At 44.7% G+C, this 110,639-nt stretch overlaps 1 protein-coding gene across 1 annotated transcript; it reads right to left on the minus strand.

The window, feature by feature from the left end:
* Positions 1 to 12,612: 12,612 nt before the first annotated feature.
* On the minus strand, positions 12,613 to 88,744 carry ZFYVE26 (zinc finger FYVE-type containing 26). The gene is made up of 41 exons (XM_066608680.1): positions 88,544 to 88,744; positions 87,247 to 87,325; positions 80,412 to 80,501; positions 76,709 to 77,246; positions 73,700 to 73,833; positions 70,133 to 70,297; positions 68,086 to 68,174; positions 65,821 to 65,969; positions 64,529 to 64,720; positions 63,435 to 64,070; positions 62,777 to 62,857; positions 60,926 to 60,976; positions 60,691 to 60,842; positions 58,099 to 58,291; positions 56,928 to 57,191; positions 56,479 to 56,598; positions 56,118 to 56,273; positions 54,731 to 54,958; positions 53,995 to 54,100; positions 52,895 to 53,631; positions 50,348 to 50,544; positions 49,888 to 49,992; positions 48,461 to 48,583; positions 46,406 to 46,582; positions 43,973 to 44,219; positions 41,293 to 41,391; positions 39,259 to 39,410; positions 36,769 to 36,905; positions 35,624 to 35,655; positions 33,409 to 33,536; positions 33,012 to 33,232; positions 32,772 to 32,919; positions 30,643 to 30,852; positions 29,135 to 29,353; positions 27,165 to 27,362; positions 24,900 to 25,099; positions 23,816 to 23,957; positions 22,892 to 22,951; positions 21,083 to 21,265; positions 20,270 to 20,314; positions 12,613 to 19,031 (listed from the first exon to the last, which is right to left on the minus strand). The coding sequence occupies exons 1-41, from the start codon at positions 88,741 to 88,743 to the stop codon at positions 18,822 to 18,824; spliced, it is 7,593 nt and encodes a 2,530-aa protein (XP_066464777.1). The 5' UTR covers position 88,744; the 3' UTR covers positions 12,613 to 18,821.
* Positions 88,745 to 110,639: the final 21,895 nt, after the last annotated feature.

Below are 110,639 nucleotides of genomic sequence, written 5' to 3' on the forward strand. Positions count from 1 at the left end.
ATGTCATAAATAGGAAAAGTAAATGGGTTTGAACTCAATTATTTAATTCTAAGCCGAAAAGAATTAGCATCCAAATTTTACGTAGTAAAAGGGTTAGGGTTAGGGTTATGGGTTAGGAGTTAGGGTTTGGGCTAAGGTTAGGGTTAGGAGTTAGTATTAGGGTTAGGCATTAGGGTTAGGGCTGGGGGTTAGGTGTTAGGGTTAGGGTTAGTCTCACTTCCCGATGTCATAGAAACTTGAAATTTCGCACGAGCATTGATTGTCATATATAGGAAAAGCTAATGGGTCCTAACTCGATTATTCAATTCTAGCGCAAAAAAATTAGCGTCCATATTTTCTGTACGTAATCTAATTCTCTCACATCCCGGTGTCATAGAAACTTGAAATTTGGCACGGGTATTGATTATGTCATACATAGGAAAAGCTAATAGGTCTAAACTCGATTATTCAATTCTAAGCGTAAATGAATTAGCATCCAAATTTTACGTACATAATCTAATTCTCCCACTTCCTGATGTCATAGATGCATGAAATTTGGCAAGAGTATTAATTGTGTCATAAATAGGAAAAGCTAATGGGTCCCAATTTGATTATCCAATTCTAAGCGCAAAAGAATTAGCGTCCAAATTTTACGTACGTAATCTAATTCTCTCCCTTCTCGATGTCATAGAAACATTAAATTTGGTACGGGCAATGATTATGTCATAAATAGGAAAAGTTAATGGGTCCGAACTCAATTATTAAATTCTAAGCACAAAAGAATTAGCGTCCAAATTTTATGTAAGTAAAAGGGTTAGGGTTATGGGTTAGGGTTAGCAGTTAGGGTTAGGGTAAAGGCTAGGGTTAGGGTTAAGAGTCAGGGTTGGGGTTATGGGTTAGTTTCACTTCCCTGAGACATAGAAACTTGATATTTGGCACGAACATTGATTATGTCATATGTAGGAAAAGCTAATGGGTCCTAACTCGATTATTCAATTCTAAGCGCAAAAGAATCAGCGTCCAAATTTTATGTACGGAATCTAATTCTCTCACTTCCCGGTGTCATAGAAACTTGACTTTTGGCCTGGGCATTGATTATGTCCAAAATAGGAAAAGTTTATGGGTCCCAACTCGATTTATTTCTAGCGCAAAAGAATTAGCGTCCAAATTTTACGTACGGAATCTAATTCTCTCACTTCCCAATATCATAGAAACTTGAAATTTGGCACGAGCATTGATTATGTCATAAATAGGAAAAGTTAATGGGTCCCAACTCGATTATTCAATTCTAAGTGCAAAAGAATTAGTGTCTAAATTTTATGTACGGAATCTACTTTTCTCACTTCCCTTTTCTGCCATAGGAGATGGAGAAAGAGGATCTCTTCAGGAACATTCAAGCCCTGTACATTGAGGGTGACAAATTTAGCATTATGCTTCTTCGGATGAGAGAGGATATGGAGACGATGCGATCTATCAAACAATGGGTTGAATAATTATACTAAGGAACGCATTTCAGTACAAGGAGGGGTCCACAAAGGTTTGACACCCTTACGTGGACGCCCAATCGTATCTGGCATTGAGAACCTTAGTCAGAATACTAGTATCTACATAGATCAGATATTGCGACCATTTGTCTCTGTATTACCTTCTCATGTAGAGGATAACCTTGATATGCTTCGCCAGATTGAGGGCATTCATGTCACTAACGATACCATTCTTGCCACAATGGACGTTGAGAGTTTGTATAGTTCCATCCGCACAATTCTGCAGTGGAGGCTGTTGACCATTTTTTTTAAAACAAAGAGGGTCACAATATAATGATCATAACAGCTTTAGGAAGGAACTATTGATGTCCAGTTGTTATTCAGACGCCTCTGCATTATGCCAGTCGCTGCATTGGCTGCCCATCCACTGCAGAACTAAATTTAAACTCCTCTACCTCACTCACAAAGCTCTGCATGGCGCTGCGCCACCATACATCGCCTCCTTACTGTCAGTACACCACCCAGCGCGCTCACTCCGATCGGCTAACACCCTCAGACTTCACGCCCCTGTAATACGAACCTCTCATGCTCGCCTACAGGACTTCACTAGAGCAGCACCCATCCTCTGGAATGCTCTACCCCAAGGCATCCGGACAATTCCCGATGCACGATATTTCAGACATGCCTTAAAAACGCACCTCTTCAGGGAAGCATACCAAATCTCCTGACCTAGTCCCTCGCCCCTCCCTATGGTGCTCCACCCTGTTTGCCTTCTGATAAATGATCTGTACATAAAATTTCCTATTGCCTGTGTTCCCCACCCCCTGCACCTCCTGTACCACCCTCAACCCATTTGTGTCTAACCCAATGTACCTTATATTGTAATTGTTGTATTGTTTTGCATTTATCCATGCCTGAAAGCGCTGCGGAATAAGTTGGCGCTATACAAATAAAGATTATTATATTATTATATGTTCATCCTGACCCATAATTATTTCTTATATCAAGTCCCACACTTCCACCAGCTCATGGGCACCGCGATGGTGCCTTTGTACACGTACTGAATAAAAATAATTTAAATTTGAGAGTGACCTTTGAGTGCGCTCAATCTTCTATCACATTCCTTGATTTGAAAATATCAAAAGGATGTGATGGGACACTCTCCACGACAATCTTCCGGAAGACTACTGGTACCAACTCCTTTCTGTCCTGGAATAGTCATCATCCTTATCCTTTACAGAAAGGAATTTCCAAAGGTCAATTTTTGAGAGTTTGTAGAAATTGTTCCTGCGAAGGAGAATTTATCTCTGAAGGTGCAAAATTATCAACAAAATTTCTTTAGAGGGGTTATTCCAAGGAACTGATTCTTGACGCCTACAATTTTGCGACTCAGAAAGACAGATCAGAACTTCTACAAGTCCAGAAGAAAAAACAGTCTGAGATAGTCCCAGTCATTGGCACATTTGATACTGGGGCCTTTGAAGTATGCCAGATTCTGAGTCAATTCTGGAATATCCTCAGAGACGATGAGGATATCAGAGATTTGTTACCAACATCCCCAGCTATTACTTATAGAAGGGGCAGAAGCCTACATGACAGACTGATTAAAAGTCATCTGAAACCGCTAGTCCCAGACCCCACTTGGCTTAGGAGACATAAATTCACTGGCACATTCCCCTGTTCTAATTGTGCAGCATGTCCATTCATCAAGAAAAGTCCAACATTTTGTAGTGTGTCTACTTCTACAGAATATTCAAACCATGAATATATCAACTCTAGGTCATCAAATGTAGTCTATTTAGCAACCTGCACATGCCCCCTCAATTACGTGGGCAAAACGACCCAGCAACTACGTAGGCGAGTTTTAGCCCATGTAGGTCACATATGATGCAAGGATCCTACCCCAATTTCCACTCATATGTGGAAGGTACATGGGGGCGATGAAAAACAGCTGCATTTTCAGGGGATCGAAACCATCCGGTCTGATGGTCGGCGGGGTAATGTAATTAAATTGCTACTCCAGAAAGAAATGAACTGGATTTATAGGATAAACTCAGTCCAATAGGCTTAAATGAACAACTTTCATTTAACTGCTTTATTTGATCACCACAGTAATGAATGAGATATTGCAGTCACTTTGTTCGCGGTGTCCGTGATTATTATTCATTACTTACCTCTATGAATACACGGACAATTAAATAAATAAATACTCTGTGCCGATACATCGCACAAAGTATGTAGAATGCGCCTGCGTGAATACTACCATCAGCTGACAAATGATGTTGCGTTCCAACGCTGCGCTTCACCTACAGCGCATGCGCTATCATCACACATTGACGTGACCAAGTCAGGGTCAATGTCATTACGCCTCTGCCGCAAGGACGAAGCGTCAGCGTCATCACGCCTACCAACGTCATCACGCTTACGCGCCGGCAGGTGGAATCTGATACGATGTCAGCACCAGCCACACCCCGAGTGGGCACAACTATACCCCTAAGGCATTAAAATCTATTTTTTCACATCTATAACCCCATAGGAAGTATCAGATATCAGTAAATATGGTAAGAAAGTATCCATGCCATAGGACGATGGCACCCTTAATATTAGATGAGCACAATCGGCCATATGAACCTGGGTATAGTATGGTTGCTATAGCAACCTACTAGCTGTCATTTACATAGAGGCCATCTTTGAGGAGGTGTCTGACGAAATCTTCCATGTTATTGGTACAGAATATTACACACCCAATATGGGCGGACAAGTTAGTCTTCCATATAAGCGTGGTTAATTCAGTCAATCAAGTTGCACCGTCAGTCCACCATCCGGACTGACGCTCTATCTGTTTGTTATTTTGTCATTTTGGTATCGAGATTTAGCTCTAGGATACTTCTTGCACTATAGTTAAAAATCTCTTTGAGGCAGTGTAGCATCCGATTTGTCTAAATAAGATCAGTATATCTATTACTAGAGCTAGCTATTGAAAAAAGGCTAGACGCAGTCTAGAGAAAATAAAAATCAATCAGACTAGGGTCTAACCTTTATGAGCGATAATGCAAGGAAAGAGATATATAAAGAAAGGTCAAGAAACTATCAACTGTCCCTCTATACGATATTAGCTGACAACTGATATCATATCAAGGGACATTACATTGATGTCATATGTCATCTCCGACACTTATTACCAACATTCATTTTGGCTGAATGTCAAGATCTCAGCTATCGTCTGTGACCCTAATCGATCCCCAATATTATAAACAATCGGTCTAGCATCGATATTATATGTTGTCTCAGATCCATATTACTAATAAAATATAATACAGTGGAGACCATTGGTCAGCCTCTGATGAACCTACTCCACGGCAAAAAGCGTTGGGCTACTAAATAAGCCAAAAATCATTAGTGGAATAGAAAGTGTCTCCTGTTAGAGTTGACACATTGTGTATGGATCACGAAAACAACTGATAATACAGTTATGTAGATACCATTTCTAGAGAAGGTGAGGTGACAGATTTTATTTAAAATATTGGTGGCATCATTCTCACCATCATCAAGATTAAGGTCTCCTAAATATCAAGTCAGAATACAGAACCAGTATTGACCTAACATCTCATGGTATATACATTGTCTATCCCTGATTTTGGGATCAATACTCACGAGTTTACCATATGCAGATACCATATGGATATATGTTTGTCTGTTGATAGTTTGAATTTTCTAATAAAAGTTATATTTTATTTGTAAATATTACTAGTCTGCTGCTCCAACCTGTGAAGCCTTTCATTTTGGGGTCCGGATAAGTACTGTGATAGCCATCTGGGAAACGAGCATTCCTCAGTCTAAGAATGGAGTCCTGTTGAAAATTAGTTTCTTGTATAAAGGCAACATGTGCCCTTTTCTGCCGTAGGAGACAGAGAAAAGAGGACCTCTTTTCAGGAACGTTCAAGCCCTGTATATTGAGGGAGCCAAATTCAACATTATGCTTCTACGGATGAGAGGATATTGAGACGATGCGATCTATCAAACAATGGGTTGAATAATTATATTAAGGAACGCATTCCAGTACAAGGAGGGGTAGGGAGGAGGGGTGGGAGAGAAGGGTGATGGTAGAAGAGGAAAAAAGAGAAAGATAATTAAATAAAAAAATTAAATTAAAAAAGGGGGGGGGGGGGTGAGTTAGGAATATAAAAAGGAGGGTCCTCCCTATAACCTTAAAGGGGTTGTCTCGCGCCGAAACGTTTTTTTTTTTTTCCATAGGCCCCCCGTTCGGCACAGGACAACCACAAGGGATGTGTTAAAAAAAAAACAAACGTATTACTTACCCGAATCCCCGCTCTGCGACGTCTTCCTTCTTCTTCCTTCACCAAGATGGCCGCCGGGATCTTCACCCACGATGCACCGCGGGTCCTTTCCCATGGTGCACCGTGGGCTCTGTGCGGTCCATTGCCAATTCCAGCCTCCTGATTGGCTGGAATCGGCACACGTGACGGGGTGGAGCAACGCGATGATGCGTAGAAGGGGGCGGAGCCAGAACGCCGCTCGTGCCTGGACCGAGCAGAAGGGGAGAAGACCGCACAGCGCAAGCGCGTCTAAAAAAGCAAGAAGACATCAGAATTAGACGGATCCATGGAGACGGGGACGCCAGAAACGGAGCAGGTAAGTGAATAACTTCTGTATGGCTCATATTTAATGCACGATGTATATTACAAAGTGCATTAATATGGCCATACGGAAGTGCTGAACCCCACTTGCTGCCGCGAGACAACCCCTTTAACTTATCCTGTTTGTTTCCCAAACTGGCACAAGAACTAAAAAAAAAAATTAGAACAAAACCAGAAATCTTTTTTCTAAAGTGTCTTGAACCCTATCCCTGGGAAGACCCTAAGATAGGGAATATAGCTCCCCTGGCCAGCTAAGGAGGAGTAGGTAGAAAGATAACCATATGAGCCCAATAGTGCTATACAGGAACTGGGTTGACCTATAAGCCCCCATAAGGTCAAAATGCAGAGTGCTCTTGTGCACTATATGCCATATAAGTATAATTGCAGTCTGTCTTATTCGGCATTTATCTTCTTCGTTTCTTCTTCTTTTGAGCAAGTTAATTCTGGGGAGGTGCCCGCGTGAGGGGGGAAGACAAGGTGTAGGCCAGGATGTGTCTTTCTGGAGTTCTGTTGACAGGATCTCTGCCCAGGTGGAGAGAGCGGGCCCCCTTATTAGTGTTAATGAGAGGAAGAATTTGAGGGGTGGTCCAGTCTGATACTGGGACCTCTGCTACTCCCAAAAAAATGAATGTTCCTTCCAGGTCCACCGATGAGCAGACTACGTATGTGCATCCACGATTCCTCGAGATGATATGGAATGGATGCCCAAATCTGTAAGTGGCGCCTGCGGCTTTCGTTGCTTCCAGCAGCGGTCGTACAAGCCTGTGTATCAGAAGTGTCAATCTGGAAATATCTGGTAGGATCGTGATTTGGGTGCCTCTGAATGATATTGCCCCCTATTCTCGAGTTCCCCGTAAAATATATAAAACTCTATATATTACATCCCCTGGGTAATTAGAATTTCTGTTTCTTGGGCTCAATGTTCGATACACTCTGTCTAGTTTGATATCTCTATGCTCTGGTCTATTTAATGGAAGAGTATTTATCCTCATCTTAGAAATGTGTTGTCTTATTTAATGCGCTGGAATCCATTTGCGAGGTGTTACACACAGTCAGTTTCCATCTTCGGCTTGCACTCAGTTTGGTTTTCCACTGATGAGTCAGAGTAAATCCATAGACACATGGTATTCTATAGGTGGGCTATGTTAAAGGAGTTGTCCCATGAAAGCAAGTGGGGTTAAGCACTTCTGTATGGCCATATTAATGCACTTTGTAATATACATCGTGCATTAAATATGAGCCATACAGAAGTTATACACTTACCCACTCCGTTGCTGGCACCCCGTCCATGGCTCCGACTAATTTCTGCAGCTTCTGGCTTCTTTAGACATGCTTGCGCTGTCCGGTCTTCTGCTCCGTGCTCGCGCCGGAGAACTGGTCTTCTCTGCGTCATCGTAGCTCCGCCTCCGTCACGTGGTGCCGATCAGCCAATTAGGTGGCTGTAATCGGCAGTGGAACGCAAGACATCCACGGTGCACCATGGGAGAAGCCCCGCGGTGCACCATGGGAGAAAACCGTGGTGCATCATTGGGAAAGGACCGGCGGCCATCTTTAAAAGAAGAAAAGAAGAAACTGCCCGAACTGGGATGCAGGTAAGCGATTTTTTTTTTAAAATAACAAACGGATTGTTTTTAACGGGGCACAATGTGGGGGTAGGTAGAAAAAAATTTTTTGATTTTGCCGTGGGACAACCCCTTTAAGTCAGTACTAAATCTGGCTAGTAATCAGATCACCCACCAAAGGTAGAGTCTTTGACATATTGAAACCAGTTTGTGAGCTTCATGCCTAGTTAGTATTCATTGGGCTGGCACTCACTTTGGGTCTCCACAGAGAATAAGAGGGTGCATAGATTTATGGTAGTACTTTGCGAGGTGGGTTATACTCAGTCTGACTAGACACTGGATTACCCACCATAGATCTCCACCAAGAATCTATAAGAATCTAGTAACATGGCCTTTGGGAGACACAATACCTGATGCCTTTATAGTCATAATAGTTTCTCTTCTACCTTCTCACCTTAATGTATTTTCACTTGGGACGGTACCCCTGAGTTGCCAAAATTTCTGGTGATTGTTTTTGCTGAAGGGGCCTCTGCCAAGTGTAGCATCATTTTTGGTGGTAAGAATCCCTATTATAAGAAGACATTGGAGAGACGAGTCCGTACCAGTGCTCCCCTCTCGTCAAGGTTGTATCTTTTTCTGGTGTGCCAATTTGCTCTGGTTTTAATCTAAGTCAATCAAGGTTATTTTTAATCTTATTCTGTGAAGAAATGTTTGAGGTAATTGTCTGCCTTCTGCGATTCCTTGGGTTGTGCCACAGAACCAACAAGGCGAGCAGAAGGCCGCTTGGTTCTGGCATTTGTGCCAGAGAGAATAGCAGTGTCAAATTCCGGAAACAAATGCAACAGTGTTCCTTATTGATCTCTGTTTGAGCAACAGAATCATATGGTTTTGTCCAGCCTTTTATTTGGATGCCATTTTCAGTGACCCAGAGGGAAACCTGTGACAGAACCTTGGCATATAGTAAAACACAAGGTGCGAACATACCCTTAGCTTAGTTTTGTTGCTCTGCAAAAGGGCATGAGGAAACAGAATAGACCCAATTGTAGTCAGTGGGATCTGTCGTGTCCCATTGAATTCCATGATGGAACTGGATCCATTCCCATCAGGGATTCCGTTGTTCTGCTCCTATAAAGGAAAAGGAAAATGCAAAAACCCTAAATGCAGATGCGAACATCGCCTTAGGCCCCCTTCACACGAGCATACACGTATTTGCAGAATGAACAACGCTTTTGCTGCACGCACATCATTGAAATGGCTAATTAGTCTAAGGAGTTCAAGATGTATTCTTTTTAGAGTTTTGCAAGGAGTGCTGGTTAATGAGCCTACTTATGAAGTACCTGAGAGGTCCCAATAAAAGAGGAAGTGTGACTCTCGGGAATGGCATCTGAGCTCCTAGGTTTCTGTCTCCAGTCTGTACCTGCTTGACAAAGACTGCAGATTGCAGTTGAAATGTTGCAGACGATGCAGTGGGTCTGTGTCTTAGAATAAAGTATATCTTTTCATGAAGATGTGTTTCATCCTTTTTCTCTTATTTCTTTTCACTTCGCCTATACTGAGACTGTACATTTTTGTGGATTCTGTGTCTGGATCAGCATTGGAGCGTGCACTTTTACTCTTTTTTTGGCTCTCCAAGGTGGGATTTTCTGTGGTGCTGCTATTATACAATTGTGGATTTGCCTGAGCGCTGCCTATTTGCGAAATGAACAATGCTTTTGTTGCATCATTGAAATGGCTAATTAGGCTAATGAGTTCAAAATATATTCTTTTTAGAGTTTTGCAAGGCGTTGTCGTGGTTAATGAGCCTAATTATGAGGCACCTGAGAGGCACAATAAAAGAGTGTGACTCTCAGGAATCTGAGCTCCTAGGTTCCTGCCTCCAGTCTGTACCTGAAGACATCAGTTCATATGGTGTAGGCTGGGTCTGTTGGCAGTCACCCCTCCCCCACCCTCGGTTGAGTTGAGTGACTGCGCAATCAGCGGGCACCTGAACATTTTTGCTCCTCTATAGCAATCTGGCTTACTGCATGCCTTCAGGTCAAATGGCGATTGAGCATTTCCTGTAGTACATATCTTGTATCTGGCCTATTTCTGTGAGTTATAATTCTCATTTACGATGTTTATACTCCAGCCAAGTTACGATTAAAAAAAAATAAAAATCTGCGACATCGCCCCGCATCCAGGGGTTTTCAGAAGGATTGCAAGGGCGATATCGGGCCATGAATCACGGCCCGATAACGTATTTGACAGTCTAAAAGAGCCTTTAGTTGCGGACCGACATCTTGAGAGTGTGCTACCCATCTTGAGAGAAAAGATAACAGTCTCAAGAGAGTGACTAACACCTGATGTCACACCTTTTATTTTACTAGTTTGCAGCATAAATTGTTTAATGTGAAAAATAAGTTTTTAACTTGCAGAAGTCATTTTTTCATACAATGTGAAATAATATATTGCTGCAGGACAGTAGAGTCTTAAGTTAAGCTCCATTTACACTGAAAGATGATCGCTCAAACGACAGTTTGAGTGACAGTTTTGAGCGCTCATCTTTGCATACTCTTAAGTAGCTATTTAGCTACTTAAGAGTTAAATGAAGGCGGAGTGGGACATACTGCTGATAGTTCCGAGAACAAAGTAGCTGTTTGCATATACAAAGCAGCTGCAGTTCTCTGAGTTTTCAGCTGGTATCCCGCTGAGAAGTCCGATAAGAGTCATCACTGACTTTCAGCTTGCTAAAAATCAGCAATGATCGAATAGTGCACGATGGCCGCGCGTTTAGACGGAATGGTTGTGACTCAAAAGATGGCTTTCGAGCAATAATTGTTGTGTCTAAATAGGCCTTTACTTTAAGTGGATGCTGAACACGATCTCATAGCAGTTTACTGATTAAAAACACAATATGGACAGCTCACCAGCTAAACTCTGCACTAATTAGCTATCATAGTAACATAGTATATAAAGCTGGAAAAGATATATGTCCATCCAGTCAGCCTATTACCCCCTAAATGTTGTTCCAAAGGAAGGCAAAAAAATCCCAATGAGGTAGAAGACAATTTTCCACATTTAATGGGAAAAAATTCCTTCAACTCGAATCTGGCAAATCAGAATAATCCCCGGATCCCCGATCCTTCTGAGGTTATTAATGAATATAATATTATATTGCTCAAGAGAAACATCCAAGCCCCTATTGAACGCTTATTGAATTTGCCATCATCACATCCTTAGAAAGAGAGTTTCATAGTCTCACTGCTCTTACAGTGAAGAATCCCCCTCTATGTCGGTGTAGACATTGTGTCTCTTGTGTTCATTTCTTTGTGTAGTTTTGGATAATCTGCAAATATTGATATTTTACTGAACAATCCTTTTACAAGGTCATTAATAAATATATTAAAGAGAATAGGGCCCAAAACCGACCCCTGTGGTACCTCACTAGTAACAGTAACCCGATCAGAGTTTGTACCATTTAAAACCACCTTCTGCTTTCTATCCCTGACCAGATACTTACCCACTTACACACATTCTCGTCTAGACCAAGCATTCTCATTTTATATACCAACCTTTTATGCAGCACAGTATCAAATTCTTTGGAAAAACCCAGTTGTACAAGATCCAATGACTCTCCCCAGTCCAGTCTAGAACTTACCTCCTTGTAGAAGCTGATAAGGTTGCTTTGACAGGAGCGGTCTCTCATAAACAAATGCTGATCGAGTTATACAGCTATTTTCCTTGAAGTACTCCAGGTTAGCATCGTTTAGAAACCCTTCAAACATTTTACCCACAGTAGACTTAAGACTTACCAGCCTGTATTTTCCAGGTTCACTTTTTGACCCCTTTTTGAATATCGGCACCACATAGGCTATGTGCCAAATCCCGTGAAATAGGCTTTGTCATTAACGAGTCCTTAAATATAAGAAACAATGGTCTGTCACATTACTGAATTCCTTTAGAACATGGTGTATGCCATCGGGACCCAGTGATTTGTCTATTTTAATTTTTTTAAGATGGCTTTGGATGAAAGTGCGCATATGGAGATGCTTTTGTGGGCGGCGGTGGTCAGTCTTTTTTTTATGTATATATTTTTATTTTATTCTGTAATTTTTTTAACTTATAACTTTTTTTTTTACCTCTGTGGGTCATTCACAATGTTTTTTTTTCTTTTTATTTAGTACATTTCACTGTAGTTAGGGATTTATAGGAGCCCAAGTTACTACAGGGGGGATGTTTTTCCCTGTAACAATAGTCATTAACAGAGCTCATCAGGGTCTGCTAGGAGCCTGCAGCTCTGCTGTGACAGAGGGCACCCGGTGGTCGCATGATCGCTGGGTTGCATAGTGAAAGTAATACTCATTGAGCTCCATGTAGCCTGAGAAGGAGAATGCATAAGCGGTTAAAAAATGCTTCTCCCTTCTCTTCCGGGTCCTCAGTTGTGTCAGACAGCCAAAGACTACACCTGCTCCTGCTTGATTGTAGGAGCAGAGGCTTTATTTTTGCTATCGAATGGGAATAACGCCCACGACCAAGCACCTTATATTTACTGTGCTTGGTCCTTACGGGGTTAAAGGGCCAATACTTTCAGTATTAATCTTTCCACTTATGAAATTGAAGTATAGTTTAGGATTAGTTTTACTCTCATTAGCAATAAGTCTCTCTGTCTTCATCTTTGCGGCTTTCATGAGGCCTATAGACCAAGAAAGGCAGAGAATAAGCCTACAAGGTATATTCAGAGCAGCCAATCACAGCTCAACTTTCATTCCACATACTGCTCTAGTAGATTTTCTTTTAGACAGTTTTGATAGAGGTGCCCTATTATTGTGTCTCCTCTGATAAGGATACAATGAATCCCCAAAACTTTGCTGTAATGAATCTCGTGGTCATTTAAAAAGGGCATTTCAATGGAAGTTAATAAAAACAAAAACTATAAGACAATCATTCTGAGAAAAATGGAATTTTATTTGATTAGTTATATTTTCGTATTAGACACAAACCTACTAACGACAAAGATTCTTCCATCATCTGTGACAAGAAAACCAACAATTGTACAAAACACACTTATAAAGTGCAAGGATCACAGTGCAAATCAGATTTTCTACATTTCTCTCACTGCAAACAGAAAGACGAGGCAGCAATTACAAATATTGCATAGATGAAGTATTTCTCAGAATGAAGTGGTTAGAGGGCTGCGGGGTTGGACATATACTGAGCCACAAGATTGTTCTACGAATTACAACGTTTTCCCGCAGATCTACAGACGGGCTGAGCAAACAGGCTGGCACCCTTCATGTATGAGTGGGTGACCCTAATGAATGGGGTGGGTCGCCGGCAATATTTCCTGTCAACTGTAGGACAGAAAAATGTTTCCCTGTATACCAGGAGACCAACGGATCCCATTATAATTAATGGGGTTTGTTCTGCATCGCCCAGGTTCTCCATATGCTGACTGAAGTACTTCCAGTCTTTCTGAAGAATGGAGTCAAACAGAAACCAACCAAAACCCAACCTAAAGGCCACTTTACACTGAATGACTGTTAAGCGGTTAAGCACCTCACAGCCGATCCAGCCGCCATCACTCCTTTAAACAACTCCTTATTACAAACCCCACAGGGATTATCTACTTGTTTAATGCCCCTAAACTAATTAGTGTTTAGTTGTCCAAACCTGCTGATAACAGCGGGGGTCACACAACTCTCTAAGGGACCATGCAACTTTCCCCTCACAGATGACAGGTGAAAGAAGGAGTGGGAATATCAAATTTCAACACCCACTTGTTTTGCATCCCTAAACACATGAACCTTCGGCGGAGCACAGAGGATCTACGCTTTATATTCCTGTGTATGGCTGTAAGGCAAATGGCTGCAGCAGGAGCTCCCCCCCACTGCTCAGTCTGAAATAGGTGACCAGAAATGTTAGGTCCTGTTGTCTTATCTATGCCACACCTCTTTGGTCATCTCTTAGTCAAATAGGAAAGAGATCAAAAGGTGCAGTAGTTAAAGGGATTGTCCAGAAGTAGGAAAAACACGTCTCTTTTCTTTCAAAGATGTGTCACCCCTGTGTATGGTACTGAAGATCAGCATCATTCATGCTGCAGGCTAATACCAGACACAACCTGTGGATAAGTGTGGCGCTGTTTTTAGAAGAAAGGAGCTGTAGCTTTCCAATGCTAGATAAGCCCTTCAACTTCCACGTTCGAAAAATAAATGACCAACGGGATGAGGCTTGGACAAGAAGAAAGGAGTAGTTAAGCTCGATTTAGACGCAATGATTATTGCTCAAAAGAAGTGTTTTGAGCGATAATCGTTGTGAGCATTTAGAGGCAGTTTGATTGACAGTTCTGAGCCATACGAATGGGTTAAGCAGAAGACATGCGGGGCCGCTTGTCTTCTGCATCCAGCTGTTCTCTTCTTGGAGCGCTCCGAGTGGGGTATGCAGAACACAGCTGGAGCACGGTGTTCTTCATACCCCGGCTGTGTTCACGGAGCGCTCAGCTAGTATACAGCTGTGCGGAGTATGCAGAACACAGCTGGACTACTGTGTTCTTCATACCCCTGTATCCCACTGTGAACTCCTGATAAGGCTGATCGTTTTCTTTCAGCACGCTGAAAGAGAATGATCAGCGATTTGTTAACGAAAACTGCATGATGTCAGTTAGACACGATTATCTCTCAAAAGACAGCTTTTGAGTGAATTTTCAGCAATAATCGTTGTGTCTAAGTGGGCCTTTAGTGTTTGTTGCCTCTTAATGCAACCAGTAGCCTTACAGCTATATACATACATCTATCTATATATACTGAGGGAGGACTGGGAGCGTTCTACATTTTTTGGTGTATTTTCTACATAAACTTTGCTTTTGATAATACAAAAGGAATTGTCAAAGCCTTCTAGTTAGTGAGGATTTCTAGATGGACGTGTTCAGTAAAGGTTGAACAACACTTCCTCCCATTTTCATACCATCGTAAAGACACAATTACACAAAAAATACCGAAACCAAGAATGTGCAAAATATAAATGGCATAGATACATTGCATTCGGATTTTCCAGGCTACTGACTATCTAGTGGGAATCTTGGATGATCATACACATCACACAATATGCAGCCACCTTGTCTGGCACAGAATCTCATAGCATAAAAGTTTATGTATTTTCCATTAATTCTTTTAGTAAGATGATGCTCAGCGCCCAATACTCAATCAGGAAGACGTGTGATGTTGTTGGGTCTCATTACAAAGGCCATATGAGAGGTGTCCAGCGTGACTGCAGTGTTGTAGTGTGTCTAGTTATAGGATATACAAATGGGAGATGTTACAATGCCTCTACAGCGCCACCTATTGGGAGGTAGCTTCTCAATGTCCAACCCTTTTACAGGCCTTAAGTTGAACATTGACTTGCAGGGAAGCTTCCTTCCAACAGATGGCGCTGCAGAGGCATTATACCATCGCTCATTTGTATAGCACATTCCCAAAATACCATGCAATGCCTATAATTCTCCTTGCACCTACTTGGCACTCTCCACAAAAAAGACACACAGTACCCCTCCAGACGTAGCTATTACATAAAGACAGTGTCCAACTGTCATCATCGTAACAGTGCCGACAACATACAATCAAGTTAATACTGATCTTTTTAGGCAGCGCTGCACACAATACATATCAGAAACTACAAAGTTCATGCCCAAAATTACCCTTTTTAAAAACAGTTTTCATAATAAATGGGGTTTCCCATGACAACAAAAACCCTGTAAAACGCCTACCACCTCAGTGTTGCCAGTCCCATGACCCCCACAGGTCTCTGCCTACATACCGTCAGTGACCATGTGCCGTACATACCAGTGATCGGCGGTGGTGGTCCCACGTCACTGCAAAACGCCATGAATGTAAACGGAGACTTGGGGAAAACCAGAGGACTAGTGCCACCAGAGCCGCGGGTGATATAAGAGGAGAATATGGATTTGTTATTTTATCACCTAATTTTAAGCAAAATCGTTAATCTCTACTATAGGTGTCCAGTCCATCCCTGAGCAATCTTGGGGACTATAGCGACAAAAGCTACATGTATACATGGAACACATCTATTGACAACATACATAAAACTCTGTCAGTGGATGAGATTCATGTCAACACCGAACCCCACAACCTGTTGAAACTTTATTCTCATAGTCCTAGGGGTTCATTTCACACACAGTAACATGGAGCCATATTGTGACTGTTCCAAGCATAATAGTGCATAGATGCGAGGTGCAGTAGCCCGTGCGGACACTTTATTGCGCCCATTTCTCTTTTTTCGGCCAATAATTATAATTGTAAGGTTAAGATTTGATTTCCATAAATTAGGTATATGTAAGGACACCTGCTATGTGATAGAGTCATGATAATACAAAAACATAAAATATAGAGTCCCTTTAGGAGTGAAGTAAACCAGAATCCTAGATGAAAGATTTTCTTCCAGAATTCCCATGCAGAAAAAAGTTTTCATCCAATGATTAAAATGTATAACATATCAATCCCAGCAGTCAGGTTAGCTGTTGTAAGGTAACGGAGACCGTATCTAGAATGGGGTCCTGGTACCGATGTTGAGGAGCTGAGCGCTAGCAGAAGTTGCTATAACTGACACATACTTGTGGTCTGTTCCCCAACAGCAATCAATACCAGCGCACCATCCTGGCCTCATGAAGATACCTTCGGCTGGACCGCATTGTGGAGACAAATTCACTGAATTCAAAACATACAAATCAAAAAAGCTCTAAAAAGCAGCTTTTTAAGTTTTGTTTCCCCCCCAGAGACAGTGCCACTCTTGCTCATGGACTGTGACTGGTACTGCAGCTAGACATGGTTCATTTCAGTTGGCTGGAGCTGCAATAGGATAGTTAAATAGTCCAACAGCCCATAGTTAAGTGTGCAGCGGTTTCTGGAAAAAATAAAGACCCTTTTTTTCAAATCTCTTACAGACTCTTAAGAGAACCAGTCATGGGAAAAGTCAGAGGGCTGGATTCTTGGCTCGGCAACTGCAGCCCCACTGACCCCATCTCTGATTTTTTGTCCTTACTCTCCTCCTTCCACCCAGACTCTTTATAATTACAGCTTCTGGCACTGGGAATCTGTCAGGTGGGTGGTGCCCACTGCACATAGTCACTGGGTGACTTCAAACTATCAATCAAATCACCCACTGACAGCAATCGGTGGGCATCACCCACTTGACAAATTGGATCAAGAAGTCCATCTGTTCAAGAGAGGAGAGTATGTAAAAAAAACGGGCATAGAGTCAGCAGGGCCGATCCCATCACAAGTCCTCTTTCAAAGGTGCTTTCAAACTTCTCAGTTTCATGCAGTTTTTCAAGCAAAGTCTAGGGGTGGATTAGAAAACAAATGGGAATAAGAATCTTTCCTATTTCATTTCCTTTACTAACAGGAGATACATCAGCTAAAGCAACCCTCTGGTTTTGGGACAATATGCTGTCCTTTGAATGGAGGGTGAAGGGGTATCTTACCTGTATATTATCTCCTCTTCCGGGCCCTTAACTCCACCGGTTGCTTTCTGGCGGCTAAAATTGCTAACGCCATCTTTGACTACCAGAACATCCGTAGTGCATTGGTAGCGTAGGGACTAACAATGCACTGTAGCAGTTCCCAGTGTCTAGTTAAACTGTTAGAAAATGGCAGTGGCCATCTTGGCTGCGCGGAAAACAAAACACTGAACTAGCGGAAAAGAAGAGAAGCTCAATTACAGGTAAGATACCCCTCCAGTCTCTGGTCCTAGGACAGAATTTTGTCCCAAAACTGGAGGTTCACTTTAAGAAAAACATAGTTGCTTTCTTAGAAGAGCAGCGCCACTCCTGTCCATGGACTTAGTCTGGTACTGCAGGTCAGCTCAATTCAAACAAATAGGCCTGAGATGCAGTACCGCACGTAACGCATACACAATAGTGGTGCTGTTTCTAGAACAAAGCAGCTAAGTTTTTCTACTCTGAAACAACCCCTTTAAGGACCCACTCCTGAGAAAACCTTAGAAAATGGCATAAAAAAGCTACACCAAAACAGTGTAAAACACCCTAATAAAATACTGTCATCATTTTGTAACATCCTACCTCAAAGAAAATAAAAGTCTACAATATAATTATTTTTGGCGTTTGATCAGTTATAATTACTTTCTCATGCTGTATTCTTCAAATCATCGTATTCTGAGGCATAAAAGATGTCACTGTGCTACTATAGAAAAAAATATTGCACAAACTGAAATTCCCCAAATACTGACATTATCCGAATCATTCCCTTTATTAGAAGCATCTATTTCATCATTCTAATCCCTGTCAATCTGCCAGCAGAATGCAGACTACCACTTTTATGACGTCCACGCAACCGCAACACAGGCTGTTATAAAACAGCCACCACCTAGAGCTCAACCCTTCAATGGCTATGGGTCACTAAAAGGGTTTTTTTTTTTTTTAAGATTTCCAAAAAACTGTAATATGGCTATGAAATAGTAAACTTGTAAACTTACCGCATCACACCTCGCCAGTCATGTGACATGTCATCAGTATGGACTGGGTCACTGCCCACAAAAATAAAAGGAGCAGAGCAGATTGGGATGAGGGAAGAGGGTTTTACTACTTTATAGCCATAGGAAACTACTTTCTGAACCTAGAAAAGCCCTTTCAGGTCCATTAGTTGCTGTAAACAGTGTCATGGCATTTGTCAGTAAAAGGTCAGTAATTAAGAAAATCTTGTTTAATTTCATCCTTTGCTGATCTACTTCTAAACATGTAGTAAGTGGTGAGCCCGTCATATGGCGGCCACTATGGCTGTATGCACATAACCTATCACACACGTTATAAAAGAGCAGTATAAAAGTCGGGCATCTATGGTTAAGGAGTGAGGTAGACGATTGTTCTATAGTGAATGTTTAACCACCTAGACATGTAGTCTCTTAACCTGTGGCTCTCCAACTGCTGCAGAAGTACAGTTCCTACCAAGTCCTTGCAGTGGGGAGTTCTACGTCTGCAACAGCTGGAGGATCCAGATTGGAGACCAGGGGTATACACCACACTTGACCTAGTTCTTCTATCTGGTAACCAACAAGTGTGTGCGCTCCTGATCCACAGTGAAATATAACGGAAGGCAACTATCTAGGCGCCTCTTCTTCCTCCAGCGCCACATTTACTTGCGAGATGTTTGGCGCTGCACCTGCTTCAAAACCGGAGGGTGCTCGACAAGCCACTTGGAGCAGATGCCTTGGATGACATCGTCATTCACGTTATGTGCTGCTTGCCATACTTCCTCTACTAGTTGGATGGCTCTCTCATGCTCCTGCTTCACGGCGGTCAGGTAGGCAGAGCGCATCATATGGCAGGCCAGAAATGCTTTGATCTATGTGAGAAGAAGTTTCCGTCATATGGGGAAAGCAAATAAAGTGTAGCTGCACAGTGCTAAAAACAACGCCAAGGTACAGCGATAAGGTAAAATTAATCTCAGTGTTAAATGGTGGGGGGATCTCCTGTTCCTATGTGCAGTGCCATACACTGCTGTAAAGAGAAGCAGGATTGCCAAGATGTGAGAATATGGCACTTGGAGTGACCAGCTGATCGTCACGAGTCTCACTCTGCAATAAAGCTGATTTTGCCAGGGAAAGCAGTGACTAGCCTAGAGATGGGACAGCCTGGGGGGGGCAGAAAAATTGGGAAAACAGTTTTTTTTCCTAAACCATTTTTTTCTGGAAAATTGAAAAAAAAACTGTGTAGAATATGTTCTTTCCCAATGATAAATAATATGGTATTCAAACTATATAACATAAAAGATGGCTTTGGAAAGAAGAAGCAAAAAAAAAATCTTTTCCCCAAATCCTTCTCCAGGCCTTCCCGTCTCTAGACCAGCCTGACTGTGGGCATAATAATATGGGATGGCCATTGACATGAATCACCACCTTGCAGTAAAATGTCTGGCAGAGTGAGAGCAGCTCTCAGGTCCTGAGCACAAGACAAAGTGCGGAGCACACTCTGTAAAACATGCATTAACCCTAAACTAACCGCCTCTATTACAATCACCTATTCCATTTAGTTAGTATAAGTTATTGTAAAGCATAGGGTTCATTTTACATAATATTTCTAGAAATACATTTATTAGAGTACGTTCACACACAGCGAATTTTGCTGCGGATTTTACTCTTTTGAATGAAGGGGTGAAGCCTGTGGAGGATCCACATTACACCATTGGAGCAAATTTCCGCACCAATTCTGCTAAGTGTGAACCTACCCTTACATTAATGTATTGCATCAATTACATTTGAATGTAATCATTAATACCATTTATATAAATAAAAAAATATATAAATATAAAATTAAAGACAATATATTTCAAAATGTTACAATTAGTAAGTCTCCTAAATTTCTCAGAATCATGCAAAATTTTTCAAAATGTTGGTATTTTAATAAATACATGCAAATCGCATCAGTCTACTCTTACCACCAATATAAAGTACAATATGTGACAAGAAATGTCAGGAGCACTTGGATGTGTAAAAATTTGACAGCGCTATTCTCGGTCACAGTGACACATGCCAATTTTCCAGAGTGACTTTACCCATCGTTACCAGTTCTATGAACACTTACCTTTGTTTCATCACTTCTCATGCCTTGGATGAGGGTCTCCAGTTCCTGAAATAAAAGAGAAGAACAAATGAAATTTATTATTACACTTCAATGGGACCACCGCAGATTCTGGAGTTGAAGCACTCTGCTAGATCCAGCCATCACACTGAAGTGAATGGAGCAGAGGTACGCTTGCTCACACTTCAGCTGCAATCTCAGGATCGGTGAGGGTCCCAGTGGTCAGACCCCCATTGATTAGCATGTTATCCCTCTATCTCAGAATAGGTTCTGTGAACAGGTGATAACTTGCTGTGATGGAAATACTCCTTTAATTCCTCATAACAAGATTCAGGAAAACTAAAATGCCTTCATGATCTGTATCTTACTCACTTCCAGTACATTAGATTTCCTTAAAGGGGTTTTTCCATCACTTAAAATTGCTTCACAAGACCTCTGTACTTGCAACAGATCAGGACATGTGACTACTACAGCCAATCAATGACCTTCTACAGCCAGTAATTGGCTGCAATAGTCACATATCCTGGTCAGCAGCAACCAGGAAGGACAGTGCGGCTGTGAAGTAGTGAGAAAGCCCCTTTAAGGATGTAACTCACTGTACACAGAAGTTGGCATCTGCACTCCTGTCCATCGGCACTGATGTCCGTGTGCATTAATCAGTACCCCTGCTTCTGTAGCATGTACTTCAGCTGCAGTCTATTCCCCAGCAGAATCAGTCTGCATTTCCCCCCTTTAGAACAGAAGAGCTGCCATCCTTCCACATTATTTGCCTCTTACTCTGATCAGGATTAGAACACCAAGTAATCGGCATCTTACATCTGAAGGAACATCTGCCATTTCTTCAACACATCTTAGCAAGATCAGATCGCAGTCCTTCTCTGCGGCGATGCCGGACTCGCTCACACACTTGACCAGCTGCAGGATTTCGGAGTAGTTCTCCTCTTGCACCAGCTGCTTGCAGACTTTGCTGTATACCTTAAAGGCATCAAGCTGGAAATCCTGACATGCGAGATATAAAATGAGTAAAACACTTTAATGAAACAGAAGAACTACAAAGTCTGGCTGTCAGACATGAAGATGCAGCCACAATCCTTCTCGCATCTCTGCTCAGTGTTCTGCTTCTGCTGTAATTCCAAGCTGTCTTGTAGTCATGTGCTGGAAAGAACAGCTGGATTATCAGTTTCTGGATTACTAGATTCTAGAGGATTTTTACGCACTGACATGTTCAACCTTCTCAGAGACCTTGTGTGAATCAAAGTCACAGTCCACATCAATGTGCACATCCTACCTGGCTTATAGGGAACTTGTCACCTGCTGTTCGGCGAGGTGACAGGGAGCCGGGTGACATATTGTTCATTCTCACCCGTTTCCTGGATCCCGTGAGGCCCGCCTGTTAAGTAAGCTGGACAGAGTCCCTTGAGCACGCTCTCCTATAAAAGTCTATGGTAAAGCGTGCATGGGAGTCAGAAAAGAGTCAGATTTTCATCCATTACACGGACTTCAGCAACGGGCCCTGTAGGAACCAGGCGAGTATGAAAAATAGGGCAGGTGACAGGGAGCTGGATGCCATAACAGCGCCATAAGTTAGTTTACAGTGTTTTAGGCAGCAGACTGGTTCCCTTTAAGTGGGTTTTCTATTATCAGAAAGTAATGGTACATTCCATGGGTATGCTATCACTTTGTGATTGGTGGGGGTCTGACCTCAGGGACCCCCACCAACCCTGAGAATGAAGGGGCTGCAATGTTGATTAAGTGTTGTGGCCACTTCACGGGATAGGGAACAAGTGTCTGATGGGGGTCCTTTGAAGAGGCCACTATTCATTGATGTCCATGCCACTCTGACAATTGTGACCTCCAGAAATGTTTTAAGATCACTGCACTGCAGCAGCCATTGGCTACAGGTGTTACTTCAAGCAATGATAACTGAACTTATGAGCCTGTAATTTTGAGGATTTCACATTTTAATGTACATTACAGGGACTTTTACATATTACTTCTGGTTTGACTTCTAATCAAATACGGTTTGATTCATCCAAAAGGGAGGATCCATAGTTAAATGGGTTGTGCTAACTTGCACAACCCCAGCAAGAATGTTGGACCCAGGGCGGACAGCTTATCGCCCCAGGTCCCACTCTCTGCACCTTCAAAAATCAGTTGATTTTGCTGTGCAGAACCATTAAAAGTGAAATGTACTATTACCAGACAGTCACATACATGAATGGTAATACCAGGATAGAAGGTTGGCCAGAACAGTAGTAGCTCTTACAGAGCAGCTCTGTAGTCTGAGGTCCCAAGTAGGGAACCCTGCTCTACGATGTTCATATACCCTAACAGGACATCTGCACAACTTCTTCAAGGTCGAGAGACATTTACAGGCTATTGGATTCAGAAGCTAAATCTGCCAAAAGCAGCACATTCACTATAAATGGATTCTCCTATCAAGAGGTTTAGCAAATATGGGCACACATGTGGGTGGCAGAATCAGATGATACACAGAGGTTGAGTTATTTAGTGAAGCTCTTGAATTACTCCTATGATGCACTGAATCCTGAAAGAACTACTGAGACAGGACTGCTCAAGCGCAGATATTAATAATATATGTTCAATATGGCAGACACACCTTACCTGGATTACTCGAAAGGCAATTCCAAACCCTTCTTCTACATTCTTCCCACCTAATATGACCTACCAACAAAGAAGGAAAAAAATGAATAGCAGTTGGATAGATTTTCAGGTTGACAGACAAGCTAGAGGGCATGCGATGGGCAACCCCGGTAATTGCTAAGTAGCGGCGGCATAGAGTATCCCATTGAGGTCGAATAAAGCTTTGTTTTATCCTTCTTCCCTTCCTGGAGTCAGTTCGTGTGAGGTCAAAAAGTAGTTGAAATCATGATTGGGAATTGAAAATCAAGCCAGAATCCATACAAAGACAGCTGTTTCGGGGTTTTTTTGCCACATCAGTGTGCAGGATCCTGGCTTGGCTCGTGAGACGCCTATGATGCGAGTCGGGAGCGGTAACATCACTCCTTAAGGAGAGGACCTAGAAGGTGTGTGTGAGGAGAGTTATAAGATTCTGGCTTGGTTTTCAATTCCCAATCATTGTTTCAAAAACCCGTATAAAGGGTCAGACATTGATTTTCAGGAATGCTGCCATCCAATTGGTGATGCTGCAGAGGTATTGTTCCATCTTCCTTATTTGCATACATTTACCAGAGGAGCACGAATGGCCTTATAAGTCTCCTTACCACCTCCCAACTCACATCATAGGCCTCTCTCACTAGCCAGGCCAGAAACCTACTGCACCTAGATGAGGGGCAAAAAGCCCCGAAATAGCTGTCCATGTATGGATTCTGGCTCAGTTTACAATTCCCAATCATTGTTTCAAAGACCTGTATAAAGGGTTGGACATTGATTTGCAGGAATGCTGTCATCCAATAGGTGGCGCTGCAGAGGAATTCTTCCATCATCTTATTTGCACGTGAAAAACTAAAGAACTGGTGTTCTGAGAACTTGGCATTATTATTAGCTAAAACTCAACAGAAGACTCACCCTGCAGGCCGCGTCGATCATCATGGCACCGTTTCCAAACAGTGTAGGTGGTGGCTGGTCGAATAGCTGGCCGGTCTGCAAACTCTCACATCTCTGCAGGAACTTGGTGATTTCCATCTGAAGTTCAACGGTGTTGATGTGCCTGGAAGACAGTGATAAGTTGACTACAGAAGTATGAGTTCGCCCATCCTGCAGTGGAGATTGGGGTTTTCAGCCACTCCTTTTCAGGGACATCAATTATCTACAAGTTTTCTTTTACTAACTTATTGTTATTTCCACCTATATATTGGCAAATTGCAAGTAACACAAAAGGCGGCTTCTGAACTAAAGATAGATATTTGCACTTCTACTATCATAGGCACATTTTCATGTTATCACGGCGGCAATATGATATAGCAGGTACCCAGGACAAACATTTCTGTTACAATTCAGTGACATTGTTCCATCAATACTAGTTAACAAAAAGTGATCTTTTCGGGGATGTGTCCATTTGACAATCTCTTTTGTTAGAAGGTTCCAATGGTGATAGGTTCATCCGAGTGTCCTACTGCAGGGACCCCCCCATCGGGTAGCGGGGGAATCTGTTACTAAGTGATCAGTTCCCTGCACTGCCTCCACAGGATGAATGAGGCATTACATAGTGCCCACTCAAATAGTCTACCTGTGAAATGCCTGGGCATGCTGGGTCCCCACAATGAGACATGCTCTTTGTAATTGTTCTCCAGTTTGGCTAATAGAAGAGGGTCCTAAATGACTCCCAACTTTAAACTTAAAAATTAGAGTCCTGGGAATAGGCTTTCTACACCAAAAACTGCACTGTCCGCTTTCTGCATTTATGCAAACTGTTAATTTTAGTCAATTTGTGCCAGTAATTTACTGTGAATTTTTTCTACGTCTTCATAAATAAATTACTTCCTACAACCTGCTTTTAAAAACTTCCTTCCTCCTTTTATAAGCAGCAGAGAGAGATTCAGTAAAGCTATTCCCAATATAATACATACAACTCATATATAGACATTCCCTATAATATATATTGTTTCATTGACTTCTGGGGTGCTAACATTCTACACACTCCGGCATTTACCTGGATACGTCGCTTGCAGTCATTTTTTTCCTAAACGTATCAAATGACTTTCTTTTGCTGCTTCGGGACACTTCCTGTAAATAGATTTTCAGATGCTCCTTGGATTTTACCAGCCACGTCTGATTGTTACCCAAGTCCCTGTAGTTCTTCGCTTTATGTGAGAAAAATCGTATGCAGGTCATGGCGGCACGTACATGGTCCTGTGATGGAGAAAGCCGCAGATCAGAGAAAACAGCTCATGTACAAAGAGTCCGTAGAAGAATTAGTCCAGATCAGAGGCATTTGCTTTTTAACACTTTGTATATCTTTTATAAAAGGAGGGCTTGCGGCTGATCTGTTGTCATCACCGGGGAAACTGCAGCCAGCTGCACATTTCTTTAGTGGTTGTTGCAGGGAAACCATTGATATTACACAGGTACAAGTTTAATTACTCTCCAACCATGTAATACATGGTCAAGCTGAGCCATATGGCTGACAGGCCGCTCTATGCAGCGCTCCATGCTCTGCTGAGGGCTTATTCACCTGCCAGTTGCCATGCTCAGTTTGATAATTTAGGTACAAAGTCAGACCGCACACGTCTGCGTCCAACTATCTCAGAGGCCCAAACACTTGTCTGTGAAAAACGGATAAGAACAGGACAGTGATTTTTTTTTTCCCACATGGACTATTGGCTTGTGTGTATAAAAAGCATAAAAATACCAGCCAAATGAATAGCCCAATTGGCTATTATGGGTCCATACAATACACCGGGAGGACACAAGACTATGAACGGGCCCTGAGAGAGTAGTATCAATGGCAGAGGACCTCCCTCTGTGACATCCATTTGCATTTATAGGACATACGGACATGGGATGTCCTAAAAGGTAAAAACACTTTAAATACAATAACCACATCTGGAAAGGACAGGAATTCCAGCAGTGAAGCTTCAGCACGACAACATATGTCACTGTGATGTAGTCCAAGGTCAGTAGTCACCAAGGTCAGGAAGGACTAGGCCTTCTGATTAGTGCTGGAATGTAATCTGGCCAGACTGGTAAACTTCGCTTCGGTATACTTCTTTTGAGTACAACCAACGTCTTGTTTTAGGCGACCGCTCGTTTCTACAGTTCACATCAAAAAAGTAATATGAGGCCAAAGAAAAAAAAGTTACAAAACTCTCCAACATCAGAGGCTTTAATTTCAAAATTTGTGCAGGTTGTTTGCATTAGTGGCTTTTTAGTCAGACTACTTTCAAAACGGCATTTTTGTGATAAGTTTGTATGTACTGGGAGGGTCCTGGCATATAACTGGATGCATAGGCCCCATTCAGTATCAGTTAGGACACATTTGCTTTCTGAATGGAACAACACAAACTGCATTATTTCATCCCGACGCACCGGAAATAAACGTATCCATTAAAAAGGATACTATAATAGTGGATGGGTTAGGGATGGCGCAGTATAGCAGCATTACAGGCATCCATTTAACAAGTACATCATGAGCTTTTCATGACGTTTCTGTTACACGGCCCTCACAACAGTAAACGCTATTTCCCCTAGCAGAATCAGTGCAGAAACTCTGCAGCGTTTACAGTTCAAGGCAAGTGTATGAGACTTCACAGATCTCCGACACACTTTGTGGATTTTTCTCTGCTGAAAAGTATAACATTTGAAAAATGCTGCGTGCGTGCGTGTGTATATATATATATATATATATATATATACACATATATATACATACATATACATACATATACATACATATATATACATATATATACATACATACACACACACACACACACACACACATATACATACACACACACACGGGCGGATTTGAACTGCGGAATCCGGAGTAGACGACCACCTCTGGATTCCGCAGCAAATACCTCCCATAGCATGCAATGGTAAATAGATCAACTGTGGTTTCTGCTTGCAAATGAAAAATCGCAGCATGCTCCATTTTTTTTTGTGGATTCCGCAAGGACGGCTTCTATTGAAGTCAATGGAAGCCATCCACCCTGCAGCCTGTCTGCATGTGACGTTGCGGATGGGCCGCATATCCTGCAGGAAAAGCAAGAGCCTCAAAAACAAATCTGTACTGCACATGTCCGACGACAAGCCATGCGGACCAGAAAAGAAGCAGAAAATACAGGTACGTGCGGACGTTGGACGGGCACAGTATCGGATTTCCCTGTGCGCTCTCGCATGTGGAATCCGACCCACCCGTGTGCATGCGGCCTTAAGCAGATTGAAGGGGGGGGGGGGGGGGGGGGGAACTCACCTTCATAAACTGCTGAAGTTCATACAAGATGTTGAAGTAGTTCTTCTGCTGTAGATGTTTGCAGGCCTCGATGAGGTAGATGCTCCAACTCTCTAGAGATGAGTCAATAGCTTCTAACATTGTTTCAAGTGTTTGTAACTTGCCACTTTCGTAGCTGGGCACAAAAATGCCTTCTATGAAAATATCTCCAGGACACTCCTGCAAGAAGAGCAGAGGCAGTCGCCGAAATAAGCAAAACCATCCCAAATAAACCAAACTGACATGTTTATAGGAAGGGTTTATAATAGGGGCTATGCATCATCCATAGAAACAGCATATCTAAAGGAGACCTTGTACATTTTAAGTGTTAAACGCATCACGTATAAGCAGCGAAGCTGAGGAAAGAGCTGCTATGTAGTGCGGAGGACAACTTGCTCTCCACCCAAAATCACAGTAATAGCAGCCCAATTTTTCAAAACACATGCTGCAAAATCCTTCAGACTTCAGGTACCTGTACAGGAGAGGACGATCACTCCTGTACGTTCACACAGCGTGATAGTCGCTCAGTGAATGGAGGCCCAGCACAGTGGCGAGCTCTTCCGGCCATGTGTCTCCTTTCACAGTGAACAGGCAGTCGCTCAGAGACTGAATGACTCCTGCTTACACAGAGCAAGAAGTCGTCGTTAGTCGCATTGTATCAGTGAGCCAAAATGAAGAGACCAGTGAGTCCTGAGGGGTTTCTCGCTGTGTCCCGTCGGTGTCTGTGTGAACACGGGCCGACCATCACTGAAAATCACTGTTTTACGGGATAATCGCCCCATATAAAAAGGTCTGTCGGACAGCTGTGCATTACAAGTTGAAAGACAAAATGCATCTGACTGACTGATGGGTTCTGCTCCTGGGGAAGGGGATGGGGGGGGGTTCTAGATCCACATACAGCAGGGAATGTTACATATATAAGTATACAGCTGGGAGGGGGAGCCTAAAGTTGCCCAGGAAGGCTTTTAATATAACTAATGATTTATATGTTGTATTCCAGCTCAGAGTCCTGGTGGCCGGCGCTGCTGGGTTCCCATCTGTGACGCGAGCAGGTCCAGTCACTGTCTGAGGACATTACTCTCTTTTTTCGTTACAACCCTCTGCTGTCGCTGCTGCCCAGGGATCAGGAGGTGGCTTTATTCACACAAGCATATACACGACCTTCTGAGGCATTGGTTTCCTATGCATTTGTTCAGACGGGCGAATTAACGGTGCATAAAAACATCGCACCGTAAAAAAAAGGAACATAAGAGACCAAAACATGTACTGGCTATTATATGGTGGGTAAAAAGGTAGTTCTGGTTCTATTTCTTGACCGATATACGAAGGCGGCTCCAATAGACTCCTATGGGAGCTGAAAAAAAAAGGGAGGGGGAAACAGTTTAGCAGCATCCAATGCTGTGAAAAGCTTACAGGTGCCTTTATTTGGGCTTTTGAAGTCATGCTGAGGATTTAAGCCGAGCGAGGTATTTCCGGGCAGCGACATATTTTTTCACTTTAATGTCGTGCTGGTCATGTGAATGGACGAGAAACCGCCAATTATCTCTGTCCGTCATCACATGAAAACCTCCTTTCATGCGGCTTAACGGCATGCCCGAGCGAACGCATACGTTCGTGTGAAGGAGCCTTGCCATATCCTGTACACAGGCTGCTGCAGTCTGCAAACAGCACAGAACCGGAGCTGTTGAAAGGGGACAAGCGAGGAACCAGGAGAGGCGAGCATGAACTTGTTATTTTTTGACATGGAGGACGTGTTTTTAGCAAAACATTTTTATCTCAGACAACCTCTTTGGGCCTCTGGATTAAAACAAGAATGTTCTCATTCATTGACAGAAGGTAAAGACACTGAAAGTGATGCCAACATTAAATACATTAGAAAGTTCCAGAACTTTTCACTATACAATGACTAAGTTCTGGCGGTATAAAATCAGACAACCCTCAGGATACTATACCTTGTTCAACAAATGCAGTAGAGCATCTCGCATGAGGTCATGTCTCATATAGAACTGTATAATGCCCAGGTGTGTGCCATATGTGTGCAGGTAATACAGACATTCCTGGTAGTAGGTGTTATTCTGGATCCTTCCCTCAGGCATCATCTCATACCAAAGGCAGCGTGCTTTAAGAGAAACTTCCAGTTCTTTCAAGGTGGCAAAATATTCATCATCTCTCTGCAAGAAAACGGCAAGATGATTAAGTCCTCTCTCTCAACCTAAGCACTATCAAAACAAGAAGGGCCTTTTAAGATTTCTATTTCAGATGCAAAGACAGTGAAACCCACCATATTTACAGCAAATATCCGCCCTTTAGTAACATTTTGCTTTTTAATCTAAATAGGTCTTTTCTGTGGTCTACGCTCCAAATCCCCCTTGGAGGCTGGTTATTTGCAGCCACCACAAGAGGGAGCTTACTGTACGACATTAAACATTGTACTCAATAACACAGGATGAAAGCGCCCTCTAGTGGCAGCTGCAGGCGGACGGCATGTCATTTTTTTTTTAGCCAGTATTTGCAGGAAGTGTGGGAATGCGAATCACAGAAATGGCGCTCATACCACAATAAAAATATAAAACAAATTAGCACAGAATTTAGTATCATAAAACATAGTGATAAAAGATGGAGACTTACATTAACTCCTTGAAGACCAGACATTTTACGTTTTCTCGTTTAGATTTTCTTTCATTTCCGCCATTCAAGAGTAATAAATTGTTATTTTTCTGTCGACGTTGCAGTAGGAGGTTTCTTTTTTACTCCATTAACCGCATATCATATGTCTGTGCAATATTATTAGGGCATAGTCACAAGTACCCAATGTGCCGTTTATTTTCCTCAGCTGAACAAATCAGCAGTAAATCTGCACCAGCTGGTTCAGATGTTGTTGCGGACCCGCAGCAGATTTCTCCCCTTGAATTTAATTGAAGGGGTGAGATCTGCTGTCAATCTGGGGACAATTTGCACAGCAGCTGACTTTCAGCTATGTGTAAATGCAACCCAGTTCCCATAGCAATCTTGAACTAGCAAACAACTGATTGCTTGTAAAATATACTGCAGTACTTCAGTGTTTCAGTATACTGTACTTTTACCAGCAGTCCACTAGGCAGGGGTTAACAGACTGAATACATGCCAAACCTGAGAGCTTTCTCAAGACTGCAGATAGCCATGGCAATAAACGATCGTGTTGTCGGGGGTGAGGCAGGCGATGGGGCACGATAGAGGACGTACAGTTAAGTCATGGTTTGTCAAGGGGTTAAGGTGATATTAAAGTACCTGGTCCATACAAAAAATTCCTTTTTCTGTTTGAAGTGTCATTTAAGAGACTGCGGATTATGTTTAGGTTGCTGATGACGTTTTGACAACTTATGTCTCAATGTCTAGTCAGCCTCCTTATAAAACAACCTTTAGTTAGTTTGGTGGAACTACATATAACCACACAGACAGACCACAGGAGATGAAGCCTTACCACCAGCAGGATGGGCTTGGCTGCAGATTCCAAGTGTTGAACAACATCTTCCAACAACTTAGAGCCAATATTCTTTTGGTTCATATCTAAAGGAGCTTTTATACATCTGCTGAACTTCTCCCTTGCTCCAGGTAAATTATCGGACTTGAGGCAAGCCATGCCCCAAGCATGCCAAACACCAGAGGGGTCCAGTCCTGTCTTGGTAGATACCTAATTGGAAATCAATGTAAATATTAGCATTGCCATGCAATGTACTGTGCACCTCAGCACACCAAGTCCCTGAAAAAGTCTTGTGCCAGTTTATTAACCCCTTAATGACACAGGACATACATTTGCATCCTGTGCATTCGGGGTATGTATGGAGGGGGACCAGGAGCTGTTCCATACAATGCGGGTGCTGGCTATTTCTCACAACTGACACCCAGCGGCAACAGCAGTGATCAGCGTTAATGATCGCAGCCGTTAGCTCTGTGAGTCCCTGTCCGTTCTGACAGCGGCATTTAAATCCCCTGATCAGTTGATCACAATGAGATTGTGAAGTGCTGTTCAGTTGCCGTAACAGACTGGGGCCTTTCGAAAGCCCCCAGCACTGCCATGACTGATTGCCTATCAAGCCATGCTTGATAAAACTGCCTGTCAGATCACGGTATATATGCAATACTACATTACAAAAAGAAGAAAAAAAGAAAGGTATCAATTTTTTTTTTAAACCCTTTTTCCATATCTATAATAGAAAAAAAACTCAAGACAAGGGAAAAAAAAGCCACAAACATATTTGATATTGCTGTGTCTGTGAAAGTCTGACCAAAGAAACGCATTATTTATTCTGCAATGTGAATATTGTCAGAAAACAAAATACACAACGCCAGAACTGCACTTTTTTGGTCACCTGACTCCAGAAAAAAAAAATTGAATTAAAAAAAGAAAAAAAAAAAAAGACCAAAAAATTATCTTTACTCTAAAATGGTAGCAATAAAAACTACAGGATGTCCCCCCCCCCCCCCAACCAAAAAAAAAACAGATCCCTCAAACTATCATAATGGCGAAAGAAATTAAGTGTAAGGGTGCATTTAGACGACCGTATATCGGCTGGGTATTCACGCTGGCTGATATACGGCGTCTCTCTCTGGAGGGAGAGGAGGTTGGAAGAGCCGGGAGCAGTGCTCTGAGCTCCCACCCCCTCTCCGCCCCTCTGCACTATTTGCAATGAGAGGAGGCAGGGCAGGGGCGGGGCTAAGTGCCATGCATTAGCTCCGCTCCCGTCCCAGCTCTCCTCATTGAAAATAGTGCAGGGAGGCGGAGAGGAGGCAGAGAGGGATCGCAAGCTCAGAGCACTGCTCCCGACTCTTCCAGCCCCCTCTCCCTACAGAGAGAGACACCGTATATCGGCCGGCGTGAATACCAGGCCGATATACGGTCGTCTGAATACACTCTTATGGCTGTCAGAGGATGGCGGCGTAAATTATTTTTTCTACAGATTTATATAGATTTTTTTTTTTTTTTTTTTAAAGTAGCACAGCAGAAAAAAAAATTCATTTTGTTTTTTTTCCATTTCACTTCACTTAGAATTTTTTTGAAGTTTTTCAGTATATTATATACTACATTAAATAGTACCACTGAAAATTACAACTCACTCCTCCGACAGCTACATGTATGGATAAATAATAGTTATGATTTTTTGAAAATGGGGCGGAAAATAAATAATCAAAGCCGAAAATGAAGAAAAGGGCTTAAGGGCTTAAAACAGTTTCCAGCTGCAATCTACTTATGACCTATCTTCAGGATACGTCACCAATAGTAGATCAGTGAGGGTTCGCCACCCGCCGATCAGCTATATGAACTTGTGCACTGAGCCGATTTCTGCAGGAAGCAGACTGCTCCGACCCTCCTGCAATGGCCAGGCTTGGCAAGCAGAGTTCTTCTGAAGATTATTCAGTAACGATTAGTAGTAATTATGGAATGCAAAATGCACGATGTGCGACCTGGTTCTCGAAAAGGCACAGGCACTCATGATCATATCTCAGACCTAAGACTGATCATGGAGAATGCAAGAGAATACCAAAAAGACCTCTACCTCTGTCTTATTGACTACACCAAGACTTTCCATTGTGTACAATGCAATACTGTACCTCTATTGCTAGATTGTAGTATTCTGCTTCCAAGAGTTGATTTCTTAGTCGTATTACAGCGGCTGGTCTAACAATCTCATCCAGAGAAGGGATATCCTGGTAGGATGCTGCAACTAAAATCTTCAGCAAGTCAACCTTACTGCTGTAACTGATAGAAGGGAGAATTCTATTAAACACACAATGCACAAGATCCTGACGATTCTAGTAATGGCCGTCTGCGCTCAGGGATGAACTCCTTACCTGTCGCACAGTGAAAGGTCGTTACTCCTCGCTGCTTTGACAAAAATCATTTTGGCATTGAACAGCAAAGTTTTAATGATATCGAGCAGAAGTCGACTATCCATCTCCGGGTTGGTCAGACCCTTGGACAAGATGCAGCAGCGCTCAATCAGCTGGAAACCACACTGATCACTTTTTGAGTGCAGATTAAGGATTGCAGAGCACAATGATGCACTTGGAGCCTGCAGAGGATGAAGCAGTAATGGAGATTTAGACCCACTGAAGAGTTTAGAAACAACTTGAAGTGGGGAAAATCAATCTACTTCCTGCAGCACAATAGCTAGAAGTGGAGCAACCTCTTTAATCACAGTGTAATTTTGGCATTATTATTTATGTGTTGAATGAAACGCACACATACCTGCTCATAATAAAATTCTTTCCTCTCCACTTCATTTTCAGCTTCATTGAGTGTTAACCACCACTGCACTTCAGCAGCTTTAGAGAGCTGGAGGACTTCTGACAGATCCAAGTTCCCACCTGTTTTTTCTGTGGTAAACAACAAGATTCAGACTTGGCAAAAAGGTAATTGGAAGAAAATCACCAAGACAGATCAATCATTGCTTATACTATCCTATCAATGCTGAAAGAGTTGCCGCCACTAGGTGCATGCTGCCCAAACCACAGGCAGCATGCATCCGGGACAGGTACGTAAATGGCAGGCATGTAGGTCTTATTCTGGAATGTGGTGGTCTATAATAAATATACTTTGAAGAACCACTCTGAGCAGAGCTTGGAGTCATGGGAGTGGATGGCTGGTATGACCTCACCCCTGTGACCCCTGACTCCATTCAGAGTGGTTCCTCAAAGTGTTTGTTCTGAAACACTGCGTTTCAGAATAATATATACATGGCCGCAATGTACGTACCTGTCCCGGATTCATGCTGCCTGTGGTTTGGGAGAATGAACCTAGCGACGGGTTCCTTTGAAATAATTGGAACAACTAAGCCTGTTAAAAGGGGTTGTCCCGCGATAGCAAGTGGGGTTATACACTTCTGTATGGCCATATTAATGCACTTTGTAATATACATCGTGCATTAAATATGTGCCATACAGAAGTTATTCACTTACCTGCTCCGTTGCTGGCGTCCCCGTCTCCATGGTGCCATCTAATTTCAGCGTCTAATCGCCCGATTAGACGCGCTTGCGCAGAAGGCTCTTTTCCCTTCGGCTCGGTCCGGCATGAGCGGCGTTCTGGCTCCGCCCCCTTCTACGCGTCATCGCGTAGCTCCGCCCCTTCACGTGTGCCGATTCCAGCTTCCTGATTGGCTGGAATCGGCACGCGTGAGGGGGCGGAGCTACGCGATGACGCATAGAAGGGGGCGCAGCCAGAACGCCGCTGCTGCCGGACCGAGCCGAAGGGAAAAGACCCTTCTGCGCAAGCGCGTCTAATCGGGCGATTAGACGCTGAAATTAGACGGCACCATGGCGACGGGGACGCCAGCAACGGAGCAGGTAAGTGAATAACTTCTGTATGGCTCATATTTAAAGGGGTTGTCCCGCGGCAGCAAGTGGGTCTATACACTTCTGTATGGCCATATTAATGCACTTTGTAATGTACATTGTGCATTAATTATGAGCCATACAGAAGTTATGAGAAGTTTTTCACTTACCTGCTCCGTTGCTAGCGTCCTCGTTTCCATGGAGCCCGCCTAATTTTCGGGGTCTAATGGCCAAATTAGACGCGCTTGCGCAGTCCGGGTCTTCTTCTTTTCTCAATGGGGCCGCTCGTGCAGCTCCGCCCCGTCACGTGCCGATTCCAGCCAATCAGGAGGCTGGAATCGGCAATGGACCGCACAGAAGCCCTGCGGTCCACCGAGGGAGAAGATCCCGGCGGCCATCTTCAGCATGTAAGTAAGAAGTCACCGGAGCGCGGGGATTCAGGTAAGCGCTCTGCTGTGTTCTTTTTTAACCCCTGCATCGGGGTTGTCTCGCGCCGAACGGGGGGGGGGGGGGGGGGTTTGAAAAAAAAAAAACCCGTTTCGGCGCGGGACAACCCCTTTAATGCACAATGTATATTACAAAGTGCATTAATATGGCCATACAGAAGTGTATAACCCCACTTGCTATCGCGGGACAACCCCTTTAAATGCCACTTAGCAGACCCCCAATGAGCCCCATACACAACATCTCAAAAATAGTCCATTTGCCTGTTCAGAAAAAATCCAAAAGTAGATATATGTCACATTTCTCTGCAGACCAACTAAAAGGCTGATCAATCATTAGTGTGAAGGAGCCCTCAGACAAACGTCCGCTGATTAGAGCCCACTCCTATAGTCATCATGCTGTTTTAACTGATGAGTACAGGTGGCGGACACAATCAACGTTTCTTAAGCTATGTTTCACTGCAGAGGGGCGCTGTGTGTAATAGCAGCCTACGTATTCCTTCAATTGTTTTGGAGCAGTGCATATACAGACCATACACAAATGGTGCTTCCACCAACAAGGATGTGAACATAAGTGAACAGTAATGTGCTTCAATCACTGGAAAATCTACCCCTTAACTGAACGTCTACATAATATTAGCCCATCCAAGCCCTCGCTATCTGATTGTCCTGTGTAGAAAGAAAAGTTACCTTCCAAATGTTCAAAATCCTCTTCTGCTTTGCTAATGATAGAATGAAAGAAAAATCATCAATAATATTTTCAAGTCCAGTGACAAATTTACTAAAGATGACACTATTACTTAAAAAGGGTTTTCCATGGAAAATACTACTGATGACCTACCCTCAGGATAAGTTATCAATAGTTGATAGCCAGTCGCTTGGGACTCTGACCAATCAGCTGAGTGGGCGCATGGTGTCAGCACCGCAAATACACAGAGATCAGAGCGGAAGCCTCCATGTAGTGGCCAGCGCTTGCAACTGCAGGCATAGATCACGTTGATTTCAATGAGCGCCGTGCCTGCATTTACAAGCACCGGCCATTATAGAGAGGTAGTCGTCCAGACTTCCGCTGCTTCTGCTCCGACCTCTCTGTATTTGCAGTGATGGCAGTATGCGTCCCCAAGCGATGGACCCCATCCGATCTATTGATGACCTATCCTGAGGATAGGTCATCCATAGTATTTTCCACTGAAAACCCCTTTAAAAGATATGAAAACCTTTATGCATGAAAAATCCATACACACATCTTGTAAGTCCCTGCAGAAAAAATGATGCATTTAACTTTTGCACTGAGTTTTAAGTTTTATGCATTTGGAAAGCTTCATACTTGGTTTGTAGGTTCTCCCTCATTCAAGTCTACATTTCCAAAAACACATTGATTAAAAGAAAAAAATAGCGCAGCGATATCACGTGAAAAAAAAAAACACGCAAGAAAAACGCAAGTGTGCAAGAGTCCTTAAAAATAAACTTACAGCTCTCCTGATGTATATGTTTTACTAAATACTTATGCTCCCTATAAAACAATGCATCTTTTCTTATAACTTCTTGTGCCACTCCTGTTATTCCTCCTGGAAACATGTGAATGAACTCATTGCTGATTTTTCCCACTCATTGACAAGGGGGAATGTTGAGTATTATAGTATACAGGATACCTTCACTTACAACACAAATGGTAACACTCATTTGTCAATTTATTCATCCATTTCCAGAATGAACACAGAGTAGCGCATGCCTGCTTAGCTGTACTTTGCTTTTTCCAGAGACCATATGATCGGTTTATCGTCTGGATGAAAAAATGTAATTATCTGCTCGGCTTTATTGAACCAAATACTTACTCTGCAAAAAAATAGTTATGACACTGATCACACACACGAGCTGGGTTTTCCCGGCAGCCTTCAACCACCATACTCTTCATGGAGCAGGAGCTGCAGACCAATCTTCCACATCGCCTACAGTGATGTCTCCGGTTGAACTATAAGGGAGACAATACATGATGAGATCCTCTCTCTGCAATACGGTCATAGACTTGCCCAAGAGCTGACTCTTAGCTTTGAGTGGTCGAGTGGTCAAGTCGTCTACTATAGGAATTCGCAAATCATCCTCCAAAAGGAACCCTAAACTGCTTACAGCTGGACCATTATGATGGATTTTATATACACTGAATGACCACTTTATTAAAGACCCCGGTCCTTTCACGATTTGAAGTTCCCCGTATGAAAATTAGACAAGTGACTCCGGAGTGATAAAAATCAAGTGATAAGTTTTCCTTGGATCAGTTTCAATGCGAATCCACATTAGATAAGTAAATCCAGGGTTTGTGAGCTACTTCCAACGAGGCGCGGTCATCATTGCTAGACTGAGGGTCACCATTTTATAGGCAACCTTGTGTAGTTTTCTCATGCCTTGGTATGAAAAGTATACCAAGAATGTTGTGCTGGAGGAAAAACATCTGAAGAGGGATCCTGTGGATATACACAACTCATCCAGGAAAGGAGTCAGAGGAGAAAGTCAAGAATCACCAAAAACCGATTCATGGAAAAACTTGTCACTTGATTTTATGCTAGACTCTGGGGTTAGATGTCTAATTTTTATAAAGGGAAGCTTCAAGCGTTACGGGCCGGTGTTTCCAATAAACTGGCTATTCAGTGCAGATTGCCATAATGGAGAGGATGCACCAAGCAGTTGTACGTTTAGAGCAGTGATGGCGACCTTTTTAGAGTCCTAGTGCCGAAACTGCAACCCAAAACTCACTTCTTTATCTCAAAGTGCCAACACGTCAGGGGGCGGGGCTTATCATGACGTATGATTTTTACCTCAGTCATTATAAAAAGGACAGGCCCTTTCAAAATAGGCAGCGTGCAGATTTTGACTGCTTTTTGGATGCGGAAATGCTGCAGACTTTGCCACAGAAATTTTCGCTAAATACATTCTGCATAATTTCTGCCACGTGTAAACATACCCCAGGGCTAATGACCCCCCCCCCCCCACAGCGGCACCAGCGGTAATCGTGACATCCCACAGGGGCCCCAGCGGTAATCGTGACATCCCACAGGGGCCCCAGCGGTAATCGTGACATCCCACAGGGGCCCCAGCGGTAATCGTGACATCCCACAGGGGCCCCAGCGGTAATCGTGACATCCCACAGGGGCCCCAGCGGTAATCGTGACATCCCACAGGGGCCCCAGCAGTAATCGTGACATCCCACAGGGGCCCCAGCAGTAATCGTGACATCCCACAGGGGCCCCAGCAGTAATCGTGACATCCCACAGGGGCCCCAGCAGTAATCGTGACATCCCACAGGGGCCCCAGCAGTAATCGTGACATCCCACAGGGGCCCCAGCAGTAATCGTGACATCCCACAGGGGCCCCAGCAGTAATCGTGACATCCCACAGGGGCCCCAGCAGTAATCGTGACATCCCACAGTGGCCCCAGCAGTAACCGTGACATCCCACAGTGGCCCCAGTAGTAATAGTGACATACCACAGTGCCCCCCAGTACTAATAGTGGCATCCTCCAGTGGCCCCCGCAAGTCATATTGACATCCCACAGCAGCCTCAGTAGTAATAGTGACATCCCACAGCAGCCCCCAGTAGTAATAGTGACACCCCACAGCGACCCTAGTAGTAATAGTGACATCCTACAGCGGCCCCTCACTAGTAATAGTGCCCAGCTGAGAACCATATACTTACCCCCTCCTCCTCATCAATGTGCCGCTGCTTGGCACTGATCCCAGGTGCACACTGTGACGTCAGTGTGCTGCCGGATGCCTCCTCCCCATGCTCTCATAGAACCTAAGAGGAAACATCGGGGGAGGCGGAGGAGGATCCCGGCTGCACACTAACGTCACAGTGTGCACCGGGATCAGCACCGCTGAATGAATACCGGCAGGGGAGCTGTGGCCCCTGCTAGTATTCACAAATGTTGTGAGCGGCTGACAGCAGCAATGGTGCCAGCAGAATGGGTATGAGTGCCGCCTCTGGCACGCATGCCATAGGTTAGCCACCACTGGTCTAGAGGAACCGGCTCTTCTACTTCTATAACAGTCACATAATACTTCCTTTCCCCTGTAGCATCACAAGCATCTTTCATCTGCTCATCCCAGTAAACAAGATTAACTTCTCAAAATTGAATATTTGGGCTTTGGGTAGTGTTAAAAATAAAAGAAATGGTGAGAGCGAGAAGTGCAGATTTCAGTCATGTGTACAGGTGGCCACATTTTTGTCTACTAACAAAGAAATCATCCAAATGTTAAATGGGTAAAAATATGTGACAATCAACTGCAGCAAACCCGTGAGCATCAGATTAATGGAGTCCCCATGCTTACCATGGTGAACCTTTCGCTCTTACAGACCATGCAGGTGACCTCAGTCTCATCTGGAATCCACTGCGCCTTAGCTGGAGGTTTGTCAGGAGGTACAAACTCTGAAGATGACTTGCTCCTCCTGTGACCCCCTGGAGACAGCAACCGAGAGCGATCTGGACCACGCAGAACAACAGAAGACAGATTAGATACTTGGACTGCGAAATACTTGGCTGTGAATCTTAGGGTACTTTTACATGGAGCGACTATGGCTCTGGTGCTTTCACACAGGGGCGACAATCTACAAGTCGATGGGGGTCTCCAATCACTGTGAACTGGCAGTCACACTTAGATGAATGACTGCCTATTTACATTGAGCAAGAGCCGCTTACTCGGTTCTTTTTCTAGTGCGTCGAAATGAAGCGACTAATAAGCACTTTCTCGCTCAGTGCCCGGTCAGGTCCCGTGTCTACAGATGGCAGCAATTGCTTAAAATTGCTTGTCTGAGCAATTTTTCAGCCAATTGTTGGCCCACGTTAAAGCACCCTTGGGCCTCATGTCCACGGGGAAAATCAGGTCCGCGCGGATTTCTGCTGCGGATGCACTATAATTTGTCTTTTTTTTCTCTTCATGCGGGCGATCAATAGAGATATGATCTCTATGAGCTCCCGCACGCGTGATATGCACCAAAATGGAGCACGTCACGTTTTTTTTCACGTGCGTGAAATCCGCAAATCGCTTAAAACCATCCTCGGCTATTTAATTTTCTGTGTATGGTCAATGCTTTCCTAAGGGGTGCGGATTTACTAAATATAATTTCCCAGTAAACATGAGGCCTTTGGCCTCATTTACACGGGCATAAATACACAGTGAATTACACATGTGTTTTTAACAACCACGATACACGGTGAATAAAATCCAATTATTTCAATGGGTTTGCTCACATCTGCGTATTTTTCACGCAAGTTTTGGTTGTGTTAAGAAAAATACAGCAATTCCTATTTCAGTACATAATACCATTGAAGTGAATGAGCTAGCACACACATGCATGAAACATTTGTGCATATAAAAAAAGAGCCTTTCTGCATATTTTTCTGCGCATGTAAATACGCTGCATAGTTACGTGTGCAAAAAACTGAAATATGCAGGTAATAGGCATTTTTTGGTCTGTGTATGCATCATGTATTCATGGACCAAAAAACACTCATACCCTTGTGAGTGAGCCCTTAGTTTGACTATTGCCTTCAAAGGTGTTGTGCAATTCCGAGTACATGAAGTACCAGTAATTATTAGGAAATTATAGTACCAGTGTTTCTGGCGGAGCAATGCGCCACACAGTTCTGCTACGTGCATGTCACACACACACACCTCTGCTACATGTACATCATATACACCTCTGCTACACACATTTTTCTTCCCATTCAACAGGGATCACAACCAGCCCACAAGAGTTCTGCACACACTAATCACCTCCTGGTCATTTGACCCCGGACTCCTCCCTCACAGGTGATCCATGACGGTGACATCACTGTCTGGCTCTGCAGGTTTTTAATAAAGTGAAGGACCTGTGATGACGTCACCGTCATGTGATCAGGGCCGGAGGACAGAGCCCAGGTGACTGATTACATGACAGTGGCATCTTCACATGTAACGCACACAGTCACTCACTTACAGACAGGTGGTCATTAGTATTCCATAGCAACTGACGCTGCAGGGGTTTGTAGGGTATGTAGTGCACCTGTAATCTGCACAGGAATGAAGGACCTATGATAACGTCACAGTCATGTGATCAGGGGCAGAGCATGTAACTCACTCAGGGACACAGAGCCCAGGTGATTGATCACATCATAGTGACCTCATTACAGGTCCTGTAAGCGCACGTCTGCTGTCAGGCTCTGCATGTTTTAGGACCTTTGATGACATCACCGTCATATGATCAGGAGTGGAACATGTAACTCACTCACTCACTCACTGATGGACAAGTGGTTGTTAGTATTTTGAGAAAAGGAAACAGATAGAGACCTTTCAATTACACCAAAGAAAACCCAAATTCCTTACCTACAAAAGGAGAATTAGTCAGGACTGCGGGGGAGGATGATGCAACTTGTTCTGGGTCTGTTGACTGACTGCTGCTTTCTGGAACTCGACTGCCAGAATCTAGAGAGATGGAATTTTACCCCTTAATGACCAAGGACATACATGTATGTCTTTGGTCGCCGGGGTGGGTATGGAGCCGACTAAGTAGCCAAGCCCGCTCCATACCCGGTGGGTGCCAGCCGTTTGAAACAGCCAACACTGGCCGACAACAGCCCCGATCAGAGTCATTTAACTACTTAGATGCTGCAGTCAATGTTGACCGCAGCATCTGAGCAGTTAGCTCCAAATAGCGTGATTTGCAGGGTGCCGATGGGTTGTCATGGCAGCCTGGAGCCTAATGAAGGCACGTCATGAATACCAGCCTATTATGCTCTACCTATGGCAGAGCTTAATAGGCTCAAAGTACAATATGCTTCAACACAGCAGTATTGTAGTGTATTGCACAAACAATTGCAAATTTAAGTCCTCGACATTTAAAAAATGTATTTAAAAAAAAAATCAATAAAAATCAATAAAAAAATGTAAGCCCTTTTCAATTTTTTGAAAAAAATAAAAAATAAAAAATAGTAGCCACATTTGTAAAAGTTCAAAGTATTAAAATATTGCACTACTTTCCCACAGTGAACAATACTGTCTTCCAGAAAAAAAATTGAATAAAAACGCAATCAAAATGTAGTATATACCCCAAACAAACACCAAGAGAAGCTGCAGGTTTTTTTCTTTAAAAACAAGCTTTCAAGAATGAAAAATAAAGTTAAAGGGGTCAGAATAGAGTGACTGTTTATTTTTTAAAAGTAGCAAATTATTAAAAACAAAAAAAACAAACTTGCGCCACATTTTTACTGACCTGCAGAATAAAGCTAAATGGTCATTTTTGGTGCAAAAAAAACCCCCTCAAACAACTATGGTGATATTGCAGGGTTTTTCTTCCGCATTTCACCACATTAAAAACATTTCTAAAAACATTTTTCCAAAAAAAAAAGTTAAAGCTCTTGGAAGGCAAAGACGAAAAAAAAACACAAAAAAAGAAAAAATGACTGCAAAGAGAAGGGGTTAATGCATCAGATGCACACCATTACGTGGTGAAGAATATAGAAAACTAGCAAAGCAAAAGATTCTTCCTGCAATCTATATTTTACACCAGTCTCTAGAATTCAGAGTCGTCATACAAACAAACCCCGTCGTTCTTCCTTCTGCAATCGAACAGAAGAAAAATAAAAACACGCACAAAAACAGCATGTCGGATCCTTAAAGTGATGGAAACCAGTGGCGCTTGACTGAGCCCACTGACTGTAATGGGTAATGGATTCTGTCCAATTTCTGTTATTTTATCTGAAAAAAAAGTGCAGCATCTTGCACTATTTTTTTACAGCATTTATGATAGAAACCCCCGAATGGAAATCTGAACAGAGCCCAACAAGTGCAGCACCAAATAAGAAGCTATATTCTTCTATACCTTGCCCCTTCTTAACGACTTATCAGTGACCATAGTGTCCGTAAAACATCAAATTTGTGGTCACGGGTAATTGGAGTATTCCCTATCCAAACTTCTAAGTGGTTCATGACAGCGCTGCTTCCTTATCCTGTTGGCACTGATGGCTGTAGTTTGTCAATCCCAAAATGGGTCATGATGGTGCCACTCTAAGGTCATGGATAGTCAAATCGCCAGATGAGGACTAGTGGGGTCTGCAGAATGGTCTTGCTGAGCCTTGGGCAAGTATAGCAATGCTCCTTTGCTCACCTTTGCGCCACTGTTTCCATTATAGATGAAAACAAAGACACAGCGCTGGGTCCATCACACGACGAACACCAACAGCACCTAGTGAAGCCCGCTGAATTATAACATGCTCCATCAAGGTTTTGCCGTGGTGTCCGCCATTGTGACAGAAAGCATAACATTGCATGCAGTGCTATCTTTCCCATCAAACCTGATGGAATCTGTGAACTTATCACAAACACTCATCCCAAGTGTGAACTTTCTTCCTGCGTTGAAGGGATGTGCAGCTTGATTCCTCTGAGACAGTCTTTGGGACAGATTAACAAAAAATAAACGATAGATAAAAATACAGAATGTGATTTTTGAATGATGCCATTGAGTAGTTGTAGTAGCATCTGTCACATCACCTAATAAGTAGGGATGTGCTATCTGGTGACTGGTTCAGTATAAAGGAGGTTGTGCACCTTTGACAGTTGCTCTTTGGAGGATCCCCCAGCCATCAGCTGTATTCTGTGGGGGAATCTGGCAGCAAGTCTTTAATTCCCTGCAGCATCACCACAAGGTAAGAGAAGTGTTACACAGAGCCCAGTTGGATTTTAACATGTCCGATACTTTTGTTCCTTGGAGATAAGCCACCGCCAGAGGAGTCTGGGAGCAGCTTATTCCCCTCTCCCCATTCAGAACCTAATATATGTATGTAAAGCATAGAGTTAGTTAAAGAGTAAAAGGCGCTCTCTGCAAGCACTCCAGCTAATAGATGAAAGTTCTAAAGAAGGGAATTCCTTAAAAGGATGTTAGAAAATGGGCGAGAAACTTTATTCATCTCCTGCAGGCCCAGCTATATTATCGGAATGCTTAAGCGCCCGTTTAAGGAGTTTCCCATTCCCTCCCATCCCTGCTTGTGTTATGGAAGCAAGAACGCACCTTGTTTTTCCTCTCTGAAGGAGAATGGGATGTCCAAGGCTTTGCCAGCGTAGGTGCACAGCAACGAGTCCACGTCTTCTATAGAAAAGGTGAAATCTGATTGATTGAGAAGCTGCTGCAATGTCTGGACTGCGACAGAGACCCACTCCATCTTCATGTTCATCAGCAGCTGCTCCAGCATCAGCAGTGGGCTTGAGATAAGATGCTCGTAGTCACAGTGAGCACATTCTGGAAGGGCCAGTAAGACCTGATGAAAGAGTCAATGAAACAAGTTATAGACTTTAGAGCGACCCTCCCATTCTGGGACAACATTCTGTCCTGGGGCAGGAGCAGCAGGGGGTATATTACCTGCTGCTGTTCTTCAATCCACAGGCTTCAAACTCAGCTTTAAGCCAACTAGGATGGTTACTGCAATTTTCTAACTAATGCACACTGTGCACTGCTCTCTGATTGGTCAGTGCTGAACACATGAGCAGCTCTGGCCAATCAAAGTATAGTACATTGGTAGTCCAAACACCATCAATGCAGTGAAGGGATTAAGTAGTCTGAAAATTGTGTCGGCCATCTTGGATGACTGAAAATTTGCAGAAGAAATGCAGGCGAAATAGCCCCTTCCCCATATGGTTCCAGGATAGAATTTTGCCTTGAAACTGGAGGATTGCTTTAAGAAATCGTTTCATGTGAAATCAAGTCCCAACTCCTATAGGTCCCCATTCTAGATCCTATTCAACTCCTGTACTTTATATGGCATCAACATACTGTTTAGAATAGCAGCATTTTGCAATGAGCACTTAAGGATTAATTGAGCCCTGTTTGGTGATCTCTGGGACCTTCATATTGACAGAATTGGGGTCTCAACGCCAGTGTGGCACTGTAGAAAGGATAGAGACTTGAATGCTTGAACGCAGCTACTTTTACTGTGATGTATGGCCGATTTTCCTCGCCTTTGACATCCTGGTATAGCGTATGTGACTGCAGCACACTGATACTCTACCCTTTAGTACCAAAAAGGGAGCACTTACAGGCAGTAATGCACGCTGTGGGGATGAGGACCCATCATCCAATGTCCAACAGTAAGAATCAATTATAGCAGCATCAAGGGTACAGAACTTCCCAGGCAACGTAATATTCTCCCACAGTTACTATTTATTGCCACAACATTGCATATAAAAGCGACGTTTCAACTGAACGCAGTCAGTCTTTATCAAGCTTGATAAAGACTGACTGCGTTCAGTTGAAACGTCGCTTTTATATGCAATGTTGTGGCAATAAATAGTAACCGTGGGAGAATATTACGTTGCCTGGGAAGTTCTGTACCCTTTATGCTGCTATATCATTGATTCTTTGTTGACATCCTGAGCGTCAAGATGCCATATAGTCAAAAGGTTTCAAATCATTTAGCTCTATTTTTTTGAAAAATGAATATATAATAACTGGACAACTCCTTAACGACACAAGACGTACAAGTGCATCCCCGTCCTGTGCATCCCCGCCCCATACAATGCAGATGCCAGCTGGTTCTCACATTAATGCCGATTGTGGCTGTTCGCCCAATAAATCCACCTGTCAGTTCTGAGAGAGGCATATAAATCCCAGACTGGTGTTGCGGGGTCCCCAATGCCCCCCCCCCCCCCTCTTCGATTAGATTGCGAGGTGCTGTTCAGTTGCCAGTCTTTTGAACGCCCCCAGCGCTACCATAGCACATTGCCTATCAGAACGTGGTACAATGTAATATGTACAATAATCAAATGATCGCATGTTCAAGGACTCAAAAAAAAAAAAGTTTACATTTTAAAAAAGTGGATTAGAGAAAAAAAAAATTTTTTAAAAACGGTAGTAAGAAGTTATTCTTAAAAAAAAAAAAGCCAAAACTAATATTTGGCATCACTGCGTGCGTAAAACTCAGACAGCCGTTTTGGGGATTTTGCCCCTCATCAGTGTGCAGTAGAATCTTGGCCTGGCTATGTTCCATCTTCCTTATTTGCATATTACCCAGGGGAGCATGGATGGCCTTATAAGTCTCCTCACTCACTCTCTCGGTGCTTTCCCTAAGACGACATAATACCCCTCCCAACAGACATTTATCAATAAATGCCTGATTACTGAGGGTCCAACTGCTGGGACTCCAGACTATCCCAAGACCTACTCACTTAAACACCCCATGTGAAAGGAGTGGCAGTTGAGCATGGGTGCAAGGAAAAAAAATGGAGATCTATGCAATCAGCCTTCCCCCTCCCCCATCAAACAGACATTTGTTCTTCCTTCTGCACACAGGGGATAGAGCTTCTAACAGAAAGACGCCTTTTAAGAAATTTTGAGCTCTGTATCAGAAAAGCACAGACCCGGCCGCTATCAAGATATTGCAAGAAACTAATCGGCACAGAAAGTTAGACCTTAGTGCTAAGGTAGCTGTAGTGAATCTTCACCACTTACCTGTGATCCCAAGTATATATTCCTTATTTCATTGCAACGTATCTCCTGAAGACTATTTGAAAAATGTGCCAGTAAGTACTCAGACAAGAAATGACTGGAGAATATGCCAGGATTTTGGAGGAGTGCTTGCTCCGTGACTGCGGACCGTACATCCTGATGCTCAATTCTCTTCAGCAGCTATTGAAAAGAAGAAGAAAGCACAAGAAATAAAACCCCTTTTTACCAAATTACATCATGAAAGGATTCCTTGAGCTCTAGAAGTACAAAACATGTAAAGGAATAGTCCAAACCAATGAGGAAATTCAAAAGAAAAAATATATATAATGATTGACAAGAAAGCAGGAAGGGATCCATATGCTCCTGCTACCAATCCAACAGGATTATTAACCCCTTTCGTGTCCACAATCTTGCCCATTTAACTTGGCAGTATGATAGCAAATTACTTTTAATAGAACACTGCAATCCTCTGGACGGGGCTGTCGTTGCGATACGCTTATCTTACTAATGTAACCGAGCAGTGAAATAATTATTTGTGACTAAAATGGCAAAAATTGTGCCAATGTTGAAGGGGTTTTCCGACATACTTTGGTGGCAGTGGAAAAAAATAAAAATGACTCCCTTTCCTGTCACTATGCTGGTTCTCCAGTAACTCTGTTTACTTTGCCTGCAGTAGTCACGTGGTTGTTTTACCAGGTGACTGCTGCAGCCAATACACAGCCCAATAATGGACATAATCAGCCACATCCTGTAAATCTGAGATTAAAAGCCCATGTGGCAGGTTTACGGGACATCACCAGGCCTTCTGGCCCGGTCACATCACCTGTCAGATGCTGTGAAGCACAAGTATTGATTGGGGCTCCAGCACCATGGAAGAGTACATTACCCGAGTGTAGTTTGGGATGGGGGGGCCAACCCCTTTAAATGCAAAAGTTACTAAAAATTGAAAAATAAAAATAACCCAGACAACCCCTTTAAATGCAAAAGTTACTAAAATTAAACGCTAAAGTAATCACTTTTCTAATTCTTATTAAAAAAAATCATAAACTAATCATAAATCATAAAAAACGCCTCCACTTCCAGCGTGGGCAAACCTTTTGCATGCATTCACACACAACCTATCAAAATGCCACTGGCCGCAGGCTAAGGGATGACTTGCTGATCGGTGGGATCCAAATGCTGAGTCCATCACTAATCCTGAGATTTCAGTCCTGGTGCGTCTAGAAGTTCTGACAGCGGAAGCCACGCATGTGCAGCTTCGCTCCATTTGCTAAAATGTAACAACCAGAGAGACAAGTTCAAGAACTGGGACTCTTCAGAGGTCCCAATAAAGTGAATGGAGCAGAAGCACACACGCGTGGCCTCTGCAGCCAGAACTTCCCGACAGCGCGAGGCTGAAATCTCAGGATCAGTTGGGGTCCCAATAGTTGGATCCCACCGATCAGTATGTTATTCCCTATCCACAGCACAGGCAGGGGCTAACTTGGTGTCGTGGTAGTCTAGTTTTTGTTAGAAGGTTATGTGCTGTATGAGCAAATTGGACGGATCACCTCAAAAATTGCATTACCTGCGAGTATAAACAAAGTATGGTAAATTGGGATACAGTAAGGTAGCATTCATATGTTGTGATCATATTGCATTTTTTTTGCCCCGATTTTCTTAAAATTGCAATAAAGGTGCAAAAAAGAAGTGTTTTTGCTGAAGTTTCATAGTAAGACTGCATTAAGACAGCTGCATTTGATCACATACTACGGTTGACAGCTATAGTAGCGATTTATTGGCTGTTGCTTCAATGACAGATCACTTGCATACCTGTAGAGATCTCTCAGTGTCTTTGTCCTCCAGAAGATGTAAGGTAGCATTCATATGTTGTGATCATATTGCATTTTTTTTGCCCCGATTTTCTTAAAATTGCAATAAAGGTGCAAAAAAGAAGTGTTTTTGCTGAAGTTTCATAGTAAGACTGCATTAAGACAGCTGCATTTGATCACATACTACGGTTGACAGCTATAGTAGCGATTTATTGGCTGTTGCTTCAATGACAGATCACTTGCATACCTGTAGAGATCTCTCAGTGTCTTTGTCCTCCAGAAGATGTAGCAGATGCTCACGGTACAGGCTTATTAGAAGATCCATAGGTATTGGGTAAAAGAGTCCCCAGTCCTCACACAGAAAGTAATCCTATGTAAAGACAAGAGATTACATGAGGAACACACAGATTACATTTGGTTGTCCTTTACGCACAATATAAAAAAGGGGCTCAAATGCCAACAGTGATTTCTCCAATACACTTTGTATTCGCAAGGATTGACTAGAAATTATAGGAGTTTCCAACCTTCAGAAATGGGTGCTCCAAGGTAGGTAACCGCATAAAAAATTCCTTACCCCTTTCACCTTGCTTCCTCTCCAGTGCTGCTGACAAGGTCCCCTCCACTCCCCATGGATACAGGAAGCGATGACGTCACATTCAAATCGATCATGCCGCTAAAGCGGTCACATGCTGTTCATGCACACATGGCAGCCGAGTCCCACAATCAGCTGGTGTTATGTGGGCAATGAACATGAGGGCTTCACTTCCTTTATCAATGGGGATCAAAGAGGAGGGGACCAGATCACCAGCAACGGACTAGAAGCACAGCAAAATGGTGAGGAATGATTATTTAAGGACCAGGGTGTTTTGGTCCAAAAAGGATCAGACACTTTTTAGGTATTTTACCCATGTGGTGGTCTTACTGCTCTATTTTCTTTTTATTTAGTTATTTTTAAAATTAGTATATTTACATTAAAATAAAATACATGAATGTAATTTTTCTTTACTTATTTTTGAAACTATTCTCTTTACCATATATGTCCCTCATCAGATCATTCAGGGGTTCATCCACATCCATAGGAGCCCCAGTTACGAGGGAAAACACCCCCTGTAGTAACATCAGTCACTGGCAGAGCGGATCTGGGTCTGCTAGGACCCTGCAGCTCTGCTGTGATAGAGGGCACCCGCATAGCGCATCTAAGACTTCTGCTTTCTCTTTAGTACAGAGCACTAATTGAGTGCTATATAGCCTGTAAAGAAGGCAGAAGCGGTTAAAAAAAAAAAAACTCCTCCTCTGGGTCCTCGGCTGTGTCTGACAGCCAAGGACCTGACCTGCTCCTGCTTGATTGCAAAAGCTTTAACCCTGCACCATACATCTGCTAACGGGATGGATTAAAGCCCAGGTACCAAGCGCTGTATATTTACTGTGCTTGGCAATTAAGGGCTTAATTCTTTTGCGTCATTACCCTGGGGCAAATTATTTTATGCAGAACTGTTAGACTGTTCACATCTAAGTTATAACAGAATCAGACTGGGTGAAATCAGTCGCATGGCAGACCTAATATGTTATCATGTCTAATACTGGGGAGACGCATATAGGTTTAGATGCCTAGATATGCGTCTCACACACTAATACTACAGTATGTGTGAAGAAAACAATATTTTAGCACTTTACCTTTGCTTCTAAGATAATTGTGATTACCGACTGAGGATCTTTGGTACAATCTTCCTTTAAATCTTGCCAACTTGCCCAGGCTACATCTTCACGCAGGCTTAAAATCTAAAAAGAAGCCAGTGGGAAACTTAGTCCTGATTTGCTTCAATGCAAAAACAAAAAACAAAAAATAAATACTACAAAGCACTTCCCACTTTCCACATAAGGATCCTACAGTGCAGGTAAGGCCCATTTACACACGGCGATTATCGCTCAAAATCCGTTCAAACAAGAGAAAGTGAGCGATAACTGTTATATGTAAACGCACGGCCATCACGCACTATTCGTTCACTTGTCGCTCATCATGTAAAAGGGCCTTAAGTCCACAGTTGTAAAGTTGTGTGATAGTATTCAATTAAAAGGAAGAGAAGAAGCTAATGAAGTGCAAGCACTATATAAAACACAATACATTTTTCAGTACCTTCCTATAGACTTCCATTTCTTTCTTCTTGGTCTGTAATTCCAGTTTCAGGCCATCCTCAATATCTGGCTCACATACACAGTAAGACAAGATCTCCCTGCAGGCATCCAAAGGCCATTTGTCCAAAAAACGAAGGGCCAATTTGCTTCTCAAAGTGGCGTCCTGGACAGCGAAAAGGTATCTCCAGCCTTCTGGTTCTAGACATCAATCACAATGAAGGTGTATACATTTAACAATTAACATTTTTTACCAAATGTAGGTTTTACATAATTTTTTTAGAAAATATAGTTTTTTCATTAAAATTGTGTCCTAGGACTAGAGGAGGTGTATATTACTTGCTGTTGGTCTTCCATGCCTACGTCCCATGGATTAGCTCGTTCTGGGACCGGTTTTCGCTCATCTAATATGGCCAATCTTCTAACTACACAATGCACACTGTGCATCAGCAGTCTGAGGAGCTCTGCACGGCTCTCTGATGAGTGCTGGCCAATCAGAGAGTATGCGTAGCGAATCGGTAGTCTTATACACTAGTGAGGCACAGTATGGGTTAGACAGATAGTCAGAAGATTATGGTGGCCATCTTGGACGAATGAAAATGGGGACCAGACTGACAGCTCTAATATAACAACCCTCTCCGGTCCCTGGATAGAATTTGGACCCAGGACCAGAGGGTCGCTTTAGAGAGGTTAAAGGAGATGTCCCGAGGCAGCAAGTGGGTCTATACACTTCTGCATGGCCATAATAATGCACTTTGTAATGTACATTGTGCATTAATTATGAGCCATACAGAAGTTATAAAAAGTTTTATACTTACCTGCTCCGTTGCTAGCGTCCTCGTCTCCATGGAGCCGACTAATTTTTGGCCTCCGATGGCCAAATTAGCCGCGCTTGCGCAGTCCGGGTCTTCAGCAGTCTTCTATGGAGCCGCTCGTGCCAGAGAGCGGCTCCGTGTAGCTCCGCCCCGTCACGTGCCGATTCCAGCCAATCAGGAGGCTGGAATCGGCAGTGGACCGCACAGAAGAGCTGCGGTCCACGAAGGTAGAAGATCCCGGCGGCCATCTTCAGCAGGTGAGTATGAAGACGCCGGACCGCCGGGATTCAGGTAAGCGCTGTGCGGGTGGTTTTTTTAACCCCTGCATCGGGGTTGTCTCGCGCCGAACGGGGGGGGGGGTTAAAAAAAAAAAAACCCGTTTCGGCGCGGGACATCTCCTTTAATGTGTTTTGGAGGGAAAAAAAAAAAGGAAATGTGATAAAAAATAGAAGAACCACTGTCTGTCCTCCATGGTATACTAATGAGTATGGATGCAGCACACAGATATATTCCACCTTCTACTCACAAGGGAGCACTTATGGGCATTGATGCACGCTTTCCGGATGAGGACCCGTCATCCCATATCCAAATAACATCAATCAATATTGAAGCAGAATCCAGGGTACGCGACTTCACAAACATTGTGATATCATAAAAGTTCCTTTTTATTGCCTCAACCTTGCATATAAAACAGCGACGTTTCGACTGAACGCAATCAGTCTTTATCAAGCCAAAGACTTGATAAAGGCTGACTGCGTTCAGTCGAAACGTCGCTGTTTTATATGCAAGGTTGAGGCAATAAAAAAGAACTTTTATGAGAATATCACGCTGTTTGTGAAGTCACGTACCCTGGATGCTGCTTCAATATTGATTGATGTCCTCCACCCCAGTAATTCAGCACTGGAATGAGGTCCCCTGCCAGTGTGTTTACAAGCAGCCAGCACTGACATGTTATACTGCTGGTGACATATGCAGCGAGTCAGTCAGTGGCTACAGGAGTCATGTGCCATATTCCCGACATCATGGCTCCCATTGCTGTGTGATGATGCCAATAGTAGGGAAAGGTAACTTATGGTGGTTACACACTGCCTGGGCTGTAAAGACAAGAAAGGAAAAAAAAAAAAAAAGAACACAGAGGACGAGAGGTATGGCAGCAGCGGGGCAGGAACAGGTGAGTACTGTTTCGCTTAGTTGCTTTATCACATTTTCAGTTTTTTTTCCAAACCTGGATAACCTCTTTAAAAGGTATACAATTTCTATACATTTTTTCTAATCACACAGTCACAGGGTCTTGTGCTGGTAGCTCACAGAAGAGTTAGGCCTTCTCTGCACTTCTCTGAAACCGAAGGTCTGCCTCCTATGGACAATAACCTAAAATGATCTTAGCTTAGTGGCTGCAGGAAGGGTAAAGCTGTTTTTTTTTTGCCTAGTGACCGCCTCCTAGTGGCAGCAGCCATACCGAAGCTCTTCATGGACGAATCACTCGGACAAAAAAATCTGTCCTTGTCAAGTGATGATCATAGAACAATCTAGTAATAAGCAGTGGCCATCACAAGGCCAGGATAGATTTTCACCCCCTTGCAGTACACAATGAAAGTTCCTATTAAATGACAGTAAGCAGAGCGTTGATATCTGAGAGAAATTGATACAGTAAGTATAGCGGAAAATTGTATATGCTTTCAATGCATGAATACCGTTTCTTTGTTGAAACCAGAATACCCCTTTAGCGAGTTTACCTTCAGCAGAAGCACAGCACAAAAGAGCGTCTCTGACTTGTTGAAGATCAAAGTCCCCGACGTAGAGATTCAAAAGCTGCAGGGCGCTTGTCCAGTTCTTCTTTGAGAGTGCATCTTGGAAAGCTTCAGATAATACAGCAGATGCTGATGATGCATGGAGCCCTAGGAGTACTGAGGCAGTGCAAGGCTTTCCACAGAGAGAACTACTCAAACCACAAGGCTCCTGAGAACCGTCTCGGAAAGGTGCAGACATTACAGTAATAAACTGCCTTAATACAGGAAACGCTGACAGCAACACGTCACACTCCTTAGAGATGTTCTCCATGTCCAGCGGACTTTCTTTTCTGCTGCCTCGTAACTCCATCCAGGACAGACCAGACTTGGCCGGCTTTAGGCTCTTAGAGGCACTCAAGCACGCAACAGCTGCGGTTAATGTAGATTTAGACTTTAAAAAGTTTAAGGCCGATTGTGTGAGCGAGTACTGGTTGGAATCAGGAGATGGCGGTTTACTCACGGGACTCTCCTCCGTATCCTGGGGACATATGGGCAGCACTAGGTCTGTGTTAGGAAGAAAAGCATCGACGCATTGCTGTGTCGACTGCATGAGGCTCTGTAGCAGATACTGTGCTTGATTCACCTTCCTCACATTGCAGAAGGACAAACTCTCACAGCAGTAATCTGCAATCACCTGCTCCACATCCAGGCCAAGATTGTTTTTCTTCAACAACGAGGACAACCTTAAGAGATAAAAAGAATAGTAAATTATATAAAATCACCAAAAATCCTCTAAAAACATTCCTCAAAAACGTATATCAGTTATATCTTCTTATGCAATTAAGGATCTGTACGATGTTCTTTCAAGGCAGAAAAGCTGAGAGTAAATATGGCTCCTGAATTCACAATCAGGTAGTAATAAGTAAGGGAGATCCACCCCTTTAAGATGGCCATATACATAAGATAGTCGATGACCATTCAGACATCTGTAAATGATCGGACATGTTGAAATCCATAAGATTCTGTAGTTGGGTGACCACCTATATACATAAAAGCAAAACCTGAATTTTAATCTAATAGGCAGACTGCAGCACAGACAACATTACCTTTCCGGAGCGACTTGTCGTTCAAACAAAAGATGGGATACGACTTGTGATGGCTTCTGATGCAGAAGTACAAAGGGATTTGCCACCTTTACTTCCAAAGAGGTCTCTACAAAATAAAAACATAATTACTTGCAAATTCACAAAAACGTTCCTGGATGGCCTCATGAACAGCTGATTACCAAAATGACGGGAGCAAACCATGCCTCATAAGGATTATGACAACTAGTAAAGTTTTCTTAAAACTTAAAAGGGTCTTTTTTATGAAGATAAACTTTGTCCATATGCCCTATTAGCGCAAATAGATATCAAAGAAAGAGGTCCCTCGTATTATGCTCTCCTACTATAAGTTAAAACAGATAGCCACTCCAAGATCCTGGCCGCTCAGCTGATCGGGGTACCTGCTAACAGTGCCACTACATAAAGGGGTACCAAGCAGAATCTGCTGATCCAACCTGTGTAGTGGCATGTGCTTGTAGCTGCAGGCAAAGTTCTCAAAATCAATTAGAGCTGCAACTGCAGTTACAAGCGCCAGCCAATAGAGGGGTTGGAGCAGCAGCTGCCGTGTGCAGCAGCACTGATCAGATGATCCACCAAGATCCAAAGCGGTGGACCCCAGAGGAATAACTACTGATGACCTATCCCGTGGTACCCACAGTCTAACAAGGGTGGTCCAAACCAGGGGTATAACTTTCACATTCAAGACTGTATAGTGAAGAGTCAGACTGATACTACTTACCTAATTCTGCATTTATGCTTTGGACAATAACTTTGGCCAAGGTGTCTATGTATGTAAAGAAGCTATGAACAGGGCCAAAAGTTAAGCCGTGATTGTCTAACAACTGAGTAAGATCATCCAAGTTGGTCATGAGAAGAGTCATTTGCTTGCGAACTGGATGGATCTGAACATCTTGAGGTTTCATTGACATTTGGTCCAAGAGGGACTGGACTAGACTTCCTTTTGGTTCTGTTTAAAACAAAAATAAGACATGGGGTATGATGGCAACTAGGTAGAACACAGGGATGATTACAAGACATCAAATATGGGTTATAGCTCATCAACATCTGATCATTGGGGGTCAGCCACTTCACTGCATACTAGGTACAGTGCAGAACATTTCATAGATATTGTGCATGTAATAACCGCTCACCTCCACTCACTTAAAGGGGTTGTCTCGTGAAATCAAGTGGGGTTCAGTACTTCTGTATGGCCATATTAATGCACTTTGTAATATACATCGTGCATTAAATATGAGCCATACAGAAGTTATTCACTTACCTGCTCCGTTGCTAGCGTCCCCGTCGCCATGGATCCGTCTAAATTCGCTGTCTTCTGGCGTTTTTAGACGCGCTTGCGCAGTCCGGTCTTCTCCCTGGTGAATGGGGCCGCTCGTGCCGGAGAGCTGGTCCTCGTAGCTCCGCCCCGTCACGTGTGCCGATTCCAGCCAATCAGGAGTCTGGAATCGGCAACGGACCGCACAGAGCCCACGGTGCACCATGGGAGAAGATACGCGGTGCATCGTGGGTGAAGATCCCGGTGGCCATCTTGGTAAAGGAAGAAAGAAGTCGCCGCAGCGCGGGGATTCGGGTAAGTAATAAACTTTTTTTTTTAACCCATCCCTTGGGTTTGTCTCGCGCCGAACGGGGGGCCTATTGAATTAAAAAAAAAAAACCCGTTTCAGCGTGAGACAACCCCTTTAAATGGGACCGAGCTCCCCCTAAGGCCATGTCAAAAGCCTGATGAGGGAAGACCCCTACCCATCTGCTATTGATAACCTATCCTGAAGATAAGTCAATAATATCTTAGTCCTGGAAAACTCTTTAATAGTGACAAGTCTTCACTAGTAATGAATTTTGAAGGCACATTGGGTCTAGTCATACAGCAATTGTATTGTATGTCAAAAATCTGCCTGACAAAGCCTGAATAGAAACTCTTGTAGCCTCCATCGTATGAATGGTGGTCTATGCATAAGTATGCACCAGGAGAATTCCCAAAGCATGCGGCAAATGACATTGCGCATGAAAAGTGAAATCAGTCTTACGAATTATGTCTGGCTTGTAAGGCTAAAATGCTAATATAATGTCAATCTAAGCCTGAAAAATGCATAGACACTGACAGGACTCACCAAGGGAAGTGACTGCAGATTTAAGTTGTGCAATGTTCTTCTCCAGCTCGAGACTCAGGGTGATGTGGCGAACCATGTGTTCATCTCGCAGCACAGAGTAGCAGGTATGCAGAAGCTCCGCTATGCTACATTTCAACTGGCTGCTTATCTTTTCCTCTGTAATGTCATTGGCAGAAAAGGAACAAGACTCAGTTGATCATTTTGGAAGGACTTTTTTTTGGGTGCAGAAGAGGAAAGTGATCTACAGAAACATCCCTGAAGAATTCATTTGAGAAACTGTACTTTTCACAAGAAAAAAAAAACAACTCATAGTATTGAAAAGGCAGGAGTGTAATTCAGGACAAATAATAAGGCATCCTACCTATCTCAGTTTGTCCTTGTGGTGGGCTGGGGTAATTAATTATTTTACTCATCTGCTGAAGTACTGCTTGGACACCTCTGATCCCTTCAGGATGTTCCATAATCACATCAGAGGTCCGGCCTGTAGAAATAAATACATTTTTTTTTATTGTCCAGTCAATAACTTAATCCTTTTTTCTCTAAAGCGGGGCTGGCACCAGAAACACGAATAGCAGATATTACTTGGGGAAAATGCAGGTGTCCACTGCAAGGGTTATGTAGGATTATACAGTACCCATTAAGCTGAACGGGCACCTATGTAATACCCAGTTGTGCCAAGTCCTCCATTCTTACAGTTGGCACACACAGGAATCATGTAAGCGTTTACCAAATATGCACCAACAAGCTACTTATCATTTGCGTTTCCTTAATCTTGGCAAGGATGTAATCTATACCACGCAGAATAAATACCTTTACTTTCCAGACATCTCTGCAGATGTCTCTCTGCCGTCTCTAGCAGCTGTTTGCAGGTTTTCCAGAGATGTGCTTGTGTGCATGCCAAATCAAAAGCTGCCATAGCTGCCGGATTCATCTCTTCCACCACACGTCTCCACCGATCAGTCTTCTCCAGGCGTGCACTTCTCAACCAGAAATCATCTTGTAGAGCCGGTATCAGGCACTCCGCAGGAGCGACCAACTTGTCTGTCACATCGGATATAGAATAGAAGACCATACCTGAGAGGGTTAAAAATGACAGCATAATTAGAACAGAGTAAGAAATGCTTTAGGCTTCATGTCCACGGGCAAAAGAATTAAAATCCGCAGCGGATTTTAACTCTTCTCCTGCCCGCGGATCCGCATCCCATAGGGATGCATTGACCACCCGCGGGTAGATAAATACCCGCGGATGGTCAATAAAAGTGATTTTTTTAAAAATGGAGCATGAAAAAATCTGGACCATGCTCCATTTTCATGCGGGTCTCCCGCAGGCTTCTATTGGAGCCTATGGAAGCCGTCCGGATCCGCGGGAGACAAAATTCGGAATTTACTCACCCGCTCTGGTTCTTCCCTTCGCCGCGGCTCCATCTTCTCTCCGTCGCGGCCAGATCTTTTTTCTTCGGGCCAGCGCATGCGCGGGGCACGTCACTGCGCATTTGCCGAGCCGAAGAAAGAAGATCCGGCCGCGACGCAGAGAAGATGACGCCGCGGCGAAGGGAAGATCTGGAGCGGGCGAGAGGTAAGTTTATTCTTATTTTTATTCCTCATGTCCGCGGGGCAGGAGGGACCCGCTACGGATTCTCCATGGAGAATCCGTAGCGGGCCTGATTTTCCCCGTGGACATGAGGCCTTAAGGTGAGAAAGGGGTTGTCATAACAGAACCTTTTTGGATAACCGTACTCTAGACTATCTTTTAATGTGTATGATGGCGTCCAAACTATACCCAGACAGCAAAATGCTGGGGAAAAGAAGGATAGGGCATGTTGGATTCCTACAGGTCTGATCTTTTGCTCTCATGGGAGATAAGCTGCCGCTAAAAAGGTCTCTGGCAGTGGCTTCTACCCCTGTACTTATTTTTATGTGAAGTTTATGTATATTACATATGTCAATGTGATTAAGTATCTTAGAAAACTGCAAGGTTCACCTGCTGCCGCTGCATTTCCTATTGCTTGTAGGGTAGAGCGGCTACTGCCCGGCTTTTTCGCGCTGACTTCTGAGGTCTGATTCTCAAATTTTTTCTCCACTTTCGAGAGCTCACGTATGACTTCTTGATATCGTTCCATAAAAATTAGCTCACCGTGACTTGGAGATGATTGCAGGTTAAATGTTCTGGAAACCTAAGCAACATATAATGAATGTTCCACAAATATATAGTAGTCATATGTACATCTAAATACGTGTTTATTTCTATATGTTCATATATAGCACAGTCCCTTCCCTCTCCTTGCATAACGCTGACATGACGAGCACTTCCTGCCAAAGAACGTATATTGCAAGCCAGACCACTGGGGAAGTGATAAAACCATCAGAGAATAGTAATCCCTCTTACATCCTAGATCACCAAGTATTACTTCTTTCCACTAATATTAACCTGGACAACTCAGTAATGGGACATTAAATCATTTTATACCCTAGACCACCAGGTATAAAAAACCCCTCTTCTACCCTAGATCACCAGGGAATAAAATACCAATCCATTTTTATTAGACCACAAATTAAGTGAACATAACAGGTACCACATACACAGACTAAAGTTGATCAAAAGGAACAAGTGTAAGCAAAACTATCATTGCCAAGTAAAATCTGACAATGATCAATCATTTTAGCCGGCCAACAAGACAGCCATTGCATGGAAAGTAGTTGATAGTTCCTTAGTTATTTTCGTCTGATCTTTCGTTCATGATGATCGTACTATGAAAGAATGTTCCAAGAAAGAAAATTCATCCATCGCTCAGTGTCACTAAAGCTGTGTGGCCGGTAGCATTGAGCAAACTTTTGAAATGCTAGATTTGACCGATTTTCGAAATTCTGTTTGTTTCAAATGAATTTGAACCAAACGAAACGTCATAAACACCCCTAAAATTGGAGTATAACATGGCTGAGGTCCTGTGGCTCAGACATTGCAATGCTGGAGTCCTTAGGTATGAATCTGACCAAGGACAACGTCAGCATGGAGTTTGTATGTTCTCCCTGTGTTTATGTAGGTTTCATCCCACACTCTAAAAACATACTATATGTATACATACTAACATGTGACTATAGATGAGCCCCAATGGGGACAGAAAATGAATGTTCAACCATTTTCCTACGACTATCTAACGAGTATGGCCACCTCATCCCACAGCACATATTTTGTTTACTTTCTGTCTCTTAAACTGGGTGCAGCCTATAATCCAATGAGTTGCATAACCTTATATCAGCACTAGAGATGAGCGAGCATACTCGTCCGAGCTTGATGCTCGTTCGAGTATTAGGGTGCTCGAGATGCTCGATACTCGAGACGAGCACCACGCGGTACTCGTCTCGATTAAACGAGCACTGACCATTGAATTCAATGGAGCCGGCAAAACAGCCGGCTCCATTGAAAGCAATGGGCTGCTGGCGAGCGCGGGATGAATTTTCGGGAAGGGCTTAAAAATATAAGCCCTTCCCTGAAATTCATCCAGAAATGTGCAAAAAGTAAAAAAAAAAAATATATACTCACCTTGTCCCGCCAGACGGAGTTCAGCCGCGGCCAGCCGGCAGTTCTCCTGAACTGCTCTGAGTAGTATTCAGCAGCCGGGGATTTAAAATCCCCACCTGCTGAATGAGCTGCCTCTGATTGGTCACAGCCTCACCTCATTGGTCCCCTCAGCGCAGGGACCAATCAGGGGCAGCTCTCAGCTGTCATTCAGCTGAGAGCTGCCCCTGATTGGTCCCTGCGCTGAGCCAATCAGAGGCAGCACTCACTCACCCATTCGTGAATTCATGAATGGGTGAGTGAGAGCTGCCTCTGATTGGTGAGGCTGTGACCAATCAGAGGGCAGCTCATTCAGCAGGCGGGGATTTTAAATCCCCGGCTGCTGAATACTACTCACAGCAGTTCAGGAGAACTGCCGGCCGGCCGCGGCTGAACTCCGTCTGCCGGGACAAGGTGAGTATATATATTTTTTTACTTTTTACACATTTCTGGATGAATTTCAGGGAAGGGCTTATATTTAAGCCCTTCCCGAAAATTCATCCCGCGCTCGCCGGCAGCCCATTGCTTTCAATGGAGTCGGCTGTATTGCCGTCTCCATTGAATTCAATGGGCTAACATCGTTCTGCTCTGCCACAGCTGTTACTGTGGCTTAATAGTGAGACCTCAGAGCCTGAAATGCAGTCCTGCATGTTGCTCCTCGCCTGCCCTATCCATTTCTGTGTTTTTTACATGACTTTGGTGATTTGCTAAGATTTTCACAAATGAAAACCTTAGCGGAGCATTAGTCATATACAAAAATGCTCGAGTCGCCCATTGACTTCAATGGGGTTCGTTACTCAAAACGAACTCTCGAGCATTACTGAAAGTTCGACTCGAGTAACGAGCACTCGAGCATTTTGGTGCTCGCTCATCTCTAATCAGCACGTATGCTGTATAGACAAGGATGAAGTTTCAAGCAAATCACATGTGCCAAGTCTAGATTTTAACCTGTCGGAAACAAAAGGTGCACATTGCAGCAGAAATGCGATCTAGCAGTGTGAGCTACGCTTCACCTACATCATGAGCGTCAAGATAGTTTCCTCTCAATATACATGAAATGAGCAGTGATTCTGGTGATGAAAGCATCATGGGGATCAGGTTATTTCTCTGCTGTAGGCAATTCCTGGCATCCGTGTCCATTCTGGCCGACAGATTACTTGCACTGCTCTCTGTAACACAAGAGGATAATAACACTGAGACTAGTCTACACATTAGGATAGATCTATGGACTCTTGCCAAGTGTCTTCATTACCTGATGTGCTCAGTTCACTACTAGTGCTTTCATATTGTTTCCTGGGTCCTGCTGCAGTAAATGAAAAGACAAAAGCTTAATCACATAGACGTATCAAGTCTTTACCCACATACACATCGGAGCTTAGTCGTCCGAACCCGCTGATAATAGTGGAGTCAGGTGGCTTTCTAGTGTGTATGGGGGTGGCTTACATTTCCTGACCTATGATGTTGGGAGAAAGAAGGATCGAGGACACTGAATTATAACACCCAATCCTTTGGTTCCCCCAGACAGTGCACCGCTGGAGGACTCTAGCTGCAGCTTAAGGTACCTTTACACGATCACCCGAATAATCATTTGAAACAGCGATTTTTTTGTGATAGTCGTCCCATGCACTCAGTCAGCGACAGGGCAAGAAATCACTCAGTAGTCGCTTCATTTCAGCTCAATGAAACAAGGCGATTAGTGAGCGACTTCTCGCTCAGTGTAAATGGGAGTCCCTCAATCTTTGACTGAGTGCTGGTTTGCAGTAGATGGAGGCAGGCAGCAGGAAGATATCTTCAGCGCACTCTGACCCCATTATCACTCCTGTGAGTCCGTGTAAAGGCACCTTAAATTCCCTAAAAACACAAACGTTCATCCGAGCCGAACGTTCATGTATATGGGGGAGTCGGGGGGAAACAACTGTCAGACAACAGTTGTTAAAGGTGTACGGGCTTCTATAAATGTAACCAATACACAACTATTAGCAAACACAACGTACTGACATGCAATGGCTGTACTACGCATGTTTACTTCAATAAGGAGAGGAGATAAGTAGCTGCCAGATACTTCTTGTAACGATTATCTCTTGGGAGAATAAATGATTGGACATGCAAAAACCAATACTTCGTTATTATTTCCCCATTCATTAGCGGCCACAACACATTAGAATGCGAACAGATAAGACGATATAGGCAACGGGACTATATTAATCTACACGTCTGGCCAGCATTATGGATAGGGCAACTAAATTAATATACAGAATAGGAGGACTGGAATACCCAGAGAGGCTATGAAAATTGGGATTATTTACCCTGGAAAAAAGAAGTTTAAGGGGCGACCAAATAACCATGTATAAATACATGAGGGGACAATACAAGGATCTCTCCCAGGATCTGTTTATACCCAGGACTGCAACGGTAACAAGAGGGCATCCGCTACGTCTAGAAGAAAGCAGGTTTCATCACCAACATAGAAGGGGGTTCTTTACTGTAAGAGCAGCGAGACTGTGGAACTCTCTGCCTGAGGACGTGGTGATGGCAGAATAGATAGAGGAGCTTAAGAGGGGACTAGATGTCTTTCTGGAGCGGTATGATATTACAGGATATAGACAGTAAATAACCAGCGGGGTAGTTGATCTTAAATGCTGATCCAGTGTGAGGCAGTGTGAGTGGTTGTCTTATCGGTGTCCTGCACAGGTGTCTGAAAACAGCAACCTGAGATGGCGATCTTGGCAGAAGGCGGAAACCTAGCCTCATAAACTTTGCAATTGCTTTTTTGAATTTCTTCCCCATGATTGGCTCCTCTACATACATAAATAAGTCCGCTGTGGGCCGTTCCATAGTCTCTGATTTTATACAGAAAAACCCAAACAGTCTTCTTTCCCCCTTATTAATTGGAAAACAAAGAAAAAAAAAACTATGTTCCAACACGCTGCATATTACATATACCTTCTCGCCTACAAGCTTTACTTTCAAAGGAGATTCCTTAAATTGCCCTCTAGGTAAAGTTGCATTTAAGAAGCGCGTTCTGAATGGTTTTGCTGTAATAAGTGCCGTACATGGCACAAAGGTTCACTAGGAAGTAATTTCAATGCTGCCAACTACTTACATCCTTTGGCTCTCCTGCGCCTTTTAATAGCAGAAGTTTTGTAAGTACTCAATCGTAAACGTGAAGAAGCAAGTTCGTACTCTAGAGAAGACATAAATGGTGGTTTATAACAGGAAGAGATTACTTTTAGTCATTCACCCCTAATCCAACAGCAACAGATATTCTACAGATTATAGGAGTTTAGTATTGATGACTTTGATGGCAGGAAAGCCTTCTACTACACTTCCAGCTCTGACCACCAATGCGGATGTCTGACTTGGCTGCACCAATGGTGGGCCAGAGGAGTGGACCTCCACTGATCAACTATTGATGGTGTATGTGGAGGAAAGAAAATGCCCAGAATACCTCTTTAATACATTCACTTTTTTGCGTTTTTACACAATTTTTGCAGTATGCCACTGTAGGAAATAGAGCAGCAGAGTACACTATTCCATACAGCTGAAGAAAACATATACCAGCCCAAGAGAGCCCAAAAGCACACTCTTGACATCCATTGGATGACTAGGGGCCTACATATGTTAGATCTTTGCCCTGGGAGCTTTACCAGGGCATGCAGCACACACACTGCAGACGCCAGGTAATAATAACAGATGTCCCAATTTAGTGAGATCTTGGACAACAACACAACCTCCTTAAGGGAAAGGCAGGTGTCACATACCGGCATTCCTGTTGCTCATCACCACTTTGTATCTCCACTGGGCTTCAGAAATGTATTCCGACAGTTGCATTACTCTGTTCTTGATGTCCTCCGATGTCAGCAACTTATGTCCATCATCTAGTTCATTATCGCTCATGTGAATGGTGTCTTTAATTAGGTCTACCTGCTCTTTCAACATTTTTAAGAAAGTGTCTAACACAACTTCATCCACTAAAAATCCACTCAACCTACTAGTGAGATGCTTCAGATCTATATAGTTAGATCTCACCAGATCCCCCAAATTGTTCTGAGAGTTGTCTAAAGCACCTGGTGTTGATCCTTGAGCTGTACTATTCAGGTCAGTGATTATTACACTACTTCTATGTTGAGGACTTTCCATCGGAGACATGGTCAGCGTAGACTCTGATCTCTCGATGCGGATGTCCAGGCTACTTGGCCTGCCAACTTTTAATTCCAAGTGTTCTTCGGCTTCTGCAGCATTGCCCTCGGGAAGGGGAGGTTCTGAGTTGAGATCAGCTACTGATGTAAACATTAAGGAAAAGATATTTTCCAGAAGCTCTAACTTTAGTGGTAAAGGCAGTGGATATAAATAATACTGGCACTTGGTTAAATACTGTAGAAAGAGATTTGAATCCTCTGCAATGAAACAAAGAAGAAATATTTTGAGTAATATGAAGACAGGTTCAGGCTGCTTTCACGTTGCGTTTAGTTAAATCAGCACTAGTTCTGTCCTCAATGAAAACTACACGGGGATGGAAAACAGAATGGAAACTTGACGGCATCATTGGAGATTATTTTGAAGACCTCTTCGGGTCTATCCATCTTTACAAGAGACAGAAAAGCAAAAAAAGGATGATACTTGTCTATCCAGAGTAAAAGATTGAAAGGGAAGGAAACTCTGTGAAACGGAGACCAAAGAGGTCTTCAACTTACAAATTCTCCCTTATGGTGCCCTCCAGGTTCCTTTCCCATGCAGTTTTCTATATGAAGGGCAGAAGCCACAACAGAATCAGCTCTGGTTTCACTAAATGCAGTGTGAATCCAGCCTTACTTGTAGTTGTACAAATCACCTTCCCACGAGCATTGTCCCTCACCTAAGCTCTTCCCATACTCGCCGTCATCCAGTGAGCTGTGCAGCTGATTAGTATGGCAATCCTTCAACTGGGCGTGACTGGAAGCATTGGCACACAGGGCATAGATGATATACTTCATAGCACAAAATGCCTGAAACACAACAATGTTCCGGTGTTGCGTCTGCTCATGTGGATCTTGATGTTCTGTGCAACCTATACGTGAAATAGAAGGCAATTGTTAACTGTCATGGCATAATTTTTCACAATTTTAACAATCTTTTTGAAACTGCAACTTGAAATTAAACAATTTTTAGCTATGCATGTGGTAATTTAAGGCCCAATGTCCATGAATGGATCCAATTTGCAGAAGTTCTGCAAATCAAACCGCCCATTGCAAAGCGACCACACATGAATTAAAGCATGCAGATTTGTTTTGCAGACCTTTTGGTCCAGAAAAACAAATCGCAGCATGCTCCATTTTAGTGCGGTTCCCACACAGACGGCTTCCATTGAAGTCAATGGAAGCCATCCGATCCACAGATCCTGTGGGAAAGCCAGAGTTTAATGAAACAAAAGAAATTTCACTGCGCATGTGCGGCGACATGCTGGTTGGCACTTCTGCACACATCCGCAGTGAAGAAAACAGAAGACCCGGCCGGGTGAGCAGTGTCCTCGGTCGTGGAATCCGATCCGCCCGTGGACATGAGGCCTAATACTATACATAAAACTGTCCCTTTCCAGCCCTGATCTGCATGAACTACATGTACTGAAGGGCAAGAAGAGGACGGTGAATGCAACGAGTATTGTCTTTATATCAACGGTAGGAGAAGCAAGTCAGTGCTGAAGTGAGAGAACCATGCTACATCAGGTATAAACACCTTAACACTATTTCCCACCAGGAAAACGAGCATTGAAGGAGTAGTCCCATCAGGGAAAGTAAAGGAATATCATAAGTATATTCCATAACTTTGTCTTACTGAATGGCAAGTTGACTACTCCAGAGAAGAAAGGGGCTGTCGCACTTGTTCAGAGCTCAAGAACCTTCGCAGTTTTCCCAACAAAGCAGGACCCCCTGGGCACTAACTGTACCCACTCCATACATGGCAGGGGTCAGCTGTCTGAGACCTTACCACAATGGCCAGGAGGGACTGGAGATAAAAGACAGAAGCATGCAGTCTATATGTTTTATCCATAACACAGGACAATAACAGCAAGCAAACCTGCCACTGGTGCCAAGCAGAGAGTTGGACTGCCATGCCTGCCAGCTTATTATAACAATAACACAAGTGGGGAAATCAGAGAAAACGCTTCACCTTCCTCCGGGAGTCCTCTGTGCAAAAGTTTCAGAACTTTATCTTCATTCAGCTGTGGCAGGTTGGTGAGATGATGAAGAATATATAACGCAGAATGGCTGTCCAGGGTACACAAGTGACGGACAACGTCTTTTGTGGAAATCTCTTGCCTGTGTAATTACATAGGAGAAGGTAATATATACTGTACTTTCCTATTAGATAAAACGTATCAGTACATGCAATACAGCATTACACATGACAGATCTAAGAACTCTAAAAGAAACATCTAAAGGGGGTTTCCAGAACTTTGATACCGATGATTTATCCTTATATAGGCCAATAATATCATATGGGTAAAGGTCCAACTCCCGGCACCGCTGCCAATCAGCTGCATGAAGGTGGTGTATCCCCTTTGTTGTTTACCAGCCACCCTTCTGTACATTTTGGAGCGGCTGTGCCTAGTATTGCAACTCAGTCCCTTCACATGAATGAGACGGAGCTGCAGTGAGCAGTAATATCAGTTGCAGCCACTAGTATACTGTACAGAGCTGTGCATGGAAAACAATGAAGGGGACTGAGAGTTGGACCCCTACTGATCTGATACTGATGGCTCATCCTAAGGATACAATATTATAAGTCCAGGTTGAGTACATATTCACATCTGCACTGCAGGCTTTACTCAGAGCCTCCGACACAGATCTGGTATTACATTCCAGATTAAATATTGTCTGGGAAAATGCCGGAAGCTGGATGAAACCCTTATAGTCAATGGAGCCCGTCTAACACTGCCCGTATTAACCCTTTGCAATCCAATTTTGGATTCAGGGTTTCCTAGGGGGGGGGCTTTCTCTTTCTGCCATTATACAATGGTGCTGTCTGCTGGCTAGAGCCAGTACTGCGGTATGTGACATGCTGGAGAGGCACCTAACAATAGAGTGGCCAGTAATCTACAGTACGAATACCCTGGCGGATGTCTTTTGACATCGGAACTGTACAGCCTTCAATCAGAATGTCTTTAGACGTCAGACAGTGGATTGGAAAGGGTTAAACACCTCTGATGTTAATTGTTCAGCTGCAAGGATGGAGTCAAACAAGGAAAATATCAACACAAATGTGAAAGGGGCCTTAAAGCATACCTGAGTTTACAACAAATTTATTAAAATATTCCAGGTTCTCCTCACCCGCATCTCCTTAACCCCAATATAATGTGTGTACACACACACACACACACACACACACACACAGAAGAGGTAGAGATTGTAAAGATGGTTATCACAGTGCCTGCAGTTCTGTCAGCCTGCAGTCTGAGTGTATTATGGTCGACTTCTAAGTGCCATTTGTAATTGTAAGACTGCAAACAGGAAGAGGCAGACAGGCAAGAGCACAGCAAAGGCTCTGGGGGCTGCAGTGATAGCCACAGCGCTCAGTCCGCACACACCCGACGTCACAGCATAGGACCAAGATGGTGGCCTTGATATCATTACTCAGTGGCGGGCTGCAAACGAGTCCACAATACACCACAGGGTCTTCTAAGCACAGCTCCGGACCCTCCAATCTACAAGAGGCTATTCTGCGTCTGGACATCAAGGGCCATAGATAATGACACTGCGGACCAGATTAGGGCTGTGAGCCTTGAGTTTGACATGTGGTCTAGAAGTTTACAACTGAATAGTGTCCAGTGGTTGCCTTGAGTATTTATTACTTTTGCTCTCTCACCCATCCATCCAATTTAAACTCCTTTTTGTAGGGTTTCCATTCATTCTAACCACGGTCATAATGTAGGCAAAGATGATGAGCCGTAAATAGGAAACCCTTGTCAATCTACTTTTAGAAATTAATGAGCTTGACAAACTCCAGATTTGCTTTATTATATTAACATTAGATGGAACTTGATTCTTAGGGTTATTAACAGTCATCCTAAGACTTATCGCTCTTGTGATTCACACATGAGCAACAGTGGTTCAGTAAATAGAGGCAGAGATGCCAGAGATCTCTTCCAGCCATCTCCCTTCATTGATTGTGAACAGTTTAAAGTTGAATGACTGCCTGAGAACTCGCTCATTAGTTGCTTCATTTTAAAATTATAGCTGAAACAAAGTGACTAGAGACTAATAAGGGATTTCTCGCTCAGTACCCTGTCTGGCTTGGTGTTTACACAGGAAAACCATCGTTGCAAAATCACCTGTTTGAGCAATTTGTCAGCTGATAATTGACCCATGTAAAGCCACCCATACACACCAGTAGTACAGATAAGAAACAGACAAGAAAAATGGCAGCAGCACCCACCTGCTGTGCTCTATGCACCACTCCAAAGCTTCCACCTGATACAGAAGTCCATCACAGAACGCTTTTAATAATGAATCTTTATAGAGATCCTGTAGGCATTAAAAAAAAAAAGTTACTCTGGGAAAGAAGGAGTTAAAGTGCTGCTGACAGTGGGGAAGGGGTGGTGTAAACAGTTGCAGCCATCTGAGTTACACTTCTGTTTGGTGCAACTGGGAGGATAATTCGTGTCGTGCTGTGGTATTCATCTGGGGTTTCTAAGACAATACTTTAATGAGGTATTCCCATCTCCGCTTTTCAAAGCCAAATTGGGAAGCCATTAGTATAGTTACCGGCCACCAAACTGGAGCCTACGAAAAAAACAGAGCGCTTCAGCCCAGTGCTGTTTGCATAGCTCTCATTGAGTTGGATGGCAGCTATTGAAACAGTGTAACACAGTGTGCCACGTTGTTTCCCTAATTCCAAGACTTGAGCCTTTCAAACAACTCAATACAGACATCCCTACACCGGAAACCAATTGATCGGCCCACAGATGGGACAGCTTGCACCCTAAACACATCAAAAGGTCGATCATCTACAGCCAGGCCGTCAGATACAACCGGATCTGCTCCAACACAACAGCCAAAGAGGAACATCGATACAAATTTAAAAGGACATTTTTAAATCAGGGCTACCATCCCACCTTAATTGATAATCAGAATTCCAGAGTCACCAGGATACCCAAAAATCAAATACTCAAATACACAAGGATGACCGTCTGAAAACCATATTCCTGGACGCTCCCCTTCTGTGTTACAGGCAACCTCCAAATTTGAGGAACTTTATAATCAGGAGCGCATTGCCCTCTGACACACAAAAAGGAACTTATCCCTGCAATGTAAGGAGCTGTAAGACCTGCTCACATATACTGACCGCGGACAGGATACAAATCCCCAACATACAGCAGGACTATAAGATCCCAGGGACATTCACATGTTCCACGTCCAATGTTGTGTAGAAACAAGACAAAAACTTAAAGCGAGGATGACATCACATCACAGAATTAAGCATAGAAAGACAGAATTCCCTGTAGCACAGCACTTTTCTCATCACGGACACAACATAGAAGATATGAAAGTTATGATACTGAAAGGCAATTTCAAGTCACAAAGCCATAGAAGAATTTGGGAATATAAATTTATAACAACTTTTGACACTTTTAATAGAGGGCTAAATTCTTGAGAAGCATTCATGCGAGACTGGGAAAATGAGAAACCTATAGCACAGAGAACACTGCTGGCCTGGTGACCCCCAACACTAATTCAGGGACCATAAAACCTTTACTCCCTTATCAGTGACTATTCAAAGAGTCACTGTGTTTTTTGTGGTAGTATTCTATTAAGTGCAATTTATTCCCATCCATGTCTGTGCCTTGCCATAAGTATGTATCAATATACATGCCTCTTCGGATCTATTTCATTTCAACCTGAAAAAGAACCCTGTGAGGTCCGAAAGCTCACGTTAACATCATGTATTGTGTTAGCCATTAAAAGGTATCATATCTACAAGATACTTGGTTTTTCTTGCTGGGAACAATCACATTTTGTCTATGGTCAAAGATGGTCAGCAGAAATATCTGTGACATGCGTCCAAGAGGCATGGGCACAACTTACTTTGGTAGCACACAGACAACTGTCCATATGCTGTCCTATATAGGGACGGGTCGCACATTCAGATGCATTTGCATCTCTTAATTCTCGTGCGTAATATAGACAAGAATAGGACATCCATGGAGTATTTTCATGCAGTTTATGTCTGCATGAAAAAAACTCGGCAATGTGTAAACCCTTTCATGAATATTACGGGTCCATTAGCAGTCTGTGTGTCAGGGGGGGGGGGGTTTGTAACTTGTGACACACGAATGAAAAAAAACAAAAAATACACCAGTATTTGGAGGCCTAAGGAACCTGAATATTTATTTCCAGCTGTCTCCTTAAGTAGTTTATTAGATTTAATGACCTGGACAGAACGAGAAGCAGCCATCTACACTTTCAGGTATTACTAGACATACCTCATTGTTGTGCATGACCTGCAGCAGTGATTTGGCAGACTCAGTACTCTGGAGGTGGGTCCATCCCAAGAGGACGAGAAGACGTCTCAAAGGCTTAAACTCATTACACAGCAGTCTATCCAGGTTGGAGAAATCATCTTTTTTCAAGAGGGCCAAGGCAGTGAGCTGGAAACAAAATAATCAATAAATCCTCAAGTAACATAGCATTGTTTCTGAAATAACAATGTTACAAGCTGTTATTTAACCTCTCCATGGCTTGAAGTCATTGATGCTCCTCTACGCAGGTCACATTCTGCAGTTCTGGCATTCCCAATTTCAAAAAGATCATAACTCTTATTTTTCTATCGATGGGGCTGTAGGAGGGCTCATTTTTGTGTGGTATGACCCGTATTTTTTATTGGTACCATTTTGGTGTTCATACAACTTAATCACTTTTTATTCAATTTTTTTTCTTGGAGACAGAGTGCCCAAAACAAACACAATTCTGACACAGAATCCCCCCTCCCCCCTTTGGCGCCATTCACTATGGGAGATTAACAATGTGATACTTTAATAAACTGGACCTTATAGTGCAGTGATATCAATTTTTATATATATTTTATTAATTTGTTTAACTGGAAAAAGGTTTTTTGTTTGTCGTTTTAAACTTTTAATGTTTTTTTTATTTTTCATATTTAAAAAGCCTGTAACTTTTCTTTTTTAGTCCCCATAGGAGTCTTGAACTATGGTACTGCATTATACTGTATTACAGGCTGCCTATTAAAGACATACTACAAGCACAATTTAATAGGTAAACAATCATGGCAGCCCTGGGGGTCTTCAGAAGGCCACAGGCTGCCATGATACCCAGATGACAACCTCGCAATCTTATTGCCGTGGGACAGTTCAGGACATATAAATGCCACTGTCAGAATTGACAGCGGCATTTAAAGGTGTAACAGCCGCACGCAGGGTTATCTCCGATTGCTGCTGTCAAAGAGCAGATACTCACCATGTAAGGAGCAGGATTGCATCCTGGGCCCGCTGCATACATAGCAGATGCTGTGGGCATCTATATACATCCTTACTGCATAGGGTATGTGCGGTTAGGACGTATATAGCTGTATGTGCGACAGGAAGAGGTTAGGGAACACCACTCCCAACCATCAGAAACTAGCAATACAGAGCATTAGGTGTAGCTATATGACGCGACTTTGGATGCCGCATCATCTGCAGACTGGAGCAAAATTTTACACAGAGGCTGCCGGCTCTCCTGTTTTACTTAATACTTGTATTCCCCAAAAGACAACAATTCTGGATTATCTCCACATTGTGCCGTTCCTCTGTTATTCTTTCTGGAAAGGCAAGAATAACCTGACCAGTGAGTGTGATTATTCCCTCCGCCTGTAGGAGATGTCCCTGCATACTCTGACTGTACAGTGTCAGCCTAGGGAGAAATGGGACCAATTTTAAAGTGAAACTTGCAAAAAAAAAAAAACTATACATTTTTTCCCTGGCACCCTCCTTCACCGACACCTAAAGATAAAAAAATGACTAAACATATTGAATAATAGCTGTCCAGACCCCTCAATTTTCGTGGGATCATCTAACTAATGTGTATGGGGCCACCCAATCCTCCACTGATGGCAGAAGTCAGGGAAAACCAGGATCAGCCACGTTGGAGTTCACTGAAAAATACATTCCCATGAAGCTGAGCGTTTAGGGTCAACACAGTTGTTGACTTAACGCTTTGTCTTATCTCAGTTGTATGACCATTTTAACTTTAACCCCTTACTGCTCCAGGACATTTGTGTCATGCAGCATTGGCGTTATGTATGAAGCGAGATCGCAGAGCGACCGCTCTTCATACAGCATGGGTTGTTTATTACAGCTGACAACTGCGGGCAATATCTGCAATTAGCCATGTGGCTGATCAGCGCTATTGAACCTTTAAATGCCGCTGTCAATTCTGGCAGCGGCATTTTAATCCTCCGAACGATGTTCGGGAGCCTGTATGGCCTTCCCCCGCGATGAGATCCCATGCAGGTGTCATGGCAGCCGGGGGCCTTAAGAAAAGGCCCCAGGGCTGTCTTATCAGACTGCCTATCAAGCTGTCCCCGTGGGGTGGCTTGATAGACTGCCTGCCCAATAGCAGTCTGATACAATGCTGTAGCATTACATCATACTGCAGGAGCGATCAAAGCATTACTAGTTGTGCCCTGTGGGGGGCTAAAAAAAAAAAAAAAAAGATCGATAAAGTTTTACTAATTGTAAAAAAAAAAAAAGTTAAATCCCCCTCCTTTTGCCAAATCTATAATAAAAAAATCTAAATCATAAAACAAACAAAAATACATATTTGGTATCGTCGTGTCCACACGGTCAACGTTATCGAAAAAAAAAAAAAAGAACGCTAGAAATGTGCTTTTTCGGCTTCACCCTGTCTCCCAGAAAAAATGCAGTAAAAGCAATTAAAAAGTTATATGTATTCCGAAATGGTACGAACGTGAACTACAGGATGTCTCACAAAAAATGAGCCTTCACACAACTACGTCAACTGAAAAATAAAAAGGTTATTGCGAAGAGAAGATGGCAGCAGAAAATAATTAAAAAAAAATTATATGTCTTTGAAAAAAATATAAAAGTAGTACAGCAAAAAAAACTATACAAGTTTGGTATGGTAGTAATCGTACTGACTAGGGATGAGCGAGTATACTCGCTAAGGCACATTACTCGTCCGAGTAAAGTGCCCTAGCCGAGTATCTCCCTGCTCGTCCCTAAAGATTCGGGGGCCGCCGCAGCTGACTGGCGAGTTGCGGCGAGGAACAGGGCAGAGCGGGCGGGAGAGAGGCAGAGAGAGATCTCCCCTCCGTTCCTCCCTGCTCTCCCCCGCAGCTCCCCGCCCTGCAGCGGCACCCGAATCTTTTGGGACGAATGGGGAGATACTCGGCTAAGACGCATTACTCGAGCGAGTAGTGCCTTAGTGAGTATACTCGCTCATCCCTAGTACTGACCCATAGAATAAAGTTATCAAGTCATTTTTGCTGCAGTTTGTACCCGTAGAAACAAGACGGACTGAAAGATGGCGGAATGTCGTTTTTTGTTTTTTTTTATTCTACTCCACTTAGAATTTTGTAAAAGTTTTTAAGTTTTTCAGTACATTATATGATACATTAAATAGCACCATTGTAAAATACAACTCGTCCCGCAAGAAACAAGCCCTCTTACAGCGACGTCAATGGGATAAATAAAGGAGTTACAATTTTTTTTTTAAAGGGAGGAAAAAAAAAAAAGAAAATGTAAAAGAAAAAGGGGGGGCCACATCTTTAAGGGGTTAAAGAGGTTGCCCCACATCTAGCTGCAGGAAGCAGAAGCTCCGTACATTGCACAGTGTCCAGGGTTGGAGCTGAGTTCCATTCATTAAATAGTAAAACAGCTAGAAGCGGGACAAGCCCTTTATGTCCATCATTTTGGAATTCTACCAAGTAGTAACTGAGCGGCTCGGTCGCGTGTGGTCCAGCAGGAGGGGTCAAGCAGTGGGTGTATTTTCAGTTTTGCTAATGGACCAACAGATCGGGGATATTGACTGACCAGAATTTGCTCCAGGAAATGTTTGCCTGCAGAGAGACTGTAGAAATAGATGTCCTTCCAGGGCCTCGCCTGCTCCCGGTTGTAGAATAAAGTAAGGACTGCTCTTTCTGTATCGCCCAGTTCCTGAGCTGCTCCTGGAAGAAATTGGAGAAGGACATATTCTGTAAAAGGTGACGCATCTTCTTAATTAGACATTGGTTACTGTTTGAGCCATTCTCTGCTGGGACGTCCAGCCCTCTCGTGTAAAAACAAGCAGAATACTATGCTATTATGTAAGACAAATACCGGCAGGGAACCGAAGCCTTGTCAGGGCTTGTCCAGGATTGGAAAACATAGCTGCTTTCTTCCAAGAAGAGCCTCACCTCAGTGCATAGGGTAGATTGGGTTTGTGGTTGCATCTTGCCCCATTGCCTTCAATGGAGCAGAGCTGTAAAACCAGATATAACCAATGGACAGGGGCGGCACTGCTTTAGAAAGAAAGCCGCCATGTTTCTCTAATCCTAGAAACCCCCTTAATGGTCTCCGTTTAATGAAAATCCTTGGTTCTGTCTGAATCCGGTTTTCGTTCATTTAGATGCAACTTCAGGACTAAACATGATGTGACCACTAAGTCCTATCGCTGTGATCCTAAATCTGCATCGGTGTGCATTTAGGTTAAATACCTTGTACTCGAGAGCCAGGCGACCACCCCCACGGTCAGTGTAATTGTCGTTAGCGCGTGCTAATCCTCTATAAAACTAAAATAGATTTTCAAGGAACATACAAATCAGACTAAGAGGAGTTTTTCAACCATAGACATTTATGGCATATCCACGGAGTATCCCATAAATGCTGTATATGATGAGGTGGGAGTTGGGGGCCGTAGAGATTACAATAGAAAGATGGCCGCGCACGTCTACATAAGCGCCGCTTATGACTATGGCTCTTGGGCTTTCACACAGAGAGCCAGTCACTCAGTGAATGGAGGCCGAGCGCACCGGAGGTCTATCCTGACCGCTCGTCTCCACTCACAGTGAACAGGCAGTTGTTGGAAGACTAAACGCCTCCTGTTTACACTGAGCAAGAAGTTGCCGCTATACGCTTCATTTGAGGTCCCAGAAATAAAGCAACTAGTGACTATTAAACAATTGCTCTCTCAGAGCCCTGTTAGTAGCCGTGTGAACACGGGATGACCATCGCTGCTTCAAGCCACTATTCGAGTGATAATCATCCCATGTAAAAGGTACCTTAACCCCTTCATGACCACAATACAACTTTCTACTGATCTCGATGATGGCCTTTAACCCTGCGCATACATCTTTTTAAGGCGGTGGCTTGGCCGAGTACTGACAGCTAGGCTCCTGCTCTAACCACCAGGAAAACCTCAGATACTTGCAGATTAACCCCTTATGTGCCACAATTAATAGCAACTGCAGAATGGAAGCAGATGACAGGGGAAAGGGGGCTCCTTCTGTCAACTATCAGCACCCCGAAGCGAGATTTCAAGCTACCAATGGGTTCCCATGGCAGCCAGAAGCCTGACAAAGACCTCAAAGTCTGCAATGTAACGAAACCTATTAGAACTGCCTCCAACAGAGTATAACCGGCTGCTGTCGTAGGCTTAGTAGAATGCACTACATAATGCAGTGTTCTATCTTTGCAATAGAACAATCACATCTTCAGCCCCCTTCAGGAACTAAAAAAAAGTGTCAAGAGTTCAACAAAATGTTTAATTTAAAGAAAAAAAACTAACACCCCCCCAAAAAAAATTTTTAGTGAATAAAATACCGCTTTTTTTTTTTTTAAAAAAAAGCACATAATGGTTATTATTACATTTGTAATGACCCAAACAATTAAAATATTTTATTTACATTGCACATCGTGAACGCTTTAGAAAGGATTTAAAAAAGTAAAGCCAGAACTGCTATTATATTGTGTTCACGTCCCCCAAAAAATACAAAAGTCGCATGCGTTTCAAAATGGTACCCATAATAGTACAAATCTTCCCGCAAAAAACAAGACCCCCCCCCCCATATAGCTTTGTTGCTGGAAAATAACTGTTACGGGTTTTAGAATGCGGTGAAGTGGATTCAACTCTTTTTGTTTAAAAAAAACGTGTTTTTATGGTGCAAAAGTACTAAAAATAAAATCTGTATAAAGGCCCTTTTATATGGAACGATCATTCAAAAACTCGTTTAACAATCATTCGGTGTAAACACGGCCAGCAATCCAACTGTGAACGATAATTCACTTATTATTCATCATTCACTTCATGCAAATCATGCGGTTTAAATACCAATCGTTCAGTCGTCCTCTTACAAGAGAATGTGCATGACTAAACGATTTAGCGAGTGAACGAGCCAACGATGTATCTTCTGTAGAAGCAGGCGTGAACTCTGACATCTGAACTCTAAACTATTAGGTGCAAAAACACCTTAAACTTTGTATCGCAGTAATTGTGCCGTTTTTACCACTTCCCCCCCCAAAAAAATGTAATAAAAGTTAAACACATTATATACACTGCAGAGTAGGGCCATTAAGAAAATAAAACTCGCCCCCAAAAAACAAGCCCTCCATTGGCTATGTCAACAGGTTAGGGCTCTTAAAATGGTTTGGTCTTTTAAGGCACAAAACAGGCTGGACACAAAGGGGTTAAGTAATGCAATATATTTTTAAAAAGTTTTCCGTTTTTTTTTTTGTTAAGGTGATACATCTATAAACTGCTAAATGGTTGGAACAGGAAAAGTCACACTGTATGCCGATTGGGTACTCGGACAGAGGCCGGTGTAGAGCCAACACCCATAGGCTCTGCGGTAGCGCTGCAGACTGCGCTATTCCATGTAGCTAAAAAGAAAGTATACTTGGGTACAGCAGCCCAAAAGAGGCTGAAGGGACACTATTTGGCCTCCGTCAGATAAACGGAGGCCTATGGCTACATTTGACATATGTGCCGGGAACGTTCACAGTGCATATGGCAAACGGACACGGCAAAAGCGGTATGAATGTAGCCCCACATATCGTTCTACAAACCTTTCCCAGGAGACTTGTGAGCGATTACCCGGGCCCTTATTTTCTCGTTAGACACGGCACCATACAAGCTGACGAGCCCACAGTTGTGCCTCCGCAGCATGCACGCCTGCACGTCATCTTCTGAGAGAAGTCCCTTGTAGGAGCCCAGGTGATGGAGCTCCTCACATAACCGCCTGAGCTCAGCAGCCTGGAGCTCCAGACTGAAGTGCATGGTGCTTAAGACATCATATATGTGATGCACGGTCCATGACACAGGACGTCCATCGGTGGCCCCGGCCTCGTCCGCCTCCCGCAGTGATGACAACGAGTCTAAGAGGAAGTTCACAGTGATGTTCAGAAGGTGGAGATTGTACTCCGCCACAGCCGGGTGGCCATCATCCACTAGTAGAAAACCTATGAGTGACTGCACCAGCCGAGGATTCTGGGATAAAAGCCCCCATAGACAGGAGATTGTAGCCTCACTGAGCCGAGGACTTGGGCTTTCCCTTCTGCTGTCCTTTAATTCGGAGTGACTGTATAGAAATGCTTCATACAGCTCCTATGGAGGAAAACAATGGTGGTCAGGAAGCTATAGTAATATTTACAGTCAGTTAACACAATAAATAAATGCTTCATATGTAACACATACACGTGAGATACATACAACCAGCGGAAGTGGGGACAGGACTCTGTTACTTCCACTTATAAGCCCCCCTTTACACGGGACAACTGTTGGACACCAAGGCGCCCGACAGCCGTCCCTGCGACGATCGCTCTTGTGGAGAATCATCATTCAGTGAAGGGAGGTGGAGATAGTTTTGGATCGCCCGCCTCCATTCACAGTAATCAGGTCATCCGTTCACAGATGACAGACTGCCAGTTTAAACCAAAGGATGCAGAGACAGGCCAACAATGATCCTATGGTTTTCATGATTTATCGCTAATCCGTCTTTCGCTGTAAAGGCTCATTTACACGTAACTATCACTCAAAATTCATTCAAACGGCCGAAAATTAGCGATAATCGTTACATATAAACGCGGGCACTGTGCACTTTTCGTCTGAACGATGATTTTAAGGTGAACGTAAAATCCATCGGTCAACGAGTGATAAAGTATCTCTCACACTCACTGGACCACACAAGGTGTTATCTCCGTGGGAGATGGCTGATAACACTAATCTGCTGGGAGCCTGGAGCAGAACAATGCAGCTGTACGCACAGCTGGGCGTGTGATTAACCACACCCTGGGCTCTGCAAACAGCTCCTAGAGGCCCTTTTACATGCAAATGAAGATGCTAAGTGTTAACAGCCATTAACACTTTATGGAAATAGATTGCTAAATCTTTCAGATGGTTGCATGTAAATGGGCCAATTATTGTGCAAAGCACTTGACCTAACAAGCCATTTGCATGATAACACTGTGCAACAAATTTAAAAAAAACTTTCGTAACAGAAAGTAATTGATATGTTTCTGTAACATTAAAACATGCCGATTACACTGGTAAAGCTGAATAATAGCCGCACGTCTCATTTTCTAGTTATTCAGAAGTGTTCAGTCAGCACGCCGTGTGTAACAATGATTGCAAAATAGTTGCGCAATCACTTTTTATTAAGCAAGGGTAATGGCGAGCCGGCTGGATTAATTGCATCAGCAGATTTCTAAATAATACAATACAATGGCAATTGGATTACATTATTCCCCATAATTGGAAAACCTTACGTGGCCGAAAAAACCGGATATCATATTTGAATTCAGCGCACTAAAGTTACTATAAACCGCCTGTTACAAATCTTGTGTTGCACAGTACAATCGGCCCCTGTAAAAGGAGCTTTTACACAATCTTGATCAATGTCAACATTGGAATTCTAACAAATCACGAAGACGACTGCACCGGTGGAAACTGAAAGTATGACACCCAGACAGAGAAGCAGAAAATGTATGAAACTTGGGTCAAAGTCTCTGCATGTGACGATATTGAATAACCAAAAATTGGATGAAGTCCGTGTATTACCGGCGTACTTTTTGTGACCGGATATGTTAAATCATAGAGTTCAAATTCAATTACGCTCATTTATCCAACCTGTCTGAAAGTAAGACATGTTAAAAATGGAGCCTCATGTCGTAAAATCTCCCGAAGGACAGGCCGTAGTGCAATGTCCATAAAAAGTGATTACTCGGTGGACACAGGAATGCGGCATTACGGGCAGACCTGGTGTAGGTCCAGGCAGAAGGACAACACCACGTGAAGACCGCCAAATCATAGAGACGTCAGTTGTTGATAGAAGGGTTACTACAGCACGGATCCAAGCCATGGCTGGAGCCAGAGTCACCCCACTAACAATTGTAAACCTATTGTTTGAAATGCGTTGCGTTCCCGCACCCGCATACAGTGATTTGACTGCCAGCTATGACTAACTTGGTGAACCAGTAGACACAACTGAAGACCTGAATGGAGAACAGTTCTGTTTAGTGACAAGTCCCAATTCTTTTTGGGGCAAAGTGGTAATCGTCAATGTACCTGTCTGCATTTTGGAGAAAAGGGCCTATCCTGCAGTGATTTCAGCGCACCGCACAGGTCTGACCGCTGGAGTCGTGATTTGGAAGGCAACCAGTTAGGACAGCAAGACTGAGCTGGTGGTTGTTGAAGGTACAATGACCATCCACCACAAACTGTCCAAGAGGTGCCTACTAGAGATGAGCGAGCGTACTCGGAAAAGCACTACTCGCTCGAGTAATGTGCTTTATCCGAGTATCGCTGTGCTCGTCCCTGAAGATTCGGGTGCCGCTGCGGCTGACAGGTGAGTCGCAGCGGGGAGCGGGGTAGAGCGGGCGGGCGAGAGGGAGAGAAAGATCTCCCCTCCGTTCCTCCCCGCTCTCCCCTGCAGCTCCCCGCTCCGTGCTGGCACCCGAATCTTCAGGGACGAGCACAGCAATACTCGGATAAAGCAAATTACTCGAGCGAGTAGTGCTTTTCCGAGTACGCTCGCTTATCTCTAGTGACTACACAAGTCTTAGTGGGCACCTAGCCTACAGAAACCCGTACCAAACGCTAATAAACTTTGTCCCATATGAAAAAAAGCTGGCCAAAGTAATAGCAACATATCACTTATGAATCTACAAAATGCATCAAAACCCCACACACATTAGCAAAGTGGAAGTGGGGCCTGCTGCGGTGCCTGGGGAAGCTGATGGCCTATCCTGCACCCACGCCCGGGCAAGGCATGTCATAGTGTGACTACCATTAAAGTGACCCTCTGGTCCTGGAGAAACAAAGATGGCCGAACTGCTTCTCTGACTACCAGATGTACTGTGTATTATTAGTATGCACCAGTAGTCTAAGACGCTACATGCTGATGAGACTGGCTAGCAATGATCAATCAAAGCAGGTGTAGGACCGCAGGGTCACTTTAAGGAGAGCTCAGCTTTCAAAAACTGATGTGTAAGGTCAGACTTGCCCATGCCTGATTGCAATGCATTTGCTAGACATTTCGTTCATCACTACTAACCAGTAAGGACTCCTACCCACAGCGTATAACAGCTGGCATCTAGAAGAATCTAGGTTGGTCCAGACCTGCGTTAATTTAATGTCTTGCACCAGAGTACAGCAGTAGTGAATAGGAAACAGACCAAGACAGATGTGAAGTCCCCGCGAGGGGGAGAGCGGCTAGATACCCTCACTCTGGGCAAATCAAACAGGTTCTGAAACTAGTTTGTCAGATGTTACCTTCGCAGTTTGCTCCGATGCCTCATTGTGAAAGTCCTCCAGTAGAAGAAGAAACTCCGTCTCATCCTTGAGATTATCCACCGGCGGCTTCTAAAACACAAAGCAGAGAGCACTGTAAGGCACATACTTACATGTAGTCCCCAATAGAGAGGTGACAAGTTCCTGCTACTCCTTTATGGAGCGGTCAATGACTGCAGCTACAAGACCGATTCATGTAGCTCCACTGATTCAGTGTCCACATGACAACACCTACTGTGCTCTACAAGCTCCGCATAATCATAAGGGGAATGTATCACCCCGAGAGATCATACAAATAAACAACACTGATGTGGATGCAGATTTAGATTTACATAAGGCCAAGCTCAGATGGCCATAATTCGATGCCCGTGGGAGACACACGTGGCACACAGAAAGTACGCGATTATACTGCGTACTTGCTGCACGACGCCAATCGCCATGCACTATCTTGGCGTATATGCATGCACAATACGAGCCAAGATAGAACGTGCTGCAATTTTTCTTGTGCGCATACTTTGGTATGGAGCCTATAGCAGATTGATACAATGTATCCCTCCAGAATACGCTGTAACAATATGTTCGTGTGAGAGAGCCCTAATGGGGCATATGTATTAAACAACATACTCAATTTTTTGAGGATTCATGCTTTGGGGAAAAAAATAAAAAATGAGCAGGGCCTGACATTAGAGGGCGCTACCGGTCACTATAATTTACGCCAGACACTGGTTTACGTGTCCTTTGACATGGAACAATTGTCAGACACTTAAAGGGGTTGTCCTGCGAAAGCAAGTGGGGTTATACACTTCTGTATGGCCATATTAATGCACTTTGTAATATACATTGTGCATTAATTATGAGCCATACAGAAGTTATTCACTTACCTGTTCCGTTGCTAGCGTCCTCGTCTCCATGGTGCCGTCTAATTTCAGCGTCTAGTCCGGTCTTCTCCCTGGTGAATGGGGCCGCTCGTGCCGGAGAGCTGGTCCTCGTAGCTCCGCCCCGTCACGTGTGCCGATTCCAGCCAATCAGGAGGCTGGAATCGGCAATGGACCGCACAGAGCCCACGGTGCACCATGGGAGAAGACCCGCGGTGCATCGTGGGTGAAGATCCCGGCGGCCATCTTGGTAAGGTAAGTAAGAAGTCGCCGCAGCGCGGGGATTCGGGTAAGTACTAAACGGTTTGTTTTTTTAACCCATGCATTGGGTTTGTCTCGCGCCGAACAGGGGGCCTATTGAATTAAAAAAAAAAAAACGTTTCGGCGCGGGACAACCCCTTTAAGCGCCTGACAGGAACAATAATCGTTCAATGAATGGAGGCGTAGCGGGCCGGAGATCTCTTCTGGCCGCCTGCGTTCGCTCACAACGGGCGAACATTCATCGAGTAATGACTGCCTGTTTACACGGCTTTTACACCTGCAAAAACTGAACGACAAACAATAAGTGAACAAATTACTGTCCCTCATCCATCGCTGGCAGCGTTTACACTGAAAGATTAGCAGTCAGCATCGCCCGGTCCAACGTTAAGCTAAACTATAATCATTGCATGTAAAAGGGCCCTGAGTTATAGCGGATACATACACCAGCTGGTAGCAGGTATGGGTGCCAGCCTGCCAACAGATGCTTGCGCCTCTTAATACATCTGTCGCACTTACACCGCTGCCCAGTTTACTTAGACTGGAGTATGAATTGCAGATCCAAGTAAGCCCCAATGTTCCTATGACAACACTAAAAGTACACCCCAAGAAATGTTGACATAAACACAAAGAGACAAAGGGAACAATAATATTTTCCTGTAGGAACAGTTGAATGTAAAAAGTTTTTCACAACTTTCTGTGAGGTGAGACGGCTTCTATTTTGTCATTTCTCAAGAAAAGTGATCTGTTGTTATAAAACTCCTTTCAACCAAAAAGCAGAACAGAAATCCTCGCTCACCGGTGCGTAAAGGAAATGTTATCCTGGATACCAGCCAGCATGTGAAGAGTGCAAACAAGACACATACACCGAGATTGTGTCCCGTCCTTCAGGTACGCCGAGATTATGTCCCGTCCTTCAGGTACGCCGAGATTAGGTCCCGTCCTTCAGGTACGCCGAGATTAGGTCCCGTCCTTCAGGTACGCCGAGATTATGTCCCGTCCTTCAGGTACGCCGAGATTATGTCCCGTCCTTCAGGTACGCCGAGATTATGTCCCGTCCTTCAGGTACGCCGAGATTATGTCCCGTCCTTCAGGTACGCCGAGATTATGTCCCGTCCTTCAGGTACGCCGAGATTATGTCCCGTCCTTCAGGTACGCCGAGATTATGTCCCGTCCTTCAGGTACGCCGAGATTATGTCCCGTCCTTCAGGTACGCCGAGATTATGTCCCGTCCTTCAGGTACGCCGAGATTATGTCCCGTCCTTCAGGTACGCCGAGATTATGTCCCGTCCTTCAGGTACGCCGAGATTATGTCCCGGCCTTCAGATACGCCGAGATTATGTCCCGGCCTTCAGATACGCCGAGATTATGTCCCGGCCTTCAGATACGCCGAGATTATGTCCCGGCCTTCAGATACGCCGAGATTATGTCCCGGCCTTCAGATACGCCGAGATTATGTCCCGGCCTTCAGATACGCCGAGATTATGTCCCGGCCTTCAGATACGCCGAGATTATGTCCCGGCCTTCAGATACGCCGAGATTATGTCCCGGCCTTCAGATACGCCGAGATTATGTCCCGGCCTTCAGATACGCCGAGATTATGTCCCGGCCTTCAGATACGCCGAGATTATGTCCCGTCCTTCAGATACGCCGAGATTATGTCCCGTCCTTCAGATACGCCGAGATTATGTCCCGTCCTTCAGATACGCCGAGATTATGTCCCGTCCTTCAGATACGCCGAGATTATGTCCCGTCCTTCAGATACGCCGAGATTATGTCCCGTCCTTCAGATACGCCGAGATTATGTCCCGTCCTTCAGATACGCCGAGATTATGTCCCGTCCTTCAGATACGCCGAGATTATGTCCCGTCCTTCAGATACGCCGAGATTATGTCCCGTCCTTCAGATACGCCGAGATTATGTCCCGTCCTTCAGATACGCCGAGATTATGTCCCGTCCTTCAGATACGCCGAGATTATGTCCCGTCCTTCAGATACGCCGAGATTATGTCCCGTCCTTTAGATACGCCGAGATTATGTCCCGTCCTTTAGATACGCCGAGATTATGTCCCGTCCTTTAGATACGCCGAGATTATGTCCCGTCCTTTAGATACGCCGAGATTATGTCCCGTCCTTTAGATACGCCGAGATTATGTCCCGTCCTTTAGATACGCCGAGATTATGTCCCGTCCTTTAGATACGCCGAGATTATGTCCCGTCCTTTAGATACGCCGAGATTATGTCCCGTCCTTTAGATACGCCGAGATTATGTCCCGTCCTTTAGATACGCCGAGATTATGTCCCGTCCTTTAGATACGCCGAGATTATGTCCCGTCCTTTAGATACGCCGAGATTATGTCCCGTCCTTTAGATACGCCGAGATTATGTCCCGTCCTTTAGATACGCCGAGATTATGTCCCGTCCTTTAGATACGCCGAGATTATGTCCCGTCCTTTAGATACGCCGAGATTATGTCCCGTCCTTTAGATACGCCGAGATTATGTCCCGTCCTTTAGATACGCCGAGATTATGTCCCGTCCTTTAGATACGCCGAGATTATGTCCCGTCCTTTAGATACACCGAGATTATGTCCCGTCCTTTAGATACACCGAGATTATATCACGACCTTTAGATACACCGAGATTATGTCACGTCCTTTAGATACACCGAGATTATGTCACGTCCTTTAGATACACCGAGATTATGTCACGTCCTTTAGATACACCGAGATTATGTCACGTCCTTTAGATACACCGAGATTATGTCACGTCCTTTAGATACACCGAGATTATGTCACGTCCTTTAGATACACCGAGATTATGTCACGTCCTTTAGATACACCGAGATTATGTCACGTCCTTTAGATACACCGAGATTATGTCACGTCCTTTAGATACACCGAGATTATATCACGTCCTTTAGATACACCGAGATTATATCACGCCCTTTAGATACACTGAGATTATGTCATGTCCTTTAGATAAAGGACATAATATAATTTGAGTGTAAGAGTTAAAATACTGCTGTTCACATTAAACTTTTTACGCTGAATTAATTGAAAAACTAGAAATAGAGCAAACTACGGCCAGGCGCATACTTACCGTGCGTGCGCCGCCCAGGAACCTTGAGCACAACTCACATCAGACACCTGTCTGTGCGATGTCCAATACACGGACGGCCGGCACACAACCTGCATTGGCCCATCCTTATGCTCGTCCGTGATACAGACAAGAATACAACATGTGGTCCGTGAAAAAATGATAGCTCGTAGCTCTATAGGCTATATTTGGTCTGTATGCTGTCCATGAATTAACACAGACAGCACAAGGACACCAGAGGTGCTGGAGGATTCATTAATGTGCCTATTGATAGGAGAGCGGGCCTCCACCTATAAGAGGACCAGGACCCAGTTCTGGAGCACACGGCTGCAGCTTGACGCCCATTGTAACAAATGACGGTCATGTAACACAAGGACAAGCAGCGTCCTCCAGGTTTGGAGTCGCCCTTTCTACCAGCTTGCTTCGCCGGCTAATAGAGAGGTTGGCTATCAAGCAGGGAACCCAACTAAAGGTCCTTTTACAGGGGCAGATTTCAGGCCAATGAAAAGTGTTGATATAACAAGTTGACTGATGCTCTTTAAAGGGCCTTCACATACGCAAAACACACTATCGTTAATACGATTGCTCATTCCCCATACACTTTCATTTTCGACAGCAGCACATGTCCTGCTTACACTGGGGGATGGGATACGGGTTGATTTTTGAGGCCATGCTTGTTTGTCGCGTCATTGCTGCCCTGTTTACATGGGACGATAATCAGGAAAGAACGAACTGACAAAACCTCTTTCAGCCAATTATTGTCCTGTATAAAAGGTTCTTAAAGGGGGTTTTTCAGGACGTGGTAATCACTGTCATATCAGTGGGGGTCCTCGGCCATGGATCACTGGTCAGCTGTTGAAGAGGCCACAGCTTGTGTGAGAACCACAGCCCCTTCACAGACCAATGGCGTCAAGTACCCTATGTGTAGCTCAACTACATTAACCCCCTAGTGACCAGCCCATAGTGTTTTTACGTCCTAGCCAAGTGGGCATTAATCCCTGAGGAAGTAGAAACATGTTTCCTGCAGGGAGTAAGGCCACGTGGGCTATAGATGTGACAGCTCCATGCTGTCAGTGCCCACAGGTAGCCGACAGCCTGGAGCTGTCATCCTGGGTTGCGAAGAGTCCCCCCGGCAAGGCGATCGGCGCTATCCAATGGATAGCGTCAATCGCATTAAAGTGCAAAAAAGTTTTTTAAAAAGTTGAAGATTAAACAGATGGAAATATATATCTCAGCAAAGATTTGTACAGTATGTTTGCACATATTGGATAGATTACAATTGAAAATGTGAAAAAAAAATGACAATGTTTTCAAACTTTTCCCAATTTTGGCACTTTTAATAATTATACACAAATTCTGCTTATTTTTACCACCTAAATGAAGTACAACATGTGGCAAAAAAAAAAACAATATCAGAATCACTTGGATATGCAAAACCTTTCCGGAGTTATTCTATGTTAAAGTGACACATGTCAGATTTCCAAAATTGGGCCTGGTCATTAAGGCGCAAACAGGCCTGGTCACTAAGGGGATAACATGAATTGGATTAAGCCACTACACCAGGCACAGCCACCAATAGATGATTGGTGGGGGGTCCTAGATGGTGGACCCCCACCATCCGATACTGATGACCTGTCCAAGGATAGGTTATAAATATCCAAAGTCTGTAAACCACCTTAAGGGTCTGTTTATATCTTTTTACAATTACTGTACATTTTTATCTACATTTAAAGGGGGGTTTCCTGGTAATCTTATATTGATAGAGGTGAATGAACCTACTCGGCCACGCCCTTTTTTCGCCCGAGCGCCGCGATTTTTGAGTATTTCCGTACTCGGGTGAAAAGATTCGGGGGGCGCCGTGGGTGAGTGGGGGGGGTTGCAGTTGGGAGTGGGGGGGGGGGGGAGAGAGAGAGAGGGCTCCCCCTGTTCCCCGCTGCTACCCCCGCTCCGCCACGCCTCCCCCCGCCCCCGAATCTTTTCTCCCGAGTACAGAAGTACTCGAAAATCGCGGTGTTCTATCGAGTAATTACTCGAAACGAGTATGTTCGCTCATCTCTATTGATGACCCATCCTCAGTAACACCAGCACTCCAGAAATTATAGGTGAATATCATATGCAAAATTTCTATTGAAATGAATACCAAAATGGACCAAACGTATTAAAACCGATGGGTTGTTTTCACAGTTTTGTGTGTATTTGTATACATCTTACCCTTTTGGAAATCTTTCCTTCTGTATATTTTTACAGAAGCACTGCTAAACCTTTATTTAGTGAATGCTTTAAGCCATCCTCCTTTGTACCGCGGCCATGTATTTGTAAGGCGGCAGATCCACACATGAATTTCACCCCTTCTCAATGGGCAGATCTGCATCAACAAGTGACACGACACTTTTTTTCAAGCAGCTTTGAAATCAGCACCGTATAGACTAGGGTGCAGAGTCCCATTAAAACCAATAGGATGAGGATGTGATGTCAAACCCGCGCCCCACTTTGAGCGGTGAGAAGAGGACTTTATGTAAACATAATGCATTATGGGGATGAGGGGGGATTTATGAATGGGAAATGATAAGCTGTCTGCATTACTCACATCCGCCCATCCGAGCCAATCTTCTAATGCATTACACCAAAACCAGGCGAGCTTCTGAGGCGTGCGCTCATCATCGGAACTGCAGGATGGGCAAGAAAGGCAACGGATGAAAAAATGCAATAATCCCAAAAGCAATAGATGAAACGTGTAATAATGCAGCAATATTATATACTCAAGGGGAATGGCAAGCAACCATTTTTGCCCATTTCTGGGATAGCTGCGTTAACAACGATATGGCCGCTATTACAGCTTCTGAAGCCATCACCGCTCGGCTCTTTGCAAGTTAACAAAACTGCTCAACCATGCAAAGATTTGGGAAGGCAGAAGATGTTATGGCCGCCATATGGGATGTCACAGAGCTTTTCCATATACACTCATTGTAAAACCAACCCCTCCCCTAGGAGTTGTCAGAGCGGAAGGAAACTTTCTCCGTATGATTGTAACGTCGTCATAAGTGATTACAATATCAGAGTAACAGGAGCTGCTGTACCGCCTCTAGCCTGGATACAGATGTGATACGGGCGGGCATGGAGGCTCTAGTACCCTGTTGTACCGCCTCTAGCTTAGATACAAGATGTGATACGGGCGGGCATGGAGGCTCTAGTACCCTGTTGTACCGCCTCTAGCTTGGATACAAGATGTGATACAGGCGGGCATGGAGGCTCTAGTACCCTGTTGTACCACCTCTAGCTTGGATACAAGATGTGATACAGGCGGGCATGGAGGCTCTAGTACCCCGTTAAGTGAAAGAAGAGGTCACTACACACAAGCCGCGTGGGGGAGGAGGGGGGAGAGTCGCCGCGCGGGGGAGGAGGGGACGCCGGCCTCCGGGGGGGGGGGGGGGGAGAGAGTCGCCGCGCGGGGGAGGAGGGGACGCCGGCCTCCGGGGGGGGGGGGAGAGAGAGAGTCGCCGCGCGGGGGAGGAGGGGACGCCGGCCTCCGGGGGGGGGGGGAGAGAGTCGCCGCGCGGGGGAGGAGGGGACGCCGGCCTCCGGGGGGGGAGAGAGTCGCCGCGCGGGGGAGGAGGGGACGCCGGCCTCCGGGGGGGGGGGGGGAGAGTCGCCGCGCGGGGGAGGAGGGAAGAGTCGCCGCGCGGGGGAGGGGACGCCGGCCTCCGGGGGGGGGGGGGGGGGGGGGAGAGAGAGTCGCCGCGCGGGGGAGGAGGGGACGCCGGCTTCTGGGGGAGGGGGCTCCACACTGTTATGAGGTGACTTGTGGTACCTCCCTGAGTGACATGTGTGCAGCTGGCAGCACACTTGGGCATCCCCCAGCAGGCAGGCAGCTGCATTGTACCCACCTGAGGAGGTGCGGCGCTCTCACCAGACCCCTCAGTATCTCCTCCACTCCACCATTATCAGGACCCCGGAAGAGTTGCGGCAAGCAGGCCCGGGCCAGCCCCCAGTGCCCCCTCCGCAGACACCGGCAGAAGAAGTCCCGAAGTCTCTGCAACGAAACCTCCTCGTCCTCCTCCGCCCCGAACGGCGGCGACCGAGACATCTCCCGGCGCCTCCAGACCCCACCGTGCGCGTGCCCGACACAACACTGCGCGTCATGTGACCCGCGGGCCGGAGTCTGCACACGTCATGTGACCGACTGGGACCACGTGACGCCAGGGTGACGTCAAGCAGCCAGATGTTCTGGTACCAGAGTTCTAAAGCTACCACCAGACGGCGCTGCTGCTTACTAGGAGGAGAAGAGGCCTGAGGCTGATTCAATGGGAGAAGAGGAAGAAGAAAATTATATGGTTAACCCCTTTGTGACCTGTTTGCGCTTTAATGACCAACTTATTTTTCAGTCACATTCTAGGAGCCGTGACTTTTTAATTTTTCTGTTGACATGGAGGCTTGTTTTATTTGTATTTTTATTGTATAACTTTTATTAATTTTAGAGAGATAATGGGGAAAAAATAAGTTTTGCGTTTTGTTTTTTGGATTTCATTTTTACTGCGTTCAGCGTGCAAAATAATGTGATAGCGTTACTCTCTGGGTCGGCGCGACTCCAGCGATACCAAGTTTATTCAACTTTTATATGTTTTGATATTTTTGTACACGAAAACCTTCCCTCCACGACTTGTTTTTTGCAGGATGAAATCTAGTCTGCATTTATCCAATTTTTGGGAACATAATCTGCAATTCTGCATGTTTTCTTATTTTCAACCCCGGTTACCGTGCAATATAAATAATATATCATACTCCCATTGGTGGCAGCCGACAAGGGGCGCGAGGGGGGTCCTTATCACACTAGCTCCCGCGTTCTCGCCTTGCCAAGAGCCTGTGAGAGGGGGGAGGCAGTTTAGAAGAGCTAAACTGTCTCCCCCTGCCCGACGGTATCCCGGGCTCGGCGTACTTGGGTCGTACCCAGGCTGTCTGAATGGGCACATGGACGGCAGATGCAGCCTTGACTTGGTCATGGCTGCCTCTCGTTCACTCAATTGTCGGTCACAATGTGACGGCTGACCGAAAATTGCTGCGCCCATGTGAAAGAGCCCTAACTCAGTAGGGGGGGGGGGGGGGGTTCACACTTCGCTACACTCTCATACCCCTAACATTTTTTTTTCATCAACGGTGATGTGTGAGCGTTTTTTTTTTGTGGAATGAGTTGTACCTTTTAACTATTCGTACCATTTATTGATTCATACGCCATTTTGATCGATTACTATACCGTTTTTGTAAGGCGAGATAGGCAAAATTAAAGGGGTTGTCCCGCGCCGAAACGGGTTTTTTTTTTTCATTAGGTCGGTGCAAGACAAACACAAGGGATGGGTTAAAAAAAAAAACAGTTTAGTACTTACCCGAATCCCCGCTCTGCGGCGACTTCTTTCTTACCTTAGCAAGATGGCCGCCGGGATCTTCACCCACGATGCATCGCAGGTCTTCTCCCATGGTGCACCGTGGGCTCTGTGTGGTCCATTGCCGATTCCAGCCTCCTGATTGGCTGGAATCGGCACACGTGACGGGGCGGAGCTACGAGGACCAGCTTTCCGGCACGAGCGGCCCCATTCACCAGAGAGAAGACCGGACTGCGCAAGCGCGTCTAATCAGGCGATTAGATGCTGAAATTAGACGGCACCATGGCGACGGGGACGCTAGCAACGGAGCAGGTAAGTGAATAACTTCTGTATGGCTCACAATTAATGCACGATGTACATTACAAAGTGCATTAATATGGCCATACAGAAGTGCTGAACCCCACTTGCTTTCGCGGGACAACCCCTTTAACTATTTTCACCATGTTTTTGTGTATTTTTAGTACTGTGTTACTATGTATTGCATTACGCTATATAAGCATTCAAATGATCAAAACTTCAAGAACCCTATGGGGACTTTAAAAAAAAAAAGAAAAAGATTTTTTTAATTATTACAAAGAAATAAAAAATATTAAAAGTTTAAAAAAGCAGGTCAAAAAAATAAAATAAGGATTTAGTATTGCTGCATCCGTAAAGGTCTATTTTATTAAACTACCACAGGCTGTCACACAACTGCATCAGTGGAAAATAAAAATAAGTTATGAGGGTCAATAGATGGCGTAAAAAAAAATATATTTTTTAAGTATTTTAAATATTTTAGTAAAGATAAATTACCTTTGTAAAAAGTAGTAATACATAAAAGTAACTATAACGTTTTGATATTGCCGTAATTCTACTGACCCACAGAATAAAGCTGACATGTAATCTCTATTGCACCATACATGCCATATGCTGTAAAAACAGTTCACCCCCCCCCCCCCACCACCACCACCCCAACACAAAAAATTATGCAAACCAGTTTTTTTCATGTCGCTCTATTTAGAAATTTAAAGTTTCCCAATACGGTACTGGTGTCATATGTCGACACTGAAAGCTAGGGGTTGACTGGGCAGACCTGGAGCTAACGCCCCGGTTACGCCCCTAGCTGCCAATTGGCTCCTGGTCTCTGCTGTGTCCGGTCCCCACTGTTACTTGTGCCGGGTGACAGGCTTCTGCTTTTGCGCAGCTGTGCCGTCTTCAGCCACGGACCCTCAGTCCCTGCATGCTGCTCCTGCCGGCCGTCAGTGTGCCACAGACGGCATTCTTCCACCTGGCCGGCCAGTTACTTGCCAGGTGACAATCGGCTGCTTCTGCTGTTTTGTGGGGGGCTCTCCCGTCTTCAGCCCCAGCCCCTCCATGTGGTAGCTCCGCGCCCCTGGGAGAGTGACAGCGGGGTCGGGGGCGGACATGGGAGGTCGGGGAGGGGGGGGGGGGGGAGAGTGAGCAGAGTTGGTACAGCCGCTCCAGAAGCTGAGACGGGAGCCCAGCAGGGAAAGTGACAGTTGGAGCGGGGAGCCCAGCGGGGAGAGTGGCAGCTGGGCCAGTAGCGGAGATGGCAGTAGTAGGATCAGGAGGAGATATGTGAGCTGTCCGCGGGTAGAGCCGGTACATGTGTCTCTGGGGATCTGTGTGCGGGGCGTCAGCGAATCCGCAGCTGTAGGACTGACCTGCCCGTCCCCTGTGACGCAGCCCGGCCAACCCATGTCTCCACCCATACTTCCGGTGGAGAAATATTACACCAGTACCTTCCAATACATCATATGTTGTATTAAATGTCATCATTAAAAAATACAACTCGTCCCGCAAAACACCTCAAATGGGGTGGAAAACATCGAAAGAGCTGCAGCAAACACAGCTTTTATCATCTATCTGCAGAATAGGCGATAAAAGTCTAAATGGTGGGGGGGTTTAACCGATCCTGATAATGGGGTTTTGTGTTTCCCCCTACACCTCACACTGGGGATGCTACACCCCACGCCTTCCCTCAGTGACTGAGGAAGATTATTCCCGTCAGCCTCATTGAAGTGAGTGGAGCAGTGCCACGCGTACATGACCTCCGCTCTATTGCATCTGACTGCAGATGGTACGGAGAGCCACAGTGCCCGAAGAGGGGGACACAGGAGCCCCATTCTCAGGATTAGTGAGGGTCTCGGAGGTGAGATCTCCAGCAATCAGTCTTATCATGTATCTTGTGGATAGGTAATAAAAGTTGGTTTTGGTAGAGTTCTTTTAAGTTTAATTCTTAAAAGTTTTATTACCAAAATCCCTCACCTTCGAAGGAGCTGTGTCAGTGAACGCAGAACTGTCGACCATAGATGTCCTCTATCAACAATATCCAAATCACAATCTGGGAAAAAAGGCATTTAGTCACAGATCTGATAAAGACCAAATTCTTTCAGGTTTCCACACATTGCTATTGACTGTCTGACATCTAGATGGCAGTGCCCATTGGCCTCTACTGGGTATCTCCGGTGTTCCTGCATAGTAATAGGACCAACATAGGTAACAGCAGCCAGAAATACATATGTATAGAGATGGAAGATGAGATTTCTCTTTTTTTGTTGGTCCTTTCCACAAGTATAGACGACACATCTGACATGTCAACCAGAGTACCTCTATTATAACCCCAGATGAGAATGCCAACAGACTACACTCTATTAGTAATGCTGCCAGCAATGTACCCGACATAATGCCAGCCATGGGCCCCTAATAATCATTACTGGCAGCAGATTCTCCGACATATACAGATCCAACACTATAGAAATAAAAGACACAATTCTGTTTTCCTGCAGCAGCCACTAGAGGGAGTTACTACATTTGTATGTATGAAATGAATGGGAGAATATAAATGCAGAAAGCTTCCCCTAGTGGCTGATGCCAACTGTTATTGTGGGAGACTTTGCTCTGCCAGGAGCCGAGGCATTGCTGGAATCTTGAAAGATCAGAATCACAAGCCCCAAGAAATGTGTCACCCTCCCCCTAAAAAAGAAACTATATAACGATATGGTTATCATTAGAGATGAGCGAGCACCAAAATGCCCGGCTGCTCGTTGCTCGAGTCAAACTTTTCGTAATGCTTGAGAGCTCGTTTCGAGTAATGAACCCCATTGAAGTCCATGGGCGACTCGATCATTTTTGTATGGGACCGATGCTCCGCATAGGTGATGACTTGTCAAACACCAGAAAACATCAGAAAGTCATGGAAATACCACAGAAACGGATAGGGAAGGGCAGGGGCAGCATGCATGGCTGCATCTGAGGCTCCCAGGTCCCACTATTAAGCCATAATGGGGGCAAGAGCCTGGCAGTCGGCCCCCTAACAATTTACTCGGGACAAACCCTCATTAGCAAGGCACACGAGCTGGCACATCTTAGCTAAGCACCACACTACCTGCAACCAAGGACAATCACTACCTGCGGGTGACACCGCTGCCTCTTCTCCTGGGTTACATGCTGGCATTGCTGTCCAACCCCCCGCACAACCCTGCGTCCACAGCGCACACAAAAGTTTCCCTGCACAGTGTTCAGCTGGACTCATACCATATGCTCGCTTCATAGCCACACCACGCTCATGTCTATTTAAAAGAGTGTACTGGATGAGGAGGAACCGGAGGCACACACTGCAGAGGGTTGGTAGGGCTAGGCAGTGACCCCCTTTGAAAGTGTGGGCGATAGCCCACAATGCAGTTGAGAATTGATGATAAATTGACGCACGATCATCATTCCAATCCCGTGCCACCTCCATCACAAAATTGTCAGGAGCTGCAAAGGTGGGCATAAACGGGACTCAGGTGCCAGCAGTTCTACACATCTACACAATGCAGCAGCACATACTAACACCAAAGATTGGTTTGAAGCAGGAGGTGTCGCAAAAGTAGCCACCACAGGTGTACAGGGACCCTGTGAAAGTCTCATTAAATCACTAACGCTTCCTGTGAATGCTCCAATCCAGTATCTCAGATAACTGTGGCAATTTGTAGCACGAGAGATAATACATGCCAACCAACGCAGATCCCCAGACCCCAAGCAGGAGGATGAGGTGGCATAATAAGCCCGAGAAACCATGACCGAGGTAGGACCAGCAATACTCTGTGTGGGAAGCCTGTGAGCGGGCCCTGGGTCAGGCTCGGTACCAGCCTCCACCTTGTGTGACCCAAGGTGCCCTGAGTTACATAGCAATGGGAAATCCAAGTGTCCCCACACAATACATTCTGTGTAGGTGTCAGATAGCTGAACACTGTGCTAGGAAAGCCATCTACACTCTGCACCCTACTCAAGTCAGTCAGTGTATTTGTGCCAGACAGGTAAAACAGCGCTATGGGAAGTCTTTGTGCACCCACAGCATAAGCGAGCCAAAGGAACCCAAGGAAAGTATTAAACATGAAGCAATTACTGTGCCCAAACATGGCAGACTTTCACTCCGCCGAAACGCGGGCATGGAGCGGACTCCGATGCTAGTACAGTTGTGAACGTCTCATTAAATTAGTTGCGGTTGCTTTCATCGCTCAAACGACTGGATGAACCAGGAAGAAGTTCCATGGGCCAAACCTGGCGCAGTTGCATTTCCCCCAGGACTTCGTCCTCTGCCCACACCCTCAGCAATTGTGGGCATAAAGCGGACTCCGATGCTAGTAGAGCTGTGACCATTTCATTAATGCAGTAAAGCGGCGTTTGTTTGGCCTAAACCAGTGTCTCAGATAACTGTGGTAACAAGAGAGAAAATACATTTGGCCCAGTGCTGATCCCCTGACCCCAAGCAGGAGGAGGAGGTGGTGGCATAACATGCCCAAGAAACCATGACCGAGGTGGGACCCGCAATAGTCTGTGTGGGAAGTATGTGAGCGGGCCCAGAGTCAGGCTCGGTCCCAGCCTTCACCTTGTGTGACCCAAGGTGTCGTAAGTTACATAGCAATAGGGAATCCATGTGACCCCACACAATTCATTCTGTGTAGGTGTCAGATAGCTCAACACCACAAGGGGAAGTCTTTGAGTTCCTTGGACTCGCCTATGCTGTCAGTGCACAAAGATGGTATTACACGGGAAGGAATCAGAGTGCCCAAATATGGCAGAGTTTCACCCAGCCAAGGACCTTGGCCTCGGCCCACATTTCTGCCCTAGACAGTCAGTGTATTTGTGCCAGATAGGTAAAACACCGCAATGGGAAGTCTTTCTGCACCCACAGTATAGACAGACCCCTGTAACATTTCTGTTGCAAAAGTACAGGCAGACCCCAGTAACATTTCTGTAGTAAAAGTATAGGCAGACCCCAGTAACATTTCTGTAGTAAAAGTATAGGCGGACCCCAGTAACATTCCTGTAGCAGAAGTATAGGCAGACCCCAGTAACATTTCTGTAGCAAAGGTAAAGGCAGACCCCAGTAACATTTCTGTAGCAGAAGTATAGGCAGACCCTGTAACATTCCTGTAGTAAAAGTATAGGCGGACCCCAGTAACATTTTTGTATTAAAAGTATAGGCGGACCCCAGTAACATTTCTGTAGCAAAGGTATAGGCAGACCCCAGTAACATTTCTGTAGTAATAGTATAGGCAGACCCCTGTAACATTTCTGTAGCAGAAGTATAGGCAGACCCCTGTAACATTTCTGTAGCAGAAGTATAGGCAGACCCCTGTAACATTTCTATAGCAGAAGTATAGGCAGACCCCTGTAACATTCTTCTAGTAAAAGTATAGGCGGACCCCAGTAACATTCCTGTAGCAAAGGTAAAGGCAGACCCCAGTAACATTTGCGTGGTAAAAGTATAGGCGGACCCAGTAACATTTCTGTAGCAAAGGTATAGGCAGACCCAAGTAACATTTCTGTGGTAAAAGTATAGGCGGACCCCAGTAACATTTCTATAGCAGAAGTATAGGCAGACCCCAGTAACATTTCTGTAGCAAAGGTAAAGGCAGACCCCAGTAACATTTCTGTAGCAGAAGTGTAGGCAGACCCCTGTAACATTCCTGTAGTAAAACTATAGGCGGACCCCAGTAACATTTCTATAGCAAAGGTATAGGCAGACCCAAGTAACATTTTTGTAGTAAAAGTATAGGCAGACTCCAGTAACCTTTCTGTAGTAAAAGTATAGGCAGACCCTAGTAACATTTCTGTAGCAGAAGTATAGGCAAACCCCTGTAACATTCCTGTAGCAAAGGTATAGGCAGACCCCAGTAACATTTCTGTAGCAAAGGTATAGGCAGACCCCAGTAACATTTCTGTAGCAGAAGTATAGGCAGACCCCTGTAACATTCCTGTAGCAAAGGTATAGGCAGACCCCAGTAACATTTCTGTAGTAATAGTATAGGCAGATCCAAGTAACATTTCTGTTGTAAAAGTATAGGCAGACCCCTGTAACATTTCTGTAACAAAGGTATAGGCAGACCCCTGTAACTTTTCTGTAGCAGAAGTATAAGCAGACCCCTGTAACATTTCTGTAGTAAAAGTATAGGCGGACCCCAGTAACATTTCTGTAGTAAAAGTATAGGCAGACCCCTGTAACATTTCTGCTGTAAAAGTATAGGCAGACACCTGTAACATTTCTGTAACAAAGGTATAGGCAGACCCCTGTAACATTTCTGTAGCAGAAGTATAAGCAGACCCCTGTAACATTTCTGTAGTAAAAGTATAGGCGGACCCCAGTAACATTTCTGTAGTAAAAGTATAGGCAGACCCCTGTAACATTTCTGCTGTAAAAGTATAGGCAGACACCTGTAACATTTCTGTAGTAGAAGTATAGGCAGACACTTGTAACATTACTGTAGCAAACCTATAGGCAGACCCCTGTAACATTTCTGTAGCAGAAGTATAGGCAGACCACTGTAACATTCCTGTAGCAAAGGTATAGGCAGACCCCTGTAACATATCTGTAGTAATAGTATAGGCAGATCCAAGTAACATTTCTGTAGTAAAAGTATAGGCAGACCCCAGTAACATTTCTGTAGCAAAAGTATAGGCGGACCCCTGTAACATTTCTGTAGTAAAAGTATAGGCAGACCCCAGTAACATTTCTGTAGCAAAAGTATAGGCAGACCCCAGTAACATTTCTGTAGCAAAAGTATAGGCGGACCCCTGTAACATTTCTGTAGCAGAAGTATAGGCAGACCCCTGTAAAAAATTTTTAGCAAGAGTATAGGCGAACCCCTAAAACATTGGTGTACCATGAGTGTAGGCGAAGGCCGGAAAAATTAGTTAGATAACACTATAGGCGAGGGCCAGAAAAATTGGTGTACCAAGTGTACAAGTGTACCCTTGAAAAATTACTCAATTGCGAGGGCAGGTGAAACCCATAAACATTTTTTAAAGATACAGCTCACTGTTGCTTAATTTGTAAAAGAGCCTGGAGGCAGCCCTGTGAAAAAATTGGTTTCTGTTAAAGTATCAATACTTTTGAAACTTTAAAAAATTGTAAAAAAGTGATAAGCTGAGCCTTTTGGACCGCAGAAAAATTGGCAGTTCAGCGTGATGACATGCTGTTTTAGAAGGAGGAGAAGGAGGAGGAGTAATAATATCCGAGAGTGATTGGCAAAGCTAATTCCCCCTTTTTTTCCGGTGATAAAGCATGCTTTTTTCTCCGGTTGCAGCGAAAAGAATCATTAGTTTCTGCTGCTCTCCGCCGGAAGAAAGAGAAGTCTGGGGAAATCCAGCCTTTGTTCATCTTTATGAGTGTAAGCATGTCCGCACTGGCAGTTGACAGGCGGGTACGCTTATCCGTGATGATTCCCCCAGCTGCACTAAACACCCTCTCTGACAAGATGCTAGTGGCAGGGCAGACCAGCACCTCCAGGGCCTACAGCGCAAGTTCATGCCATGTGTCCAGCTTTGACACCCAATAGTTGTATGGAGCAGAGGCATCACGGAGGATGGTGGTACGATCGGCTATGTACTCCCTCACCATCTTTTTATAGTGCTCCCTCCGACTCAGCCTTGACTGGGGAGTGGTGACACAGTCTTGCTGAGGAGCCATAAAGCTGGCAAAGTCCTTGAAGAGTGTTCCCCTACCTGCGCTGGACACGCTGCCTGATCTCCGCGCCTTCCCTGCTACTTGGCCCTCGGAACTGCGTCTTCTGCCACTAGCACTGTCAGATGGGAAGTTTAGCATCACTTTTTCCACCAGGGCCTTGTGGTATTGCATCACTCTCGTACCCCTTTCCTTTTCGGGAATGAGAGTGGAAAGGTTCCCCTTATACTGTGGGTCGAGAAAGGTGTACACCCAGTAATCCGTGTTGGCCAGAATACGTCTAACGCGAGGGTCATGAGAAAGGAAGCCTAACATAAAGTCAGCCATGTGTGCCAGGGTACCAGTACACAACACATCGCTGTCCTCTCTAGGAACATGACTTTCAGGATCCTCTTCCTCCTCTACAGCCCATACACGCTGAACAGATGAGAGGCATGCAGCATGGGTACCCCTCTGCAGTGTGCCCAGCTGTCTCTTCCCCCTGTTCCTCCTGCTCCTCCCCCTCCTCCTCCAAAACGCGCTGATATAGAAATGACAGTGGTCTGGCTATCAAGCAACATACTGTCATCCCCCATCTCCTGTTCCAACCACAAAGCGTCGGCCTTTATGCTTTGCAGCAAACTTCTCAGCAGGCAAAACAACGGGATGGTAACACTAATGATTTCCGCATCGTTGCTCACCATCTGGGTAGACTCCTCAAAGTTTCCGAGGACCTGGCAGATATCTGCCATCCATGCCCACTACTCCGTAAAGAATTGGGGAGGCTGACTACCACTACACCGCCCATGTTGCAGCTGGTATTCCACTATTGCTCTACGCTGCTCGTACAGCCTGGCCAACACGTGCAGCATAGAATTCCAGCGTGTGGGCACATCGCACAGCAGTCGGTGCTCTGGCAGCTTAAACCGATGTTGCAGGGTCCTCAGAGTGGCAGCGTCTGTGGTGGACTTGCGGAAATGTGCACAGACGCAGCGCACTTTGCCGAGCAGGTCAGACAAGTGGGGGTAGTTTTTTATAGAAACCGCTGAACCACCAGATTGAAGACGTGGGCCAGGCATGGCACGTGTGTAAGGCTGCCGAGCTGCAGAGCCGCCACCAGGTTACGGCCGTTGTCACACACGACCATGCCCGGTTGGAGGCTCAGCGGCGAAAGCCAGAGGTTGGTCTGCTCTGTCAGACCCTGCAACAGCTCGCGGCCGGGTGCTTCTTGTCACCTGAGCTGATTAGTTTCAGCACGGCCTGCTGACGCTTTCCCACCGCTGTGCTGCCACGCCGCGCACTACCGACTGCTGGCGACGTGCTCACACTTCTTAATAGAGAGGTAGAGGTGTCGGAGGAGGAGATGGGGCAGGGTTTGGAGGAGGCATAAAACGCTGCAGATACCAGCACCGAGGTAGGACCCCCTATTCTGGGTGTGGGTAGGACGTGAGTAGCACGTGGGACCGCCGCCGCCATTATGTTTTTGAAAGCCTCCGTTTCCACAAGCCTGTACGGCAGCATCTCCAGGCTGATTGATTTGGCAATGTGCACATTTAAAGCTTGCGCTTTTGCTCCAACGCTTGTGTTAGCGACAGCTGAACGCAGCGCTGAGAGACATTGCTGGATGGAGTGGAGGACGGTGGAGGTGAGGGTGTGGGTGCAGGCCGGGAGGCGCTCGTGCCTGTGTCCTGTGAGGGAGATTGGATCTGTGTGGCAGGTTGGGGCACAGGGGAAGAGGCAGATAGTGTGACCCAGAGGCGGTGAATGGCCTTCGTCCCACCTTGTGGGGTGCTTGGCCATCATATGCCTGCGTATGTTGGTGGTGGTGAGGCTGGTAGTGGTGGCTCCCCGGCTGATCTTGGTGCAACACAGGTTGCACACCACTGTTCGTCGGTCATCCGCGCTCTCACTTAAAAGCATCCACACCTTTGAACACCTAACCCTCTGGGTGGAGGCTTGCCGCCAGGGGTGCTTTGGAAAACAGTTGGAGGATTCTTCGCTCTGCCCCTGCCTCTTCCAACCTGTCCTGCTGCTGCACTTGCCTCCCCCTCTGAAGCCCTGTCCTCAGTACGTTTAGCAAACCAGGTGGAGTCAGTCACCTCATCGTCCAGCTGCTCTTCCTCTGAATCCTTTGTGCGCTCCTCCCTCGGACTTACTGACCTTACTACTACCTCACTGACAGACAACTGTGTCTCATCATCATCCTCACCCACAAAAAGCTCTTGAGACAGTCGCCGGAAGTCCCCAGCCTCATCACCCGGACTCCGGGAACTTTTCAAAGGTTGGGCATCGGTCACGACAAACTCCTCAGGTGAGAGAGGAACCAGTTTTTCCCACTCATGGCAGGGATCCGAGAACAGTTCCTGGGAGTCTGCCTGCACATCAGAATATGTCATTTTCATGTAGTGAGGAGGCTGGGAGGAAGGAGGAGCAGCAGCCAGAGGATTCAGAGTTGCAGTCCCTAGGCCGGGAGTAGTGGACTGCATAGAAAATTGGGTGGTCAATACATTGCTGGACGCATTTTCTGCCATCCACGACAGGACCTGCTCACACTGCTCTGTTTGCAATAAAGGTCTACCACGCGGACCCGTAAATTGTGATATGAAGCTGGGGACCCGAGAAACTTGCCTCTCTCCTAATCCCGCAGCAGCCGGCTGCGATTCACCATGACCAGGAACTCGGCCTGTGCCCACATCCTCACTTAAACGTCCGCGTCCGATTAAGAATAGAGCAGGGCCCAAATAAATTACTCCACTGTACAGCACTGACAACTGTGGCTTAATTCACCGCACACAGAGACTTGTAGATAGCGGAGGCTCTATGCTGTGACTTCAAAAAATTAACCCGCTGTCTTGCACTGATACCTAGGGGTAATTTACTGCTCACAGCGACTTGTAGATAATAGAGGCTATGTTGAGTGGGAGAAGACTCTAAAGCTAGTGGATAGTGCTGGTAACTGCGGCTATCTCAACCCCACCAAGGAAAGGGTATGGTGAGACGCTCTGCACAGCGGCAGAGCTGAAATATTTTGCAGTGGCCCAGGAAATGTTACAGTACTGTTTAGCGGTGAGACCTCTGTCTAATGCACTGCAGACACAGAACGGTATAACTGAAGTCGTTCGCAGTAGGCTAGGAGATGTTAAAGAGCAGTTTCACGGTGAGAGCTGGTTGTACGGCACTGCAGCCTGAGAGCGCTATTACTGAAAGGCTGGGAACAGGCCTAGATGTGTAATACAAAAATTGATGCACTACTACTCCCAGCAGGCCACAACTATAATGCACACTGTCAGATGTAGCCCTAAGAAGGAGCTTTGGGGTTCTTGTACGGAGGATCAGGACTGTACAGTGTATAACTTTTCCTATAGAAGTGGCTGTGTCCCTACACTCTGTGTCTAATTCACTGCAGACAGAGAACGGTATAAATGAAGTCGTTTGCAGTAGGCTAGGAAATTTTAGAGTGCAGTTTCAAGGTGAGAGCTGGTTGTACGGCACTGCAGCCTGAGAACGCTATTACTGACAGGCTGCGGACAGGCCTAGATGTGTAATGCAAAATGGATGCACTACTACTCCCAGCCAGCCACAACTATAATGCACATGGTCAGATGTAGCCCTAAGGACTCTTGGGGTTTTTGAAGACAGGATCCTACTCTAACACTTTCCCTACATAAGCAGCTCCTTCCCTAAACTCTGCATAATACACTGCAGACTGAGAACACTATAGCTGAGATGGCCTGCACAGCCCGAGAGGAAAAAAAAAATGTGGTGCACTACTGCTCCCAGCCGGCCACAACAGTAATGCACACGATGAGGAGTAGCCCTAAGAAGGACCGTTGGGGTTCTTGAAGACAGGATCCTATGCTAACACTTTCCCTATATCAGCAGCAGCACTTTCCCTAACCTCTGCCAGCATGTGTCTGAGGTGAGCCACGGGCGGGACCGCTTTAAGTACTCAGCGGTCACCTGATCGGCCCAGCCACTCACTACTGTGGGGTGGGATAGGGCTGGCACATCACAGCAAGAAGTGGTAATGCCTTCCCCGCAGGTCTATTGGCTAGAAAATGGCGCTAAACATGCAGGGAAGGAAATTAAATTGACTCAAGTACTGCGTGGTGTTCGTCTTGAGTAACGAGCATCTCGAGTACCCTAATACTCGAACGAGCATCAAGCTCGGACGAGTGTGCTCGCTCATCTCTAGTTATCATTGATATCATAACAAGAATAACCAGTTAAACAGTTGAGGTGGTTCAGGTGAATAAATGTGTTGAAAATGGATGTCACCCCAAAATTTCTATACCTCTTCCAGACCCTGCCAATTAAGTTACTGGTACATTACTTTAAACAGATTCAGCAAGTGTTTCACAGATTCGTGTGGGGAGGGAGGAATAGCCGCATTAGTTACCGGATCATGTTACGCTCAAAGCCCAGGAGAGGAGTGGCACTCCCAGATCTTGACGCGGGTATACCGGATGTGACCTCTGTGACCTAACCCAACCTCCCCCTTTTTCCAATTAAAACGCTACGACTTCTAGCTTGGATAAATTTTGGCCACAGCGGCCGTTTATTAAAGTTCTATTAACAATTGGGTAAAACATCAAAATAAAACGACCCACTGAAAAGGGGGAAGTCCCTGGAGCCTCCAACCCCCTCTGTCGCCTCCCCAACAGGGAAAAGGATTTCCGTCCTGCCTCCCGCCGCTCTCCCTCTATCCGACTCGGGAGACCGAAATCCTTCCCGCTAAAACCCTCCCGTCGCAAGACAGCCGACTCGGGAGGCAACACACACCCGTTTGCCCCCAGTCGCCCTCCTCCTCCCGACTCAGAGGCCCGCTAGCTGTCCCTAGGCTAGCCCACGTTTCTCCGCAGGGACTATGGCCTGACAGAGCCGGGAGGCGACAGGCTGACCACACACACTATACCAAAAGGGGGGGGGGGGGAAGGTAGCCATCAGCCCCCTGTCCCCCCCCCCCCCCCGCCCCGAATATCAGCTGGCTCCAAGAACTCCCCCTCCCTTCCAAACGCCACTATCACAATGTCGCGATAACCTCTGCAACCCTTTCCACTAACTAAAACTGACCCCTATATACTAAAATAAGGGCGGGTGGGTGGGACTTCCTCGTGGCCTCCGTCTTCTCCTCTTCTGCTTCTTCTTCCTCCGTTGCCGCCTAAGGATGCTCCGCCTACCGCTGTTCCCGAACTTTCTCTCTAACCTCCCCTTCTACTCCTCCCTATTCTACACCCCCCCCCTCTCTCCTTTCCCTTCTATTAACCCTGGCCTCTCCATTAACCCTGTCATGGGCTGCCTCCATATATATCCCCCGGGGGCTACTATTCCAGCGCCTCTAAAAATCTACTACTCGGCCGCGGTCCTTACCAGACTGGTGAACTGGCATTATCACGCAACCTGCGATGCTTACTGCCGTGGATCCGCTGAGAAGATGGACCTACAGCCTTACCTCATACTCCATTGACCCTTAACTGTTTGGACGTGTGGGACAGACTGACTACCAGAGGAGACGTAGTGATTCGCAGGGGGGCTCTAAACCCCATATTTCACAGCCCCGCATTCCCCCCAGGGCAGGAAAGATGGAGCTTCCTAAATTAGCGGAAGGAGAGGACATACGGTGCTGTCATCTCGTGGGTTCCGGGGGTCTTCCATCATTTAAAGGCGTCTGGACCGGAGCAGAGACTGCTGTGGATAGAGTATCTCCAGTTGTCTTCATTCTAGAGGACCCGTTTGGGGTCAAGTCCCTTCAGGAACCCCCCTGAACCATGGAGGAATTGTTGATCTATAGAATCACTCTGGAGAGGCTCAGTCAGGGCCTCCCACGGTATGTCGAGGGTTGGGTGAGGGATCTGGCTATTGAGGTACAGGACTCTGATTGAGAGAGAGCCTTCCTGTTTGCACATAAACTACCTTTGGCCTGCGCTGCGCAGGAGAAAACTTTTAAGCTCCTCTCCACTGCTATACAGATGCCCTTATAAGCTTCACCGCACATTTTCCTCAGTCCTGGAGGATTGCTGGAGATGCGGGTCCGAGAGTGGTACCATGCTGCACATCTGGTGGGACTGCCCACTCGTTCAGCCTTTTTTGGAAAAAGGTATATGAGGGGGTATCACGTTGCACAGTGGAGACAACTGCTGTTGATTATTCCTCGACCTTTCATCACTATCAAAAAGGGTCTCTTGCGACATTTCCTCACCGCGGCCATAGCAGTGATCCCTCGTCATTGACGGAGCAACATCACTCCATGGACCCTGGAATTTGTTCAGGAGCTGAATCAACTTAAGTTCATAGAGGAGCTGGGCTACGAAGGTTCTGAGGGATTATGCTTAAGTGGGCGTGTCTGGATGCTGTGGAACACGTACCGCGATTCGCCTGAGTTCCAGATTGCGGTGGGATGGTAGAGGGACGGGTACCGAGAGGTTCTGAGAGGGGGTGCTGGGATGGAGCTGTGACCTGCATGTAGTGGAATAGAGAGCGCCGCAACTACAGACAGGTTGTGCCAGAGAGGTCTCTCTCCCTCTACCCTCAGTAATTTTCCCTTCCCTCCTGGTCTTTGTTCTCTCCTTTCCTGTTCCCATTTTTTCCTAGTCTCCCTTTGTTTCTCCTTGTCTACTCTGAAGTTAGCCTCTAGTTTATGTTCCTACAGTTTAAGCCATTTGAAAATTGTACTTTTTATAGCGAGCACGCGGAAGTGTCGGACCTGAGGGTCTGGTGTCATGTTATAATATTCTCTATATGCAGCCGCTAAGGAGGCGCCAGAGGGGCTCTTAACAGATGTTTTTGTTGTTTTGATTGCTATGACACCCGCCTTTTCAAAATTCCTATGCCAGTATTGCGGGCCTGCGCGACCTGCCATAAACCGGTTGTTTCTTTTGTCTGTATGTATAATTGTGTTGAGGGCTCAATAAAAATATATATTAAACATAACTAGAATAACCAGCCAAAAATAGTGCCACACTGACAGCACCCCTAAAACTATGGTGCCAGATAGGCAATGCCCCTAAAATAATAGTGCCAAAAATATCGTGCCCCATATTGTGCCCAGATAATAATAATAATAATAATGCACCAAATGGTAATATCACCCCTTTTGTGCTCATACATAGTAATAAGGTCCCATTTTTGCTCCACATAGTGATAATGCCCACCCTTGTGCCCCTCACAAAATAATAATGTCCCTTTTATAACCTCAAAAGAGCATAACGGTAGAATAACCAGATGACGGGCCTGGATGCAAAAACCTCACCTTTATTCCAATAGTGTAATAGTAACTACCAGCACATATGGAGCAGAGAGACAAGACCTGCAGATGGGCTGGTGGGGTTCACTCCACTGCCACCCTATATGGAGACCATCAGCAGGCAGGGAGGCCTTAGGCTTTATGGCTCCTGTACAAGCTTACGTTTTAGTGCCCTCCTCCTCCAGAAAGGTGATGTGGCATGTTGTGCACAGAAAGTATATAGGTGGAAGGGTGAGCGATAGAAAAGTAATACCAGAATAATGACTGATATAAAGCACTAATGCTGCTGAGCGCAAAAACTATCCACAGGTTAACCCCTTAGTGACCAAGCCTGTTTGCGCCTTAATGACCAAGCCAATTTTTGGAAATCTGACATGTGTTACTTTAACATAGAATAACCCCGTAAAGGTTTTGCATATCCCAGTGATTCTGACATTGTTTTTCCACCACATATTGTACTTCATTTAGGTCAGTGTTCCCCAACTCCAGTCCTCAGGGACCGCCAACAGATCATGTTTTCAGGATTTCCTCAGTGTTGCACAGGTGATGTAATTATTGCCTCAGACATTACCACAGGTGTTCTTACCATAGGATATCCTGAAAACATGACCTGTTGTTGGCCCCTGAGGACTGGAGTTGGGGATATTTCAAATATGTGCAAACATACTGTACAAATTTTTGTTAAGACATATATTTCCATCTCTTTACTTTATTCTGGACATACATTTGAAAAACTTTCTTTTTTTAACTATTTAGGAGACGTACAAATTTAACATTGATTATCAACATTTTGAGGAACACTTTGTTTTCCTGCACCAAGCCAAGATTGCAAGGACTCATAGGAGTCAGAATGATAGATACCCCCACAAATGACCCCATTTTAAAAACTACACCCCTTAATGTATTCACTGAGGGGGCTCAGGAGTATTTTTACTCCACAGTTTCTTTTCAGGAGTTAATGCAATTTAGAAGAGAAAAAATAAATTTTAATATTTTTGCAAATATGTCATTTTAACCCCTTCCCTCCCCATGACGTAAGGGTACGTCATGGGAGCAGGGTACTTACCGCAAAATGACGTACCCTTACGTCATAGGAATAGTGTGAGATCATAAGTGATCCCACGCTATCCCGCAGCGGGAACCGGCTGTCAGTCATAGCCGGCCTCCCGCTGCAGCAGTGGGGGTGCATCGGAGATGCGCCCCCCGCTGTCAACCCCTTCCCTACCGCGATCCATATATCGCGGTATGGGAAGGATTCACTGAGGGAGCGCACTCCCTCTGTGAAGTTGCTGGGCTCTCGCAATATAATTGCAGAGAGCCCGGCCTGTTGCCATGGCAACAAGACACCAGATACTGGCGTCCTGTGTTGCCAGTGCCCATGATCGCTGTATAAGTGATAAGGCATGGCAGGACAGAACTCATCAGTGCTGTGCTTTAAGTCCCTCAGAGGGACATAAATGGTGTAAAAAAAAAAGCTAAGAAAAATGTAAAAAAAATATGTTAAAAAAACCCTTTTTTGTGCTTTTTCTCATATTAGCATAAAAAAAGGTAAAAAAAATTAAAATGGCACATATTTGGTATTGACACGTCCGTGACGACGTGTACAAAAAGTTGAACATGCCTTTTATTTTGTACATCAAAAAGCGTTAAAAAATCACTAAAAAACAGGCAAAATGCTAATTTTTAGCATTTTACCTCCCAAAAAATGCAATAAAAAATTATCAAAAAAGCCGTATATTCCCCAAAATCGTACCAATAAAAACTACAGCTCGTCTCACAAAAAATAAGCCCTCACAGAGCGCCGTCCATGGAAAAATAAAAAAGTTACAGGACTTTGAATGCAGCTATATAGAAAAAAAAAGATTTCCCCAAAAAAATTTTTATTGCAGAATAGTGGAAAAACGTAAAAAAATATAAGAATTTTGGTATCGCTGTAATCGTACCGGCCCGCAGAAAAAATGTACTGTGTTATTTATGCTGCATGATTAACGCTGTAAAAAAAAAATCTATGGCAGAATTGATGCGTTTTCTCTCCCTGTTATCATAAAAAAAATTATCAAAGTTTTACAATACAGTCTATGTACCCAAAAATGGCACCGATAAAAACTACAGTTCGTCTCGCAAAAAACAAGCCCTCATACGGCCGCGTCAACGGAAAAATAAAAAAGTTATGGCTTTTGAAAAATGGAGATGAAAATCCGCCAAAAATCGTTGCGTCCTTAAGCCCAAAATAAGCCATGTCCTTAAGGGGTTAAAGGCAGCTTTTTTGCTATAGTGCACATGAAAATGAGGATTTACACCCCAAAATGGATCCCTTTGTTTGTCCTGTGTTCAGAAACATACCTATTGTGGCCCTAATATTATGTCTATATGCACAACGGGGCCCAAACCGAAAGGAGCAGCTGGTGGCTTTTAGAACAGACTTTTGCTGGAAGGCGTTTTAGGCCCCATTGCCCACTTGTAGAGACCTTGAGCGGCTATAATGATGGAGAACCCCACAAATGACCACATTTTGAAAACTAGACCTATTAACGAATTTATCTAGGGGTGCACTGCGTATTTTGATCAAACAGTTTTTAAATTAATCTAAGCAAAGCAGAAGGAAAAAAACACGATTTTCATTTTTTTTGTAATGTGTAATTTTAAAAACAGTTTTTCTTGTACAGCTCATGAAAATGAGGATTTACACCCCAAAATGGACACCCCTGTTTGTGTCGGTGAAGGAAGATGAAACTTCACTTTTTTAAATCTTTTACGTTATCGCCATTATCCATTGGATAACGTTGATCACGTGACCACCAACCGGGAGTAGGGAGATTTAAAATTTACCGGACAATCCCTGACTTTTCCACATGCGTCTGCCATTTTGCTGGCGGGCACATGCGCCAAAGCTGGGAAAGGTCCGTGGATAAAGATTCGATTGGGGGACAAATCTGGAGACTTTATGTATGTAATTTCATCTTCCCTCACAGATACGATCCATAAGGGGAGATGAAACTAACTTTTTATTTTTTTACACTTTTTACAACAATTATCTGATGGATAACAGTGATCATGTGAGCGGGAACCGCATACAGCAGTCCCCGCTCACATCTCCCTGCACTCGGCTATCTTTGACAGCCTGCGTGCAGAGACATCTTAAATTTGCTGGGCCCTACTGTGTGTGCGCGCTGCATTGGCACGTCCAGATCACCGTGGGACAACGCAGAGAATAGAGGTGAATATTTTTAGCTGCCCTCATGGATTGGGGAGGGGAGCTGAAACGTTAACTTTTTTTTCACTATTCCGTGATCGCCGTTATCCATTGGATAACAAAGATCACGGGCCCAGAGACCGGTCACTGCGGTCCCCGGTGATATCTCCTGCCTCCCTATTACCTTCAGGAGCCAGGGGTTTTCAAATTTCCCGGGCTTCCTGGCCTTCTTCACATGTGGCTGATGCAATGACATCTGGCGCACATGCGCAGAAGACCGGCGTCAGGTCCTGGAGGACCAGATCGCCGCAGGACATCGCAGAGGATGGGGGTGAGTATTTTCAGCTTCCCTCATGGATCTGATTAACTTTATTTAACTTTTTATTGACTTTAATGCGATCGGCATTATTCATTGGATAGTGGTGATCGTGTAACCAGGGGGGCTTCCCTCGGCCCTCCATGACAGCTCTAGGTTGTCGGCTACCTCACTGCCCAACATTATGAAAAGATCATGATGGACACTGGAGGATGTGGCAAGAAGTTGGCCGGGACAAACCGAAGACCGCAGAGAATGGTGGTTTGAAACTGGGACTGTCCGGCCAGATCTGAGACAATTGGGAGGTGTGATTTTTGGTAGCTCTACAGCTGTTCCTTGGAGAAGGTCCATGCTTGAGTGTTGTGTTCACCTGGCCGAATTTGTACTCGTAAAATTTAAGACATAGCTTTTTAAAAAAGCAGCACACCTGCTATGTTTCTTTGCACAAGTTTTGATCTAGGGAACCTTCTTTTGTTTTCAGTGGCAATCAATCCCTACACCAGTGTGCACTATTTTTACAAATTTTTGGGAGGAGCACAGTGTTCCCAGGATATGTGCCTGTATTCCCAATTCTGGGGCTTTGGCTGCATTACTAACCTTCTGGAGGGCAAATTAGTGAATCCCAGTTTTGCGCCCATTGAATAAATGGGAATCGGAATCAGACAGCCGATTTACAATTATTTTGGTGAAATCAGCCCAATTTGAACCAATTATTCTATTAATCGCTTCTCACTAGTTGAGAGGAATAAAGTAGTAGTAGGCCAAACAAGCATTCACCCTACAGCTATCTGAGATGTATGGCCACCTTTACGTATTATATGTCCTAACTAATTAAACTCCGTACAGTATGTTATTTTTGCAGTGTTTGCTGGTGGCAGTACTGTGATGAATGTATAGAAGTTTTATTTAGTCAACATATAGCTATATTTTTGCACCATAGTGTTTAATGCTGATACTTAGCCCCTGTATGGTGCAACTTTACACTCTATGACAGTGCACCATATGCGGGGCTACCAATAGTGCGTACTGTACAGTGTATCATCCAACTAAAGGTCGGCCAGGGTAGTATGCCTTAAAGGGGTTGTCCCGTGAAAGCAAGTGGGGTTATACACTTCTGTATGGCCATATTAATGCACTTTGTAATGTACATCGTGCATTAATTATGAGCCATACAGAAGTTATTCACTTACCTGCTCCGTTGCTAGCGTCCTCATCTCCATGGTTCCGTCTAAATTCGCTGGCGGCTTGCTTTTTTAGACGCGCTTGCGCAGTCCGGTCTTCTGCTCTGAGCACGAGCCGCTTCAGTGTGCTCGCCGCTACAGCTCTTCTGCGCATGCGCAGACGAGCTGTATCTTCTCGGGAGCGCGCTGGAGCTGCCATTCTGCTACCATCCTCTCTTAGAGGAAGGTGCAGAGCCGCCCAGCCGTGCCGAGAAGCCGCCCAGCCGCCCAGCAGAGCCGCCCAGCCCAGCCGCCCAGGTAAGTGATGGGTGACGCACTGACGGGGGTGACGCGTGACTGACTGCCGCTGTGGCCCCGGAGCCTACCGCTGTGGTCCCGGAGCCTACCGCTGTGGCCCCGGAGCCTACCGCTGTGGCCCCGGAGCCTACCGCTGGGCCCCGGGGCCTACCGCTGGGGAGCCGGGGCGTAGCGCTGGGGAGCCGGGGCTAGCGCGGGGGAGCCGGGGCCTAGCGCCGGTTACCTGCTGCCTGGCGGTGGGTGACTGGTCGGCCGCGTTCAATCCCGGGGTCCGGTCGGCGGCTGCGGGGCGTCTGGTTGTCAGGGAGACACAGCTGGTAGCGTCTCGGGAGCGCGCACGTCGGGCTACAGCAAGCGACGGGAAAAGAGCCGGCGGCCATCTTGGGGAAACTTTTTATAAGTTGCTCAAACGCTGGAACTGTAAGTACAAACCAGCTAGAAAAGT

Source organism: Eleutherodactylus coqui, chromosome 6 (genome assembly GCF_035609145.1).
Source record: "Eleutherodactylus coqui strain aEleCoq1 chromosome 6, aEleCoq1.hap1, whole genome shotgun sequence".
Classification (NCBI taxonomy): Eukaryota; Metazoa; Chordata; class Amphibia; order Anura; family Eleutherodactylidae; genus Eleutherodactylus; species Eleutherodactylus coqui.

What these genes read in the sequence shown, in the direction of transcription:
- ZFYVE26 (XM_066608680.1), bottom strand. Translation starts at nt 88,743, where the DNA reads ATGTCTCGGTCGCCGCCGTTCGGGGCGGAGGAGGACGAGGAGGTTTCG. An exon ending in GATGAGCAACAGGAATGCCG is followed by an intron (nt 62,858 to 63,434) that starts GTATGTGACACC and finishes TGTCTTCTCTAG; the next exon opens with AGTACGAACTTGCTTCTTCA. An exon ending in CGACAAGTCGCTCCGGAAAG is followed by an intron (nt 53,632 to 53,994) that starts GTAATGTTGTCT and finishes TTATCTCTTAAG; the next exon opens with GTTGTCCTCGTTGTTGAAGA.